This window comes from Vitis vinifera, chromosome 18 (genome assembly GCF_030704535.1).
Source record: "Vitis vinifera cultivar Pinot Noir 40024 chromosome 18, ASM3070453v1".
Lineage (NCBI taxonomy): Eukaryota > Viridiplantae > Streptophyta > Magnoliopsida > Vitales > Vitaceae > Vitis > Vitis vinifera.
In genome coordinates, this window is record NC_081822.1 from 7,293,493 (window position 1) to 7,434,359 (window position 140,867).

Sequence of the window (140,867 nt, forward strand, 5' to 3'; positions counted from 1 at the left end):
TGAAACTAAAATTGAAACCAGTACCATAGAAAGAAAGCAAGAGAAGAAAAGGTACCTCTTGAGGGGCGTAAGGTGTTATGAAATATAAATTGAAAATATAATAATAATAAAAATAATGCAATAAATAAAATAATGGGTAAAAGTAATTATGTGACCAAACTCTCTTAATTAAACATGAAACCTTCATAGCACAAGAACGAGAAATATTCATTATATGAAGATAAAATTACAACATTTCTCTCGATTAAGAATAGATAATATAAAAGCTTATAAAGAAATAAAAGCCTTTTTGGGGTGAATATTATAAGGGGTAGAAGACTTTTTATAGGACAAGAAAACTCTTTCCTTTTCGTCTTCTTCAACCTTAACAAGAAATGATGTCAAAAGCTGTTGAACAAATGAAAATGTTGTGTTGATAACCCTTGATATACCCAAAATTCAACCAAAATATTCTTAGTAAGAAAACTTGTGTAGCAAGCACAAAGAGTATGCAACAAATGTGAAGGAAATTAACAACTACCAAGGTGTTTATGGGTATTATTATAGGGACGATCAAAATCAAAATAGTGAAAAAAACAAACCCCAAAATAATTATAGATTTCACATAAATTTTAAAAACAAAGTTCACAACTTCAAAGTAATATAATAGAAATGAATCAAAATTCATCAAAATATAAATAAAAAAAATTCTATATATATATAAAAGACCTTACCTCCATATCAAAGAACTTGTAATCATAAGGAATTAATGAGGTATGAGTAAGCTTGAGTTATTCAATAATCGATATGACCAAGTCACCAAATCTCATACTTATTATAAAACCCACAACTACAAAACAATGAAGGTAAATATTTTTTGTTCATGTACTAATCTTTCCATTCTTTATATTACTTCTTTCATAAAAATTTAATGGTTGACTTGATTGTCGAAGGAGGGTCGATCAATTGTCTTCCTCACTCTTAGTGATCTTGTCTATATCATAGGAAGGATGCAATCCCCATGAGCCCATGACTTGTCATGATAGGAGAAAGGACGTGATAATAATCGACAACATTTTTTCAAAAAGCATAAAATAATTATAATGCAAAGTGCAAACTTGCACAAACGATAAACAATGACAAGAGTTACAGATATTAAATACTAGTCATACCTTTCGCTTGTTTAGAGAAATGCATTACACCTTAGTACTATACTTTTTTACCTTAGTACAAGTACAAGAATTTCTCAACCCCTTTGAAATAAATGGAGGTCTTACTTATTACTACCAACACCATCAAAATGCTTATGATTTTGATTGAAACAATTTAGCGACACGTTCACAAAGATGAAGAAATGCCTCAAAAGTGGGGGTAGTGATGGGTGAAACCTTGCTACCCCAAGTTGGCCTTTATTAAAGAGACCAAGGAATTAACTTGACAGCAAAAGGAATGACAATCACAAGCCAAAGATGCTAAATTTAATTGACATAGTACCCCTTCATAAGGAAGAAGAAAGTGGTAGGAATGAAAAAAAAATGCAGAGGAGAAGAAAGCAAAGTAACAAAAGTAAGCAAAGTCTAGCCCTTTAGTTATCCATTAAAGAATAAAGAAAATAGGAAGGAGGTATATAGACTCCTAATTTTGATCCCAAATGATATGATGTGGGCCATTTATTTATTTTTAATGCTCATTTTATATTTTATAATTTTGTCTTTATTTTATTTTATTTTCCCTATCTTTATCCATAAAAAAAATCACATTTCTCTCTCCTTTCTTATTTTTATTTTATTTTATTTTGTTTTCCCAATCCCTCCTCTCTTCCCCTCGTTTTTGTCACATGTCTCTCTTCCATTTCCTTTTGTTATTTAATCTTATCTCTCTTCTCCCACCCCACATTTGAAACTCATGCGGACGAGGGGTGCGGAGAATTGAAAGCAAGGACGATACGAGTGACAAGGAGAAAATTGTCCAAAAGAAGGCAGATAGCATTGCATAGTGACAAAACAAAGTCGCACCCCCTTAAAAAGTGGACATTAATTAGAAGTTGAATGGCAGGTGAGAAAGCCTTATCCATAGGCGCTTGTGGACCAGAGAAGCAGGTTGAAAAACTTGAAAAGGATGTTCATGGTGCATGGTTTCCACCTTGGTTTGCAAGTCATTTAATTCATCGTTTGTTCTTTTATGGAGGTGCAGTGAACATGAACAACCTGCTCTGTTTATGGTGATTCAAATGACCTACAGAAAAGGCCCAAGCTCAAAAATGGGTTCATTAACACTAAATGGATTCCAAAGATAAAGGGTCAATGGTTGGCATATATTAATATATCATTAGCTTCTCGCTTAACCATACATGCAATTATTACTCTCTAACACAAAGTTGTCAAGACATATATTTGATTGACTGATATAATTTACGATAAGATAAAATAAGTTATTTCATCACTTATCTTATATTCAATAAATATGACGATTAAAGAGATGTATTCTCTGCATTTTTCCACATATTTTCTATATGAGATTTGTTAATCTTAAGACATATTTCATATATTATATATTATTTTATTTTTTATATTACTTATTTTACAAAATAAAAAATTTTGATTAAAAATTAAATTTATGGTTAAAAAACTAAAAAAAAATTCTAAATAATATTAATATTTTTATTATTTAATATATATATATATATATATTATTTTTATAAATTGAATAACATAACATAAAAAAAAATTATTTATAAATATTACATATTTTAATTATGAATATTGTTAAGCATAAGCAAAAATTTATATTTTTAATAGAAAATATTGGAATGCCATATAATTTTTATTTAAAACAAATATTGGACATTGAAAAATAATATATATTCCTTAAAATTCTTCTAATTTGACTTAAATTAGATTACTAATTTCAACAATTTCTTATAAGCAGAGTTTTAAAGTTGATTACACTAAGTATCATCTTCGACTTCTTGAACACATGTCTTTAGTGGCTTTGTAAAAATATTTGATTTACAAAACTCAAGCTCGGTCTCATCGTTTCCATGAGTTCTTTAATAATGAAACTTGATGCTTATGTCTTTGTTTCTACCATAAAACAATTAATTATTTGTTAATGCAATAGCAGATTGATTATCACATAAAATCTTTTTAGAACCATTTATTCATGCTTCAACTTGGATTGTTTTATTTTTGCCTTAACTCATCAAGCATCTTGCGAAGTCAAACTATTTGACATGCTATGGAAGTCACTACCATGTATTTAGTTTTTACGGTTAATAATGCTACGACTTGTTGCTTTTTTATGACTATTAGAATGTTTTTGTTTCATGATAAAAAAAAAAAACCCAATATCACTAGTTATAGTCTTCACATCACTTTCTTAGTCACTATTTGTAGAACCCACTAAATTAAAGTTGCTTAAGTAGAAAATTTTACAATCATGAGTACCATTTACCTTATTTAAAATTCACTTTACTGTTAGCAAGTGTAAATGATATGGTTTTTTTTAGAATTGATTGATAATTCCCACTTGATAAACAATATTTGGTCTACTATAAGTCAAATAATGAAGACTTCCTATTATGCCCTTAAAATATGTGAGATTTATTAATCCTCCAATGTCTTTTTTTTTTTTTTTTATCTCTAATCATTTTGATATCATTTGTTGAAACTTACATAATTGGGCATTGATAATAATTTTCTAAAACAATATTTTGTCTTATTCTATTTTTTTTAACCTAATAACAAACCTATAGTTATAATAAATTAAACATAGTTGCACTTGATGGGATAAATACAAACAATGCACAATCAGGTTTTATCATCTCTTGTGAGAACCTAATAGGAATCAATCAAATAGAGCAACAAGAATTCACCCAATCAACAAGTATATGAACACCAATAATTTTAGCGTGGAAAACCTTTTCCAATATGAGAAGTAAAAACCACGGGACCTTTAAGTCACTAAAAACTCCACTAATATAATCAATGGGTTGCACAATTCTCTCTAGATAAAACTAGAGGCATACATCAACCATATCTTAAGACAAATTAATCTTGGCAATTTCAACAACTTTGCATAAAAACAATGGAGAGATCTCACCAAACACACCACTGTTCTAGGACTGAAATATAACTGTTTCAAACTCTAAATCCAATCTCCACCGTTCAGAATGAAGATCAATGAGTTTTGAACGTACACTCCAAAAATTGGCTCAATCGAACCACAGATTAATCTCGATTGGAGTTCATGATCAAAACTGTTTGGATAGAAAATGCATCAAAATAGAGGCTCTGTTCTCGGACTGAAAAATGATCATCTAGATCTCCAAATCCGATCTTCACCGTTCACATTGAAGATCAATGAGTCACAAACCTCTCCTCCAAATTTCAGGTCGATTGGCCCACAGACAAAGCGGGATCGGACCTTTGATGAAATTTGGGCAGTGAAGAAAAACTGAGTTTTTCTCTCTAACTTCAAAAATAGTGGTTCTCCCATTCTTTCTCTTTTCTCCTTCTACTATCTTTTTCTTCTACCTTCGATGGTTGCAAAAAAAATTGGAAGAAAAAGAAGAAAAGTGATTCTTCTTCTAACCCTTTTATATAAAGGCATAAGAGGCCTTAAATTTTGGACTCTTAATTTGGGTCTTCCACATGAGAAAAAATCCAACAACACTACCATTCTAATTCATAATTAGATTAAGAATCCTAATTAATATAAAAAACCTAAATAAATAACAAATACTAATAATTTTCAAATTCTTAAAAATTCTTATAATTGGACTTTTAGGTTGATGACTAATTGCAACATAAGGTTGGTGACACAAATACAATAACTCTTCATGTCATCAAAGTGGCAAAATCCATTTTAGTGAAGGACAAGGAAATAAAAATCAAATTGAGTGATTGGAGAAGAGTGTTTTCATTGAGCCAAAGAGCTTTGAAATTCCATAAATATTGTCGAAGGTACGTTGAAGGAACTAGAGAAGATTACAATGGAGACATTTCTACGGCAAACACCCTTAAGGCTTTTGGAGGCAAACACATATAATGATCCTCTGGTGCCACTTTTAGAGGTTGCTCAAGCAAAAATTAGAATAGACAAGGAAACTATTTGAGTAGAAGTAGAGCATGATCCATTTGATAAGTTGCTATGGTACTTTATTGATGTTGATCTGCATGATGTCAAGGAAGCCCACAAATGATTTGACAAGGCTACCGCATATATGATCTAGCATATGAGAAGTTTCCATCATTCAGACATGGCTCAAGTCATGGACGAGAGAGATTTTCTAGGAGCATGGTTTAAATTGAGTCGAATATGAATAATTTAGTTTTTATTTCTAGCAATGGTTTGATAGCATGATGTTAGGAAATAATAAGAGAAATTCATTGAATTTTGTTGGTTAATAGGTAATTTGGACACCTTTAAGAAGAGTTTTAGAATCAATAATAAAATGGATTTTAGAGCCTAAACTTGGTTCACATCTATTCATTTCTCTATTTTGTGATTTTACATTATTTTCAACCATGGTTATATCTTGTATTATTTTATGAGACATTGTATCCATTAATTAGTTAATCAACTATTACAAATGCCTCAATTCACTTAGTAGAAATCGATATATTTTAAGGATCAGTGGGGGTATCCTATACCTTTCCATTGAGTAATTTGACCTTTGAACTTATTCTCAATTTGTGTCTTGTTACCTTTTTAGGAGCCATTTGAGATCCTGTAAGGTAAGATTAACTATTTTGAGTTTCATTTTTTTTTATATTATTTTCCTTAAAAAATAAACTAAGTGACAACGCTAAGTCATATAAATAAATAAAAATGCATTTTTTAAAAGCATAAAAAAAAGAGTGTGTAGTGTACCACTTAGTAGAGGTCCATAAAGGGGAATTATAGGTTTGTTTGAAATGAATGAAGTGTATAACATTGGAGTTGCGTCTTGTGTTGAGCTAAGGGCAGTTTGTAACTAGTATCTAGGGATTAAAGCCATAAATTATGCTTTAATGACACAATTAAAGAGCAAATTAGGTGATAAAAAAGCTTAATTCATCACACTTAACTTAAATTATTGCTAAAACCCTAACTATGAGTCTAACGTATATCTTGTGTTAAAATCTAGGTTTAAGAGATAAAAATGATGCAAGTTACAAGAACCTTTTTCATCCATGATAGTGAAGGAGCTAGATGTGCATATAAGAAGCTTTAAAAGTTTTCAAGCATGATGAGAGTTGTAACAAATACAAATGGAGCAATGCATAGCATGGGAGGTGAGAAATTAATATTATGAAGAGAAATGGAGAGCACACAAACATGAGAAAGAAGATTAGAGGTTATAACTCAATGTTTAACATGAGAATTGTAATTCAAACTTGACAACAATACATACCATGACTTTGGCATGATTTTTGAAGGACTTTTTGAGATTAATTTTAATCAAATTAATATCATTTCAAAGCTTGAGAAGTCAAAAGTCTAACGTTTCTAACAATTTACAAATCATAGATAAAATAAAGAAGTTATGATCATGACAACTAGGTGGAACTAAAGTATCATTTCAAATTTGAAATGGCGATTCCAAAAATTTAACTTAATGATTTCAAAATCCATTTCAAACTTATCCTAATTTCAAAATCACACATTGCCACTTGAGGATTCCACCATATCCGCCTCAAGGATTGCTTTTTGGGCCGTCCATTCACCCTAAGTGGGCTCCACACAATTCAAAATCAAGATTTTATTATTTATTATTTGTTTTTAGATAATTATTTAGGAAATAATTTTTTTTTCCATTATTATTGATTAATAAATTATTTTTTATTTCTTTAACTTTCAAGAATGATTCTTTATCTTTTTTTTTTTTTAATGGATTGTGCATGTGATAACACACCCATGAAAGACCAAAGAACTTTCTTGGACAAGGGTTAAGGCTTATAGGGAAACAATGAGAAATTAAACTCAATAATGGAATGAATGATTGATTAAAGACATAATTAATGAGATTACAAATACCCTCCAATATTGTGTTGAATTAGGGGATGGTATTATTATCCATTCCTAAACACTAGGGATTTTTTTTAATTTTAATTCTTGATCTATAATTATCTAAGGTTATCATTATCATCTACCTTAAAACAAATCTATACGGAGTGGTAAAGACCTACAAATCTTAGACCCAAACCAAAATTTCAACTTCATTAATCTAATAAATAATTCAAAATTAAATAAAATGTTACACATAAGGAGACATATGCAACCCTAAGTTATTGAATTTAAGCTGATATCGTTTAGCCCATATTTTGAATGTCACCAAATTTATACAAATAAATACCTTTATTTTGCCTAAAGCCCTAAGCCCGAAGTTGGATTATGAAAACCCTAATCTTTAACATTTGAATAAAAGATCAATAGATTCTTGCATTTTTAATTTAGACTTATTTAGCAAATCCAATTTCATTTTAATAGATATTCAATCTTCAATTTAAAGAATTTGATTGAAGTAATCCTTTAGACCCAACTCGATAAATTCCATATACTAGTATTTGAGAACGATACTCAAAGTACTATAAAAACTATAGTGACTTTTTCTCTATTTTTTTTTTAGCGAAAGTTGTTATGTATAAGACTTAGTATTGAGGACAATAGAAAATAGTAGTCACCTAGACTACAAATAGGAAAATAATTGTCCATACATAAGACAACCCCTCGAAGATAATAATAGTATTTAATGTAATGAGACATACATCGAATGCAATTGGATGTCACTCTATTCTTAAAGAACAATGATCATATTTACATAATGGAATGTTCATCAAATACAATTGCATGTCATCCTTATAATTACAATATCACTAAGACCTTACCCCTAAATGAAGAAACTCATAAATTATTTCTTAAGGTCACATTAATTAGATACGAGTAGGCCTAAATTGTTTAATAACGAGTATGTCTAGCCATCAAACCAATCAAATCTCAAACTCTTTGTAAATCATGTAACAACTGAACAATGAAACTATGAATTTTCAACTTATGCACTAATAATCCAAATTCTATTTATTTTTCTCTTCTTTAAAAATTTCATGGTTAACTTGATCGTCAAAGAAAGGTCAACGAATTGGCCTTCCGTCTCTAATCAATCCTCTTCTATAGTGAAAGAAGAATACAATCCTCTTGAGCTTGCCTCTTGTCATGATAGAAGAAGAGGACACAATAAGTATAATATAATGATGAGTTGTAAACACAATTCCCTTACTTTTAAAAAAAATAATAATAATAATTTAAATCTAAGTTGATTTCAATATTATATTGTCTTTCATCATCCAAATTACATATACAATTAAATAGAAATAATTTAACTTAATTTTATATTTTTATTTTTTCACATATTCAAAACAAAAAATTTACCTATCATTTAAAAATTTTATGACATTCATTTTTAATAAATTATATTTATTTTTAATATAAGTTAAACTTTAAAAAATAAAAAAATAAAAAGTGAAATAGGATGGGTGGATAAGAAAAATACTCATGCTTAACTTGATTGTTTTTTTTTTTTTCTTTAATGGGATGTGAATAGATTTAAATAATTAAGCTACGGTAGGATGGGGTGACTCACCCAATTGACATTCCTAAGCCCAACCCAACTAGCATTATTTTAATGGATTAGCTTGTTAAGTACACCTAGTGAAGCTTAATTTAAACCCTATGAATTGAAAGGTGATGATTAAGCCCTAACGAGACTTTCAATATATGAAAGGGTCATCTCCGCTCCATGAATAAAAGGCATTACAAAATACTTTTAAGGAGCTAGAAAGGGATGAATGACACACTTTGATCATTTAGACTCATAACGAATTCTTATTAAAGTTAAAACTAAAACTTTAATGGATAATTATAGTTTTAAAAACCTAACCATGATTAAGATGGTCAAAATTATAATTGTAGCCATCTAAATTGAGTCATCATTGACTCACATATTGGTTGACAATACAACAGTGATGTAAATTACTTTTAATCGAGTGGAAACTAAACCAAAATTCCTTTTGTTTTACTCTTTACTTTTATTTTCCATTAACTAACTTAATAATCGGAGAAGGTATATTTTGAATTCCAATTATCCTTCTATAAAAATCATAATTGATCATTGTAGTATCATATATATTAAGTATTACATATTGTTAAACATATTATAATATGGAATTAAATATAATATACAAAAAAATTAAATAAGTGCATGTTTGAATTTTTTTATTGTTTATTTTTTAAAAATAGAAAGTTTTATATAAAGTATATGAATTCTTATAAAAAAAAATATATATAGATATAGTATCAATTATATATAAAGTATATGAAGACTTTTTTAAATAGTGAAAATTTTTCACATCCTCAAATTTTTAAAATTTGAAAAATAATTTATTAAAAAATATATAGTAAATTTTTACTTATTTATTTATTTATTATTATACAAGAGGTTTTATATTTTATATGGAATTTTTTATTCTTAACAATAAAAAATAAAAAAAAAATTCCAAATTTAACTTAAATGATTTTATGTTTAAAATAAGGTCAATTTGGTGGAATTCAAATCATTAGTTCAATTGAGCATATTTTGTCACAAATTTTAATAATATCCATTAGAAATTTTCGTCCATGCCATTAATGAATGGATGGAAAATCCACCCAATGAATTGAGGAGAGACACATCCTAAGCTTTCATGCCAATAAATGGGGAGCTTGAGGGAGTAACGCGTGAATTAAGCGGCAGTCTACAAGGCAACCACTTCATCGTATAATCAATTGTTGCATTGAAAATAAATTAATAATGCCATTCATCATTTGCCTACTTATAATGACAAGAGTAAACATTTTCTGACGTGGAGGATGACAAAACGTACAAATTTGAAATTAGCATCAAAATAATCAGGTATACACATCTTCCACTAAAAAACTAATTATCCCATGAGTTCCATGGAATGGAGGGTCTCTTACAAATTCCTCCGCTCGTTGAATACTGATCATATATGGTCACACCAACCCCTCAATATGACGATTCAATAACTCACCCGACCCTCCCATCCAATCCATATTTTCCAGCCATTCAATAGGCTTTCTTGGCACTCCCATCATTTCCACCTTCTTCATTCAAGGAGAAATTGTATTTTTAAAATAAAATTATGGAAATATTCATGATATTTCTTATATTTTTCATTGAAATATGAGAAATCTAAATAATTTCTTATACAATGTGGTGGACAAATATATTTTGATGATTGACTAACATATGGAGGATGCTGCTGGGAGGCTTCGATTTGCAATTATTTGCACTGGTAAGTAACAAAACTCATGAGGTGAGGGTCAAAGGTTGAAACCTTCGGCTGTCAACTCTCTAGTTTTCAAATTTGGCCTTCGTTCTACAGTGGTGTGCTTTGAAAATGTTTATTTACGTTCACACATATTTTCCAAACTAGCTACTGCTTCTTCCTCCCCTCTACAAAACCCCCCACTCCAACTCCACCCCAAGCTCCTCTCTATTTTTGTGTCAATTTCTTTCACATATACCTCTCCCCCCCCGATTTCTCTCTTTTTCTGTAATTGCGATTTTCTCAGCTACCAAACAAAGAGAAACATGAGAGCAAAGGCGCAAAGCCAAAACAGGTTCATGCGGATCATCACAATACCCATAAGAGTTCTGAGCAAAGCAAGGGATTTTTATGTCCGAAGTTTGACGGATGCAGCGGAGAGAGTGAGTCGCGGCAACGCCATGGGCTGCCCAGGAGTGCACATCTCCACCTTGCCTAAGAGCTTCAGCGTTAGCTCTTCCAGGTCCGGTGATGGTGAGGACGTTGGGAGCCTCAGTAGATCTGGCTCCGCCAGTAGTTCCAGTAATAGGGTTGATATGAATGTGTTTCTGCAGCCACCCAAAATGGGATCGAGGGCCGCGCCTAGGAGCTGCAGTGTTGGGATGGGTAGAATTGATGAAGACAGGCCTTGTGATTTTGAGGAAGATAGTTTCAATGTCAAGGCTGATTTTCTGTATCCAAGAAGCCGAAGCTATGCTGTGACAAATAGAAGAGTTGGGTTCTGATATCTCCGTGTGGATTCACATATTAGAAATTCTGAATAATTCTAATGGCAAATGTTAAAATACCTCACCTCCATATCCATGGCTTCAATTCTTTCATTTGTGTTTGTTGTTTCAAATCCAAAATGGGTCTTGTGTATAGATTGGTACACGAAGTGTAATAGTTGTCCAAGAACGTGGTGCTGAATGGAGTTCTTACTTCTTACTTCTTTGACTGAATGTATACATGAAGTAGAAAATACTTCTTCTGCAAACTGCTAGCTTGATGAGATATGGTTCTTTCCTTCCACATGAACTCAAATTTAGAGAAATAAAGAAATAAGCCAACTAGTCCAAAGGATTTGAATAGAATAATTACTCCAAATAAACCAAACCAGTCTGATTGGTTTGAATGGCATTTCTGCAACTACAGCCTTCCTCGTGTCCCTTTGGGCCTTAATAAGTCAATTGAATTAATTATTAATAACTGAATAAAATGGGTGTGGGTGAAGCAAAAGTGAGGTGTGGATAAATTTAGTAGAGGCCACTTGCTGTACAATTGGTTGCAAGGCGTTGACCACTGTACAATTGGTTGCAAGGCGTTGACCATCACCATTATTATTCCTTCTAAATCACATCCTCGAAGAAGTTTTCTGCTGTACCGTTTTTTAAGCTTCTCAAAAAATGGACCTTGAGGCTTGAGCCTCTATCGTGTTGTGACCAGTGGCCACAAGAAAAAAGAAAAACCCATGTAAAATCAAAGGAAGTTTACTCCAAATGGTATGAAAAATCAGCTTAGGACAAGCGTGGGCCAAATTGTCCAAGTCGAAGCCCATACGAGAGAAAGGGCCGGTCCGGGAGTGTTTTGAGTGGGCCATAGCGTCCCTGACTTTGTAAGCAGAGAGAGAGAGTACACAAGCGAGGCCTCAGAAAAAATAAACCGAGAGTAGAGGAGCGTCGTGGGAGAGTGAGTGTGGAATTGGAGGCATGGTGGTGGTGGACGGAGCAAGCAACGTGTCGCAGCTTGGGGAAGTGGACGACCTGGATGAAGAGCCCGGCGAGGTGATCGAGTCGGCGCCTCCACTCTGCGTTGGCCAGGAGAGGGAGCTCAACAACTCAGGCCTCAAGAAGAGGCTTCTCCACAAAGGAATTGGCTGGGAGACCCCTGACTTTGGCGACGAAGTCACTGGTATTATCACTCCATTATTCCCTTCCAATCTGTCTCTCTTTTTTCCCTTTTCCTGCGATGTTTTCCTGTACTGGAAAAGTTTTTGCGATGGCTTTGTTTAAGATGGTTTTTATTGGATTCAGTTCACTACGTGGGTACTTTGCTTGATGGGGGCACTTTCGATTCCACCAGAGATAGAAATGAGCCCTCGACCTTCACGCTTGGTCGTGGTGAGTCTTTGATGTTTTTTTTTTTTTTAATTGTTAAATCTTTCATGATTGTTGAGAATTTTTTTTTTTCTCTTCAGGTGAAGTTGTTGATGGATTGGATCAAGGGATTGTTACCATGACACAGGAGGAAATTGCATTGTTCACGGTGCCTCCTCATTTGGGGTATGGAGAAGCGGGCCGCCAGGGTGTTCCTCCCAATTCGGTAGTTCAATTTCAAGTGCAGCTCATTTCGTGGATCACAGTGGTGGATGTGTGTAGGGATGGTGGAATCATCAAGAAAATTTTGGAGAAGGGAAATAGGAATGTGCAACCCGGAGATTTAGACGAACTTCTTGGTAATTATTTTGTAATTTTTGTTCCTTTAATTTGGTGAATTTGCTTCAATGCCTGTGCTTTATGTTTCTACGAAAGTCTCAGCTACATTGCCTCAAGAGTAATAATTGGGGATTTTGTTTGTAATACAGTGAAGTATAAAGTGAAACTGGTTGATGATACTATTGTTGCACAAACCCCCGAGGAAGGAATCGAGTTTTACATGAAAGATGGTAATTTACTGTTGATTAATGGCTGCTTTCTTGGTTAAGCAATAAAGGATATGCGAGTTTTATTAAATAAACTGTTTTTTCATAGTTGAGAAATGTGTTTCTTTCAGGTCAGTTTTGTTCAGCAATGCCAAAGGCAATCAAGACCATGAAAAGTGGAGAGAAGGTTAAATTAATTGTTCAACCCCAATGTATGCTTCCCAGTATCCTTATTATTAACATGCTCTATCATAGTTTTAGGTCTTATGCATCATTAATATTGCTTGTTATGTGTGTCTTCGACTAACTATGAGAACGTGCAATCTGAAATTGCTCCCATGGTTTTAAGAAAAAAAAAACCCATTGATAAGTTAACTAATAGAGAGTGTGTTTAATCCTTTTTCTCTCCTGATACAGAAACAGCTTGACTTTGCTATCTTAAACTAGGATTTGTAACATGAAACCATTTTCTGCCTATCTTGTTGCATACTTCAAATATTAGGATAAATTACAGTTAAGTTGTGTACCTATCACTTTGAGCCTTTGCTTGAAAAATACCCTCAAGGTGTAAATTTCAAAACTCACTAGATAAACAAGCAGTCTCACGACCTTGAAAAGGTTCAAGATTTTGAGAGAATTTGGCAAATCAATTGAATGACTTAATATAACTTAATAACTTAATTTAAGTTATTAAATAAATTATGCATATTTGGTACAATAACTTAATATTACAACTTTAAGTGTTAAGTCAAAATAGTTAACTTGTTCTTAATACTAAATATTTTTTGCCTCATTTGCCTATACCAGTGAGAGTATATTTTACAACCATGATTCCATATTAATGACTCATTTTTTACGATAATATTTTGTGGTTATTTTATATACCTACAATACTTTAAATATGGATGTTTAATAAATAAATTTATTGATTAAAAGTAATGAAATAAATGAGTTAAAATCAATGAGGTAAACAACCTTAATACTTAAAGTAAAAATCAAGTAATAAGTTTTAAGTCAACAAATTAAGAATAATTTAACTTAAAAGTCAGTTTAAGTCATTAAGTAATAGAAGTATTAAATTTTACCTAATGCCCTCTTAGCCTTGACAAGATGGCGATTCTTGCTTCAATGGCTGGGCAAAGAGCAATCTGCTTGCATAGTTATGGTAGGCCTTTTCATAATGCATTGGGTAGGATAATATCTCTCTTTGGACCTTCTACTAGTGAAACTGGCAATAACTAGATTGGATCTGTTATATATACATGAGGCAAGAATCATGAAATGTGAAAAGAAAAAGCTCTAGTTCTAAGTAAAAGACATAGAAGGGAAAAATGAAAACTAAATAATTTGAAATAGTTACATTTTCAAGTCAATATGACAGAAAATACAAACACTGCAGGAAGAGATGTAATATAGCTGCACTCTCCCACAAGGAAATGGGACTATGAGTTTTAATGGGTTAGAGGAGCTTGCTGACATGGATGATTTATCATCTCATCCTTAGGTTATTGAAATTTATAGCATTTTTAATTTTTTTTTCCTGAATCTCAGTCCATTAACAGAGTCATGTATAGGGGCAAGTAAAGTAAGAAGGTGATACCATACTTAAAATGTACATGCATGTGTCATATGGTTGCACTCGTTATTTCTCTAAAGATTGTTTTATTATGCCAGCACTGGTTTTGATTATCATAATTAGATTATATCAAGATGAATTTATGAAAAACTTTGAATCCTCTTCTGCCTTTCAACCATTAAAATTCCAGGATCCTTGTCACAGTTGAAAAATCTTACTTTAATCTGAAAAGATAATTGCAGATGCCTTTGGAGATGTGGGCAGAGATGCAGAGAATGAGTTTCCATTGATTCCACCAAGTTCTGTGCTGATCATTGATCTGGAATTGGTATCCTTCAAGCCAGTTATTGATGTTACTGGTGATTCCAAGGTATTCAAGAAGATTTTGGTAGAGGGGGCAAACACTATTGCTGCAAATGAAGGTGCAACTGTTACTGGTATGTATATTAAAGTTTAAGCAATGTTGTCAAAAGCAGTTAAGATGTCAAAGCAATCATAGTTGGAATTTGGATCAGTTCTGGAATGAAATTGGAAGTCTGCAAAAATTTTTAGTGCCATATATGGATGGATGGATTTATGTGAGCCCAACAATATGTTATACAGTGAATTATGGAGTGTTGGTATTCTGTGGTGACACACTAACATGTCTATGGCCTTTAAGCTTCACACTCTGCTTTCAAGCTTTATGAACACCATTTGGTCAACTATATCTTATCTTGTGATAGGACATTGATTTCATATCTAGTATAAACTCACTGTTGCCAACACAGGGTAACTTTTCAGATAAAGGTCTATGTAGATTAATAAAGACGAAGGGTGAAGATAGTTTGTTTTTAGACTTCGCTTTCCAGAGAGGTTTGGCATTTTCCCTTTCCCTCTTTCCTGTCATTATGACAACTTGTTCAACAAATTTCCTTTCCCATGGGCATTTATCTGTGTTCTTGATCTCAATGCATTCAGAAAAAAAAAAAAAAAAAACTCTCATCTCCTGGATTTATTTTATTTTCATTTTACCTTTGGACCTTTTTCTCATGTCTTCACATCTAGGCTGGTAATCAAAATAATAGGACCAAGCTTGGAAATATGTTCAATGCATTCAATGAGTGATTTTCCTCTTCATAACAGTCCTTGCATGAGAAATCTTCTCAAATAAAAAAAAGCAAAAAAATCATAGCTTAATTGATGAAGATTCAAGCTCTGCAAACAACAAAAGAGAAGTAGGCGTCTTATGAATATAGAATATATACATTAGGTTTTAACATGGAACTGATCATTATGCATCGTTCATTTAATTTGTTGAAATTTTCAAGCAAAAGATGTTCTCTACCCTGGAGATGTCAATTAAATGAATTTGCTCTGCTTCAAAGGCATCATGGAGCCTGCACCAACTTATGATTAATCCATTTAGTAATTTCAAATTGTTCTATGTTATCTTCAACTTTTGCAGTTAGGTATACAGCTAAGCTGGAAGATGGCACTATATTTGAGAAAAAAGGTTTTGATGGAGAAAATCCATTGCAATTTATCACAGATGAAGGTCAGCCCAACTGTAATTTTTTCAATCTTCCTTTTCTGAACCATCATAATGGAAACCTGGAGTTATCCATTACTAGTTTCTGCCTTTACTGTTTGTAGAACAAGTTATTTCTGGGTTAGACCAAGCAGTGGCAACGATGACGAAGGGGGAGCGGTCAATTGTGACAATACATCCTGAATATGGATATGGAAGCATTGAAGTTATGCAGGACATTTCTATTGTTCCGCCAAGTTCAATTATAATCTATGAAGTTGAAATGTTAGATTTTGTCAAGGTAATTGCCATGGTCAAATGGTTGAATTAAAGATGAGATGATGTTGGCTGTCCTGTGATATGATCATCTAATATGTAGAAACTATTCATCAAAATAATTAAATGAATAAATTGATAAATAAAAAATTTAAATTTCCAGATGCTGACCATCATTATTCATGCTATGTTTGCACATGCTAGTAAAATTCTGACCGATCTAGATATAAAATGGCCTTCCTGTTTTTAACTTCCTCTGGATGTCTGTGACTTCCAAGTACATTTTCTGGTCCATAAAAATCAATAACTCCATAAGGGTTTGTTGAGGTTTTTACAACTTCCTAGCACATTTTCAAGTTCATAAAAATCAGTACCTCCATAAGGTTTTGTTGAGATTTTTACAATTTTGTCCATCTTAATATTTATAGGAAGATTTTTTTTTTTTTTTTTTTTTTTTTTGTCGGGGGGCATGAATTTTACAGTTTATTATTGGATGCTAAATTTTGTAAAGTCTATTTGGTTGTAATTATTGTTTTTTGTTATCTACACATATAGTTAGATGATAAAAGCTCATGTTTTTGTCAGTACAAATTAAATGGTACCGGTTTTTTTATATAAATTGTTTCTGCTTAATCGACTTGCTAACTAATATATTGTTCCTACATTCACTTCTTGAGATATAATACTAAATTTTTTCATCATTCTATTTCGTCTTCATTAAAAGGAGAAAGCACCATGGGAGATGAGTGATCAAGAGAAAATTGAGACAGCTGGAAGAAAGAAAGAAGAAGGTAATCTACTATTTAAGAGTGGGAAGTATCAACGAGCACGAAAAAAGTATGACAAGGTGGCCCCATGCCTGATTTCTCTTAAATTGTGCTTCTTTGGCATCCATGTCTTATAAACTTAAATTGCTATTTGTCTTTTACTATCAGGCTGCTGATTATGTTAGTGAATGTGGAATCTTTGGCGATGGTGACCACAAGGTAGTCGAAACATTGCAAGTGTCTTGCTGGTTGAATGGTGCAGCATGTTGTCTCAAACTAAATAACTTCCCGGGAGCAATCAAGCTATGTTCGAAGGTAAAGAGAGAAATGAGAAGCAATCGTTACACTTTTAAAATATCAATGCAGCAGACAGCATGTGAATTTTCTTAATAGGAAGAGAAAACTAAGAATTTGTGAGGCTACAAAGATTGGAAAATTTGTGGAACTGGAAAGGTTGGTGGTAAGCACATATGCAAAGGAAGGAAATTAAGAACCGCTCTGATGTGAGGGAAGGGAATTCTTAGCAATCTTTACCTAACGATAAAAATGAAGCAGATGTGATCCCTGAGGTTAGAAGTCTGAGCTGCTGGTAACTCTGAATGTTTTAAAATATGCTTGTAGTAATAAAATCTTCAAACTTGTTATTTCAAAAACTTATGGTAAATTGGTGGCTAAAACTTTAACAACCTCATGTTTTTCTCCAAGATGCTTTAGTGGTTGCTGGGGTTTTATCCCCCTATCAGTGTTCTTTCAGTAGCTGTTGCGGTTGCTGGGTGGTAAAGACATGCCACATCATCATAGAAATTCACTGTTGTGATTTAACATAAAAGGGTAATGGATGGATTAATAAAACACCTTATTCATTGAAGTGATGGCTGCACCATGTCATGTGACATGTTAGATGAGTAACAAAATGGCAATTGCACGAAGATAAAAAGCTCATCATATTGGAGCTGGACCCTGGCAACTCTCACTTACTGTTTACTATATTTGTTTTCTTTATTTGGTAATTCAAGTGTACGCGTCCTTTCATATGTTTGAACTTTCTCTCATGTTCCTGTGCTTCAATCTGCAAATGATATTTTCACACTAAGTGGAATGGCATAAAGGTTGGTAATCCTCTAAGACTGTCAATGATGATCTCCTACAGGTTCTAGATATTGAGTTCCACAATGTGAAAGCTTTGTACAGGCGAGCACAAGCTTATATGAAAACTGCTGATTTGGACTTGGCTCAATTGGATATCAAGAAAGCCCTTGAGGCAGATCCTCAGAACAGGTAATCATAAGTAACTGATACATTCCTAATTCACTAAATCTGCTATATTTTGTGGAGCATTTTTGGTTCTTTTTCAGGGAGGTGAAATTAATGCAAAAGAATTTGAAACAACTTCAAGGTGAGAGCAACAAGAGAGATGCAAAACTCTATTCCAACATGTTTGCACCTATGAGAAATGACACTGCTGTAGCAACAAAGGTAAGTCGTGCTATTGTCTTTGATGAGTTTTAATGATTTAAAAGTTTGAAAGAACTAAGGCACCACTAGGCAGGCTTCTTAGCAAGCAATCAAATTTTTTTAACATCCTTGAATATACTTACATGAAATTTGGTTACCTGATTTTTAGTATGAGCAAAATCTTGTGCTTTTAAAAATATTTCAATGACCCTCAGCCTAACCTCAATTTTATCATCTATAATACCATCAATGTTACCATTACCTTCACCTCTTCCGTAATCACTGCCATAACCCATAATCCATTCCCACCCCCTCATTACCATTCACCACCACCAACATGGCAGCTGTTGTAAACATCAAGCTCACATTTCAAAACAGTAATTTTCTATTGGATAAAAGCAAACATAGTGGTGCCAATTTTCCTCTTGATTTGCTAGTCCATGAGGACGACCAAGGGTGTGTTGGAAAATCCAATAAAAGTGGAATCATTCTGTGGAACTTTCCATATCAAAACATTTGGAGGCACAAATCCATCATCTAGAATGGTGTTTCTGTTACAGAAATCGAATTTTCATTGAAAATGATTTAAATTGAGGTGGTTTGTTTTTGCTGGATAACAATAAGAGTCCATCTTGTGCCTCCAGATGCCTTTACCACTGATCTATGACAGCTTTGGAAAGATCCTGACTTTCAACAAAATAAAGTTGAGCACAAGAAAATTAGAAAATGGACCAGTGCCATGAAACACAATGAAATGATAGGGTCACTGTTGGACGTCCTAACATACATTGTATTACTTTTTTAGAAAAGTTGTGAATTAGTCAACTACAATTGTAAACAAATGAATTGGTCATTCTGCAGAAATTGAAGGTTGAGAAAGCTGAGGATAAGAAAGGAGATGCAGAGGTGGTCGCAACAGAAATGGAAAAAGTTGCTGTTAGTTCTGACAGTGGAATGGCTGTTGATTCTTGTTGAGTCATATTTTGATGCATCATATATCTGTAAAGTAATCCAATTATGAACAAAGAAGAACTAATTGGTCAGCAGAATGCTTCCAAATTGACCTCAAGTAAAGCAAAGGGGTTCAAGAGAGATGGGGTAGAGTGGGATGCAACGGACTTGTAGTTGTATGATTCTGATTTTCTTACGTTTTCTTGAAAAGAACCAAGAGTGAGTGAGATAGATAAAGGCAGAGGAAAAACTTACCATTGGTTTGGCTCTGGTGTAGTATGGAAATAGCCAGCCAAATCTTTGTGGAGTTGTATTCTTGGGTTTACCTTCCTTTTTACACCATTTTGCTAAATAATAGTATTATACATATCGAGATGGAAAATTTTGCATTTGCCTTCATGCATTAGTTTAATGCTATTTTCTGCATTGTTGTATGCAAATTTATACACAATACGTCTAACAAAATAGGCTCATCGTCAGGTGTTTTCTGGGTAATCCATCTGCTCCATTCTCATTGATAGGTGGATTAGTAGAGGGCGTGTCCAGGACAAGGTTAAGTTTAATTGGGGATCGTCTGGCCGTGCTACCCACAAAATGTCAATTGAGAACCAAATTTTCCAACTCTTGCAAGGCTTTATTTTTTCATTTTCAGAAGTAGGGCAATTGTAGAGGATAAGCACACTTGAACAGTTCATCACGATGATGACCCTTTCTCTTTGGTGATTGTAGACATCCATTCCGAAAAGGGTCAGATTTGTTCATTAGAAAAAGGCTCGGAGGTTTTTTCCTTTGCAATTATGGGACAGCCGGCTCAAGCCCACTTCGAGGGAGAAAGGAGTGCAATTATGAGAAGGCCGGCACAAGCCCAGTACTTTCAAGCAGTTCAAAAACTTGTTTGAGAGTATTCTCACTTTTTCTTCTTCATTTCTTCTTCTTTGTAACTAGAGTTCTAACCTGGGTGTTGATTTTGCGCTTACAATTTTGCAGTCATTTTTGTGCTTATAAACAAATTTGAAACAGAGAGAGTTTCAAATTTTTGAGTTGGGAGAATGGAGAATGACAGCGGTAACATTAAGCTTGATTGATTGAAGTATGAATGCCATTGGATTACACTTCGTTTGACCCTTCAAGGGGTTGAAACATCCATATGAGTCACGAAAAGTATAGATATAATATAACTGGCTCACAATGGGGCTAGGAGACATGTGCCTCCTGCCCCTCAACCTCTTCACAGCCCCACCCACCCCCCCTATTAAAGTAAATATAGGGGTACAATTTTAATTTGAGTTATTTGAAAATCAGTGTAAAATAAAAAGTCAAATAAGTTTTTGAGCCATTTTAAGTTGTAGGTTTTAAAGAAAATTCTTTAGAACAGAAAAAAAAAGTAAAAACATTGCATAACACATTAATTTAAAAAAAAAAAAGGTCCTATTTCCCTGATTTTTTTTTCCCTTTTATTAAAAAAAATTATCATCATTTTCATTTTCTTATTTTTTTTAGCTTATATTTGACTTAATACTAAAAATTTCTTAATGAAATTGTTGAGTTTATTAAAATTAACATAGACCAATCAATGAAAAATAACTTAGTTCTCTATATTAAGAAAAAACATATTTGATAAGGTTAATGAAATTGTTTAAATATTAAAATTTTAAAGTTTAGTAAAATAAAATATTAAAAAAATAATTTAATACTTAATACTTTTAAATATGTTTTAATATTTTAAATTAAATAAAAAAACAAGCATCCAAAAATAATTGGTCCAACATTTATTACACATGACGTCACTTGTCCCTGTTATACGAATACCTAATAATTGCCTGAAATTAAGTCAGAAAGAATAAAAGGAAAAAAAAAAAAAAAACACCCAAAAATGAAAGTTCAAGAAATATACATTCCTTTTGGCATCCTCCCTATGGACTTTATCACTCTGTCAATCATGAACCTATGGTCACAGTGCATTATGAGCATGAGTCCGAAAAAAACTGCATCATCTTGAAGGCGACTGTGCCCCATTTCTCATTTTTTTTCTTCTTCTTCCATCTCTTTTGGATACCCCAAATTGATTGCTTGTCAGTGCAGCCGCCACACACTCCCCACATCCTCCTCAAATTCTTATCCTGTATTTCACATGTTGCGTATACATGTGAAAGAGAACATTTTATTTCTTCAGTACTTGCAAGCGAAAGGCATTACCGGCGAGACCCATGGCCATGCTTTGTTCCATATTCCGTCAGTTTCTTTTTATTAATCTTGTTTTGCAGGTTAGTTCAGTGGTTGCAGCATCTCATTCGCCCGTGAAGTTTCTTCCAGGTTTTGAGGGGCCTCTCCCTTTTGAGCTGGAAACTGGGTGAGTTGATATATACATATACAGTTTCTGTCGTTTGATTATTATATTATAATGATAGTAGATAATGTACATAAAGTCATATGCAGGTATGTGGGAGTGGGTGAATCAGAGGAAGTGCAGTTATTCTACTACTTTGTAAAGTCGGAGAATAACCCGACGGAGGATCCTCTCCTGCTCTGGCTAACGGGAGGCCCCGGTTGCTCTGCCTTCTCTGCTCTATTCTATGAAATAGGTTACTTGTCAAACCATCACCATGCATGTCCCTAAATTATCTCAATCCATATTCATTGTAATAATTATAAGATTCGTCTTTATCTTTGTTTGCTTGTGAAATCCCAAGTTCCCAACCATGTTCTCAAGCTGTATGTGATGAGAAAGGATCAAGAGTCTGCCACACTGCAGACAAATTAAAATTTTCTATTCAAGGCAGGCCCAATCATTGGATGCTTCATTCTTCAAAAGAAAATGCAGTACCACGCCGTGAAATTATCTCTCATATACAAGCTATGCTATATAAATCTTCATAAAATTGGATATATAAGAAATTGGATAGTGATTAGACATAGATGTAGAAAGTTTTTACAACCCACTTGAGAATTTGGCTTATGAGAGTGACCACTGACGTTGGTTACTGGGAAACTTGTGGAGTTGTGCAGGTCCACTGTACTTCGAGTCAGTACCGTACCATGGGAGCTTGCCCACGTTGGAACTGAACCCACACTCGTGGACACAGGTCTTGAGCTTCTGAATTCTGATCGTTATTTCTATGTCAAGACATTATTATTATTATTATTATTATTTAAATTTTCTTCGTAAGGAATTTTGTGGTTGCGAATTTGTGAGACTGGAACTTTCAGGTATCCAACATAATATTTTTGGATGCGCCTGTCGGCACTGGATTCTCCTATGCAACAACTTCTCGTGCTTCTCATTCAGGCGACTTTCAAGCAACTCATCAGGCACATGAGTTTCTTAGGAAGGTACAGTATACCCACTCTTCATGCATACACATCCCTACTCAACCATGCATACATTCTTCCCTCCCAATTGCAGCCAGCCAATCCAGAAGTAGAAGCCATGGACAACCACAGTGAAAATTGATTGATCTTTTTTCCGGAATGGACTGTGGTGCAGTGGCTGATTGATCATCCAGAATTCCTCTCAAATCCGGTCTATGTGGGGGGAGACTCCTACTCTGGGATTACCGTCCCTGTCGTGGTTCAACACATCTCGAATGGTAAGAGGCCTGCTTGTTGGTGCATTTATATATAAAATACTTGGACGGTATGATAATCATTTTCGAGTTGTATATATTATATGGCTGCGCAGGAAATGAAGATGATACTGAACCCTTCATCAATCTCAAGGCACGTTGGAACATATATCTTGCTCTCTTACAAAGTATTTCCTCTTTTCTTAATGCTTAAATGGCTTGTGGTTAATTGGAACAAACAAAAATGGTTGCAGGGGTACTTGCTTGGAAACCCCGTAACAGAGCAAGGTACTGAAACAACCGCACAATTCCGATTTGCTCATGGAATGGCACTCATTTCTGATGAACTCTATGAGGTGAGATTCAGAACTCTTTCAAAACCTTTACTCGTATTGGAATCAATTAATGACATGAAAGACAGAAAAAAAATCTAAATACCAATAATCTTCCATATGTTGAGCCATTTTTGCAGTCACTGAAGACAAGTTGTGGAGATGAATATCCGTTCAAGTATCCCATCAATATACAGTGTATAAAGGATGTTCAGGCTTTTTATAAGGTCATCAGCAATTCCTATTCCTTCCATTAACAACTTTATAACTGCCCATGCTGACAGTAGTGTATATTTGCAGTGCATTTCAGGAATTCAATTTGGACAGATTTTAGAACCCGTGTGTGGTTTCGGTTCCCTAAAGCCGGAAGATATTTTCTTAAGTGGAAGAAGATATCTGATTGGGAAACTCAGAGAGCGCCGCCCAGAGCCATCACTTTCTGCATTTGAATGCCGTGTAAACCTCTGCTTCCTTTATATGAGCCTGCTAATCCATCTATCTCCATTTCAAATTGTCTCATTAAGAAAAATGAAAAATCAGTGACAACAAAAAGCAGAATGGTTCATTTGGGAAGAGTTAAAAGTTTAAAACTACTTTTCCTAGGCATTTGATTAACAGCTCATATATGTATGTGTAGACTGATGGATACATCCTTGCTCCTTACTGGGCAAATAACGCCACTGTCCAAGAAGCGCTTCATATTAGAAAGGTATAAGGCAATGTGATATTGGGTGCAAAAGGGTGATTTGAGTGCAGTATTATTATTATTATTATTATCATTTTCATTTTTCAATCACAGAATACAATAAGAGAGTGGCAGAGATGCGCGATGGGATTATCTTATACGCCTGAAATTGAGAGCAGTTTTGAATATCATGTAACTCTAAGTAAAAAGGGTTACCGATCTCTAATATACAGGTCGTACCACCTTTCTGTTTTTTGTGGGTGCATAAATTCGATTTTTTTCATGTATTAATTCTATTTTGGGGTTTGGAAACAGTGGTGACCATGACATGATTGTGCCCTTCTTTTCAACTCAAGCATGGATAAGATCTCTGAACTACTCCATTGTTGATGACTGGAGATCATGGATGGTGGAAGGCCAAGTTGGAGGGTAGGCTCCCGACTTAAATAAGTCTTAAACCCCACACCTTTATTTTGAGAGTCATTTATATTGAGCTTAATTTGAAAAAGCTGAATTGTGACACTGGCTATCATATTGCTCCAGATATACGAGGACTTATTCCAACCAGATGACATTTGCGACTGTTAAGGTGAAGAGAAACTCCTCCCTCCATTTCAGTTGAGGCTTGGGTTGTTTCCGTAATAAAAGCCCTTACTGTGTTGTGGTTTTGGCTTTTGACTTGCAGGGAGGAGGGCACACAGCACCAGAATACAGGCCTAAAGAGTGTTTTGGTATGTATAAAAGATGGGTATCTGGACAGCCTCTGTAATCAACTCCCACACCTAAGAGCTCAAATCATGACGCTCTCCAGAAATATCCCCATTTGATTTAGGCATCCAATTATATTTCTCGTTCAGTTGTCAATTTCACAACTATTAAGGATCTTGTCTACATGATTCAGGCCCCATCTGGACTTCTAGTAATGCATTTATTCAGAAGATTTACGTATAAAAAGAACTTAGTGTGTTTGTTTACCATATCGTGACCTTCTTACTTTATAAAATTTTAAGGTTATAATTTTTATATGACAGGATTTATTTTTTCCAATTATAAATTTTTTGAACTCTTTTAATAAAAAAAATACATTATGATTTTTAACAATAGAGCTTCTAGTTCATGTTTAAGAACTTGTTTCGAATTTATATTTGACAATTTTTTCATTTAATATAATTTCTTGATAGTTTGTTTTTATAAGATATTTTTAGGTGATTTTTTAAAATAATTAAAAATACAAAAATATATTTAAACTTTTACATAGTCAAACAGTCCTTGAAAATTAATCATTTCCTAAACAAAATTTAAGAACCATTTTTAAAAACTCTCAAGAAAAATTATTTATTTTTTACTTATGCAATTCCATATCTAGCATCCCCTTCCTCATCTTTACACTTTGCCCCAGAGCAGCTTCTTGAGTGCTGATATTAACTGTCCATACACAGCTACTCATCACTAGTTTTGCAAGAATGTGAACATATTAAAAATTGAAGAAAAAATTTGCAAGAATGTTGATCGCCTTAACACCGCCCCTGGCAGATGCTGTCAAGTACATGGATCTTACATTTCAGTCTAGCAACGAAAAATTAAGCCACAGATTTCTAAACCTGGGATGGTTAATTTCCAACAGACAGATAAATGAAAATGGTTAGAAAGGGAAACTCATATCACCACCTGCTGATGTTTGAATAAGCCACACTCAAATTCGGAGGATAACCTAACAAATTCATTGGTTTTTATGCCCAGTAAAATAAGTATTTCTTTTTAGCTGCCAAAACCGGGATTTCCCTTAGCAACTCGTTAATGTAATAGAAGATTCACATGTGAACACCCCAAAAATGAATAGGGTTCCTCGTAGCCATGTTACAACAGAATACATAACTGTCATTGTAACTGATGAGTTTATAAATAACCGTGAGATTGGAGTATATGCGGAGCTTGTGGAGGTTATGTCCATTTGTAGCTTCATCTTTGCAATGCTGATGGAAAGCATAAATGGAAGGGTGCTTCATACTTCATTAAAACTGGTATACCATTGAAAAAAAATGTCTCCAGTGTGAATCACTATGGACGCAAAATTTGGGTAACAAAAGGCTGTACACTGTTACTTGTCACGCAACTCCTTCGGTAGTACATCAGGCCTTCTGAATCTGAAATTGAACCTTGTGCCTACAACATGGGACAAGACGTAATATAGGTATGATCATAAAAAAAAATCTCAAAATATGGAATCCTTCGTGCAGATGTGATTCTTCAAAAGCATGGAATGTCCATGCCCATCAAAAGTAGATAGGGACAATTATTTTTATAGTCCCATTCTCAGCAACAAAATCCATTGATCCCATCGATGCATTTCGTTGATGATGATTTTGAACAGAAACATGTCAAAAGCAAGTCAAGAGAATGCATTTATGCCATTTTGTTGATGATCATTTTGAACAGAAACATGCCAAAAGCAAGTCAATAGAGCATGCATTTATGTCTCTATTATTAAACAAACACAACTTATGCTTCAATTGAGAAGATATTAAGATGGCCAAAGAAAGTAATAGATGTAATTACCACAGGAATTTCTTGAGAAGAACTTCAGCACCTCATCAATTATTATCACCTACAGCAGATATACATCATCATATGTAATGTGGAAAGAATTGCAGCAAAAATTAATTTAGAAAAATGATGCTATGTATATAGGTTTTATAGGCATAAACCTCAGTCAGGAATTTTTTTTTTCTCCATTTTAATTTAAAAAAAAAAAATATGAAGGATGATGCATTAGAAAACCAATTATTAACTCTTTCCACTAGTCATGCAAATGAACCACCAGGTCACCCCCTTCCAAGTTTGAAACAGTTGTTATTTTTAGGTCCTTGTAGTGTATGATGCTCAAAAAGGTCTGTCAATTGCACATCAAGAGAGATGGCTGCACTCAGAAGTTTACATACAAGCAGAGGATTTTATTGTAACAACTAAATATGTAGAGGTTCTCGTAATTTTATGATGCTATATGATATTGAAAATTTTTTTATTCTTCTTCATCCAGACCTGTCTGTGTATACATAATTTTCCTTTCCCTTAACCATCAAACCACATGGGTATATAACTTATGGGTAAGTGTCACAGTGTGGACATTGATGTGTGGGGTGCATGTGTAAGCATGGGTGTGCAAACATACATCTGCATATTTTTGAAATTGTGTTTAATAAAACTAAATGGAGTGGTTTCTACGTAAGTGACACATCTTCACCTGCTCTAATACAACAGGATACCATTTCCAATGCATGTTGTACACAAGAGGGAGAGAGAGAGAGCTACTCATTCCACATAGGTATAGTGGGTGTGGATGTGTGACAGCATGTGTGTGTGTAGGTGTGGGTGTGCATACACATGTCTGCATATGTGTGAATCATAGAACCTAATGAAGAAAGCATCACCCACTCCAACATAACACAGCCTGTATATTCAAAATCAGAACTGATTCTGGTGACTCGTGGCATTCAGCAAAGAAGGATTCCATTTTGACTGCCAATCATACCAAATTTTTAACACTATTACAGATGCATGCATTTCTATTAAATTATTAGAAATAAAAAATTGGCAGAGATGATGTTTTCTTTTCAAACCACTTGCACAAATATTTCAACTAAGATAGACATTAACCAAGCCCCCAACAAAACAAAACCCAAGCATCAACATGCACCACAATGTTCAAATAGGGACAGAAAAGAAAAACAAAGCATACAACTAAAGTAATGCTGCCATAGTTTTTACCACTTTAGAAGGTGAAAAAAAAGTCACTTTGGTATAAACCTTCTTAGTAACAAGGTTTGAAATATCTGTAAAAACGAATATATCGGTACTTGGATTTTATGAATATATCAGAAATATTAGAGAAATATCCAAGTGGATATTCTGACAAAAATATCGATCAAACAAAAATGGTTCAAAATTCATGAAAAAGAATGCACATATTAAATTTATTTTGTAAATGTAATTGATATAAATATAATTAAAAATAATATTTATGAATTAAAAAAAAAATTAATTTCTTTAATATATTTATATTTATTTATTTTAAAAATTAAAAACAACTTTTATTAAAACATATTTTATTACATTTTAAATAAAAAAATTAAATTAATTTACATAAAATAAATTATTTGAGATTTAGTTTCTAAAATCTTATTACAAATTTGTGCTAACAACTTTTTCTATTAACATTAATTTATTTAAATAATTACAATTATTAAAAATTATATTAATAATTTATCTTATCAAATTAATTTTAATTTATAAAATATTATAACTTCGCTTTTATATTTCAACAATTTTTGAATAAAATTATATTTTTAATATTTTAAAATAAAAACATTTAAAATTAAAAGGATAAATATAAAAAATATTTAAAATTGAAGTGATAGTGATTTTTTAAAATAAGATTAATAAGATAAATATGAAAAGTAGTTAAAAATAAAATCACAATATAAAATAAGAGGATAATATAAATTTAAAATAAAAGATAAATTAGAAATGAATAATTAAAAAATAAAAAAGGATAAATATTTATAAATAAATAAAAAAGTGGCGTTTTTTCTGGAAAATTTGCTAAAATCGGCTTTTAGCGCATGCAGCCGCTTCTGATCCGACCAATTTTTTCTATTTTTTGATGAAATTTTGTCCAAATTTCGTTTTTTAAACCTTGCTTGGTAAGACATTCATGTCCTTGTTAACACATAAAGAGCAGATATTGCGCTAGACAGAACAAGATAACAGCTGAAGCAAAAAAAAGTTTTGAGCAAAAACATAAATTGTCTGCAAACTCTGCATACCAGAATGTGCAGAACACACTACTTACAGGAAATGAAAGATATAGGACAACAGTCCATTCAGCCCAAGATAACGGTGTCACCTGCAACACATATAATAGTACACCTTTAAATGCATTACTGATGAAAGAAAAAAGAACGAGGCCTATTACCTGATAATAATAATAATAATAGTTGATGGCAGAAAAGACAACAACTTACAGAGAAAAGAATGGATAGCGGTTGCACATACAAAATAAGCAGGTGAAGGACCATAGTCAGGACAATTGAAGCAACAAGCCATAAGTTGCTCCAAGGAGGGATAACGCTATATATTAAGCACAGGAGAAGTGTTAGCTCTAATGACTTTTCTTTGGGGCAAAAATGTTAGAATGAGAGAAGTCAGAAACAGGCAAATCACTCCCTAGAGAGGATAACAGAATTAATACAAAAGTGAACAGTAGATCAGAAACAATAGAAAATGATCAGGGAAATAGCTATAAAACTATGTATGACTGATAGTTCGCCTGAAAGTATTGAACAACCTTATCAACTCTATGTTTTGTAATTGAAATGAAATGTATAAGAAACATAATTTAATTACTTAACATCAAATTTATTCAACAAGAACAAAAACTTGCAAGCTCCTTATGAGAGTTTTTGCTTGGGAAGCTGTTTGGGGTGAAGAAAATAACTATAGATACATTAATGAAGAGAGGATGGCTCATGGTCAATAGATGTAGCCTCTATAAAGATAGTGAAGAATAAGTTGATCGCATCTTGATTTATTGTGATAAGATAAGTGCTATGTACTTTTTTGTTAGCAGTCTTTGACTTGATTTGGGTGTTTTTTACCTCAGTGAGAAATCCCATCCTTGAATAGAAATTTAAGGGGCTAGATAAGAAGAGAAAAATAGTTTGGCGCTTCGCTCTAATTTGCTTATCTTGGCGTATTTGCAAAAAAGGTGCAACCAAAGGACTTTCAAAGATGAAGAGCTCTCAGATCAAAGATTGAAGGAGTTCTTCATTAAATAACTTTTTAGAGTGGTCCCTTGATTCATTGGAAATGGAGAACCCTTCTATTTTGAATTTCTTAGATGCTCTCTTGTGGTTAGCTTTGCTTTGATTTTGCAGGCAGACCTTGTATTTGTTTGGTGCTTGCTTTGGGATGTTTTGTGTATACTACCTATATATGTAGGGTGCACCCCTTCTTTTTGGCGTTTCTTAATACATGCTTCTATTGTCTATCAAAAAAAAAAATAACAAAAAGAAATTCTTGATAACTTTAGAGTTTAGCTGCTTCTCTTGGACTAGGATATCTGAGAGGCAAAGAATTTAGTGGAAAGACAGGCTTATGACCATAATTACCAGAAGTGGCTACAGGACAGACATAGGAAGTATGTCTCCAAGCTTCCAAGAGGAAAGCACTATGCTTCAAAAGCATTTAAGTGTCTTTCACTCAACACATGTTCCTCTTATCTCAATTCATGCATTCTGCTTCAAAAGTCTCTCCCTGTAAGTTTACACATATTTTAAACTTTTTCTAGTATAGTATGGTTGCTTCAATTTGTATGGTCAATCTGAACATTTTCATCCAGATCATAGGTGCTTCTGAGTCCCTAGTTTCTACATGTTAGTCACAAATGCATCCAATGCGCTTTGTTTCTTAGTACATTCCCTAGTGCCTTTTATTTGCTTCTTGTTTCCCTGCTTAGCCAATATTTTCAGAACTTCACTCCATGCTTCTACTTATCTCTTGCTCCCAACACTTTGCCACCCTTTTTTCAACGTGAGTTTGTATTTACCTGGCTATCCTACTCAGTTTGCCACCTGTAGAAGAAATTGCTTGTTCCTTTTTCTCTTTAAAATGTAAAATTAACACCTCTAGTCCCAAGTGATCCATCTTTAGACTGCTAGGTCTCAACCCCTGAATCTCCCCTCAAAGGCTGAGTCCCCTCAAACTAGTTTAGCAGTTTTCCCCCCTTTATGTATTTCTCCTTTCATGCCAATGTTTTAAAACTTAATGACTATTTGTGACTTGGTTAGGAGGAGAAGATGCCCAAAAAATGAGGGAAGGTAATATTTGGGTGGAACAATCATCAGTAAAGTCAAGGTAGAAGGAAAAAGGAAAATTGAGCCAGGTGGCTAGATTTGCTCTTTTATTTTTTATTTTTTCAATAAACAACTAACAAAATAGAAAAAAAGAAATTTCAGGAAAATCAGAATGTCCAAAAATATCATGTCCATTAGTCATGAATTAGAAACCACACTTCCTTTAGGGTAGGCAACAAAGAAATTCATGAACACTGGACTGACAAAATTCATAAATCAATTTTAAAAAGAGAAAATAAAATGTGACTTAAAAGTCCTTCAGAATTGTAGGTATCAAGTGATTGACAACAAGTGATACCTACTAAACTAAGCTATTTAGGATTTAAATTGAATTATCAAATCTAATGTAAAAGGATCTAAATAAATTCCGTTAATGCAATTGAAATCCAAACAAACTCTGTTAATGCAATTGAACATCCACCAGAATTTTATTTCATTATGTAATTGTCAGATAATGTTGCTCTGTTCTTCCAAAGGGTTGATCAAGTCAAATACCAAAAAATGTTCTGACATGAATATTCAGTGTCACAGGAATAAGCAGAGAATTGATATCCATGGGCAGATCTTTAATTGAATTTTATTAGGAAAAAAACAAAGAATTGAGGAATTGTCAAATCCTATGAAAGTATTCTCAATTCTATAAATCCTAATGATTCTTATCAGAAACATAAACTGATCTGGGAGTCTTGAATGGAAGTTGGATAAGAACGTATGGAAAAAGATCAAGAATTTCCAGACTCTACACTCTGGACGAGAACTTTAGTAACCACAACTCAGGAACACTATACATGGGATGTTTCTAGTTTAAATAGGTCTGCATAGGTTACATAATAGGGAATATAAATGCCTTTGTGTGAAAAACCGACTCATTCATAAGTGATGAAACATTGCAATTGACTTTCAATGAGTTATGTATAAGTAAAGATCTTGAAGATAGCTACTACCATTAGAGTATTTTTTACACAAACGTTCAGAATCCATATCGATTGACCATGCTGAAAGACAGAAAAATGCTGCAAACAAATCAAAGATCAAACTAAACACTCACAGCAGAGATTGATTTTCACTGAGGTTATTCAGTGCATTGAACATCTCAACAACAACAAGAACTGTCATTGACACAGTTGATGGGTGTCGATCATCAAAGATACTGCATGGATATGTTGTCTCCCTTGATGAACAAGTGTCAAAGTTCATCTGGAATAACAAAAAACAAGTAACTAGTCTGAGGACATCCACAATCAGTCTATTTATGAATGAAATTCCATGAATTGTCAACACAGAACAATAGACAATCATTATGAAACTCAGTAATAGCAAGCAGAAATTAAATTAAAACTAAGAAATCCTTCATTTGGAATTTAACTCAGCTGTTTAAGTGATTAAATGGTAATGGTTAATGTGGAACTTTATCCTACATACTGAAGTGTTGTTTCACACAGCTCATCAGACACACTATGCGAGTAATTGATATTAACTTCAGTTAATAACAAGGAAAACTAAAGCACTTCAAAAATAAAAAATTTTGGGAGCCTAGCCTGAAACTAGATTGAAAGAAGGTAAAATACTTTTTTCATGATATTACCAATTAAACCAAAAGCCCAACCCAAAACATTACCACATCTGCAATTTCACGCAGAACTACAAAAATAAAGTAGAGACTCAGTATTTACCTATTCCAAAAAGCTTAGGAATCCACTTACCAGTTCACCATATGGTAGTTTGGGTCCATTATCAGAATAAACAAACCACCAAATGAAACCCGCAACAGTTGCAAGGCCAACATAAGCTGCACCAACCAGAGACTTCACAGTTATACACCTTGATTAGATTGTGCAAAAGAATACTAAATATAAAAACTTTACCATGGATCATCATCTAACATAATGGTCTCAACCAAATTATTAAGAATGTGCAACATTAAACCAAATTTTTCATGACCATTCTTTATGGATCAATAAATTATACATAAAATCAATATGCATAGGCACAAATATAGCAACTAGAGAAACAAGAAAATTGCTGACCAGGAAATATCCAAATGATATAACATGGTGTCTAGGCTCTATCTTATATCATTTTAAATATATCATTCTAGGCCTACCAACCTATAATGTAACCTATGTTGCTCGAACTCAGGTAAGGGTGTCAGGTACTAGGGCATATCTAGGAGTTACATTCTTTTAACTCCAAAATTTAGGATAGAGGGACACAGCTAAAATGGATCCTGGTAATGGGTATCAACACTTCAATACAACATAACAAAAGGAGGGAAAGCAATTAGAAATCAATTAAAAATAAAGATATCTTCGATAAGAATTTCCCATCTTTTATCTTTAGCCTCTCTTTAGTTTCTTATCCCTAAATATTCTTAAACTCTCTTTTTTCAATGTAATTATTTGCTAAGGAAGTTCAAAATAAAAGAAAATAAATTAATCAAAATCAACAGCCATATCAAAAGCAAAGTAGGAGTATCCGACAAGGATCCTACACTCAGCCATGTTGTATCGTGTCAACATGAGTATATTGGGTAAAGTTGGAAAGTCCAAGTATTATAGAACAAAGCCACAAAACTGCACGACTAAATTCAAACCAACATGACTAAGAACCTCAATAAGGTGCCACCTAACCAATAAAAGCAACAGATTAGAAGACACTTATTTATCAGTGTGGATTGCTGGCTGGCTTAAATCAAAACAGAAGCAATTCTTAAGACGATTAGGTACTGACTCAAGACAGTCCACTTATAATTTGAATTGTCATTTAAAAAACATTTAGCTAGGAAAGAAGCCAGCAAATGTGCTCTAGAAAAATCCATACAAAAAAAAAAAAAAAAATGCAATGGTATCCACACTTACCCCCAATTACCAGATAACGGAAGAATAACCAACCAGTAACAACTGCTTCATTCACCTGCATATTCAAATTGAATATAAAGTGAAATTCCATGAGAAATAATGCTGATGCCTTCTCAAGAAAAGAAAAGAACCCAATGCATTACTAAAACTGAAACTGAGTAACACATAAGCTAAGGAAATAGTCTAATTTCATTTATATAATGATAAATTTGACTTATGATTTTGGGCAAGAAGGATATTTTCAAACTTTTGTCAAACAAAATTCTGAGAAACTTGTAGGCCGTTATTTCTTTATTACACTAACCAATCCTGTTCCTACCACCATCTGATATGTTATAAGGTCACTGTTCCCATGTTCAAAGTTGGCATTCAGGAAGCTAGCAAAACCTGGGCCTGCAAAATTTCTCAATGTGAACCTTCTAACCCTACTGATATTTGGCATACTCATCTCCACTATCCTTGTGCTGTTTATTCACTATCCTAAATGAGATCCATATTGCCATTTTAGACAAAGATCTTCTGGTTCCAATAAAATTTCATTCTTAAACAATTAATTTATTTCATCTATTCCACGGGCAATCACTCCGCACCTAACTATAATGGACCCTCATGATGTCAAGGGTAAAGGGGGAGAAGGAATGCACATCTCCCACCTCTTGTTTGCAAATAATCCTCTTCTGCTTTGCAAGACCAATTGGATCAACTAAGATATTGAAGGTGGATTGTAATTGGCTTTGAGGTTGTGTCATGATTGAAAATAAACTTGCAAAAAAGTGAGTTTATTCAAGTGGGAGAATGGAAGGAGTCTGTAGGCTAGAATCTATTGTTGGGTATAAGGTAGGGAGGCTTCCTGCATCTTATTTGTTGGATTCCTAGAAAAATCCAATCTATGTTCTAGATCTCTAAAGGAGTGCATACATCTATAGATAGCGGAAACTAATAAGCCTCTAAAGAACATTCAAGGATGAGAACAATAGAATCCATATCTTGTATTTGGATGTCCTCAAATCCTTTTTCCAATAGATGAAAAACGATTTTGAAGACCTAGAGATCTTCCTCCTAATAACTCTTCCTTGAATCTTGGCAATGGAGAAAGGTAGACTTCTCTCTAAAGAGATGGAGGCTAAGGTTTTCTTCTCCAGAAGATAATAATAAATAGGTGTATCTAATCCTAAACCCTTAAAAGATTTATATAGACTTCATTGTTGGCTTAAGTGACTTCAACTCATCTTGGACTTGAGTCACTCAATTTAACTCATTAGGTCCTAATTAATTAATTAGTTCCAATTAATTAATTAGCCAGATGCAGAAAGACAATTCATAAGCTCCTATGAAACATATGCTTTCACCAAAACATCCTTATGCACATATATGAATAAAAACCCAAATATCCCTCAAAATAACATGCCACCAAAAAGTGAATTTAAGCGGGGACCATTAAGATTTATAGGAAAACATTGGTTGCCTCATAATCCAATTCTGAAGTTAACACAACATCCTACTATAAAGACTCAATTGTACTCCAATATCCTATGAAATTAAATCAAAGAGTAAATTAATTAAATCCAATTTAATCAATTTCTCAAATTCGTGACCTACTAACTATTGCGTCTAAGCTTCCCATTAACAGACGTCCTGAATCTAAAAAGGTAGAAGTTATCAACCTCTCAAAATTGTCTCTATCATCCTTAAGTCTCAAATCCTTCTATTATGTGAACCACTAACATACCCTAGTTCACCAAGAGCATATGTCAAATTTCACTAAATGAATTATTGTGACGCCACAAATTTCATGACCACAAGCCCTTAAAATCACCTAAGGGGACACTGTCTCAATCTCATGCTATATTATGGTGCCTATCTCAAGATACCTATTGTCATATGTCTTAATCAACAATAACTCAATTCATAAGAAATATATGATCACTCCAAGGTCTAGCCTATGGATCAAAGTCACTAAAAACCTCATCACTAGCTTAATATTCTCTCAAGATTAAGAGTTCATTCAACATAATAGTTTGGTGAAATCATGACTACTTGATAGTCAATGTCATGATTTACTATAGGTCTCATCCAACATGTAATCATACACACTAACACTCACCATGGAAAACTCATCTAGATAAAAACAAGTCATCCATTTCATTAGAAGGTAGTACATTACGAATTGCCTAAGACGGATTGCCTAAGTCCAAAAACCAACTACGAATAACTCATCAACTTGCAAAGAACTCATGACTTGGATCTTCTGTGCAACTCTTAATACACCCATGCCATATATAATGCAACTAATGTAACCTTGAATGATCTATTAAACCATAATGCAAAAGAAGGATAACTAAGTGAAATTTGAAATCATAATAATGAAATCTTATATTGTTATATCATGTCATGCTTTAAAGGGCTTTATCCTAAAATTATCTTGGTTTGCCTTTGGGAATGCTTCATAAATCCGGTGTTGTGTGGGATGTTATGAAAGAGAGATTCAAAAGGAGATTAGACCTTGGAAGAAGTATTACTTCTCAAATCGAGGAATATTAGTTCTTATGAAAGGTTCTCTCACTTATAAATCTATTTTATATCCCTTTTTTGCAATTCCTAGGAAAGTGAGGATCATATTAGAAAATTTTCAGAGAGATATTTGAAGAATTTCTGAACTCCTTTATTGATATTTGAAGAATTTCTGAACTCCTTTATTGATTTTAATCGGTACACACCATACACATATATATACACAAATAACTGAATAAGAAAAAATCAATCTAGCTTAATTCTCTTCTAAAATTAGGAAACTAAATCATAAGGAAATATCCTAAATGATCTCTCCTTTTTTATTCCTAAATTAAAGTCCTAACTTTGGCATTATTTCAACACTCCCCCTCAAGCTGGAGAATATATATCATATAATCCCAGCTTGCAAGTTAAGTCTTCGAAGTTAGGCCTAGGTAAAGCTTTGGTGAGGATGTCTGCGGTTTGGTGCTTGGTAGGAACATAGTTTAATTTGACCGTCTCACTAGTCACCTTCTCTGTGATAAAGTGTCTGTCAATCTCAACATGCTTGGTCCTGTCATGATGCACGGGGTTCTTTGCTATGCTTATAGCGGCCTGATTATCACACATTATCAGAATTGGAGATGAACTCGTTTGTCCCAGTTCACTAAGAACCCTTTTTATCCAAATCCCTTCACAGATTCCCTGTGCAAGAGCTCTGTACTCAGCTTCTGCACTACTTCTGGCTACAACTGATTGCTTCTTACTCCTCCAGGTAACAAGATTTCCCCAGACAAAAGAACAATATCCGGAAGTGGACCGCCTGTCAATGATGTTTCCTGCCCAATCCGCATCTGAGTATACTTTAGTGTCACGGTTCTCTGTCTTTCTGAAGAATAGGCCTTTCCCTGGTGTCATTTTTAAATATCTAAGAATCCTGTAGACTGCTTCCATGTGTTCCTCAGTGGGGCTGTGCATGAATTGACTTACAGCACTCACTGCAAAGCCAATATCTGGCCGAGTGTGTGAGAGATAAATCAAGCGTCCGACAAGCCGCTGATATCTCCCCCTGTCTACCGGTGTACTTTCTTTCTCGATACCAAGTTTCTTCTGACTATCCATAGGAGTATCAATTGGTTTGCATCCAAGCATACCGGTCTCCTTAAGAAGATCGAGTATGTATTTTCTTTGAGAGACTACGATTCCCTTCCTTGATCTAGCCACTTCCATACCAAGGAAATATTTCAAATTTCCAAGGTCTTTAACTTCAAACTCTTCTGACAAATACTTCTTCAAATTCTGTAACTCCTCCATATCATTTCCAGATAGAATAATATCATCGACATAGACTATCAATATGGCCAATTTCCCGGCATGAGACTTCTTGACAAATAGAGTATGATCAGCCTGACCTTGTTTGTAGCCCAGCTTCAGGACTGCTTTTGTGAATCTATCAAACCAGGCTCGAGGAGATTGTTTAAGGTCGTACAAGGATTTTTGGAGTTTGCAAACCTGATTCTTTGCCATACTTTCTTCGAAACCAGGTGGTATTTCCATGTAGACTTCCTCTTCTAGGTCCCCATTTAGAAACGCATTTTTTATGTCCAGTTGTTGCAAGCACCAATCTTGATTGACAGCCAATGAGAGAAGGATCCTGATAGTGTTCAGTTTTGCAACAGGAGCAAAAGTCTCCTGATAGTCTATCCCATAGGATTGTGTAAACCCTCTAGCTACCAAACGAGCCTTGAATCTTTCGACTGATCCATCTGCTTTGTATTTTATGGTGAAAATCCACTTGCACCCCACAGGCCTCTTCCCAACTGGCAAATCTGTGATAGTCCACGTCCCATTCTTCTCAAGTGCATCAATCTCATCTTGTACTGCCTTCTTCCATTCTGAAATTTTTAATGCCTCTTGTATTGTGTTGGGAACCTGAGTATCATCAAGAGAAGTAGCAAATGCTCTGTAAGATGGTGATAACCCTTCATACGTAACATAATTCCCAATTGGATGATCTGTACATCTCCTAACACCCTTCCTCAATGCAATTGGCAAAGTAGAATCATCAATGCTGGGAATTAACACCTCTCCAGCCCTATCCTCACCTATGTTCTCTTCAGGAAGACTTGAATTGGAGTCAATATATTGGCCACATGTTGACTGTGATCCGTGCTCTAATTCCTGTCTTTTCCTCCTCCTGATGTAAACTTGTAAGTTCTCATTAGCAAGTTGTGGGGCTATAGGTTGAATAGGCATGGGAGACTGGATGGTCACGGGAGAAGGAACATTTGTGTGCTGGGCTGGCTGAACTGATGGCGGCATGGGTGTGGACAACTCAGTGGGCGCGAATTGGGAAGGATTTGGTGACTCTGAGTGAAAAGAAGGTACACCCTCAAGAAAAGACTCCCAAACTTGATGTTCATTCATGCTCTCCCCCTGAACATGAGATTTGGGATAGAAGAAGACATGTTCAAAGAAAGAGACGTCCATGGTGGTGTAAAATCTTTTGTTGGTTGGAGAATAGCATTTGTACCCTTTTTGGGTTGGAGAATACCCTAGAAAAATGCACTTATTTGCTCGAGGAGCAAATTTGCTACAATTTTGAGGATACACATGAACGAATGCCGTACAACCAAATACTTTGAGTGGTAAATCAGAAGAGGCGGCATGGGTGTGAGGAAACTGTTTTAAGAAAAGTTGACGTGGGGATTGAAAGGTAAGCACTCTGGATGGCATACGGTTAATCAAATAGGTAGCTGTGAGAATAGCTTCCCCCCAGAAATAGTTTGGAACATTAGAGGAAAACATAAGGCACCGGGCAACCTCCAAGAGATGTCCATTCTTGCGTTCGGCCACCCCATTTTGTTGTGGGGTGTCAACGCAAGAACTTATGTGGATAATGCCATGATTTTGAAGATAAGTACTGAGACTACTAGTAAAGTATTCCTTTGCATTATCTGACTTGAGGACTTGTATTTTGGAATTGAATTGATTTTGAACCATAAGATTGAAGGTTTGAAAAATGTGCCCGACCTCTGACTTTTCTTTCATAAGGAAAACCCATGTTACCCGAGTATGATCATCAACGAATGTCACAAACCATCGAGTGCCAGAAATATTTTTTATCCGGGAGGGACCCCACACATCACTATGTACTAGAGAGAAAACAGTCGAAGGTTTGTATGGGATTTGAGGATATACTATTCGAGTATGCTTTGCAAACTGACAAATTTCACAGTGATAAGATGCTGGATTTTTATTGATAAATAATTTGGGAAACAATTTTGCAAGGTAAACAAAGCTAGGATGACCAAGGCGATAGTGTAACATTATAATCTCACTATCTTTATTGACCTTAGAATTTGACACAGAATTGAAAGACTCTGACATACTCTGAGACTGGACGCAACTTGCTTGAGAGACTTGGTTTGGATAGAATTTAGTAACAAGTTTGGATAGAATTTAGTAACACATTGGAGATCATGAGCCAATTTGCTAATGGACAAAAGATTACAATCCAAGTTTGGAACATGGAGGACAGAGTCAAGATATAAGTCTTTAGTAAGTTTTATAGAACCTGTCCCGACAATTTTTGACTTTGAACCATCAGCAATATGGACGGATGAATGACCATTACTTGGCTTGTAATTTTGAAGAATGGCAGCATCTCCTGTCATGTGATCAGAAGCACCTGTGTCTACTATCCACGGCCTCATTCCTCCTCGATTAGCAGTGAAGGCTACACCGGTAGTACTGCCACTGCCAACTTGGCTTAATAATTTCTGTAGCATCTCCATCTGCTCTTTGTTGAATGGACTCGGCTCGAGAACAGATGTGCTCTCAGAGTTGGCAGCCACGTGTGCTCTGCCATCTCTGTCAAACCGTGGCTTTGGTTTCCAATCAGCAGGTTTGCCATGAAGCTTCCAGCAAGTCTCCTTATAATGGCCTGGTTTCTTACAATAATCACACCAAGGCCTATCCCGTTTCTGACGATCTCCACCACTACTATTAAATGACCGAGCAGCAAGGGCAGAGGCATCCAATGTTGGGGCAGGTTGCTCTTTTGATCCCATCATCACTTTCTTTCTACTTTCTTCACGCCTAACCTCTGAAAAAGCCTCCCTGAGACTTGGCAGGGGTTTAATGCCCATGATTCGGCCGCTAACATCATCCAATTCCCTGTTTAGTCCTAGGAAGAACTTGAACAGTCTCTTTTGTTCCACAATTTGCCTGTATGTTGCTGCATCATCCGAACATTTCCATGAGTGAGTCTCAAATAAGTCAAGTTGCTGCCAATACCTTGTGAGTGTGTTGTAATACTGAGTAACTGACTGCTCTCCTTGGCGGAAGTCATGTAGAGCTGATTCAACCTGAAACAGTTCTGAAGTATTTTCAGAACTTGAGTAAGTTTCTTTGGCTGCATCCCATATGTCCTTTGCAGTCCCAAACAGCAAGAAATTTTCGCCTATGTCATTGTTCATGGAATTGATAAGCCATGACATGATCATGATGTTTTCAATCTTCCACTTCCTGAAACCCGGTTCTGTAGTTTCTGGCATGACTGCTTCTCCAGTGAGGTACTCATCCTTTCCTTTACCGCAAATGAACAGCAACACAGATTGTGACCATTGTAAATAGTTATGGCCATTTAATTTGTGTCCTGTGATGAGAATAGGAGAGGAATCATTGCCACCAAGGTTTGGAATTTCAGATCTGCCCCCTGATTCTGGTGACGTGACGCTGGATACTTGTGATGATGCCATTCCGTATTTTGTCATGGACCGGAAAGGTAGAAGAACACTTTTCAAGGCACGTGCAGGGACTGGAGTTGAGAAAAAATAGCCGGAGGACGCCGGAAAATCTGATCAGAGGACCCGCGGAAGCAAAAGAACCCCAAAAGAGGCACGTGCAGGGCTCGGATTGCACAAACAGGTAGGAAGGGTGGCTGGTCGGCGTCAGGCGAGCCTGGAGGAGGAAGCGCGTCGTCGGAAAGTGGCTCACGCGCCCTCACGCGCCGGCGCGTGAGATGCAGTCGCCGGCCGGAAAAACGCGCGTGGGCGGCGCGTGGATGGGTTTCTGGTTCCGGTGCTTTGGGACAAATTGGAGATCTCCTCCAGGCGCTCCTTGCGGTGTAGAAAAAAAATCGTCGCCGGAAAGTTCGCCGGAAAAGTTGCCGACGGTGAGTGTTTTCTGACGACGATTCGACTGTCCGGAAAGCGTTTTCTCCCTTGGCTCTGAGAACAGGGACTGATGATCGGAATGAGAGAGAGAGAGAGAGAGAGAGAGATGATCGGATTGAGATATGGCCAGAGAGATTTGGCCGGAATGAGTGATGGCCTGAATAAGAGGTGGCCAGAAGGGATTAGAGTTTCAGAAAACTGGCTCTGATACCATGAAGAATTTCTGAACTCCTTTATTGATATTAATCGGTACACACCATACACATATATATACACAAATGACTGAATAAGAAAAAATCAATCTAGCTTAATTCTCTCCTAAAATTAGGAAACTAAATCATAAGGAAATATCCTAAATGATCTCTCCTTTTTTATTCCTAAATTAAAGTCCTAACTTTGGCATTATTTCAACAATATTTTATGGGGAAACCTTTTAGAACGTAATAACATTAATCTAGTGAGTTGGTCTAAGGTTCGCATGAATAAAAAAGGGTGGAGGTTTGGGCATTAGAAGATTGAAGGTTCTTAATCAAGCTTTATTTAGAAAATGGTTGTGGACATTTGCTCTTGCAAGGAAGAGAATGTGGAGGAAGATCACTTAAGGAAAATTCAAGGAATTGGATTGGAGGTGGAATACAAGAGAGGTGAGGGAGACATTTGGCATGAGTTTGTGAAAAGACGTTATAAAAGGTTGGAAGATTCTAGCCATAGGATAATTATTCAGGTCAAAAATAGTAAACAAACAAAATTTAGTTGGAGAACTAGTTGAAAGAAAATTTTCCTTCATTATACAGACTAGCTTCTTCTAAGTAAACTACAATTACTGATTTGTGAGAGAGAAACAGCTGAAAGAAGTTTTTCCTTCATTATACAGATTAGCTTCTTCTAAGTACACTACAGTTCTGATTTGTTGGAAGAAAGAAGAAGTGGAGGCAAGTGGTTGGTGTAATTCAGAAGATCCTTCCAAGACTCGGAAACAAAGGGAGTTAACCCAATTTTTGAAGCTTACTTATTTAGTAAGAGTGTCAAATGAAGGAGACAACATCTCAGTATGGAATGAGAATAGGAAGGGAAGTTTCAATGTAATTCTTTGTGTGCTTAGACTAGTGTGGATTTCCCAGCCAAAGAAATTTAGGGATTTAAAGCTCCCCAAAGAATGTGTTTTTTCACTTAGCAATATGGGAGAAGATCTTAACTGTAGACAAAAGGGCTGGACAATGCTTAATAGATGCAACTTGTGCAAAAAGAATGAAGACTTAGCTAATCACATTTTGATTCATTGTGTTAGGATAGGGACACTTCTCTTAGCAGTCTTTAGCCTGAAATAGGTGTCTCTAGCCACAGTGGGAAATCTCCTCAAGTGGAAGATTGAGGGATTGGATAAGAAGAGACACCATATTTGGCGAATAGCTCCCCTATTATTCTGGTGCATGTGGAAAGAGCACAACCGTAGAATTTTCAATGGAGATGAGCTTCTAGATCAAAGATTAAAGGAGAACTTCACTACCACACCAAGATATTGGAGTTCCAATAGTTATGCCTTTGAATATTTTTCCACAGATGGAAAATCTATTAAGTTTTTCATTTCAAAGGGAAAATCCCATCAGGCCTAACCTCAGATCAATTACTTTCTAAGGGGTAAATTCCAATGCACTCACAATATATATGTATATATATACTCAGTATCTATCTCACCATTTTCAAGCCGAAGGTCTAACACTCCTCATTCCAGCCAACGCTTTTAAAAGCTTCAACTTATAAAAAAAATAAAAAAACATGTTTAAAAGCTTCAAAATTTAGAAACTTTCTAAAACATATACTCTCTTATGTAGCCAAGGAAGGAAAGAAGATAAACATAGAACTCTACAATAAATATTTTTAAGTTAAACCAATAGCTTGGCAACCAAATTGCCAAGGAAGGAAAGAAGATAGTTTCTTTCATATATTTCTCCATTGTCTTGGCAACCAAACTGACACTAAGGACAGATGGAAGAAAGAGAAACCCCTCATTTTGGTATGGATAGTTGCGGATGCAATAGCTATATAGGTAACAAAAAACACAATTAGACAGCACTTAAACCAATCATTGAAGCAATACCTTACGAGGTTTGACCTTCATCACATCAGAATCTTGCTTATTAAAACCAATAGCTGTCGCAGGCAAGCCATCAGTAACCAAATTAACCCAAAGCAGCTGGACCTGCAAATAAAAAAGAGTCAAGTCCTAAACCTTACCTCTTGGCTTCTAATACTAAAAAAAAATAAGTTTTAGGTGTCCTGAAAAGGGATATGTAATTTCCAGGCATGAAGCTATAACATGCATCATGACAAACATTAAAATTCTTTACCCATCTAAATATGGCATACAAATATGTTCCAGGTCATGGAATGAGAAGAGAGTAGATAAGATATTAGTATGGCACCTAAACTCATTTGGAACATATTTATGTTCTATAGGCAAGAAAAAATGGGGTTATTGTTTTCAACAATAAATCTAATGTTACAATATGCTTCTTTCTTTCTTTCTTTCTTTTTCTTTTCTGTTTCTCTCTCTCTCTCTCTCTCTCTCTCTCTCTCTCTCTCTTTTTAACATTAAAATGAGTACACTAAATTAAACATCAAATGATCGAGAATTTATTTTAAATTAACTCACAGGGGCAAGGGTATCGGGTATTCCAAGCATAGCTGCCACAAAAATACAAACAACTTCACCAATATTTGAAGAGATCATGTATCTGATGAATTGTTTGGTGTTATTGTATATGGCCCTTCCCTCTGCAATAGCCTGCTTATAAATGGAACCATTATGGAATCTTAACAATGTGAAGAGACATTAGAAACAAAGAAATTAAAAAGGATTAAAAAAATAAAAATAATAATTAAAAAATAAATAAATAAAAAAGCTTTTTGGTCAACCACATGATTTTAAGAATATAGAACCTATCCAAACATAAAAATAAAAGAATAAAAAGATGAACATCAATAATGAATCAGAATGCCTCTTTGGTCAACCACAGAATTTTAAGAATATAAAACCTATCCAAAAATAAAAATAGAAGAATTAAAAGACAAAATGACAATAAATTAACAAAAATGCCTTCATCAATTTAGAGTAAGAAGGGCATACCGCAACAATTGAAGCAAAATTGTCATCAGCCAAAACCATATCTGAAGCACTCTGGAATTCCAGAGAAAGCCACAAAGAACAATTAGAAAAAGGTGTTAAAGAAATTTTATTGGAAATATAAGACAAACTCTATCCTTGTATACAAGTCCTTCATTTCAACAATTTTTAGATGATATAATAATGTAACAGACTAAAGTCACCAAACCAAACACCTACTTATCAGCTAGACATAAAGAATGCAAGATAACTCATGGATTAAAGAAATCATACAAAGGATGAAAGAAAGATCATAAGATAACAATTAATAGAGTTAAAAATCATGAGGCTTGAATGTTTAAACCTGGATTAATAACCTAAAAATAATGCAAGACTAAAGAATCTTGCAGGGGCTATTGCAGTTTTCATGATTGGGAGTTGGAGAAAGTGAAGTTGTTCCTCCAGTGTATTCAGAAGCTAAGTGTGGGCAGGGATAGGTCAGTTTGGAGATGGAAAGCAATTAGTACTACTTTGTCAAATCCTTCTGTCAGACGTTATCACCTGGCATTTCAGTCCCATTCTAGTCTAAGGAAATGAAAGGCTCAGGAGAAGGTTTGTTTCTTTGCTTGGGAAGCTATACAAGAGACAATTTTAACAAGCAATCAGCTTATGAGGAGAGGTGAAAACTTGGCTAATAAATGCTGTTTGTGCAAATGCAAGGAATAATCAACCGATCATATCTTTATTCACTATTGGTAGGCATGCAATCTGGTGGTATTTGCTTTTTCCATTATTTGTGATTGTTCTAGAGCCCCTGTGATTGGTCTTGTTGGATTTATTAGGCCCAACTAATTCATGGGTTAAATGGCTCATGGCTTTTTTGTGTTTGAAGACTATATGATGATATTGAAACCCCATATGGCTCCTTTTACTTTAGCCAATCAGCAACATTGGATACCCCCCACATATTGGGTTGTGCCCCTGGTTTTTCTATTAATTAAAAGGTTAAGGAGGAAACAACCTTCCACAATGTACGACTTAGACAAGGACAAGAAAAGTGACTCCTTAACAAGGAATCATATAGCTGAACAACTAAGACAAGTTACAACAATTGAAGCAAATGCTTAGATAACCATTAAGTAGACTTAAGGAGGCGCATAATCTCCAACAAAAGATACCAATTGCTTTGCTAAGCAAGGAACCCATCGAATGGAGCATCCCAACTCCATAAAGATATCGAACATTTAGCACAACCACCTATCAAGTCTCCATAAACCTCTTTCCTTTTTAGCCACCCATAAGATAACAATAGCAGAATCCCCCTCCATCACAAAGTTGGAAAGCCTAAAGCTTTTGCTTGAACAAGGCCCTCCAAAAGCACCACATACTCGGCCATAACAGAAAAATCTTCACTCGAAGGTTTAGAATAGGTTTTGATTCCCAAACTTCGATGATCTCTTACCACTCCACTATCCTCCCAAGTAGCCCTAGGGTGCCTAAGGAACATCCGTTGAAGTTCAACTTAATTGCCCCTTCAATTAGAATTGACTATACTTGTGACGTCTCCCCTACCAACCTCCTTGATTTGCACACAAGACACCAATCGAACAATATAAGGCTCAAGGGGGTGCCTTCGAAGGCGTTGCTAGTAAAGGCCCAAAGAGATTGATGAAGAGTAAAATAAGTCCTAAACCACATCCTTTGTCCTCTGAGCATCTTCAGAAATTCTCTCATTTTCCCAAAGGTTGTGCCCCTATTTTCCCTAAATTTCTTTATACATACATACATACATACATACATACATACATACATACATATATATATATATATATATATATATAAGCATGCTTGAAAACTAGAATTTTTAATCGGAATTTTACAGATCACAACGCGGGTTTAGTATCTTATTTCCAATTTTGGCAAAAAAGGGAAAAAAAGTTAGGATATGAATTTACCATTTCCTAATCTAAAAAATATCAAAAAGTTAAAGCACATAGAAACAATAAATAATTATTTTCCCTAGAAAAGAACCATGCAGGAAAAACCAAACTCCGATGAACATACATGATAATCTGCAAGCATAACTTTCAACAGCCTAATGTATGAAACCTTCACCAAAACATGATCCATCAGCAAATAGATTGAACTTTTAGTCTAGTTTTTATTCTCTCCAATTTTGTCTTATTATTGTATATAGGACCATGTCCACATAGCTGATGCCAAGCCAATGACTGTTGTGTTCCATGGCCAACCAACACAAAGCTCTCTAATCGATCCCTATGAATATGAATTATGAAATTATTAACTTTAACTAGGATGTGCTCAAAGTAACACCAACAATGAGAGCAACAAAAAAGGAGCAAAGATTAGCTAACATGTTCCATAAAATTAGATTCAATAAGAAGCATGGCTCAAAATATATAAAAACACCTTAAACTGTTTCCTTAAAACAGCTTAGCATCATTTAAAATGTGTTTTTAAATACACAAGGAAGAAAGATGAAAGAAAGTGCTCACTGAGAAATACCTTAGCAACTGCTGTCCCTGATCCCATGGCAATTCCTATGTCTGCTTTCTTAAGTGCAGGCGCATCATTGACGCCATCACCAGTCATTGCAACCTTGAACCAATTATATCAAAAAATGGTATAAGAAAATGTGAAGAGCACAAGATTACAAGAAAACAATTAAAAATAAAAAATAGTTTATAACAAAGATACAACCAGAGTTCTATTATAATTTTTAAAGTTGTATTCTAATTTAACTCTATTCTGGTTACACCAACTAAAACTGTATTGCCAATAAGCAAGATACAACCTCTTCCTAAATGTTAAGGGCCCAAGGGAGGTTAGAAATCTGTTCATGAACAATCTGCCAGATATTACAAAACCACAATCATGGAATCATTCTGACTATATGAAAACACAGGAGACTTACCACTTCATTCTGGTGCTGCAATGCTTCAACCAGCATTCTTTTATGAGAAGGTTCAACCCTAAAAAATTGAAAATAAAATGCATGTAAACTAAAAAAAATAATGACAAAGTAAAAATTAGAACTGAAAAGATAGTTAAATATATAATTATGAGTATTTATCTTCCAAAGGAACTGGCACGAAATAGAACAAACTGGCACCCAGTATACCTGGTGAAGAGTGCCATGCGTTGCAATGCCAGTGCTTGTTGTAATGCTGGAAGTTCTTCAAACTCAGAAGCAGTGTAAGAGTGCCCAGAAAAGTCCACTAAGTGATCAAAAGCGCCTATCTTACGACATACAGATTCTGCAGTGGACTGAAGTTGTCCCAAATTAGAAAGGCCAGTGCGAAGGTTAACAGGATAACTTTTGATACAAAACAAAAAGTTGCAGTTTTCAAGTTACCTTGTTATCCCCTGTGACAACTATAACGCGGATGCCAGCAGTCATGCATGAAATCATAGCATTTCTCACTTCCTCTCTTGGTGGATCAAGCATTCCCACCTTTGGAAATACAAATAAGAAAAACAAAAGTAACTAAGAGTTCAATAGAGAGCAAACTTTTTTTTTTCTTTCTTTGGATAGGCAAATAAAATAAAATAAAACAGAGCCTGACAAAAAGGGGAGCAACCTGTGTACACATGAAGTAAGGTGGACATGTGAGAAGAGAAGGATGTACAACAAGCCAAACTTAGCTAGCACATACCTACACCAGCTAACCAACTCCCATAGTATCTACAAGATCAATAAAAGGATGTTTTACATTCCCCCTGTAACCATCTACCCACATGTACAAGTTTTATAGAAATGCAATTTTATGGCCAAAGTTGACTGCTCTATGCTATTGAATATTTGATGATTACACTCCTTCCATATAATCCCAACAAAGGCATGATAGGACCAATCTCCAGATCTTTCTATGATTAGCCCCAACAAAGCTATTATGCAACCTAAGTAACATGTTTCCAATCAAATGAGAAAGAGCCTCAGAGACACTAAATATACCAGAGACCATAAACACGAGGTTGAATCACAATGTAGAAGAATGTGCTCAGCTGAGTCAGAGTATTATTTGTAGAGGCAACACTAATTTACCATAGTCCAAACTTGCTTCATAAGTTGATCAACTGTGAGAATCTTCTTTCAAGTCACCTCCCAAATGAAGAAACAAACTTTAATTGATACCTTTGAATTACACATCTCTTTCGCTAGAAAGGAGGAAGCTCACATGATGTCACAGACTTGTAACAAGAGCAAAGTGAGAAAAGACTTTTCTTTGAAACTTTCTATTATACATCTCCCTATCATCAACCAACCAAAGGACTTAAAAAGCACTTCAAGGACTCTACCATAGTTGTGTCCCAATCAAAGAAATTTCTTCTAAGTCTAAGGATCTAGTATCTCTTCCCAGTACTTTGCAGCCAAAGGTTCTTCACAGATTGCCAAAGAGATTGATCTAGGAAAAAGATCTTTCCAAGGTCTTTCCCCATAACAAGTGTGAAGCCAAAACTTGATCTTAAGACCATTACTAATATAAAAGCTTGTTTTTCAGAAAAAATCCCCACCACCCTTTCTAATGGCTTTCCATAGACTTGTCCCATCAGCTTCTCTACTCTATCTAGAGCACAAGCCTCCTATCATCACCCATACTCACCAGCAATTACTTTCATCCAAAAACTATCTTGGGCAGTTGCAAATCTCTAAAGCCACTTACTCATCAAAGCTTTGTTAAGATGCTCAAGCCTCCTAATGCCCAAACCTCTGAACATACAGAAGACCACTTACAAGATGAATCTTGCTCTCAAACTACCACCTCCACATAAAAAGCCACTATGGTGCTTCTCTAGACCACATCTCATTTTCCCAGGGATTGTAAAAACTGACATAAAATAGATTGGTAGAATAGCAAGAGTGATGTTTAGCAAAGTCAATACTCCCACTTTTAATAAAAAATTGTCTTTTCTAAGAAGCCAACTTGCTTTTGAATCTCTCCTAAATGGAGGTTCACACCACGATGACCTTGAACAGATGGCAATCACATATACTAAGAAGGAAGTCTTCTTAGCTTATAACCCAACTGACCAGTCAATCTCTCTATACTATCCACCTTCCTAATAGGAAAGAACTCACTTTTCTCCAAGCTAATCTTCAATCCAGACGCCTCAAAACAAAGGAAAATCCACTGACACATAAGAATTGCACTTTATTAGCCTCAAAAAACCTAAGGTATCATCTGAAGACAAAAAATGAGATCTGGATTTCATTCAGGGTTTTTAGCTTGTATGAGCCCTTTCTATTATGGTTTTTGTGTTTTTTCACATGCTTTAGGGCTCATAATCTAATTTTATGTTTGCCTATCAAGCCATACTTCAAAACTATTGTCAATTGATTGTCCTTTCCTTTTACATTTATTTATCATCTCATTTTTTTAAAAGGCTGAAGGTAAGCAGAATACCTCGTTTCACTAGGTTGCCTATCAACCTAGTCATTGACAGGAGATTGGATGGATGGAAAAAGTTTTCTTGTCACTAGGGGGTAGAATAACTTTAATTTAACCATGTTTGTCCCACATCCCTAACTATTTCTTATCTCTTTTCAAGATTCCAACATCAATAGTGCCAAAGATTTAGAGATTGCAAAGAGATTTTCTTCAATCAAGGTTTGGGGAGGTTAGAAAAAAACCATTTTATCAATCAGGACCTAGTGTGTAGGTTTAAAAAGTCAGGAGGTTTAGGTTTAGGAAAAATTTCTCTAAAGAATTGTGCTATTTCAAGGAAGTAGTTTTGGAAGTTTTCAAGAGAAAGTTTTGTTCTTTGGCATCAGGTTATTATGAGCATTTATGGGCTAGATCCCAACCAATAGGATCTCAACATTCTAGTCAAATGACCACATTGGTGCCCCTAGAAGGCAATTGCGTAGGGTATTCTAGGTCTTCTCTACACTCACTAGCTTTGTAAGGGTGATAGGAGGAGAATTCATTTTTGGGAATATTTGTGGCAAGGGGTCCAACCTTTGTGTTTGCATTTTTCAAGTTTTTACAGAGTTGCTATAGTTAAAAATCTCACTATATCAGCAATTCTTGGCAACCCTTCTTTGTTTTCTTGGAATCTTAATTTTTGTTACAACCTCACTAAGCCTAGAAATGCTCAAGTCATCTCTTACTAGTGTGTACTTGTCCCCATCCATCCCAAATGCCAGAGCCTAGTCATTGACCTCTTTAAGCTTATTTTTAGTCAAATAATCCTTTATGGCTTTATAGAATACATCAAATCCAATCCTTTTCTCTCTAGCTAAGTTTATTTAGAAATATAAAGCTCTATCTATGGTCAAGGCCTTTGTTTAGCTAGTGGCATACAAGAAAGTAAATAGCAACAACATGCTACAATTGAGAAGACCTTACAAATCCATTAGTCTTGATTCACGTGTTTTATGCATGAGAAATGGAGAAACAATTAACCATATTTGACTACATTGTCCTCTTACTTTGGAGCTTTAGCAAAGTCTATTCAGACAAACCAAGCCGAATTAGGTTCCACCAAGGAGCATTTAAAATATGATGATCATTTCATATAAGGATTTAGGGAGATCCATTAGAGGCAAGACCCTTTAGCAAATCACTTGTCTCACTTTGCTTTAGACTGTGTGAAAAGAGAAATGTCAGTATCTTTGATGATAAGTGGAGGATGTCAGATACATCGTGGGATCTACTTTACTTTTATTCCTCTTTTTGGGTCTCTTGTACCAATGCTTTTAAAGGCATTCCTCTTAATGTTATTCAATTCAATTAGCATTCAACATGTAGATAAAAAGGGGATAGGGTAACATTAGGGGGAGCTTAGTCAAAGTTTAAGGAAATGGCATCCATCCATATTCTTATGTGAATAATCCTTTTGTATTAGCCTCCTTGTATAATGGAAGGGCTCAATCATTTTTTGATTAGGTTTTTGTAATGGTAGAGAGGACTCCCCATCCTCCTCATGTTCTTGTTATCTATAATTAATACATCTTTCTGTTTCTGATAATTAAAAAAAAAAAAATTACAAACAAACTTATGTTGTTTTCACTAAATGAGGTGAGATGTAAGCTTTGAAGTGAAACAAGGAGTAGGCCTCAACTCCAACAAAAAATGAAAATAAATAATAACAAAAAATAAAATAAAAAAGTTCAAAAAATAAAAATAAAAATAGTAATAAAATCACATGAAAAATGAATAATAAGAAAATCATACAATTCATGATTATTAAATTCAAGGTTTGTCATTGTCAATAGTTTTTAATTTGGTTCATTTTTTCTTTCTTCTAAAATCCCACCTCTCTCTTTTAACAACATCAAACAATCTTCAATACCACCATCACTATCACTAATAAGATCCTCCAAGGAATTATAACTATATTCAATTATTCCATTATCCTCCCCATTAGTGTTAATGTCCACTCATTCTTCTCCTTCATCCACCAATTGCATTGGTCTTTTTCTTTTATCTATCACTAGTAAGATAATGATCATGTGTAAGCTTAGTCATTATAGAGGCCAACAACTTCTTTATTTCTTCTTCTCAAATTCTTTTCTCCCTTTTCAATTAAAGGGGTTAATTGGTAACTGATTAAGTTCTTACTTTGTATAAGGTATAGCCATAGTCTTGGACCCAACAAAAGCACAAGTCATTAAAACCAGTAAAAACAAGTAGAACCTTTGGAATATTTAAGGCTTAAGCCTCACTAGCCTCAATGTTATAGCACAAGGCCGCAATCCTCAATAGGATGAGGCCTAAGCCGTGATTACCCTATATTGAGGCTATAGCCTTAAGGTTAATTTGCTACCTTTTTAAAACACAGGCTGTATGCACTCTCCCAATAACTTGTAGACAATTAAGACATTGCAACTCGTCTAGGGGATGCATATTAACGGTTTTTCCTTTTTCCATACAAGTACTCCTAATCGTGTAGACAATACAGGCAAGCATAAGAAAAAAGCAGAGATAAAAAAATGAATAGGGAATTTTAGTAAGTTATTTTAGGAAATCTCAAATCAATAACCTTGTCATCAACAAAAGAAGTATGTGGTCTCTTTGATTGAAGAGCCTTTCTATGATGGGGAAAGCCTTTTAAAGTTTATTCAAGGAAGAAAGGAAAGACCTAAGTAAACTTTAAGTAGGATTAATATTAATTAGAATTGAATACGGATTGGTATTTGTTGGAGTCTAATTAGGATTAGCTAGTTGAGTTATAACATAATTAGAATTTGAGTCATGATAGGTTATTAGAGTCCTAGTAGACTTTGGATGTTATAATTAGAATTAGAATCATAATAGATTATTAGAGTCCTAGTAGACTTTAGATTTCTTAGAGAAGCCTATAAATAGGCTAATCAATGCAAATCAAAGGGATGAATTTGATGAATAATATTATACTTTCTTTCATTGCAAGGTTGCAACCCTCAATGGTAAGACTCCTAGAAGGCCTTAGTGAGACTCTAAGGTTTTCCATCTTTTCTTCATTGTTTCTTCTTTCTCTCTATTTCTTATCTTATAATTTTATCTACCATAAGAATTATTCTTTGTTCCTCTCCTTACACCCTAAAAATAAAATCCTAGCCCACCTACCCTTGAGTGTAGGCAACCATCCTAGGGTTGTCCTACATCATTCTATCTCCTAATACTAATACTAAACAAGTTCACACTTAACCGATCACTAGTATTAGAAATTAAACAAATTGATACAATTGCTTCTTTAAGCTCCGCATCCTTTACTCAACCTCTACATCTACATCAAAAGCTCAGTTCTATATGAAGTTGTCATTATGGGTTAAATAATAAGAATCATTTAAGTTAAACAAACTTTTCAAACAATACAGAAATTATTAGATTTTCATGAACAAAGAATTACAACTTACACACAATGACCAGAGGGCTAAGCATTCTATCTCAAAAAAGAAAGCATACCAACCCAATAAATGTAAGGTCCTGCTCATCATTGAAGGAGAGAGTCTGTTGACCCATGGGCATCCGTTTCAGGGCCAGAGCCAGGCATCTCAAAGTTTCTGTTTCCGCAAAACTGATCAATGAACAACATATATATTCATAAAAGGGTGAGACAAGATAACACTAACATACAATAAAAAATAAAATAAAACAAAGTCAAAGCTAAAGTAATCCTTATGATTTGAAGAAGAAAGAAGTGCCAAATGATTTTTTTTTTTTAATAAAAAATAGAAGATATATCTATATTAATAAGATAATGACCACTCTAAAACCCTATAATCAATCATCAAGGCCAATCTAGATATTAACTCATGACTTACATTAATACCGAAAAGAGTGTTCTTCTCTAAATTAATTTTCAACCGTTATAACTGCCTAAAAACCAAAAGGATTAGCTTAAGGTTTTACAGAATTTCTGGAGAGGCTTTAGAGAAAAAAATGGTTTCATTTGTAAATTGTAAAAGAGGAACTCTAGTCCTATCCCTACCAACTATGAAACCCTCAATTAGACCACTTTCCTCTAGTCTAATCACCATCCTACTTAGAACATCCGCTACAATGGCAAAAAGGAAAGATGAAAAAGGGTCTCCTTGTCTCAAACCTCTAGTGGCCTTAACCTAACCTTTGGCATTTTCATTAATCAAGACTACAAAACTTGTTGAAGATAAGCAACCCCTTATCCAAGATCTCCATTTTGTGTTGAAATCTTTCCTTTCTAGCACATGATCCAAAATACCCCAACTCACATGGTCATAGGTCTTTTCAAAATCAATTTTGTCATAGGTCTAAAATCTAAGATTCTGAGTATTTGACTCTTTTTTGGCACAAGAGCAATGAAAGTGGCATTGGTAGTTTGATTGATTATCCCATTACTTAGGAACCCTAAAAACACTAGATGTGAACGACAAATGAATAATATCATGTGATAAAATAACAGTACCACTTTCAGCATCACAAATCAAATATAATACGATAAAACACAGGGTAAAAGAAAGAGGCTGTCTTTGAAAGCCTGCACCCACCCAAATCCCACCCCAAAAACCAAATGAATGAAAAAGGGGCAAAAAGAAAATAAAAAAATAAAAAGAAGAAGAAGACAAAAAGAAACAAACAGAAACAGAAACAAAAACAAAAACTAACCTGCGGAACCTTGCCTCCAGCTCAGTTCGAAGATTTGCAGTAAGTGGAACAGTGGAACCATCATCATTGCACAGAATGTTTGTGCATCTAGAAATTATACTCTCTGGAGCACCTTTTGAAAACATAATCTCCAATTGCTTTCTGCTGCAAAGGACGCTCATCATTTTGCGATCACGAGAAAAGTCCAAAAGAGCAACCTGCAAGCCATTAACTTTTCAAAGCATCAAACAATGAGGGATAACAAAATAATAAAGGATAAATGCCGTCACAACATACATCACTTTGAGTTAATTTTTTGTGAGATTCCATTCCATTTTAAGCAATGATTTTTTCTTTTTTTTCCTGGATAAGTAAATAAGATGTTACAAAATGAGTGGAAAAAATAGGGGGCAACCCATGTGCATGCGATGTCCACAAGTAGTAAAAAAAAAAAATAATAATAATAATAAAAAAAGACTCATTGCACCTTAAGTACCACCCAGAACAACAATGAAATTACCTAACAAATGCTTGCATCTTTAAACACTGTCTAATCATTAACGTTCAAATTATCTACCAATCAGCCCTCTTGATTATCAAATTGTTGAAGTTTAAAAGAAATACACATAAAACAAACAAAAAAAAATTCAAAACATAAGCATTAGTATATTTTTTAAATTTTTTTAAAGAAAAGGTAATTACAAATATAAAAAAAATGTATAAAATGTACATATGAGGAATAAAACCAAAGTACTGGAAATGTATAGAGATGTGGTTCAATCATGAACAATAACATCCAAAGGAATCCATACAAACCCTTAGTTACAGAAGATTCAGAGACAGTAACAAAAAATTCACCTTGATAACCAATGCCATAAAAAAATTGTTGATCCTATATTCCCAAAAAAAAATCAGGTTTCTTTCATGTAGACCAGAAAATAGCACCAGCATCATTTACAATTCTTCTCCTTCTCTTGAGCAATATATGAAGGCCAATAAAATAAAAAATAAAAAAAAGGCACATTGAAGACATATTGAGGCAAAACCCCTCCATACATGTTTATGGCTACATTAGTTTTTGCGTTATTTTACTATAATTATTATTATTATTTATTTTCAATAAACAAAGAGCAATATATTGAAAGGGGCCTAGTATTGGTCCATTAACCCTAACTTTTTGGCAAAAGGCCTCATGGGCAAGAACCTTGCACCCATAAGGGCACTTGAGAAAGTGGCAAGGTGTTGGAGGTTTGGTAAGCATCACAAAGTATTGAAAAAGGCAACACTGCGCCGGGGGTGGGGGGGGTGGGGGAGGGAGGGTGTTGGCATAGTGCGTGGCATGCATAGGCATGCGCACGCACACTCCTGCGCACAATAAGCAAGTCACATGTATACTCGCAGCCACAACAATGGTGCGGACTCAATGTGAGGGTTATGAGGATTTATTTATTTGATTAATAAATAAATCCATTATTCCTCCTCAAACAGGGTTGATGTTTCCTCTAGAAAATTTTGAAACAGCCTAAAATGCTCTTTAAGGGAGGGTAGGTGACTCAAGGTGGGCACCAAGGGGACATCGAGGCATAGCCTTAGGCATGGCCATGGCACTCAGATGAGTAGCTAATATGCACATATGGGCTCCACAACCTGTGTGGTGTGCCACCTGTGGCTGCAATGGCACAGGGCATGGTGCAACCTCTTCCTCCCCAGCTCTAGCATAAGGGCACTCAACCTTGTGCACCAAGGCAGTTCACAAAGCCATGGGTGCAATGCTATGGCATGTTGCTGCACAAAGGAAGGCCTTAGGCATGGCATGATGGTGTTGCAACAAGCATGATCGACTCAGACAGGTGACCAAGGCATGGCACAGGGGCACAATGCCCTATGCATGGGAATTGGCGAGCCATGGGCATAATGCCATCGTATGTTGTTGCACCAAGAAGGGTCTTAGATACGGCATGATGCTGCTGCAGCAGCAACAAGGAGGCCTCACACGCATAAACAGATGCTTAGTACAAGGACGCAATGCTTATGCACAAGGACGGCAAGCCATAGGAACGATGTCATGGCTCATCCTGCAACCGAGAAGGGACTTAGGCATGGCACAGGAAGCCACTGTAGCAATTAGACCAAAACAAACATATTGGTGCATGGTTGATATGGGCAAGGTAAGGAAGGGCCTTGTAATAAGACTGATCCATGGGCATGGATAGCAAGCCTTGGTGACCATGGGCGCCTAAGCATGGCACAAAGGTGGGCACTAATGTGTTGAAGCACATTGATACATCAAAGATGGCTAAACATATGGGCATGGCCAAGGCATGATGACCGATGCAGGCTGGTGGCACAAACACATGGTGTTTGATGTGGGTCTGACTCACATGCAAAGGGGCCACAAACCAGACTGGCACGAGCTTGGCTTGCAACATTGAACCAAACATTATCTTAGGCTGAGGCACTCAAAAAAGGGCTTGTTGGGTTGAGCGACAAAGGCAATTACAAAGGTACCTATTGGTATGAGGCAACTTGAGGAGTAAGATTTGGCCTAGCATCAAAAGGGAATGTCAGATAAGATCTTGTTGACTGCATCCAACATGAAGAAACACCTTTGGCTATAGGGGTGTGATTAGTTGGGTGGTTATGGCAGTTGCATAACCACCACCCTAGGCTCCTATTTTGAATTCAAAGGTTTGAATTCAAAATTCAAATGGAAAGACATTCTCTATAAAAGCCTCTTGCATTGCAGAAAGACCAAGGATGAGTAACCCGATTGTAAGCAATCAAAGAGAAAAATCAAATTGTAATATTCTCTAGTGGGGGTTAGGTTCTCTAACTTTGAGAAAAATTAGTAAGTGTTGGGAAACTTGTAAAAACAATTTTGTAATCTTGTAGTTTTAAATAAAACACAAGTTGGTAAGGCTCTCGTAATTGATTGTTGCCTTGTTTACATGTGCTTTTGTTGTGTGGCTTTTAGGAAAGTTGGCTAAGATCGGTGTCTTAGCACCGCACACTTAGAAAAAAAATTGGTAGCAATTTTTATGGGTGTGACACCTAGAAAAAAAGGGAAGGAGGAGAGGAGTGCACACTAAAGAAGAACAAAGATATAAAGAAAAAGAATAAAAACTACATCCCACTTAAAGCGTCTATAAATTCTACCAAAGAGCAATTACCCATCCCCAAGGGAACAAGATTAATCGTTTGGAGAGGAATTTCTTTAATCTTTGATTAGAGCACTTCTTCACCCTTTCATTCCACTCTCTCTTCAAGCACCAAAACAGTAAGGAAGGGAAAATTTCCATACTTTCTTATGCCACCTGCCCTAACCCTTAAAACCATTTCCCACCTCAATCGAGGTTTTGATCTTGAAAACTCCTTCCAATTTTCAATAATTGTATTCCAAAGGCCCATACCATGCACATCCTTTTTTTTATGCATCAGTCACCTTCTACCTAACCAAATTTTCCTTTCATAGCCTTTCTCCAAAGGTTATTGTTAACCCAATGGTTTTCCTAATCGCATTTTGATGATAACAAACCATGGCTAAGATGCTAATCATTTTAAGTTAAAAAGAATTTTAGGTGTTAGTTTGGAAATTTATCAAAAGACCCAATGGATGCAAGATCAAGACAATTGGAAAACCCTTTAATCATAGGAATATATGTAAGATGAATGCATGGGTGCACTTAGAATTTTCATATCTTTTCATGCATCTTTAAAAACTCGGTTTATACATTAAAGTTACATTTTCATCAAAACCCAAGTTTTATTGAATGAACCTTAGGCAAATCATTTCAAAATTAGCATAATAATTTACCTAAAGACCTTACCTAAGTTTTAGAAGTGAAAAAAACATAAAAAGATAGGTTTTAGGGTCAAAAATGGTGAACCGGTCGAGACACTAGCCAATCGTCTCAACCAGCTAGGGTACCAGTCGACTGGTTATACCTTCCCAGTCGAGGTCCAATCGAAAGATGCAAAAAATCTTCTCTCTCATCCAATAGCATTGCATTTTTGGTCAAGGGCTATGTCTTTCCGGTTGAGGTCCGGTCAAGGACAAGTCGAGGTCCGGTCAAGGACAGGTCGAGGTCTGGTCAAGGACCGGTCAAGGCCTGACGATCACATGTCATGCATTTATTACCCAACGGCTAATCAACCGGTCCAGCCTGTTTTTTGGCACTTTGGCTCCCAAGGCTAGAAACCAATAAATTGAAAGTTCCACTTCATTTATGAGATAAAAACACTTGCATTTATTTGTTTACCTACTTATTCTTGCCTCAAAAGCTCTCATTCTTTCTTTGGTGCATTAAACCTCCGCTTGCATATTTTTTAATGCACCCTTATTATTCATCCTAGCATTTGAGTTGTATTTAAACAATTGTTGAGCTAGGTTGAGAAATTTAAATTTGTTATTTGAGTGTTAGAAGCTTCAAGTGAGTAGAGACTCTAAAAGATTGTGTAAGAGCCCATTGGAGCCAAAATCCAAGTGTAAAAATGTTGGAAGCTTGGTTGAAACTTCAAAGTATAGTGTATAAGTCTTCTCAACATTCACCTTGCAAACCAACCCCGCATTGAAGCTTTTTTTTCTCAAGTCTATAGCTTAATTTGCAATCAAAGTCACCTCTAAAATTTGCATGCTATTCACAAAAGTATTCTAAGGCTCTAAATCTGCCTTACTAATGACCTTTTTCACTACGATTTCTACTAAAAATCTATAATGGCTTCAGTTTTGTCAAAAGCAATAGGCGATGTCAAGGCAATAAGACTCCTTTTAGTCTTAGGCAAAAAAGGCAAAAAACAAGACGATAGCCTCATTATAGTAAGGTAATAAAAAAATACATATATTTACCTATCCAATACTTAACCAATATATGCATCTTCTTCAACAATCAATATTATTAATTTTTCATCCCTCATGATGTCTTGTAAAATTAAAAAAATGGTAATAATTATTCAAAGTGTTAAATATTATACCCCACATCATAAGAAACATCATATTATTTAAAGATATCCATCTTGTCTAGATGCATATTCTAATTTTTCAAACATCTAAAAAACAAAATAAAACAATGAACATCCTAGAGAAGCTTTGGACATTATCATCATAGTCATCATTGAAATTAAAATTGTCATTATTTCCATCAAAACTAGATTGATAACCCTCTATCTTATTATCTCTACGATTGATAATACAGTATTTCATCTCATACTTTGTTTAATCCAATGTTATATTGAATGAAATTATAATCTAAATATGTTTAATCTTAACTCATGGTCAAAGGCGACCACCTCTATGCCTTACGCCTTATCCCAAGGCGATCACTTAGGATGCCTCTTTGAAGCCGCCTTGTTTGTCTTTTCAAGAGACGACTTTTATCTACCTTGCCTAGTTTGATGACCTAGGCGACCCAGGCGATTGCCTTTGATAACACTGAGTAGCCTCCAACCAATCTAATAGGGCCTCTAACCCTTTATTCCGTCATCCCGTTTGTTCCTTGGAATTAGCACTAAAAAGTGGATTTAGTGTTCCTTTCAAAGGAGCCTTTTACATGAAATTCCTTCAAGAAACCATTTGCCTCTCTTTTCACTATGGAACAATAATTCTGCCAAAAAGCCTTTATCTTCCTCAACATTGCAAGGGTTATCAATACCTCTCCCTTTCTGCAAAGCTTTCCAAATCTTCTCTATAGGATTATGCACCTTAAGTCCCTAAGGGCTATCAATGCTTCTTGTTCACCATAAAGCATTCCAAATACTCTCTGTCAAGGTCGTGAATGGATTTTAACAATTCACTCTCAATTGTCCATCTTGTGAAATTACACTTTGACTAAATGATTACTACTAAAAAAAAAAAGCATATTTTTAGATAATAATTCTCATAAGTTTCACATCTTTTGAGTAGTAATTATGCCTAAAATAGTCAATTAACAAGTTGTTGCCCTAGAAAAAGTTACTAACAAGTTTTATGAAATTTCGGAGTCATTTTGAGGTATGTTTTTGATAAATTGGTGATGAAAGAGATGAATCGAATTGAAAAAGAGGCCAAATAATATGGATGATAAAGAAAAAGTAATGTAATTGGATTGAGATTTGATGCTAATTTGGCGGTAGTTAAGGTGGAGTCAAAAGAAGAAAATGGAATAAATTATCAAATGGAGCTCAAAAACAAAATATTGTAGATTCGCATGATCATGCGAAAATTTCGCACTCATGCGAAGTGGTCTAGAAGGTGTTTCAACATGTTGTAGCCACTCACCATAGAATTTCGCATGGTCGTGCGAAATGTGAATATCTTATGCGAAATGTCCAAATTTCATGCGAAATATTAAACTTCCAGATTTCTTTGAATTTGGAAGGTTCTAGAAGACCAATGAGAGGTTGTCAAGCGTCCACTTGACCTTGACTTATAAATAGAAACTTGAATTTCTCATGTAAAGAGCTTTTTGATACTCTTGATTTTAGATTTTTCTAGAAACTCTCTCTCTCAATAGAATTCTCTATTTTCTTTCATTTTTCCCTCATTTTCTTACTAGCCAAACATGTCTTGTGAGACCAAATCTCCAAGCATGAGTAGCTAAATCTCATTTTTCTCGAAGGAAGGAGGATCTAGAGATAAGATCTATGGTGAATTAGAGAAATGAGCTTTAATTGCAAAGATAATTTGATTTAATTGATTGATTAATTGAAATTTGGGGATTTTTCTCATCAAATTATCTTGAATGACTATTACATTGCAAACTAGGCAGATTCATTAAATTCTTAAAGCTAGATTTAATGAGATCGAATAGTTGCATTCTATGAATCATTGGAAGATAATTTAAGATGAATTGAATATATAGTTTAAAATGATTTCTTGGATTGAATAACCTAATTTGAGGAGAAATTAGGTATAGACTTAAAGCTAAATTTAAAATCAGTTTAGATGAGAATTTAGGTTTTCAATCTAACTTGATGAAAAATAGATCTCAACATCTATTCACCATGGAAATTGTTTTCTAGAAAATCTTAACTCCAATAATTTTTTTTCCTTATTAATTTTATCCTATTTTACATTCTATTGTTTTTCTCAATTAGAAATCATTATTATTTTGATTTTTTTTCACCATGAATTGTTAAATCAATTTCACTTGATCACAATCATTTCTTTTCCTCTCATTTAAGCCTTAATTATCGAGAATAATTCATCCCAGTGAACAACACCTGAAACCGTTATACTACCGTAGCTTTTGCTAAAAAACCTTTTTGATCGGGCAAGAGTTACCTTAACATAGTTGAATTAGGTTATAAATTTTGTTTTAATACGATAAACAATGAAAAATCAATCGATCAACAACATAGATAGTAGGAACAAGAAGACTCCAAGCTTTAATTCATCCTCCTCAAATAACCTATCTTGTCCCATTCACCTTTAATCTACTTGCGAAATTAATTCTTTGTTGGGCATTTTCCATTCTATTGAAAAAAAAAAACGTAGTGTCTCTATATCATTTCTTTAGCCACAAAACCCTTGATTTTTGCCTCCACGAAATTTCCTCTAAGATAGCTAAATGATTAAATTAAATTCATCCTTTCACACACTTTGGAACCTCTTATCCTACTTTTTTTTTTATAGGCAAATGAGTAAATATATTAAAAGCACTTAAAGGAGGAACACCAACATACACACGATGTATATAAAGGGTGCCTAAACTAGGTGAGAAGGGCATAAACAAAAAAACCTTCTCCTTACTTGACACTCAGCCAATCTAGAAAATCTATCAAATTCACTGAGTGGTCCTTTGTGTAAGAAAATACATGGTCAGATTTGATTGCTTGATCCAACTATTGAACATCAATAAAAGGCCTCCTGTTCCTTCTTTATGTTACTTTTAAAAGGCTTCCTCCACCACAACATGTTTAAATTATTAAGATGGAAAGTGTTAGAACAGTATTTTTTTTTTCCTACTAGAACCATGGTATAAAAAATTTAGTTTTTCTTGTCTAAGTAAAATGTTGAAAATGAACTTAGAAAGGGAGAGGGAAAATTCTCTTGTAATTGGTGTTGTACAAGGGCAATTTTCATGAAAAGAAGAATGTCCTTACTGCAACATAATACAACATTGGCAAGTGACAAATGACTAGTCTCAGTGATTTATCTACTCAGCAACTTTAGAAGCCCATGACAATGAATATTCAGGGATATGATATCATACACATCAGCAATCAATTCAAAACAAGACACTGAAAGAAAATGCTAGAATCACATTAGTAGACAAACAACAATAAAAACACATTTTTAGCAGCTTGCACCATGTATAAGGGTTAAAATCCATCAGCTTCATTAACTCATGCTCAAATTTGTTCATAATAGTATAAAAGTAGGAAAAACAGATAACAAGCAGTTTATAAAAGCAAACCTTTTTGAATTGGTTCTCCCAGTAGCGATTACAGTAAGATGCACGCTCATGCTTGCTTAGCATATTAAGAGCAGAAGGCATGGAATTGAAACCAGGAAGGCCAACCTGATAATAATAAATTAAGTCAGCACGACATAATGAACAACCAAATCACAAACAAATTTTGGTAGTATAAGAAACCGCCCTTCAAACATCGGAATTAAGGCTTTATTAAGTGTTATGGAGAAGAAGAAGAAGAAAATTGAACAGCTGTATTGTTTGGTAGCAAGCTTTTGCAAGGCCAAGGTGTATAACCAACCTTCTCTGCCAATACGCGGAGGGCTACTTCTGTTGCCTCACCAATCTTTTCATAATCTCCCTTGTCAGGATTGTACTGTAAAATAGACTCATTGCAAAGGGCTGAACACATGGCTATGTGAAGAAGACAAGGCAACTGAGCTGGAAAATCAAGCTGCAAAACAATCAAATATCATGTGAAGTTAATGGAAAGTAAAAAATTTGACATGGAAAACAACCTATGTCATAATATCAATGTGGTTGAGCAATGCAAAAAAAGAGAATCCATTTATTTGTCACTCCTCTTACACATTACATACCATTCTAGCCAAAAGTGTCTTCAAAATGTTAGGCAAAATGTCTTCAAAAATGTTAAATACATGTCCTAAAAATTGGTCATTTTTAGAAAATATCAAAATATTTTTAGTGATTTAAAAAATACCAACAATTCAACAATTGAAAGAAGATCCAACTCTCAAGGCTTGTTTGTCAGCAGAAATGAAATGACTTAAGGGTAGCAAGAGAATGGTTATACCAATTCTCAGGGCTTGTTTGTAGTAGAAATGAAAATGGGTTAAGGGTAGCAGAGAATGATTCCGAAGAAGGGGTCTAAAGTTTACGACCCCTTCTTCTTCAAAACCATCCTTAAGCCATTTTCATTTCTTTTAACAAACAAGCCTGAGAGTTGCTACCCTTGAAATTATTCCCATAAACTTTTCGCTTCTGATAACAAACAAGCCCTGAGAGTTGGTACTCTTCTTCCTCCTCCTTGCTACCCTTGAAAGGATTCCCATAAACTGAAGCCACCCTAGAAATGATTCTTCTTCTTCTTCCTTGCTATTGAAATGATTCCCATAAACTTAAGCCATTTTCAGTTCTGCTAACAAACAAGCCCTGAGAGTAGGTACACTTCTTCTTCCTCCTCCTCCTTGCTACCCTTGAAATGATTCCCATAAACTTAAGCCATTTTCAATTCTGCTAACAAACAAGCCCTGAGACTAGGTACCCTTCTTCTTCTTCCTCTACTCAAGGCATTTTCATTTCTGCTAACAAACAAGCCAACTTATGCCATTCTCAAATCTGCCAACAAACAGGCCTTGATAATCCTATTAGAAATTATTGTCACCTTTAAGTTACCCCATAAACTTCGAACCCCATCGTCAAAACAATTCTCTTGCTGCGCTTAAAACGATTCCCATAAACTTATATATCTTCGACTTCAACCATTCTCTTGCTACCTTAAAAATGACCCCCATAAACTTAAATTCTTCAACTTCAATCTCTTCATGACTTACATAAATCTTCTTCTTGTTCTTCTTCAAAACCATTAACCATTATCTTGCCACCCCTAAAGAATTCCCATAAACTTAAATCTCTTCAAAAAGTTTCTCACGCTTAAATCTAATTTCCTCAAGTACACAGCATTATGCTCCTGAAACCTCCCCAGCTTTAATTGATTATTCATCATCATGCTCAGAAGGGTCTTTTCCTTTCTTATTGATTTTCCTACATTAGATATAGTGTTATATGAGAGAAATAAAGCATCTAGTGAATCTGCTATCCTAGGTCACATGCAGTCTAATAGGAGCATGCAAATCCAAACTTAGGCCTAAGTAACCACTTTTGAGTTGTGGTCCATCAGGGCACTTTATATTTTAATTTCAAATAAACTACAAAAAGATCACATGTAGTCTCAAAGGAGCATGCAAGTTTGTAAGTCCAAACTAAGGCCTAGGTAACCACTTTTGAGTTGTGGGCACTTTATATTTTATTCAAGTGTTGATCTAACATGCATATAGTCAAAAACTATTGAACGAATCCTGTGAAAAAAAATTTAATATTTAGTATAAAAACATAGGCATAAAGTTGCAAATCATTTATCACCTGAATCCCAGCACTGTCCAATACAACTCCCTCTGGTGAATATGTTGTTCCACTGATGCTATATTCTGCAGTGACAGGACCATGGTGCACAGAATGAAACACACATATCTGGACAAATAGGGTAGCAAGCAAAAAATTATCATCTGGTAAAGAGGTAAGGTAAACCAAACATCAGCAATGTATATGTATATATGAAATAACAAAAGAAAGAAAATTGTCCCCCATGTAGGGGTGGAGTGGAAGAAGAGAGAAAGATAGTGAGAGACAAAGAGAGAGAGAGAAAGAGATTATCCATAGAAAAAATGTATGAAGCACTAATTAATCTAATACTGCAACATGTGTTTTATCAGGGAAACAATGTATATTATGAGGCTATTGATGGAAAGACTGCAACATGTGTTTTATCAGGGAAACAACGTATATTATGAGGCTAATGATTGAAAGAATTTTCTATATCAATTCATATTATCATGCGTGCAGGTAAATGAGGTGCTCTACCTAACTCAGTTATACCCCTTGTGCTTGTGATACATGTTTTATCAAGATGAATATTTCATGATCCAACATCTTAACCCTTTGATCTGTTTGATTGCTATTGCTTATAAACAATGAGATTTACAATCAATCCATGTAAAGGGCCCTATTTGATATATATATATACATATATATACCAGCAAAGGAAACCCTGTGTAACATGGATCTGTCCCTCTGCCCTGCAAGACTTAAATACCATAGAGGCTCAGATTCAAGACCTTTGACTCATTGCTAAAGGGTACAACAATTGAGCTACAGGCCAGGGGACATGAGGATATTTCTTTAGTTAGTTCCAAAGATATTAGGGTTCATGCTATGCTCTGGTCTGCATCATAATCTTCCTGAACCTTTATAAGTATGATGTATATTCCTTGTGGTCAAAAGAAGCTCACTAAATTGTTTAGAATGTTTTGATTCTGATGTAGTAGAGAGAGAGAATCGTTTAGCATTCTAAAACCATAAAACTCATAATTGCATCATTGTGCAGCAAAATAATAACAATAACAATAAGTGCATCCTTGAAAAATAAATTATACCAACTACACATTTTACTTCAGAAACATACAATAATTGATTTGTGTTATGTGATAATTATTACCACATAACACCAATCAAAAGTAGGAAAAAAATATCTACCCTATGGAAATGCGCAACTAAAAGTGGCTACAATTATAAACTCAAAACTAAAGTGGGTAGAAAATCCATTATCAATGTGCTTGTTAAAATTTGAAAGAGAATTGAGGAAGCTTAAGTGCTCAATGAACTATCATGACATTTCTTGAAGGGGTAGAAAAGATGGTAACAAGGGCTGGGAGTTGGTTTCAATCAGCCAATAAAGTTGAGAATTCTTTCCTGGAATGTTAGAGGGCCAATGACAAAGATAAAAGAAAAGTCATAAAGTCTCTGATATGATCACACAGTGGATTTGATTTGTTTACAGAAGACAAAAATTCAGAATATGTTTGTAGAAATTGAAAGAAGTTTGAGGGTGAGAAAGTTTCTTGATTGGGGTGCTGTGGATACTAGGGGCGCAGCTGGTGGTGTTGTAGCTTTTTGGGACAATAGGATGTTGGAGTGATGGATTTCGAAGTTGGTGTATTCTTCATCTCTTGTCATTTTAGAAACTGTGAGGATAACTTTGTCTAGTTTTTCACAGGGGTGTATGGGCCTACCAATGGAGAATTTGTGGGCAGAGCTAGGGTCTATAAAGGAGTTGTGGGATTATCCTTGGTGTGTAGGTGAGGATTTTAATGTTTTCAGGTTTCCCAGGGAACGAAACAGAGGAGAAAGGTTTTCCATAGCCATGAAAAGATTTTAAGGATCATATAGGAGCTTGAATTACGTGATTTACCATTAGGAGGTGGATTTTACTTTGTGTGGTGGGCTAAACAATCGGTTTTTATCTACACTTTGATCATTTTTTGGTTTCAAAAAATTGAGAAACCATTTCAGCGGGTTGCTGCAGTGCTCCTTGTCAAGGCCTATGTCAGGTCATTCACCTATTTTGCTAGACAAGCGAGGAGTGAGGACGGGTAGAACTCCCTTCAGGTTCAAGAACATGTGGCTAAAGGTAAAGAAATTCAAAGATTTGCTCAAGAGTTGGTGAATGGAGCTTGATGTTAGAGGATCCTTAGTTTTATTTTGGTCTAACATTGAAGGTATGGAATAAAGAAGTTTTTGGTAACGTTGCTATCCGAAAGGAGCTAGCATTGAAGCAAGTGGGTTTTTGAGATTCTAAAGAAATGGAATCTCCACTTCTATTAGAGAAGGTAACAACCAAAAGGGTAGCAAAAAAACAAAAATACCATAAATGGGCCCTTTTAAAGGATATTTCTTAGAGGCAAAAATCCATAGAGATTTGGTTGGAAGAGGGGGATAAGAAGACCAAAATTTTCCACAAAATGGTAAATGTCCATAGGCAAAGGAATTTTTTGACCAAGATTAAGGTAGATAGGAGTGGCTTTTAAATGATTTTGGCATTTAGCAAGGAGTTCCCCAAGCTTTTCATAGTCTTTCCTTAAATGACATTTCTTTCAAGACTGTGGGTCATCAAGAGGCAATGGGCTTGAAGGGGTCATTTTCAAAGGAGGTAGTGTTCTAAATGGGGACAAAGTTTTGAGAGTCTCAATGGTTTTACTATGGCTTTTTGGCAATTTAATTGGGATTTTGTGAAAAAGGAGGTGACCAGATTCTTTAGGGATTTTTTCGTCAGAGGCAAGTTTGAAAGGAGCCTAAACGCCACCTTCTTGGCTTTAATTCCAAAGAAAGGGGTTGCAAAGGACCTAAAAGTTTTCCCCACTAGTTTGGTGGGCAGTCTTTATAAGCTCCTAGCAAAGGTTTTGGCAAATAGATTAAAGAAAGTGGTGGGAAAAGTAATGTCTAAGTTTCAAAATGCTTTTGTAGAGGAGCTACAAATTTTAGATGCATCCCTTATAGTGAATGAAGCAATTGATTCATTGTTGAAGGATGGTTCTAGTGATGTGGTGTCATTTGTAAGTTGGATATTGAAAAAGCCTATGACCATGTTAATTGGGCTTTCTTAATAGGGGTTATGGAATAAATGGGTTTTGGCTAAAAATGAATTAGATAGATATATTGGTGTATTTCCACAACAAAGTTTTTAGTGCTAGTGAATGGAACACCTTTCGGTTTCTTTCAGAGTTCGAGGGGGCTCAGACGGGGATTTTTTTTTCCCTTTTCTGTTTGTTCTAACCATAGAGGTGCTGAGTTGCCTATTGGAGAGGGCCAAGGAGGGGAGTTTCTTGTCAAGTTTTTGGATAAGAGGCAAGGAGGAGAGGCCATAGAGGTCTCTCATTTTTTATTTTTTTATTTATGAGAATCTCTCATCTTATGTTTGCAAATGATACTTTGGTCTTTTGTAAGGATTCACAAGATCAATTGGTTCATCTAAATTGATTGTTCATGCGGTTTGAAGCATTATCAAGGCTTTAAATTAATCTCGAAAAAGGTGAATTGATTCCAATTGGAGAGGTCCCACATGTAGATGTTTTAGCATTGGAATTAGGTTGTAAGGTAGGTTAAATTCCTTCTTCTTACCTAGGATTGCCTCTGGGAACCCCTGGTAGATCAAAAGCATTTTGAGACCAAGTGGAGGAGAAGTATCATAAAAAACTATCGATGTGGAAAAGACAATACATTTCAAAAGGGGAGAGACTTACATTGATTAGAAGCACTTTGTCAAGCTTGCAAATCTATTTCATGTTTTTGTTTGTAATACCTATAAAGGTAAGAATGAAATTAGAAAATATTCAAAGGGACTTTCTTTGGGAAGGTGGGACTTTGGAAAATAAGCGTCATTTTGTTAGATGTTCCACTATTTGTACAGACAAAAGAAACGAGAGCTTGGGTATTAGAAGTCTCTCTTTGCCGAATTAGGCCCTCCTTAGAAAGTGGAGCTAGAGATATGTTTATGAAAATGAAGCTTTATGTAAGCAAATCATAGAGGGAAAGTATGGAATGAAGGAGCGGGTTGGCACCCTTGTAAAGTTAGAGGTGGTTATGAAGTTGGTATCTAGGAAGCTATTAGGAAGGGGTGAGATCTTTTCTTTAGTAAAACCTCTTTTGAAGTGGGTAATGGCAAAATAATTAAGTTTTGAACAAATAGTTGGTGTACGGAGGAGCCCTTGTGCAACTCTTTTCCCTCTTTGTATGCATATTAGCTTTGTAAAAGGAAGCACGGATGACAGATTTTTGAGAAGACTTAGGAGGGGAGGGGGGACATTGGTTCCCGCATTCCACAAGGCATTTCAATGATTGGTAGTTGGAAGTTGTTGAGAATTTTTCTTCAATGTTGCAAGCAAAGATGGTTCAAAGGGAAGTTAAAAACAAGGTGATTTGGAAAGAAACAAAAAAAGGAATGTTTTCAACATATCTTTCTATACGGCGTTAGAGGTAAGGAGGGTAGTCCTTTTCCTAACAAACATTATCTGGAACCCATGGGTCCCGTCTAAAGTGAGCTCTTTTGCATGGGAAGCAAATTGAGGATAATCTCTAGAAAAGAGGGTGACCACTAATGAATAGATGCTATATGTGCAAATTGGAGGGTGGATCCATTGATCATATCCTTTTTCACTACTCCAAAGCAAGGATTATTTGGCACCTTCTATTCTCCTTAATCAGTGTAGATTGGGTGATCTCTTCCTTGGTGAAAGATACCTTTTTAAGCTAGCATGGCTCCTTTGTAGGGAAGGGAAGGAAAAAGATGTGGAAAGTCACGTTCTATGCATCTTTTAGACGATCTGGCGAAAATGTAATCGAGGAGCTTTTAAAGATAAGGAACAAAATGCTCAAAAGTTAACATTCGTTCCTATGTAATCATTCTGCATGGGTTAGCTTGTATATAATTGAAGGCTCAATGCCTTTGTTTGATTTTGTAGAATTGGTGGGTCTTCTTAAGTGTCTTAGGTGTTTTTTGTGTACTTTTTTTGAAGTCTTCCTTTTGGTACTCCTTGTATACATCCTTTTTCTACTACTAATATATGCATATCTATCTTTACCTATCAAAAAAAAAAACAAGAATACTTGTCACTAAGAAGAAAGAGCATTTTGTATGCCCAAAGCAACTGCATATCACATATGAAAAAAATAACTCAGCAAGGGGATGAAAATAAATAACATACGGAAAGAACTTTGGATTTGCTCTCTCAGAATCACATAATTTCCATGATTTAAATAGAATGTAGAAAACTTGAATTTAAGGACTAATATCTTTAAGCACCCAATTTTTACAAATTTCTTCCAAAAATTAAATAAACAAGATTGAATCACATAAATAAAAAGTTTGCATCCAAGTATCAATTATGTTATAGGACCAGGATAATAGAAATGGTTATGGACCATCAAATTCATAATTTCATTTTGCACTGGAATTTCTACAAGAAGATGACAAAATATTCTAAGTAAATGAACAACGAGAATTTTTTTAAATTGAGTGTGAGAACCTTCTTAGGTGGGCACAATACCCAAGTATGTGACACATCATTAGCTACAGAGCTAAAAAACCATGGTTGGAGCCTAAGAGACAATAAAAGTTGTTTTAAAACAGACTAACACACACACACATGGAGGGAAAGAGAAAAAAAAACAAATAGAACCCACCTACTTTCAGATTCTTGAGTTTATATGTAAAGTGTTTTATATAAAAAATTAAAATCAAAATAATAAAATCAGTTAGAACTCCCTGCTAGGAAAATTAATAGGAAGAAGCTTAGAGCAAAAAGGGTTGGCACTATCATTTTATTCGTTCTAGGACAATCACCTTTGAGACAGACATCATATTGGTAGTCAGAGTACCAGTCTTGTCACTGCAGATCACTGTGGTGCAGCCCAGGGTTTCAACAGATGGCAAGGACCTAACAATAGCATTCAACCGAGCCATCCGTTTTGTTCCGAGAGCCAAACACCTATAAAAAAAAAAAGAAAAAAATCATGAAGCAAAAATCCTGAGAAGATGTTAGCTTCTAATTAAATAACAAAGTGCCACACTAACAGGAAAAACCTGGAAATAGCCATATAAAAATTAATGATAAAGAAAGAGAACACTGTTGAAACATGCAGAGCATTTCGCACATCAAAATAAGTTCATCAAATAAACCATTCAGTGGACTGAAAAGAGAAAGTTCTAGTTTGGCATGCAACTTATCCCAGTGATAATGATCTAGCATTTAGAAATATGATAGAGCAAAACATGTTAAAACATTTGTCATATAATAAAATAAAAGACATTTAAAATAAGGTCTTTTGACCTGTCATAAGTGACTGCCTAAGTTGTAACATAAACAAAAAAAACAAAAAAAAAAAAAGGAATAAGAAGAAAAATGAGAAAAATAAACAAAAAGATAAGAAGAAATAAGAACTAAGAACTAAGAAGAAATTTTGATAAATAAAGAAACAAAAAAGCATTATAGGATTCATGCCCAAAAAATAGAGAGATTTTGAAGATATCATCCATCTGCAAGAAATTCATGCCATAAAATGGCTGAAACAAAAATGTGATTACATATTTTGAGTTTTCTGAGAACTCTTTTTTGAAAATTAATGGACAAAAATTTATCAGTGCAAATATTGTTAGAGCTTCAAGGCTAATAAAACCTGAAATTCAACCCTCATTTTATATCTCTATCATTTAAATTCCAACAGTTACTTTAAAATAAGTCGGGACAAATCACACTAGAAGATCTGATCATATATCATTATGAAAAAAATCTTAAATGCATGAATGTGTATCAAACACATTTATTTTGGTTAAGGCAGCAGTGCCAGCAATTTCCCACATCAGGTATATTGATCCTTTCATTTTTGGTCCCACAGAATTCAAGTATCCTATCTGCTGCTGCACTCGAAGTTATTACGATTTAATTATTGGACAAATTTTCCCACATCATAAGTATAGCAAGAGAAATTTAACATACGTTGTGACGACTGCAGGAAGACCTTCTGGAATTGCTGCAACTGCAAGAGCAACTGCAATCTATGCCAGCATAAGAAAGTAGCTCAAATTAATCAAAAGCATAAGAAGTAATGAGTGAAAATGGAACGAACAACTTAGCATTGGAAGATTCTTCAAAATTATACACTGATCTGACTTCTACAAGCAGTAAACCCACAGAATTGGACAAAGTTGGAAGTTATTCATAGACAAGGGTGGATTTAACTTAGGTCCAGGGGTGTACCCTACCCACTTGAAGCCCAACCCTGCTGAGGCCATAAAAAGAAATAAAAAATAAAAAATAAAAATTTAACAAAAACATCCCCCGATGAATTCAAACCTGTGATTGCTCCCCTAATCCTAAAAACATTCAAGCCTGCCCATGAGGGGGTTGAGTACTAATTTAAAAATATTCAGTTGTTCCTAAAGCAAAAAATCTACCTCAAATAACTCTTTTATACACACATATATTCATATTTCATTCCACTTGATTCATAGCAGCGCTCTAACCAAAATTAAAAAAAAAAAAAAAAACAGAAAAAAAAAAGCCTCAAAGAAATTAAAAAAAATCACCCCTTGATGAATTCAAACCAACAATTGCTCCACCAACCCTAAAAATATTCATGCCTGCCCATATTTCAGTTGTTTTCTCCTTTTTCTTTTTTTCTTTTCTTTTTGATAGACAAATAGAAAATATATTAAATAATGCCAAGCAAAAAGACACATCCAATGTACATATAGAGGTATAGAAAAGGCACCAAAAGAAGGCAAAAAGTGACTTCACAGGACAACCACCAGAAACCATCCCCCACCCACAAATAAGAATGTCTAAAATGTCCAACATTGTGAAATTCTCCATTCCCAGCAAAACTCAAAGCAAGGAACTCAAGAAGGTCTCCTTCAATCTCTGCTCTTGCAGCTTTTCCTTATTGAAGATCCTCATACTAGCTCCCTCCCACACACACAGAATAAGCATTAGGGTGCCATATACAAATCTACCTTCACCTTTCTAATGAAATTATTGAAATCAGATTTTTTATTGATTTTTAATCCCTTTCCTATTTTTGTTGATTTTTTTTTAAATTTTTAAATTACCAAAATTACTAAAACTTGTATAATAACATTTTTTACACTGAATTTTTTCTTACTGAAATGATTTTTCCTAAAATAAAAAACCTCCTTTTTTTTTTATTAACAAATGTCATTTGAATGTGTCCATACAATTCAGGAACTTGCAAAAAATTAGCAACTATTATTTATGTTCTGTATTTATTATTAAATAGAAAAATTTATTGTCACACTGTTCTCAAAGATTGCCCCCCTCAAGCAAATTTCTGGCTCTTCCATTGCTCATGGACATTTTGACCTAAATTTTAGGAACAGGTGGATGGGTATGGGTTGAATAGCCCATTGGTCATATCTTTTTTCCCCCTTTTTCCTTTAATTGGCTCAATAAAACAAGTGTAAAGATTGAGCACTTGATCAGAACCAACAATATCATTCAATGGTTTCTCACTTTGGTTTCACAACCACGGCCCCTTGATCTCTGTCTACTTTCTCTCTCTAGAACGACGACGGTGGTGACACCGGAGGTGGAACATAGAGTTTCGGAGGAGATCTGTGGAACAATCATGGCAACCTCGACGAGCGGATATCGCAGCTGATGCAGTGCAACCCTTTGTTGGAGCAAGAGTATCTAAGGGAAGACCTTTCAAGAATAGATGAGAGTTGGGCTACTACACGTTTTGATTCACTACCTCATGTTGTCCATATTTTGACATCCAAAGATCGTGAAGGTGAAGCCCAGTTTTTGAAGGAGCAAAGTGACATTATTGAGGAAGTTGTGGATGAAGTAGTGCATGCATATCATAGTGGATTCAACAAAGCAATCCAAAATTATTCTCAGGTAAAGCAAAGTGTGTTTGTATAAAAGGAAACACAAAAGATAGTGGCACAATCTGAGAATGGTGACGTTGAAGGTCTCTGTAGAAAGGAAGACCTTCTTGGTTAGTAGGGAAGCCGAGCACGGAGGAAATTGGTGCTCGATTGCAGAGCACAGCAGAGGTTTTGTTTACGTCTTAGGATTTGAAAAGGTAGAAGTCGGGTGGTTGATCAAGCATTTGACGAAAGCCATCGAGTTGAAGTGTTACTTGGGGTTCAACAAAAAGTACAAGGGAAAATTCTGCATCCATTTGTTGGAAGTTTCCTTTAACAACCACGGAAGGTTCATTAGGATTTCGGAGTTCGCAACCAACAGAAAACCAACCTTTTTGGTTATTCCTGAGGGCAAGAAGGGCAAAGGTTGGGAGAATCTAAAAAGTGCTCTGGCTTCATTGTCGGTGGTCCCCCCATCGAATGCTTCGGGAAAAGGAAGACATTACAGAGAGGTAAGGTTTACCCACAATCACGTGGGTCCTCTATACCGGTCTTTCACGAACGTAGTCAGAGATGAAAGTCCAAGGAGAGGTGGACTTATCCCTGTTGGGAGGTGGGCGCGAGCCGTGGTGTGAATGTAGTGAAGATAATGTTAAATGGGCTGAGGTTGGCCGAGCTGTGGCGAGATGCTTAAGGAAGAAAGGAGTGGCTACGATTGTGCCCTTCTCAAGCGGAAAAGGTGTTTTCTTTGTAGAAACGATAGATGAGGCACTCTTTCTCCAGGATTTAAGATTTATTAAGATTGAGAGAGGGATTTCAGTTCAGTTGAGAAGATGGTCGCCAAAGGAAAATTCGATTGTTAAGGGGAAGTTCAGAGGAGGTTGGATTGGGCTACGGGGTTTGCCATTTCATCTCTAGTCTGAGGTACACCTGAAGAAAATAGTGGAGCAGTGGGGGACGGTGACTGAAATTAATTGGCGAACGTTGAAATTGTTTGATCTAAGCAAGGCAAAGATAAGAATTGCAATGAAGGAACGGTCAATTCTTCCAGCTCTGATTGAGGTGATAGACGGGGATTGGGTGTTCACTATTTCTGTCGCAGTGGTTGGAGAAGAAGAGGCCAGGAGAGACAGAGTAATGGGTGAGTCGACTCGGAAGGGTTCTGAATCTCATCCGGGGACAGGTGGTGGAAGGCGTGAGGAGAGGGACAGATCAACGGTTGGAAGTAGTTTCTATGTTGGGGAAGCTGGCAGAAATGAGAAGGAAGGTGAAAGGAGTTCGACTGAAGCTCTTCCAGTGGGGACACGTGGTAAAAATGGTCAAAGTATGGGGAACAGTTGGTTCAATTCGAATTCAAAAAAACTAATCTTTGGGCCTGAGGAGACAACAACGGAGGGCAAAGCTTCAGCCAGCGGGAATGAGGCCCTCACAGTGGAGAATGGTCGGGCCTTTGTGAGAGAGTCCCAGACTCTCTCCATTTTCAGCCTACTAACTGCTGCAAAAACGGGCTGCAACTTAAAAAGCCTGTTGAGGGTGGCCCAAGGAACAGGAGAAAAGAAGCCCGATGGAGAGCAGGGATCGTTACGAAGAGGAGTCTCTGCAGCGGGAACGGGGAAAGGAGTTCCAGCTGATCCTGATGTTCAGACGAGAGGATCCGCGAAGAAGAAAGTGAAGGAAATGAAGTTCGGTTCAAAGAAGTTGTGGAATACCCTATTTCCGCCAAGTTCCGTTAGCCAACATGGCTCTCTAAGTTGTAGCGAGCCTATTTTGCTCGGGAAGCCATCGTCAAACAGAAAAGAGATTCCAAAGGAGGAGGCTTTCGGGGCGGGAGCTCAGAAGGAACAAGGAGCCAGCGCGAGCCCTATCTTCTTTTGTCGATCAACAAGGAATCGAAAGTGGGGTTTGGAGAAAGGGGCTTCGTCGGCTAGTGGTGAAAAGGCTACGCGCAAATCATTTTTTGAAGAAGATAGAGAAGGATTTTTGGGCCGAGTAGGGTTCGATCCTCGTGGTCCTTCAGTCACGTTTTTGCCTTCTAGTCTAGAAATCAGAGGTAAAGGGCTCAACTTTTTGGGGAATTGTGGATTGTCGGTAGCAGAAAACGTGGAAGTAATTTCATCTGCTTCTTCTCAGTCACCCCTTTCTTCTTTTCCCATTTCTTCTGGGTCAACACCTCCTCTTCCATTACTAAGCCCTTCTGCTCACATATCCTCTAGTTCAGTCTTTCAATCTCCATTTCCTTTGGAAAATCGAGTAAATCCCGAATTTTTATCCAAAAATGACGATGATGGTTCTTTATGTCAAAATTGTGTTGGCAATCTAATCCTTGTTGAGGTGGAGTCCCAGTCTGCTTGTTCAAACCTGTTGCCCGAGAGGTTCAATCCCTTTAAGTCTAAACCCAAGTTGCCCAGTGAGGTGTCCAACCTGGTTACAGTCAGTCAAGGGGATGATGCGGTATCCCCATCGGGCGAGTTCCAAATTGAAGGCCTATCTCCCAGGAAAATGGCTAAAGTGCGTGAGGTTTTAAGCTCTCTGGATATCAAGATATATTCCAGGAGGAAGAGTAGACGCTCTATAGGTTTGTGAGACTTGTTGGAACCAGTTTAAGGATTAGGGGCTGCACTATTTTTCTATGAAAATAATTAGTTGGAATACCAGATGTTTGGGATCAAGGAAAAAGCGAAGGGTGGTTAAGGATTTCCTAAGGTTAAAGAACTCGGATGTAGTGATGATCCAGGAAACAAAAAAGGAGGAGTGTGATAGAAGGTTTGTGGGTAGTATTTGGACGGTCAGAAATAAGGAATGGGCTGCTCTTCCAGCGAGTAGGGCTTCAGGTAGGATTTTGATCATTTGGGACTCCAATAAATTGCGCAGTGAGGAGGTGGTAATAGGATCCTTTTCGATCTCAGTCAAATTTGCTTTGGATGGTTGCGAACCTCTATGGCTGACTATAGTTTATGGCCTAAACAGTTCCTCACTTAGGAAGGATTTTTGGGTGGAGTTGTTGGACATTTTCGGTATCTCTTTTCCATTATGGTGCATAAGCGGTGATTTTAATGTCATAAGGAGAAGTTCAAAAAAAATGGGAGGATCTAGTCTATCTTCAAGCACAAAGGACTTCGATGATTTTATAAGAGAGTGTGAATTGCTTGATCCACCTTTATGGAACACACCATTCACTTGGTCAAACATGCAAGAGTCTCCCGTGCGTAAAAGATTGGACCGTTTCCTTTACTCAAATGAGTGGGAGCTTTCCTTTCCTCAAAGCCTTCAAGAAGTTCTTCCTAGAAGAACTTCGGATCATTGGCCGATTGTTTTGGAAACCAACCTGTTCAAGTGAGGCCCAACACCTTTTGGGTTTGAGAATATGTGGTTGCAACATCCTAACTTCAAAGAGTGCTTTAAAAGTTGGTGGAGAGGTTTTCAAGGAACTGGGTGGGAAGGCCACAAGTTCATGAGGAAATTACAATTTGTTAAGGCCAATTTGAAAGAACGGAATAAGGTTTCTTTTGGAGTGCTAAACGAAAGGAAAAAAGGCATCCTGAAAGATATAGCTAACCTTGATGTCATTAAGCAAGGTGGTGGTCTCAGTTCTGAACTTTTAATTCAAAGAGCTTTAAGAAAAAGGGAATTAGAGGAATTAATCTTGAGGGAAGAAATTCATTGGAGACAAAAAGTCAGGACGAAATGGGTTAAGGAAGGGGATTGTAACTCAAAGTTTTTTCATAAAGTAGCTAATGGAAGGAAATAGGAAATTTATCAAGGTGTTGGAAAATGAAAGAGAAGTAGTGTTGAATAATTCAGAGAGCATCATAGAGAAGATTTTACACTACTTTGAAAAGCTCTACTTGGATCATATTGGTGAGCCATGGAGAGTTGAAGGCTTAGATTGGTCCCCTATATCTGAAGAGAGTGCGTCTAGATTGGACTCCCCTTTTACTGAAGAAGAGATTCATAAGGCCATTTCTCAGTTGGATAGGGATAAAGCGCCGGGTCCTGATGTCTATACCATTGCAGTGTTTCAAGATTGTTGGGATGTGATCAAGGAGGATTTAGTGAGAGTGTTTGCAGAGTTTCACAGTAGCGGAATCATCAATCAAAGTACTAATGCCCCCTTCATAGTTCTGTTGCCCAAAAAAAGCGTGACAAAGAAAATCTCAGACTTTAGACCTATTAGTTTGATCACTAGTCTTTACAAGATAATAGTCAAAGTGTTATCAGGACGTCTAAGAGGGGTATTACACGAAACTATTCATTCTACTCAAGACACCTTTGTTCAAGGGAGACAAATATTGGATGCAGTTCTCATAACCAATGAGATAATGGATGAGAAAAGACGTTCAGGGGGGGAAAGAGTCGTTCTCAAAATCGACTTTGAAAAGGCTTACGATCATGTGAGTTGGGATTTTTTGGATCATGTGTTGGAGAAAAAGGGGTTTAGTCCTAGATGGAGGAAATGGATGAGAGGTTGTTTGTCCACGGTATCTTTTGCAGTCTTAGTGAATGGAAACGCTAAAGGGTGGGTCAAGGCATCTAGAGGCTTAAGACAAGGCGATCCTTTATCCTCCTTTTTGTTTACTTTAGTAGCAGATGTACTGAGCAGGATGTTATTGAGAGCAGAGAAAAGAAATTTGTTAGAGGGTTTCAGGGTGGGTCGGAATAGTACAAGGGTGTCCCATTTGCAATTTGCAGATGATACCATATTCTTTTCTAACACTAGTGAGGAAGATTTGCAAACTCTCAAGAGTTTATTGCTAGTGTTTGGGCAAATTTCTGGGCTTAAGGTTAACCTTGACAAGAGTAACATTTATGGCATCAATCTTGAACAAAATCATCTTTCTAGGTTGGCCGAATTGCTAGATTGCAAGGCTTCTGGATGGCCTATTCCCTACTTGGGTCTCCCTCTGGGAGGGAATCCCAAGGCTTGTGGCTTTTGGGATCTTGTGATTGAGAGGATCTCGAAAATATTAGATGGATGGCAAAAGGCTTTTCTATCTTTTGGAGGTAAGATAACTCTTATCCAATCTTGCCTCACCCACATGCCTTGCTACTTCCTTTCCTTGTTTAAGATACCTGCTTCAGTAGCTGCAAAGATCGAGAGATTGCAAAGGGATTTTTTATGGTCAGGGGTTAGGGAAAGAAAAAAAGATCATCTTGTTAGCTGGGATGTAGTGTGTAAGCCGAAGGCAATAGGGGGTTTGGGATTTGGGAAGATAGCTCTAAGGAATGTCGCACTCTTAGGGAAATAGTTGTGGAGGTACCCTAGGGAGGGTTCAGCTCTATGGCATAAGGTTATTTCAAGCATTTACAAATCACACTCTAATGGATGGGATGCCAACACAATAGTAAGATGGTCACATTGTTGTCCTTGGAAGGCTATTACACAAGTCTTTCAAGAGTTTTCCAAGTTTACTCGGTTTGTGGTAGGAAATAGGGATAGAATTCGGTTCTAGGAAGACTTGTGGTGGAGGGATCAATCTTTGGGTTCCCAATATTCAAGACTATTTAGAGTAGTCACGGATAAAAATATTCTCATTTCTTCAATTCTCGGATCTACTCGTCCCTTCTCTTAGAACTTTAACTTTCACCGCAACCTATACGATCCTAAGATAGAAGATTTAGAAGGTCTCATAAGATTACTTGATTGTTTGCATTTGACATTTTCGGTTCCAGATGCAAGATCCTGGTCTTTATCTTCTTTAGGGCTTTTTACAGTCAAGTCTTTCTTTCTTGCCTTATCTCATTGCTCTGATTCTCCTCCAGTTTTTCCTACTAAGTTTGTTTGGAATTCTCAGGTCCCTTTCAAGGTTAAGTCCTTTGTCTATTTGGTGGCACACAAAAAGGTAAATACTAATGACTTGTTACAATTGAGAAGACCTCACAAAGCCCTTAGTCCGGATATTTGTAAGTTGTGTATGAGGTATGGAGAATTAGCAGATCATCTTTTCCTACATTGTTCTTTGACATTGGGGTTATGGCACAGATTATTTCAGTTAGCCAAGATGGATTGGGTTTCCCCGAGGAGCATTTCCGACATGCTATCCATCACTTACTGTGGCTTTGGTTTATCGAGGAGAGGGATAGTTTTATGGCAAGCTGCGTGCATAGCTTTAATTTGGGTTGTGTGGCGGGAAAGAAATGCGAGGATTTTTTAGGATAAAGCAAGGAATTCGGAGAGTCTTTGGGATTCTATTTTTTTCCTTGCTTCTCTTTGGGCTTTTTGTTCCAAGGTTTTTAAGGGAACCCCCCTTATTGTGTTACAACTTGATTGTTTAGCGGCGTGTAATTCCGATGGGTTGGTTTAGCCTAGAGTAGTTGTTCATTATTACAATGTATTTTCTTATTTTTGGTTTCTTGTAAACTAGTTTTCTTTGGTGGGAGGATTCCTCATCCTTCTCTTGTACTTCTTTTTTCTATTAATATATTCCTTTGTCGTTTCCTATCAAAAAAAAGATGCTTTCTTTGGAAATTCTGTTTACTTTACAAGATTAAACATCTCTGTTTATATTGCCCCCAGCATAGACCACATGACACAGAGTGTTTACTGTGCAGGTACAGGAATATTCATTATAGGCCTCCAGAGCTTTATCAGAGCAGGTTGAAGCCGTGCATTAAGGTTGTGTTTGGTTGGCTTTGATTTGGTCCATTTGGCCAGGAGAAAATCCTACAATCATTTACAACTGTGATAACAATTGGAATCCAGTATGGCCAAATGCGATAAAATCAACTTCCCTTGACTCTCTTTGATGAGCTACCTTGATAGGAGAATCCAAGGGAGTTCCTCTTTGATGGGTTTTGAATGATAGGAAGTCAGTGGACTAGAAGGCATTTCATTCTAGGTGAAGTCCACATCCACCGGAGTGGTGAAATTCAATTTTAATTGTTGTTCTTTAGAAAATCTCAGCCAAATGGGAATTACATGTATTTTTAGGAACCATTTTGATGAGATTAAGCAAGCTTCCTTAAGCCTAAATGTTATGAGAAAGTAATCTAGGCAAAGGCACCATGAGATAGGTGGTACTAAGGCTTGGTTCTAATACATCTAACTCCATCTAGGTCTAGGAATCTGGCTTCTTTCACCCCCAAAGAAGGAAGTTTCATAAGGGCAGTAAAGAAGGGGAAGGGGACTCCTCAACAATTATCAGGAGGGCTTTGTGGAATACCTTTGGTCCTTGTAAGTCAATCTACCTTATGACAAACATAATGTTCTATTATGGGCATCAGTTTTAAATTTAATTCCACAGTCTGATAATGAAAAGGGTTAATTTTTTAGCTAAAAGGGATGCCTTGATACCAGAGGAGTTAGGGAACATCTTTCCCCTCCCTCCTTGAATAAGGTCCTAGAGATTTGGGTTTTGCTTCTTTTTGTGAATAAGATCCTAAAGATTTGGGCTTTGCTTCTTTTTCCTTCTCCCTTATTCTCAAGGATTTTATTTTCTGGAATCCTTTTTTAAAGACTCCATCCTAATTTTTTTGAGAAAATGCCCTTGTTTTTAATCTAGAAAATTTATATGACATGTCATATATCTGTCAGAGAGGCGGTTTGGAGGAGTTCAAAGTTAATCATTTTCCTAACAAGTTTTATAAAGTTCATTCAAAATTAACAAAGTGGAACCTACCCAATGCTTAAGCCTGCACAAAGTTACAAAACTAGAAACAGAAATAAGAAAGATTCTAATGAAACTTCCAGATGATAGAATTGTAATAAACGGAATGAATTTGGAAAAGGCGAAAAGCAAATGAACCATCTTTTAGCATGAAAGTAAGGATAGGAACCTCATGAATGAAAATTACCTTAAAGTAATGAATTGCACCTCTCAATAACCCACCATGAGAAGGGTCACGAAAATGACCAATGTTTACAATCCATACCAGCATGCAAATCCCTGCAATAACCTGAAGGCACAAAAAATTTCCAAAAACCCATCACAGAGCAAGTAATAAAATCTCCTTGGAATGAACATCAAAGTTCGGAGATTTTATCTGAGTGTGTTAGGCAGAAGGCAACATAAGATAGCAAAGTCCACTATTTTACTAGTAGGAGGTGTGAATAGAGTTTAGCAAGAAAATTTTAAGAAAAGTTTAACGTAGGTAGAATGGGGTGATCACAATATTTGATTTGGGTCACCCAAGGTCATCATGCAGCTAATCATATCCAAACCAACCTGGACCCAGATCTCAGACGAGTACATTCCATCCAAGCTCCACATGTCCAGGCCAGTCAATCAGGTCGGGCAATCATGCTTATATGCTTATTACTGAACAACTATGCTAGAAATGAAGATTGAAGAGCAAAGGCAGAGTATCTGCTATCACCTTGGCCAAAAAAGTTCCAAACTCATCAAGCTTCTTTTTCAATGGTGTCACTTCCTGCAACCAATTAACAATATGCTCAATTAGAGTCCACAAATACAGTTCAATAATGAAATAAATGACATCTCAATATAATCATTAATACAGAAAAGTTGGGAAGAGAATTGTATGTCCAACACATCAAGTTTCAAAACACATGTTGAACAATGAATAAAGACACTCATGCAGTCAGATAACATTTCAATCATGGATACCAACATCACGGCTCATAAAATCCTGAGGCTGTTTTGTTGAGCACCTTCAACATATGTAGGACAATTCATACTGTGCCAGTGTCCTTTCCACATACCATAAATGGATTAAGAGAGAAAATTTTAAATGGAAAGAAAAAAGACCCAAGATTTTCATAAACTTTAGAATATAAACATGGATTACAAGACAAGCATTATAAGAGAACAAAAGAAACACATCGACAAAATACATTACCAAAAGGTATATTTCAGGAAACAAAACACCAATAAGAATGGTATACTGATAATGCTTACATCCTCTGTTCGTAACATCGAATCACGTATGTTGCCCATGGCAGTGTTGGCACCAACTCCAACTACAACAGCTTTTGCTCTACCAGCAACCACTACTGTGCCCTGACAATAAACATGTATTTATTTCTGACATTAAGAATAATTCTTTTCTTAATTATATATTCTGAGACCCAAAAGAATGCATTTACTGAAAGAAAACATGATAAAAGAAGACATTAATGGTAAATATGGAATTGTAAATGATAAAACTTCAACCTTTCTAGAGACAAAGCCATTTTTATAGTATAATACTACTTCAAGCTAAATCAAGATTATCAAACTACACAGAAGTTCTTGTATATTAGCATCTAACCTAATCTATTCTAATGAACAATGGACCACCAAAATTACTGAACAATATAAGCTAGGCAACTAGCATGAAGTAAAGCAGAAACATATTAGAAGATCAAGTTTGTAGAAACTACAGAAAATGTCAATGGAAATTAAAAATCTATCCAGTTATTGGATCTCAAAAGCTTATGAAATTAAGCGATTGGACAAAATTTGGATACAAAAAGATTCTCCAATTTAAAATTTAATTTTGCTTTTGTGCTTTGGAACAATTTCGGTTTTTCAATCACTGGAAACTTTTGAGATTCTCATTTTGACCAAACTTTTTTATTTCTTTTTGATAGGTAAATTGGTGTATCCCCATTGGGACTTGAACCTGGAACCTCCTACAAACCCTCCTCATCCCTTTACCACTTGAGCTAGTAATGAGGTCCACAAAGGCATTTAGGGATTTGGACACCACTTTATCCACCACCTTCTTAAGTCCATTGGCTGACGCTTTTAACCAACAACTTGTAGAGGCTAACCGTCAAGCTGATAAGCCTAAAATGTTTAAGGTCTTATGCTTTGGAGTCCACAATGCTTTGGATGACAGTTACCATTTGGACACCATAGACTCCACAATGCTTTGGATGTAGTGTTCCTAAGTAATGAGGCCTTTGACTCATTGATGAAAAGCAATGATTGTGATCTAATTTGTAAGCTTGATATTGAGAATACTTATGATTATGTTAATTAGGACTTTTCGCTCTTGGTTCTAAAAAAGATGGTTTTTAGGGAGAAGTGAATCAATTGGATCAAATGGAGTATTTCTACAATTAGATATTCTGTTTTTGTTAATGGCACTCTATTGGGCTTTTTCCAAAGGTTTGAGGCAAGGGAACCTTTTCTCGCTCTACTTATTTGCAATTGTCATGAAGGCTCTTAGTTGTCTACTTAAGAGGGCTAAGGTTAAAGGTTTCTTATCAGGTTGGCAATTAAGAGGCAAAGGTGGAGAGGGAGTGGAAGTTTCTCATTTGTCGTTTATCAATGATATTTTAGTATTTTGTGAGTCTTCTCAGGACCAATTGCCTTATTTGAGTTGGATGCTCATGTAGTTTGAGGCCATTTCAAGATTGAGAATTAATTTGGAAAAGAGCAAGTTAATTCCAACAAGAAGGTTAGAGAACTAAGAAGAGTTGGCTCTAGAGTTTGATTGCAAGGTCGGTGTACTCCCGTCTTCTTACCTAGGTCTTCCTTTCAAGAGTTCTATTTAAGTCTATGGTGGTCTGGAATGGAATATAGAAGAAGTCCTATAAAAGATTAGCTATATGTAAAAGACAATATATCTCCAAAGGTAGGAGACTAATCCTGATTTATAGCACTTTATCTAGTATGTCTATCTATTTTATGTCCTTATTTTGCATTCCAAGGACAATCAAGGTTAAAGCAAAGGAATTTCCTATGGGAAAAAGGGGCACTTGAGCAGAAACAACATTCAGTAAGGTAAGCTATTATTTGTTCAAACAAAAGTAAGAATGGTCTAAGAGTTACCAATCCATCAACACTCAACAAAGCCCTGCTTTATAAATGGAGTTGACATTATGCTGAGGATGGGCGGTCCTTTTGGAAGTAAGTCATAAGTGGAAAATATGAGGAAAATGAAGAAGGATGGCGCTCTTGTGAAGTGAGAGAAGGGTATGGAGTAGTATTATGGAAAGCCATTAGGAAGGATTGGGATATTTTTACAAGTAGAGTTGCTTTCTAAGTGGGTAATGGTGGAAGGTGAGATTTTGGAAGGACGAGTGATGTGGTAACTAACCGTCTGTATTACTTTTCCATCTTTATTTGCTATTGTTGTTTCTAAGGAGGCTTGGATGGAAGATGTTTGGAACCAATCATATAAAGGGATTGTTGGGCCCCCTGCTTCTCTAGGCTTCTAAATGATTAGGAGGTGGAAATTGTGGAGGACTTATGAGACTACAAGGGAAGAGGGTGTGCAAGAATGAGGAACACAAGGTGATCTGGACAGAGTCAACAAATGATAAATTTTCTATTAAAGCCTTATACTTAGCTTAGAAGCAAGAAGTCTAATTTCTTTTCCAACAAATGCTATTTGGAACTCTTAGGTGTCGCCGAACATGGGCTTTTTTGCATGGAAGGTTACATGGAATAAGATTTTAAACCTTAGGTCATTTACAGGGGAGAAGATGATCTTTGGCAAAAAAATATTTCCTTTGTCATTAAAGGAAAAATCTAGTGATCACATCCTCATTCACTACATTAAGAAAACACTTTTATGGCATTTACTATTTTCCCTGTTTGGCATGTTGTGGATGATTCCCTTCTTAGCTAAAAAGACACTATTAGAATGACATGGCTCTTTTGTGGGTAAAAAAACACAAAAAGACATGGCGGGTTGCTTCCTTACACTTATTTTAGACAATTTGGAAGGACAGAAATAGTAATTCGTTTGAAAATGAGGAGCATTCTTTTCAAGGGCTAAAACACTTGATCTAAATTGCTTATAGTTTTAGGTCCTCCTTCTATAATAGATTTTGTTAATTGGTTAACCTCTTTTTAAGGGGATGATGTTTTTTGTTACCCTTTTCTTCGTTTGGTGACATCTTTATGCATCCATTGCATACTTCTCATGTACTTTTTTTTTTTTTTTAATCAGAAACGAAGAAGATTATATTAATATAAGAACAAGTACAGAAGAGAAAAAAGAGACAATAGAAAGAGAAAAAAACCAAGGGAAGGATGAGAGGTCCTTCCTACACAAATTGAACAAAGGATAAAACTCCCAACAATAGAACTCTAAAAACAAAGAGAAACCCCATCAATCTTCAAACTTTTGAAACGCAAACCCCAATCCAATTGAGTTGTAGAATGTTTAGTAGAACTCCTCTAAAAACTTCAGTACAAGAAGCCCATAGAGAAGAATAAAACCGGATCAAATCCCAAACCATCTCTTCCGTTCTCCCTTTATCCTCAAAGATCCTATTGTTTCTTTCTTGCCACACCATCCAAATCAAAGTAAGGCAAGCAATTTGTCAAAGTGTCTTGCCTCTTAATGAGTTCCCCAAGCCTTTAAAAGTAATAACCAACATGTCCTCAAGGCTCCTTGGAGGGACCCAAACCAACCCTACTAGATTGAATAACCTGTGCCAAAGTCCAATGGTAACGGGACAATGAAGAAAAAGGTGGTCAATCGACTCTCCATTTCCTTTGCAAAGAATGCACCATTGAGGACAGAGGGCTTTGTAGGGTCTTCTCAATCGCAACTTGTCATTGGTGTTTACCTTCCCATATGCTACTAACCAAGCGAGGGCCTTAACCTTTGAAGGGACTTTTGAACTCCATAAGAACTTGGCTGGAAAGAACAATATAGGATTTGAGACTTTTGACAAGGCCAAGAAAAAAGATTTCACTGAAAACAAACCTGACGAAGACAAAGACAACGCTCTTGAATCTGATAAAGAAGGAGAGAAAAGCACAGAACTAAGGGAGGACATTAATCTCTGAAGGAGATCAATTTCTGAATCCGTAAGATTGCGGCAAAAGTTAAAATTCCAGGGTGGAGGAAAGGAATTGCCAAGGACATTTGAGACAGTGAGGTTTTTCACAGAAATAATTTTGTAAAAATCAACAAATTGAGAACACAAAGTTTGGTTACCCCACCAAAGATCTTCCCAGAAACGAATTCTCTCCCCATTGCCCACCACTAAGCGAACAAAAGGGGAAAACTCCTGGAAACCTTGAGCAATAGTTTTTCAAGGACATCTGTGTGACCATCTAACCACCATATTGGCGTCCCATCCATTAGGATGTGTCCCATATATACTCGCAATAACCTTATGCCAAAGACCACTCCTTTCTCTAGGGAACCTCCAAAGCCATTTCCCTAAGAGAGCAATATTTCTTATAAAAGTCTTCCCAAAGCCCAAACCTCCCAACTCCTTTGGTCTACTAACAATCTCCCATCTGATAAGGGAAGATGAGGGAGGGTTGTTCTTAGTATATCTTATTGAATAGTTTTTTGTTTCAACTATCAAGGGGTGAGTGTCTCTCTCCTGTACATCTTGGGCCGCTATTTTAGCGCCTCTTCGTAATACAATACTTTTACTTATTTATCAAAAAAAATGTCAATGGGTTGTAAGCGGGTCTTTATCTTGAAGTGTAGAGCTGATGGATCAATCAAGTACTACAAAGCAAGACTTGTTGCAAAAGGATATACTACCAAGAGACGTTTGCTCTTGTTGCAAAGATAAATACCATTTGGGTTCTCTATTGTCACTTGCAGTGAATCTGGAATAGCCTCTACAACAGTTGGATGTAAAAAATGTGTTCCTAAATGGGGACCTGGAAAAGAAGTTTATATGAACTTCTTGTCGGGTTTTGACAAAGAAAATGAAGATAGCAAGGTTTGCAGACTAAGAAAGCCCTTATATGCATTGAAGCAATCACCAAGAGCTTGGTTTGATCGCTTTACCAAAGCTCTTTGCGACAAGGAATACAAGCAAGCTCAGTCAAATCATACTTTGTTTTACAAACAAAGAGGTGAGAAAGTTACAATTCTTATTGTCTATGCTAATGATATAATTTTGATTGGAGATGACAAAGATAAGATGGAAAGATTAAAGAAAAAACTTGTAATTGAGTTCAAGATGAAAGACTTGGGAACTAAGGTATTTTCTTGGAATGAAAGTTGCGAGGAGCATGCAGGGGATTTCAATGTCAAAGGAAGTATGTATTGGACTTGTTGAATGAAACTAGCATGTTGGGATGTAAGCTGATAGACACCAATGGATCCAAATTTAAAACTGAGAGAACAGTCCAATGGAAGCCCGATGGACAAAGGAAGATATCAAAGCTTAATGGGCAAACTTATCTATTTATCTCATACAAGGCCAGATATTACCTTTGCAGTAAGTTGTGCTAGTATATTTATACATTCACCGTTTGAGAAGCATATGGAAGTTGTTTATCGAATTCTAAAGTATTTGAAAGGTAACCCTGGAAAAGGTCTCTTTTTTGGCAAATCCAAAGAGAGGGGTATAGAAGTATTCATCAATGCAGACGAGGTTGTGCTTGTAAATGATAAAAGATCAACCTCAAGCTACTCTACACTTGTCTTGGGAAATTTGGTGACTTGGAGGAGCAAAAAGCAAACAGCGGTAGCAAGAAGTGGTGTTGAAGCTAAATTTAGAGTCATTGCCCATGGAATTTGCGAATTACTATGGCTAAAGTTACTACTAGAAGAGCTGCAAGCAACAGTAAAACTTCCATTAAAAATTTGCAGTGACAACAAGGTTACCATTAATGTTTTGCACAATCTTGTTCATCATGATAGGACGAAGCATGTAGAAGTAGACCAACACTTTATCAAAGAGAAGGTTTGTCCTATGTCCCAACAACCGAGCAAGCTGTGATTATTCTTACAAAAGATCTACCCAAACCATTGTTTGAGATGTTGATTGACAAGTTGGGAATGTTTAACTTGTATAGTCCAGCTTAAGGAGGAGTGTAGAAAAATCAGTTTTATTCTGCTTATTATTGTGCATGTAATATTAGCTGAATCAGTTAGGTTGTTATCCTTTCTTTTTTTCTAGCTAAGTTTGTTTTCCCTTGAATAAATGAAGTGCGGCATATAAGGACATGAGATGTAATCATTTAGTGTAATTAATTGAATTACTCAGAGTTCTTTCCAGCAGCGTTTTATTGTTTCCTTCCTTGTGTTCATCTTGTCTACATCGGAATTTATAGGTTAGGTATAACCTACATGAATTAAGAACAGTTCCTTTTTACATTTAATTTTGGCTTGAACACCAGTCCAGTCCATATAAACATCCCATCGATCATGCAGTTTTGCTGCTACCATACATGACCATTTAAGCTTTTAACAATTTGCCTAGTAACCATGCACCACATGTACACACTTCTTTAATATTTATGACTAAGTTCACTTGAAATAGCCAAGAAAATGAGTTAAAACTTTGTATTCTATACACACAAGTATTTTATGCTATGCAAAACTTCATATGAGTGACAATGTGTCCCATGTATCACATAAAAATGTCATAAACGGCCCTTATTAGCTCCCAAAGAACAAAAAAATGTTTGCTTGAGAAGTTAATATATATCAATTTCATCACAAAAATTTTTAAATTTTTACCGAGAAGAGAATATTTGTCTTGTCTTGGTACACAGCGTTTGTAGCAACAGTGGAATCAAGCTCTTTTTCAACAGAGCAGCTCTCACCTATCATCATCAAAGAAAAAGTTCAACAAGAACTTGATCATGCATCTGATCAAAAAATCTTGTAAACTCATCAAGGACAAGAGAATCACCACAATTCAATCTAAACATGTTATAGTAAGAAATGTTGACATTAGATAACACAAATATGTGTGTGTGTGTGTGTGTGCGCGCGCGTGTGTGCGTGCGTGCGTGTGTGTGTGTCCATGTGTGCATAAAAAAAATGGGCAAGCAATATTAGTAACAAGCATTCTGGGTATATAATGTTTGCTCGTTTGCATCATAGATGGAAAATAAATTAACACACAGGAAAAAAAATGATGGGCAACTAGAAAAATATATTAATAGAATAGCACCTAACAAAGGGGGGGATACGAAAGGCTCAAAAAGAGACAAAATCTACTGAATAAGGTAGGCTACAAAACAGCCTATACATTCACAATTTAGGCTATCTAAAAAATCCAACATTGTGGCAATCTCCATCCCCATTGCATCATGAGGCCACTCCAACAAGGATTTCAAAAAAGTCTCCATCGTCTTACATCTAGCATCTCTCCATCACTGAATATCCTTTGATTACGCTCTTTAAATGCACCAAAATAAACATAAGGGAACCATGCACCAAACCTTCCTTTGCCTTTTCTCCATCCCCTTGGCATTCCACCCCAGGAAAAGGTATTTCATTGTGTCTGGAAACCCTTTTTTTTTTTTTTTTTTTATAGGAAACAACAAATATATATATTGATAGAAAAAAGAAGTACAAAAAAAGGATGAGGAATCCTCCCACCAAAGATAAAACTAAACAACACAATAAAAGAACAAGAAACTACATCTGATCAAAAACAAGAAACTACACTATGAAAACTACGAACAAGCTCTATTTAGGTCTGGAAACCCTTATTTCAACCCAAACATTGCTAAAATAAGATTCCACAACTTTTTAGGCCTATTATAGTGAATTAGAATACGAGTGGTTGTTTCTTCATTGTCTTTGCAAAGGCTCCATCTATTTCCCATTGTCCACCCTCTTCTCATGAGGATATCTATGGTTAAGATCTTCCTTCGAACTGCTTCCCATGCAAAAAGACAGGTTCTTAAGAGACCTCCAAATTTCTTTAGCTAGGAACATCTCTTGACTCCCACCACTAAAAGAAATATAGTAGGACTTAACTGAGAATTTTCCTTTCCTATCTTCTTTCCCATGTAAATTGTCCATCCCTACTCCTTGCACTCTCACTGAAATGAATAAGCTTGAAAGTGCTTCCTAAACGCCTCATCCATTTTCGAATCCTGAAAGTGCTTTCTAAACTGAACAGACCAATGGCCCCCATTCCTTCCCCCTTCCCATAAATTTGCTACTATAGCATATCCTTGTCAGAGACTAAACTAAAAAGCAATGGGAAGACCACTTTCAATGGACTCTCGCACACCCATATGTCCCACCAGAATTTAGTATTCATACCATTTTCAACCCAAATAGATGTCCTAATTTTAAAATCATCTCAGCTTCTTCGAACTGTTTTCCATAATAAGCTTATTCCAAAAGACCCTCTCACACCTAGGGTACTCCATCCTCCATCCATTTCCCCATATTTAGCTTGGATAAACTTCCTCCACAAAATGTCATGCTCATTGGCAAACCTTGACAACCATTTACTTAGTAAGGCCTGGTTGAATACCTTTAGCCTCCTAATTCCAAAACTACCATACTTCTTATCCTTACAAACAATGCCACATCTCGCTAGATGCATTTTTCCTTACTTCTAAATGACTATCCCACAGAAAATCTCTCTGATCTTTTTCCAATCTAACTCTTACCCTCCTTGAAATTGAAAAAAGAGACATAAAGTAAATGGGAAGGCTCGATAGTGTACCCTTTAAAATAGTTAATCCCCCCCCCCAGATAGATATTACTTCTTCTTCCAAGAGGCCAATCTGTTTTTGAATCTCTGCTCTACTAAACCCCATACCACACATGAATTATGAACAACTCTTAGAGGCAAGGCAAGATATAAGGTAGGAAGGTTCCCAACCTTACACCTGAATGAAGAGGCCAATCTTTCCACCCCCACAGTAACCATCTCACTTTTTTGAAGATTTATGTCCAAGCCTGACACAGGTTTAAAGAGAGAACAATAAATCTCTAGCATCACAACTGTCTATCAAAAAAAAATAAAAAAAATCTCTAGCATCACAACTCTTCCAGTAAGTCTGCATGAGTGGTTACTTCTGCAAGTAGGTACAGTAAATTTAAACTTTGATGGATGTTCTTTGGGTAATCTGAGACGATTGCGTATATAAGGCTTGATCAGGAATCATTCAGGTACAATATTGAGAGCTTGCTCTAAATTTGCTGGAGTGGGTCCAGATATTGAGGCAAAACTACTAGCTTTATTAGAGGGTTTGTTGCAAGCTAGCCTTGTGCCTCTCCAACATCTCTCCAACGTAAATGTAGTAGCAGATTCTATTGTTCTCATCATTAATGTGTCTAACAAGGAGAAAGGCCCACGGAAGTTTGATAGTTGGTATCGCAGAATTCCAAATGTTGCTAGCGAAACCAGATGCTTTTTCTCTTGGGTTCCTCACTCAGCTAATCAAGGTGTAGACTGATTAGCTAGGAAAGGAGCAAAACAATTGGTTTCTTTTGTTGGAGACTTTTTTCCTCCTTGAGAATGTAAAGCCTTTGTACTATGTGTACATTGTTTTGTCCGCTCATAATCTGCACAAATAGTAGTAAGTTCTGTGAAATAGCATACATTTTTACTTTTTTATCAATATTTGTATCTCATGGAAGGATTGCTCATTCTTCTTTGTATTTATCATTCATTGAAAAGAATATACTTGTTTCTAATTAAAAAAATTATTTTTAAAAGTGCTCTTTAGATGTACATTTATAAATAGAACTAGTGAACCACCTTGCCAACTCTCTTGATTGTATAAAAGGGTGAATGTCGCTTCAATATTATGAGCTTCCAATAGGAGGCAAACTAGAGTAAACGATTTCTAGGATGTGGTTTTGGAGAAAGTGTCTAAGAGATGGATGATTACTTAATTCAAGCATGCCTATCAACATCCTTACCATCTATTCCTATCTATCTTAGTAAATGATAAAAAAAATTTTAATCAGAAACAAAAAAAATTTATTAAATATGAATAAAGAAATACATAATAAGGATGAGGAATCCTTCCTAAAATACGGCTGATCAAAAAAGTAAGATTGCCATCTTAGTAAATGATATAGGCCATGTAAAATGATAACATTTGAACTGGAAACAGAAGTACCTGTAAGAATTGCTTGATCAACACGTAATTGATTGCTTAGCATCTCAATCATCCTCATATCAGCTGGAATTTTGCATCCCACTATCCATTCCAAATGAAACAAAATATTAAAGTTAACTTACCAAGTTTTGTTGAATTATGGAACAAAATACATTGACTCTGAATATTGTTCACAAACAGTAGATTTGACAAACTCACCACTAACTTCTACAATATCCCCTGGAACAAGATCTGTCGCAGGTAGTATGGAGAAGCAACCTGCAACATATATTTCACATGTGTGATGAAAGTGATTCAAAATAACATTCATAGAGTCAAGATTAAGTTCATTTAGCATTTCTGTGCAAACACTAACAGGTGTCGTGGAACAGCAATGTATATGTAGTATAATATTAAAGAGATACAAGCTAATATAACTATGTCAAACAAACGAAAATCCTATCCAACATGGTGATGAAGAATATCACGAGCAGCATTAAAACAAAGAAGAGCAGGAAACCAAAGGCACACAGTTTGTAGATTGTGTCACAAGTCCTTGAATCACTATGCTACAAGAGGTTAAAAACTTATACTGCAATCTAATATGGTTCGTAGTTTCACTTTGAAGAATAAATAAAAATCAAATGAATGTTGGCATTCTTTCTTGTGAATAGATACAAACAATTGGAACAGTTTTCAATTACTAACAATAGGTATCAAGGCAACAACCACTCAACACACATGCAACTTAAGAGTCCAGTGGGCAGCAACAATTACCTAAGACAAAAGATAGTTAAAGATTTAGAGTGCGTTTGGGACTGTTTCTATTTAAAGCGTTTTTAATTGAAGTGCTTTCTCTGAAAGCGCTTTTAGGAGAATGATCCATCAAATTCTTCTCCAGGAATCACTATAAGTAATTTTTCAACTTTTTAAAAATGTTTTCTAAATTTTGTATAACACGTGATGTTTCTCCAAAAATGCATTTTATATTATAAGTGTTTTCTAAAAGCACTACCAAGTGGACTCTTGACTCCTTTCTCAACCTTTCAACAAGAAGCAAATCAATAAGAAAGAAGATGGGCAGAAATGCCTCAAGGAGGCATTGTGTAAGGGAACTGCAAAAACAGAGAGGGAGATCCACAGCAATAAGAACATGCCTATGAAGGTGTCCCTACAAAGATAGCCAACAGTGTCAGACTATAAGAGCACCAACAGCATCCATCACCAGAAAGGCAAGCTACCACATGCACTAAAATAAACAAACTACTTAAGGTTCTATTGGGCAAACATTTTCAGGATCTCAAAAGACATATTAAAATCCATCAGGTGATTCATATAATAACATAACTAGTAGTAGCTATCACATAGTTGTTTATTTGAAAGTTCGCCTTACCATTTCGCAGCACAGTTGCAATATCAGCTTGGTAGGCCCGTAACTCCTACAATGGGGATGAAAAGAAAAGAGAAAAAACAAAAAGAAGAAAAGATCATAGTGAGCTACAAAAACAAAGCTAAAATTAAAGGTTTCCAAAATCAACAAGAAATAAAACAGATGATAGTTGGTCATTCCTTCACCTCTTAATCGTTAATCAATAGATTAGATTATCCTTTTCAAAACATCTTTTAGCAATTCATAGTGTCTGGACAAGATGTTTGAAAATTTCCCCTCCTGGGAACTCAGAAACTTTAGCAATATACTTTTATTACAGTTATTCATCTTAAAAGTATCTTTATAAGAAACTAGACTCATAATTGTATTGAGTAGCACAATAGTTTATGAGAAGGATGAGATGTCCTTCAGAACAAAAACGTACATAGACACTAAAAGAACTAGAGAGAAAACACAGCTTCAGCTCCCCACAAATAATAAACCACCCATGGAGATAAAGGACAGACCATTAAAATCAAGTGGGCAAAATGTCCTCGACAAAGTCAACCAGAGAGATGGCATCTCTTTTGGCCAGTTTATTAGCTTCCTCATTTTCTGAGCTAAACTTCCAAGAGAACAAATGGCTCAAAACTCTAATGATACCTAAAATCCTATGCATCCAGTGCTAACATCTCTGTGATCCTCTCCATTCATTTGCCTCCCAAAAAATAGAAGTAAAAAATTTGACTGAATACCTCTCCAACATAAGATTGGAGGCACCCCACTCTCTTGTCATTGTCACATTCTCCAATAATGCCAATATGTGCTTCAATGGCCAGCTCAAATCCAGCTGCATTGCAGACAGCTCTAATGCCACCTCTATGACCTGGAATGAGGCTAACAATTCCTATCGGTCCCAAGTACTCAAGGATGAACTGCCAATATTAAATTCAAGCTACCAAGGGGGGAGAGGAATGCACTCAATGGGAAACTTTACCACTTTTATATGTGTGAAGCAGAGCAATTTTCAATCCAACAAAAGAATCTTAAGACTACAAAGCCTATCAAAAAAATATGTCAATAAGAACTCTAGAAAACTTGGGATGTAGTTTTGATAGCCAATGAGATGATGGATGAGAAAAGATGCCCAGGAAAGGAAGGGGTAGTTTTAAAAACTGATTTTGAAAAGGCTTATGATCATGTGGATTGAGATTTTCTGGACCATATATTAGAGAGGAAGGGGTTTAGTCCTAGATGGAGGACTTGGATGAGAGGTTGCTTGTCCTTGGTAATTTTCACAATCCTAGTGAATGGAAATGCCAAAGGATAGGTCAAAGCAACTAAAGAACTAAGACAAGGAGATCCTCCGTCCCCATTTCTTTATACTATTGTAGCTGATGTGTTGATTAGGATGATGTTGAGAGCAAAGGAGAGTAGTCTATTAGAGGGCTTCAATGTAGGTAGGAATAGAATAAGAGCATCTCATCCGCAATTAGCATATGACACCATTTTGATTCAATTCCTTCTTTCCCTACTAATTTTGTTTGGAAATCTCAAGTCCTTTTTAAGATCAAGTCCCTTTTAAGATCAAGTCTTTTGTTTGGTTAGTGGCACACAAGAAGGTAAACATTAATAACATACTACAGTTTAGAATACCCTATAAACGGACAGCTATGGGGGTTTTGTCCCCATGGATGATGACACTGCGTTGTTGTCTCATCTTCAATGGGCAAGAATCTTGGTTAGGTCTTTGAGCAAAGCCCGGCTCGTTGCAAGTGGTAGTGAGGGCTTCCAGTTTCTCCATTCAGTTGTAGTGGGAAGTTCCACCCAGTTTTTCGATGGTGGCTTCCAGATGCAACAACAATGGTGTTTGCGGATTGGAGAAACGGGAAGATGTGAAGAGTGGACCACACACTAGCATAAGTGTGGGAAAGGAGGGATGCCCTTGGCTATCTGCAGACGGAGATGTGGTGTAGCACTTCGACAAGAGTACTCAGCTAGGTAAAGAGATAGTTGTTTGTCCCATAGAGACTACAGCATGGGGGGAAGTCTAAGAACGTGATTTAAGGCATACTGATAAAGCAGTTGGGGACTGTTTGGTTAACCCCTGTGAACCAGGCCGTTACGGAGGGGTGGTGTCAGGGTCTTTGAATTTGGGCAGTAAGTGTTTGGGTGGGGCTCAAGTTATCAAGAGTTGTGTCTCCAATTGGGCCAAGGCCTTAATGGGCTGGATGCCTCTAAGGCCCATTTAGCTTCAGATTTTGTAGCAAAGGAGGATTTAAGTTTGGGTCAGGCCCACAAATCCTTTATTTCAACTAAGGGGCGGGTTTAAGTGAGGGTTGTGGTTGTTCAGACTTGGTCGTGAGAGAGAATGGCCCTCTAGGGCTTCATAAAGGGAGAGATTTCTCAATAGAGAGTCAGACGATTCTGCAGAGAAGTTGTGTCGAGGATGGTGTTCAGAGGCTTAAGGCATCGTCTGCATCGGCCTTCGTGTGTTCCCATGCGGTGTTCACTAACAAAGCCCTTGTGGCAAAGGTGAACAGGTTTCCAAGATCCTCCTCTTCCTTGGGACTTTTGGACTCTAGGTGTTGATCGCTAAAGATGCCACTTCAAGATGCTAGTCTAGTGGAGACTTCAGGAAGCGCTGAGAAGGATACTTTGGGCAAGGTTGTGAGGACTAGAGCTGGGAAGTTGGAAACTCCTAAAGCCCTGGAGCTTGTTTGTGTTCCAAAAGGGGAGGTCATGGATAGCCTCCCCACTAAGTTTGCCAATTTTAGCAGCTTTGTGGGGATACTAGTTGAGGGGTTCGAAAAGGAAATCAGCTCCCTGTTGAAGAAACTGGAGGCAAGGAAAGGAAGGGGGGTGAAAGTCCCAGGTGGAATAAAAAAAAAAAAAAAACTTTCTATCCACTGCTCGTTTTAAGAGAAAACTCCGAAAATTAGAGTGCTCAATGAATTACAACAGTTCCCCTCTCACTGTCAGAGGAAGAGGAAGGCAAAATGAGGTTTCAGAACCTGTTTTGTGAGATTGTGGGCTAGCTTTGAGTGTCAATGGAGAGGTTTGGTATGTGATTGGGTTTCCAGGGTGTCTCTGTTAAGGTTGTAATCCTGGTGGTGGTTTCTTTGTGTACTTGGATCTGTTTGGACCTTCTCAGGGGTGACTGTTTTGGGAGGGTGGTTGGTATTCGCTTTTCTTTGTTTTTCTTTTGCTTGCCCTATGGCCCTTTTTGTATATTGCACGTGTACTCTATTGTGCCATTTTGCAAGCACTTTTAATATATTCCTCTTATTTACCTATCAAAAAAAAGAAAAAAATCCATACCCAGTAGCCCAACTCAATGTTTGATTGCATTCATGCAAGTGTCCTAAAGTAAAAACTCTGAACCTTACCTCAAGAGCTTTCTCAGCATTTGTTTCTGTAATTACTCCCACTGCTGCATTTGCAGCTAATATCATCAAGATAACCTGTACACATAATTTTACAAAAAAAAAAAAAAAATATTAGTCAAAAATTACACAAAGACACTGGGTCTTGGGTCAAGGACAGCATTAGCGTAAAATTGGATTGTTTGCTCCATCTATAGTTCTTATTAACTCTGTGAGGATTATCCAGGTCTGATTTCATTTACTAGCCATGCATGTGCTAGGAAAATAAGCATGGCCCATCCAGGATGGTTGCAAAATCCATATTTACACTTTTTTTTCAAAAGTATTACTATTAAGCAGGTGTATAAGACATGCTTGGTCTGAAATTTTTTGGTGACTAAAAGGGAATATATGAAACTTAACAAGGATGTTACTCAGGTTCATAAACCAAATCTACAGTCAGTTAGACTGAGCTTTGGTGGCCTTCTGTCAAAAAAGCCCAATACATGTCTGTGACGTATAACCTGGAACTATTTAACCAACAAGTAGCACATACAAATACATAAAAATTTGTAAACAGCCATATTATGTAAAAACCGAACTCAATACAAAAGATATTAAGGGTTCTACAGGAGAGCATGACATACTAAAAAAACTGCATATTGACAGACACATAATACAAATAAAGAAGCAGTTTCAAAAATATTTTGTTGACTCAACCCAACAAGTGCTCTTATTCCAAGTATGGTACAATGTGCATTGAAGTGAAAAATTCTTTCAGTACAACAGATTTTCCATTCAGACGCAATGAGAAACCCACTCTGAAAGGTGTAGAAAAAATTAATGACACAACTGTTAAAACAGTGGCAGAGCCAGAAAATTAGTTTGAGCTAGAGGCTGATGTGGTGCGGGGAGGGTAGGAGGGAGGGAAGGAGGGCGGCAAGATTTTAAAATTTTTTTCAGGGGGGCAAAAGAGATACACATCTCACTAGTCTAGCCTAGTGATAAGTATTTAAGCCCTTCAAAGTGGGAATAGGTTCAAATCCCTACCTAAGCGCCAAGTTTTTTAAATTTTCAAGGGGTGCAAATGCCCCCTGGGCTCATGGTGGCACTGCTGTTAAACACTTCTTCAGCATGACAGTTTGATGTTACATTAGCCTGTTAGAACCTTGTCAACCCCAAAAAGAACAACAACACTTCAAACTATCTCCAACCGCTCTGATTTTGAGATAGAAGATCTAGAAAGACTAATGTCCTCCCGTGCTCGTTTGCACTTATCTTCATCTGCTCTAGATGCAAGAGCTTGGTCTCTATTTTCTTCAGGTTTATTTATAATAAAGTCTTTCTTTATAGCTTTGTCCAGTTCTTCTAACCCAGTTCCTTTTCTCCTTACTAATTTTGTTTGGAAATCTCAAGTTCCTCTTAAGGTCAAGTCCATTGCTTGGTTAGTGGTACACAAGAAGGTAAACACTAATAACATGCTACAGCTAAGAAGATCCTACAAAGCCCTCAGTCCTAATGTTTGTATCTTGTGTATGGAACATGAAGAATCAATAGATCATCTTTTTTTACATTGTTCACTGACTTTGGGGCTATGGCTTAGATTATTTAGATTGACTAAGTCAGATTGGGTTCCTCCTAGGAGTATTTGTGACAAGATGATCATTACATATAAGGGATTGGGAAGCTCCAATAGAGGCTTGTTACTACAGCAAACTACTTGTCTAGCTTTGATCTAGGTTGTGTGGCATGAAAGAAATGCTAGGATTTTTTAAGATAAGGCGAGGACATCAAAAGTTATTTGGGGTACCATTCAATTCCTTGCTTCCTTTTGGACCTCCTGCACCACAACTTTTAAAGGCATTCCCCTTAATGTGGTTCAACTTGATTGGTTGTCAGTGTGTAAGTCCAAAGAAGTGGGCTATCAAGGAGAGGTTGTTTTGTGTATTTTCTATATGGTATATAGTTGTTTAGTATTTTAGAGGTTCCATTTGTTTAGTTCTTTGTTTTTGGGAGGATTTCTCATCCTTCTTCTGTGCTTTTTAAATCCTTATTTAATGTATTACATAGTTGCTTCTCATCAAAAGTAATAAACACTTCAAACACCTAAGAAGTTTAACACAGAAGCTCAGTCAGAGAACCCCAGGATGATGTTAATTGCCCAGCCATCACTGTTATAACATGCAGTTCAATCAAAATACCTTTAGCTATAACATATTCTGAAAAACTCCAAAAAGGACCTCTTATGGAAAATCATTTTTTGTAACCAGGTTGTCACAGATGATGCTCCATACCTTTAACATAAGAAAAATTACCAACATGAATCTATGGCAAATAAAACCATGAAAATTTTCAAACAGGGGCCCATTCTGTTAATAACTTGCTTCATGACAAGGTTTCTGTAAGTTCCAAAAGGGCTCTTTTCTCCTTCAAATTCCAGGTTCAAAATTAATTTCTGCCAAATGCAAATAAAGTTTTCCACATTGAAATCAAGGAACTCTTCCAAAAAATGAACATGACATCAACAATATCTGGTAGCAAGAAACATGAGAATTCAGAAGAAAGTAAAGAAAGGAATTGTTTTCTTGCCAGTAATCTTATAATAGATGAGATAGAAAACATATTAAGACTCTGGTGAAACAGTCTTGATCTTACATCTAGCAGTTGTCAGAAGACCAGCTCCTATCCTAGGGACATGCACGAGTATCTTGCATACCGCATTAATGGGGTAAAGAGTCCATCTCTGTACACACACCATATCTAATGATGCATACAAACAAGAAATTAATTTCTACCCACTGTAATCTTGCTATGTTATGTTTGTGAAGCCTGATGACCAGGTCAACATTAACAGACTGTAGACACTTGATATTGCAGGCATGTAGTGCATTAGAAATCATTCTCATTGCAAGTATCTTGCATACTTCATTAATGGTGTAATGAGTCTATCTCTGTATACACACCATATCTAATGATGCATACAAACAAGAAATTAATTTCTACCCACTGTAATCTTGCTATGCTATGTTTGTGAAGCCTGATGACCAGGTCAACATTAACAGACTATAGACACTTGATATTGCAGGCATGTAGTGCATTAGAAATCATCACCATTGCAAATATTCAACTAAAACAAATTCATGCTGCAATGAAAGCTCGCAAACCATGTGTCTGAAAAGCTAATAACTGTTGGGGAAAAATGCATGCATCAAATACTTATTCTACACACTTAAACATCTTCACATATTTACAGCTTATCCATCTTAGATGCAAATCCCTTTATAATTAGACCATTATTGCTAATCAGAAAAGGAAATATTTACACATACTGCACCAAAAATAAGAAGGTAACCCATCCTAGCAACAAGATCTCTTACCGAAGGCTCCAGAAATGCAATTAAGCCTGTCTCTCCATTAATTAAGGCCAACACAAACGAAACAAGTGCTGCTGCAATTAATATCTTAACAAGCAAATCATCGAATTGCTTCAAAACTAATTTCCAAAAAGGGGTACCTGCATCCAGTGAAAGTTTGCATCTGTATATAAAACCGTTACCACTAACATAGGTTAGGAAAAAATAATAAGGTAGCATTTTAGACACCTTACTGTCTGCTGCCAAGTTAGATTGAGCCTTACAGCACGGTTGATAGCCAACCAAAAAATTATGAAGTTGAAAGTTCCTAGGAAATTCAAGCACTAACAAGCAGCCATTTTCTGATATGCTTAAATGGTTAAATTCACAAGCCCCCTCCACCATAGCCATTTACCCTTTATGCTAGTTTTATGACAGCCAACCATCTTTTCAATATAACCTAGAATAACCATTCCTGGCCAAAATAGTAAAATAGTCTTTATTACCTATAGCCTTAATCAAAGCCATTCCATAGCATTTGAGTTAAAATGAACTAGTACAAGTGAATCATAGAGTCATCCAATTGATTGAACAGCTCTGCCACCTAGGATTTAGTGATTTCTTAATTTTGATGTTCCTTTTGAAGATTCCAAGTACCCAATTCAGTTCAAGGATCAGAGCAACAACTCATTCCCATGATTCAAACTCAAGCTAAACCCTTCAAAATCATCCCAAACATCCAACCATTGATTTAAAATAGAATTAAAATATAATAAAAATAAACAATCCCTCATTTTCTCTGGAAAAAAAAAACCCCACATACATTGACATTGTGAAGAAGCATTTCAAAGAAAGATTACAACCCAGATAAACCATATTCATCTTCCTCAACCATCTTCACCATACAAAGTGATATTTCTTCTTTTTTTCCCCCATTTATCAAGGTTGTGCCAACCATGTTGCTTCAAACTAAATGATATTAATAATAATACAATTTTCAACAGAAAATAGGGTAACTCAAAGAAAATAAATAAGGTATCTTTTACTTTCTATTTGTTGTAAAATGGGGTTAGAGTGGTGATAAAAGATATTCAATGCATGAGTATACTTGTGCAAGTGATGAAGCATCCCACAAAGTTGCTGATGTAAATTTAGAGAGAGGCAGTTTGGAGAATGTACGCTATGTACTTACTTCTCTCTTCAGGCAGCACTGCATATCATATGTGAAGCATGCAAACAAAGAGCAGGAAAGGCATTAGAAGAAATTAAACGAACACCAACTTTCATAATCAAAGCAACTGATCAAACAATGCAGTAGATTACAGACTACCACAAGAAGATTAAGAAGATTACCAAGCACCATATGATAATCTAAGATGTAATTTACTAAAATCATGCTATCAGCAATAGAAATCATGCAAAACGCAACAATATACCACTGGCTCTTGAGATATTTTCATATCCACATGGAATCAAGGATCCATATAAACTTTGACTACTAATCATAGATCCCAGCAAAATAACAGGTGTGTTACTTGACTTGTACTGACCAATATGAAAATTAGACAGTTCAAATAAGAAGGTAGTGAATAGAAGATATAAAATTAAAGAAAACATGGGCACAAAGTGCATAACCATGTCAATTAAGAAAATCAAACTAGCAGCATGACTTGCAGAAGGGTTCTTTTTTCTCAGGGTATAGGGGCGATGGTTGGAATAACGTAGCAAGACGAATTCAGACAATTACATTTAAAAGTTATACAAATCGATAGGATAGGGCTTATTAGTTTGGTTATGATTTTAGTTTTGGCATCTAAAATTCAAAATAATGTTCTTAGAGCACCCAAATATGTTGAAGAAAATGAATCAGTTGAAATTGAAAAACACACACATTACAACTTTCAGATTCTTGCAAAATTAATAAACCTGTAACAACTCCTATTTGTAACATTAAAAAGTGTCACCACAGAACCAACAGCATTCAGGCTAGAGAGAGATCAATTGACAACCCTCAATCTAGCAAACCACTAAAAGAAATTAAGTTTACAGAAGATCGATTCAATTTGATGACCTAATCCATCTATTTCTACAGAACTTTTTATTTGGTTACAAATATTTTGGGGGTAAAAGTATGCAAATGGAATGATGAATATTCAACCAACCATAATTCTGTTTACATTTAATCTAAGTAAAAAATGTAACCAATTGGATACCGGATATGATCCTTATATAGGGGATATCTTACTTGTCACTTGACCATATGTGAAAGGTTCTGCTGATAACAAGCCAAATCCTTACTATTTATTGTCACTGCCCACCCTAGAAACTCAATGAAAATAGAACTAATTTGACCCAGGTAATGACACAAAAGAATAATATGCACCAATAGTAAAATAAATCATCACATATTGGTCTTATATCAAGCTTGTGATAAGTGTTGTTTGTGCGTATACTCCTAGATGTGGAATACCTTAAGCACATCCATTCAGACTTATCAACCAATATAGGGCCTTGAGAAACTGTCATTACTCAAAAATAAAATTGAACTCCAAAACAAACGGCATCTAAATTTATTCTCAAAAAACCAAAAACAATTAATTCGTTAATAAGTTACTATTCTCAGTTTACATTCAATTCCTAGGGCACCCAAGAAGAATAATTTTGAGTCTTCTGACTATTCTGCAAAAGCAACTCCATTATCATAATCACTATAATAAATGAACTACAAATTCATGATTATAATAAAACAGTGATTGCTAAAACCATGGAAACAAATAATAGCATGTGCATACAAATTTGTGAATGGAATGTGCCCAGAGGAAAAAAAAAAAAAAAAAACTCCCCACAAATTTGTGGATAAACTTTGCTATAATTTCACAGGCACCAAGTCTCCATACCAATTCATTCATTCAAGTATCTAAAAATACAAAGGGAATTTAAAGCACATGTCAATAGAAGTGGTGGAAAAATAGCTTACCGTTTCTACCATAAATTCTAGCATACTTTGAGATCTGCAAAAAAACAGGTCAATAAAATCAGGTGGGACTGAATCAAACGTGCATTAAATCATGATGCAAATAAACCATGAATATTTCACTTCGATTGATAATTAGCGGAAGGAGAGAAGCGGTGAATTTGGTTAGAAATAAAATTCCGCACACCTGGGAATCTGTAAGACCTTTTGTTGGGTCCACCTCGAAGAACTCCAAGACCTAACAAAAATTGGCCGAATAAACTACATGATGATGAACAAGAAACAACAAGTTTTAACAGTTTCCACTTCAAAAATATATCAAACATTAATTCATAATGTTACATCCTTGGGAATCTGAGAAGGTATAGGAAAATAAAAGAAAAGTTAAACCCCTGGAAAATAAAAGAAAACTTAAACCTCGCAGGACTTCCAACCTTTCCGCATCGGAAACTTCCGAAATTCAAACCATAAAGCTCCTAGTGATGATGATAAAATGTAGGCTTGTGGCAAAAAAAAACAACGGAATCTTACAACAAAAAAAAAAAAAAAAGATGTTAAACGTGTCGATTTGAAAAGGTGATGGGGAATTTAAACCAGAACAATGCTCCGTCTGATCACTGAGAAAGTAATAGAACAGGAAAAGAAAAATTGGAAATCTTGCAGGAATTGATGAATTTAAATGTGAGAACAGAAGAAAGACATAAAACTCGAAATCTCGCAAGGGACATCTCAACCCTAATTTCATTATATTTTTCAAGATTCTCGTATGAGCGTGGATGAAGCCGTGATTATACCTCTGCGACGGATCTAGCATAGGCGTCCTCCATAAGAGGATGTCGATTCAAAGAATTCGAGGCCTGAATGGATGATGAATGAGAGAGGTGAACGTTTCTTCTTTGAGTGTGAACCTCTCTCCAAGTGAGAACGAGAAGGTGCTGGTGTGGTGTGTGATCTTGAATTTTAAGTTGAGATCTATCCGACGATGTCGGTTGTCTAGCTTTTATCACGATACAAACGTTACAGTGAAGCAATTTCACTAGTGCCTAGGGCTTATATATTAAAACGCACTTCCCGTTGTTGTGTCATGTGCGTGAGCTCTCGAATCCGGCCCAGGCCGTCAACGTGGTGCACTAGGGAAGATGATCACGTGCTTCGTGATAAGCTGAATTGGAAACTTTCTTTTCTTTTCTTTTTTTCAGTTTTTGAGAACCCAATTTTTAAAATTTTATTTTTTTTATCATATGTAAATAAAAATACTTTTATTATTTTCTTATAAAAATAACCTCTCTTCTAAAATCTACTTAAAAATACTTAAAATAGTAAATAATGTTTGTATTAAAAATTTGTTACTTTTAAAAAAAAAATTAAAAAAGATTTGTTAGATTTACAATTTGAGAATTATATCATCTCTTTTAATTAAATATTTCTTCTTCTTTTTTTACTCTCTATGAAGCTTAGAGGAATGTACAATATTCAAATTCACGTATTTAATAATGATTTTAAAAAGGTTTTTTTACTTTTTTTTATTATGAAAATGTTTTAAAAAAAATTGCATATAAAGTGTTTTTTTCTAAAATATTATAAATGGTTTTTTAACTTTTTAAGAGTGATTATTAAATTTTATATTTGCTTTAAAAACAAATTTTATATTATAATTACTTTTTAAAATTATTGTCAAATAAACTTAAAATCTTGATAGAAAAATAATTATAAATTTATATTTATTAATCAAATATAAGATAATTATCTATGCTATTTGGATAAGCAAATATAAGAGGATTAGCAATGTTAAATATACTTTATCTTTCAATCTTTTTGTGCATTTTACACTTCAATACCTTGCCGACTTGTTGAAGAGCATTATTTGCCCCCAAAACTTCTTAAATAACGATATTTTGCACTTTAAAAACTAATAGGTAACCTCTTAACTTCTTATGTGAAAAAAACAAAACTAAAATGTAAAAAAAAACGTTAATTGTTCTAGGTCGAAGTTACCATGCTTTGTAACTAATTTAAAAATTAAGTGTAAATCAAAATTGGTAATTGTTACATTCTAAAAGCATTTGAGGCTAACTTAATGTTTGTTTTATCAAAATTCAAATCAAAATGTGAGAAATAACTACTACTTTTATAATTTATGAGAATTTATAAATGATAATCAACTACTATTCTTTAATAAGTTGGGGCAGTAGTTTTTGAATTTAAACTTGATTTGACAAATTGTAATATAAGTATAAGATTAAGAATACAGTTTACTTATCTTGGATTAATATTTTAAAATAAAAGGAATTTTAAGAAAGTTGAATCAAAATCCACATGGGGAAATCTATAGTGATTTTACACCTTTGCATTAAAGTTGATATGTGTATTGATACTCACGTGTCTAAAAATGAATTAAAGAGGAAAGGAACACTTAAAAATTATATATAGTATTGAGAATAATTATGATAACCTTTAAAAGGTAAAAAAAAAAAAAAAAAAAGTGCAGTAGGAAGTATTAGGACACTGAGGTTGTATTTGTTTTTTTTACTTAATTTTAAATAGGACTTTAATACTTAATAGTGCTAGATAGTATGTTTTTTGTTTTTATAATACTTTATTTTCATTAAGTATTAAAAAGTAATGAAAAATTAATATGTTATTTTTTATATTTATAAAAAGTTACATATTTTGACTTTTTTAATTCGGTAAAAAGTTTGTAATAAGTCATAAAAAAATAAAAAAAACAAACAACCTAAATTCCTAAAACAAATTACTTTCAGCAAAAAGTAAAAAAAAAACAAACAAACACCCTTTGAGTCTTATTTTTTTTTTATTGGCAATTTTGTTCTTATCTATCATAACTTAAAAAACTTTTTAAACAGTGACTTACTTTTTAACGTATAATTAAAAGATTAACAGATGTTTGTCATTAAAAATAATACAAAACATGAATTAACATTGATATAATATGTCTTCATCGGTTGAGTAATTTAATCTTTATAGATTGTCATAACCATTACATTTTCATCTAATAAATTAGTTGAGTACCTTATACTATTAGAATAGAGGCCTTAAAAGCAATATATGATGTAAATAAAATTAGACATGAACTTTTACTTTTCTATCAATCATTTGCATTGATATTGATTTGGGCATTCAGACTCGTATCACTTACAGTGTACATTATTTGAGTGTACTATAAGTTGTATAAAAGATGTAAGTCATTGTTTTATTACAAAATAATAAGTAGTTCACAATCAGTTTATGAATTTGGACAATCAAATCCAGTATAAACTATAGTGTACTACTTCATAATTTAAGGAAAAATTTGGTTTGACCATTGAGATGATGTTTTTATGAAAAGTACATTAGTGTATATGCTTATACATTAAACAATACTCACAGCGAATCATGATATAAGACTATAAAGTTGTTATGTCACCAACTTGAGAGGATATTAATTTTGTACTGAAATCAATAAGAGGTTTTGATTTATGGTTGAAACCCTAAAATGGTCATATAAAATTGGAAAATAAAACCGTTATAATGTAAAAGTTTTAGGTGATACTAAAAACAATGATAACATTTGTTTTTATTTTTCTTTTATTTTAATTATGACTTGCTGCTTTCACAAGATTGTCGTAAAAAAAAAAAAAAATTTCTAAAAGTTTATTATAAAATTGTATATCTAATAGTGTTTAAAATTGGATATTTTGAATACTTGCCCTAAAAAAAAACAATAATGTTTTAATGTAAGAGTTTTAGATGATGTTATAAACTACAATAAACGAACAAGTTAGCAAAAAGGAAAAGTTGAATTTAAATTTTTAGAATTCAAAATATTTTTTAACAATTCATGAAAGATTTTAAAACCATGAAAATTTGAAAACACGATAATATTATATCTTTAAAACACTTTACAAACATAAATGATGAGTGTAAAAGGAAAACAAAATTTGTGAAGCAAACATTTCAAGTTCGGGGCCTTACTAAATTTTATACTATAATGGAGAGGATTTGAGAGAAGAAATACCGTAATACAACAAATAAATTAATTAATTAAAATTTTGAGTAGATAATGGGAAGGAAGTGTTATACTCTGTATTGGCCTCGGATAGATCGAGAAGAGTTTAGACAGACATAAAATGCAAAGTCCAAAAAGCACTTTCAAGCCAATGTGTCTATTGCATTTCATATACATTGGATATGTGCAATAGGTCTATTACACGGGCAAAGATAATCGAAACAAATTGAACTATTCCCAACCAATCAACTTTTTAATATTTTCTAAACATTATGATTTTTTAGATATTAATCCCAACCATACTCATATTCCATTAAAAAAATAATCATAAACTAAACTAAATACACACCTATACCATATAATATCGTAGTGTTATCGGTTTGGTGCATATTTTTCGCATTTGATAGGACCCAAACTATATCTACATATAATTTTTCTTTGATTAGGTTACTTAGTATAACGAACTTAAATTATAACAATAGTTATTCATGCCATTCTACCAATATGATTTGGATATATTAAAATGGCGTGATTTGAACAAACTCTAAGATGATTTGTCACAATGATATTATTTAAGCATTTTGACAAACAATATTCAATTATAAGCTTTTTGTTTTGCCTAAATTATTACATACATATATAATAAACCAAACTAAAATGAAACAAACCAAATTATATCTATTTTTGTTATTAAACCAGACTAGTCTATTTCTTCATTAAATTCAAAATTTCAATTCTTAATGGAAATCATTTATAATTGAAATTTTCAGTTCTTAAAAATATATACATTTTTATATAATTGAAAATTTTAAATTTTAAAATTATTTTTATTTTTAGTAAATGTGTTTACAAATTTATTTATTGAACATGAATTCAATCACATGGTAATAATAATGTTGTCTACTTCTATCATTTATTGATTTACTATTAAATGTAGAAATTAAATATCATTCATAAGAGGCTTGCATTAAAGTATAAATTTTATGATATGTTTTATTTTTTTAACCTCTTTTTTTCTAGTTGACATGTACTCAACTATGCGGAAAATTTAACTTAACCAAAATACCAAGATCAACAAAAAACAAACATTTTAAAAATAGCAACTTCAAACTCAACTAAAATGAATTTGAAATTGATTAAACTATCTCATATCGTGTCTTGTTTCATTTTTATTTATGGTACCACAAGTTGGGTTTAATGGTGTGTTTTTCAAGTGTTTCGGAGGGTGAATGAAATGTGTAAAGGTAGATAGAAGATTCCAAATAATAGGTAATGATTTGAGAAGTCAAAACAAGCTAGGAAAACATGGGAAACAAGGTTTGAGTATACGGGAAGCTCGATCAGTGAATTCGAATATAGAGTAAAAACCTTGGATGATCATAGGTCGTGCATAAGTGCCACGTTTTCAATATAGAATAGTTTGTGTGAGCGAATTACAATGCACTCTATACATACAAGCGAACAACATCAAAAGATGCTCAACTGCACAACCCAAACATGAAGACCTATGAGTGAACCACACCAATAAATTGATATGTGTAAGCAAATAGTCTTTTTGTGAAAATACGTACACGAATCACATAGCAACTTACTACATGTATTGTTTCACGTAATCATATAAGTTTTAAAACTACTTGCATCATCCACAAATACGCATAAGCATTTTGAAGCACCTTATGCATGCATTGAGAAAAATAGCACTACACAAACAAATTAGTATAACATATGTGTGCCTTTATGTAAACAACTAATTGGTCACGGGAAGAATATCGATTATGGATACATATTTATCCATTACTCTTAAGCATCTTCTACTAGGCATACTAATGCGAATGAATGACTTATATTTAAGCATAATCGAGAGTTGATTCCCATACATGGAAAACATTTAGCAATATATGGTAAATCCACCTTGCTCGCAGACCACAACCTTCTAAAGCAGATCATCTCATTTATTTCACAATCCAATATGTGTTATAAGATCTTTATCAATCACAGACTTAATTGTATCATAATTTAAATTTCTAAATATCAAGCAAGGAACATCATGTTTACCATCACCTAACAATGACACCTCATTTTATTTTATTTTTTTTCAATTATTGTTATCATCATTATCCTCGATATCCATGATATTCTCATTTACATCATCCTTATAAAAGAACCATGTATCATCATTGTCATTCTTAGGTGGCATATTAATACAATTGTCAACTATTATCATAACTAATTTAGTTGTCATGGCCAAATCCACTTCATTTATGGGTTTTATATAATTCCTATAACTTTGCATATGCGTAGAGCAATAGGCCTTTTCCTCCACCATTGGCATACTTGGACCAACACTTTCATTATGCATTAGTATGGTAAAGCACTAAGTACTGATTAATGATCTATCAGAAGAGTTTGGTAAGATATTTCATTGGTTTTCAATGGTTGGGACTATGCCACAACAATGAACATCATTATCATCTCAAATAGGGAAAATGACATAATCAACATTACTACTTTAATTTGATAAAAAAAAAAAGAATTTTACGATACAATAGTTAACATGGTAGAAGTATAATTAATATTTGATGACTAAAACACCCTTCTTGGGACAATGATTATAACACACCCCATTAAGCCAAATCAATATTTTATTATTAGTGCAAGATGATATTGCAATATCACCATCACCAAACCTATTAAAGATAAATAAGATCAATAAAGAAGTACGATAATTAATAAATTTGATTTTTTTAGCAATACGTGTATTGTGTGACTAATCCATTTTAAATTTTTTATTAATAGTAATTATAAGCACAAAATCAACTTTTGTAATTTACCCAAATCATATGCAAAAAATAAAAAATAAAAAATTATTATTATTATTATTATTTTATAATATATAATTTTATATTTGAAATCATTTAAAAATTTATGGGTTAAATGCACTTTACCTCCTCAACGTTTTACATGTTTTAAACTCTACCTTCTTCACTTTAAAGCTGCCAATTTATAGTTAATTATACTCAAATTTGAACTAAATTTCATTTATTTTTTTTAAAATAAATGGATGGGGCAAAAAAATTCTTATGCCCAGGTCTGCCCTTCCCAGTTTAAATTTTTTTTATTGAAATAAGAAAGAAAATAGATTTATACAAGGGTGTCCCCGGTTAGCACCGTTACCATGCCTAGTGGGATAGGTATATTAGCCTCTATAATCAATCCATGTATATTAGTTGGGAAACCGGTTCGGCCCGCAAATATAATTCCGGTTTGACGAACAGCCCGGTTCTTATATAAATATTTGTTCGGTCAACCGCCACGCTTAAACCCTCAAAAACCTAACACTGCGTCGCCTCCGCTTTCTCTTCCTCTTCTCGGCCTCTTCTCACTTACCCTTTCCTCTTTGCATCTTCCCCGTCTGACACAGAAGAAACGGCCAATCGGAAGCCCTAAAATTTTTCTGGGGGTTGGATTTTGGCCACCGAAATGCTCGAGGCTTATCGGAATAGCTCGTTAGATTGGAATCCCTCCCCAGTTGTAGCCCTAGCAACCAGCGTCGACGACTCGCAAGTTGCCGCCGCTCGGGAAGACGGTTCCGTTGAGATATGGCTCGTCTCTCCCGGCTCCGTCGGCTGGCATTGTCAACTGGTAAATTTAGTCCTTTAACCTCATAGGCAGTTTTGGTTTTCTGCGTCCTAAAGTGTGTATTTGCTGACCCCATTGATTCATTTTAATGCGTAGACTATACACGGAAACCCTAATTCCAGAGTTTCATCGCTTGTTTGGTGTCGCTCTGGTTCGAAAAACATGCCTTCAGGTCGTTTGTTTTCTAGCAGTATTGATGGATCAGTTTCAGAGTGGGATCTTTTCGACTTGAAGCAAAAGGTAAATACTATGTTTGGGAGAATCATATTTAGGTTTTTTGTGTGTGTGAAAGAAAAAGGTGCTAGAATTGTTTTGAACTATGGTGTTATTTTAGCTTACTTGTGAAGAATTGGATTGATCGATTGGTTTCTATCCTGTCATATAAGGCAATGTGATTAGCATAACATTCATCAACTGGTATTTTATGTTTTGGGATTTATTTTATGTCATACATTACACATCACCCACCCTTGCCTCTTGCCTGCCTTGTGTATTTTGGTGTGCTTTTTATATCATATTCTCTCTTTATTTTCCTATTAAAAAAATTTATATGCATATTGCCCTTATGGTTATTTATCTATCCATTTCAATAAAAAAAACTGAGCAAAATTATGGATCCTAAATTTTCCTCCATTCAATGCCATTTAAGCACAAAGTATATAGTAATTTGTCAATCCTAGAAATGATTTTAGCAGGTAATTCAAGAGTGGTTTATACCCATAAAAAAAAAAAGAAAAAAAAAAGAGTGGTTTATGAGAGGATTTCACAAAGAATAGCTTGAACTAGTAGTTGTATTCATGGGATAACTGGACTTGATTTTTATGTATTTTCAGATTGTGTTAGATTCAATTGGGGTCTCGATATGGCAGATGGCTGCAGCACCTTACAATGATGCATGTCTTACTCAGCATGAGTTACAACATGTCGGGAATGGATATTTAAATGATAAATTAAATAATGCGGAGGATGAAGATAAGGAGACCAGTGAAAGCGAAGATGATGATTCGGTTGAACTCCATGAGGTATCGGTCTTTGAAAATCCACGTGTAGCGATGGGTTGTGATGATGGTTGTGTGCGAGTATACAGTATTACCATTTCAGATGAGTTAACTTACAATAAATCATTGCCTAGGGTCAGTGGTGAGAATCAACACCTTCTGGTCAACTGACCTTATTTTTCAATGTATTGCTTGTATTTTATTTAGTGATTTTCTTGTCATATCAATATTTACAGGGCGAATATTAAGCGTGACATGGAGTCCCAACGCAAGTATGATATACTCAGGGAGTAGTGATGGGTATGTACAACATTTATGTAACATGACCGTGTTTATGGTTGCTAAAAATATAATGCATGTTTCACTTATCTATACTATTAGTACTTTATTGAAAGAGTAAGGATCCTGCCTTTTTATTTGTTAAAACCTTGTTATTTTTTTCCATCATGCTCCAGTGATCCATAATAAATATATACTTTGAAAATCGTGCGGTTGTTTGTCAATGGCTTTAGTGGATTAATGGCAGTTTATGGCTTTAGTGAAGTTGAATATTTTTTTAATCTCCAGTTCTATTCTATCCACTTTTTGTTATTGTGCTTTGTGTTGTTAATTTCCTATCCTAAATGACATTTTACAGGTTTATAAGATGCTGGGATGCTAAATTGGCTCATGAGATTTACAGAATAACAGTTGGGCTTGGAGGGTTAGGGAGTGGACCGGAACTTTGTATATGGTCATTACTTGCCCTGAGGTAAAACATATATCTGTTTATGGTTATCAATGGCTGCTGGATACTTCCAGATATTTTATTAAAATAACTGAATTTTGTTAATTTCAGGTGTGGTACACTAGTTAGTGGAGATAGCAATGGTAGTGTTCAGTTTTGGGACAGTCAGCACGGAACTCTTTTGCAGGCACATTCTTTGCACAAGGGTGATGTCAATGCTCTGGCAGCAGCGCCTAGTCATAACAGGGTGTTCTCTGCTGGTTCTGATGGTCAGGTGTGGAATTTGTTCTTTTAGATATTTAAATTGTTCTTAACTTTGCATTGAATTTGCATTGTTGATTTAATAGGTAAAGTTTATATATGCTCCCAAAATATGCTCATTGTGCAATTTTTTGTTTAAGATTTCTTTGATTCCACTCAATGGAATAGCAAGTAAATGCAGCTGTTATGTCACAGTCTTATTCATATTAACCATTACCACTCTACAAATGATGGTTTTTTTGTGTTACTGTGATGACAATCAATACCCAGGCAAAAGTTCTACATGGTCTTGTAAATGATTTCTCACCAAATTAGTAACTGTGAAGTAAATGGTACCATTGGTAGCCTCTGAAAACTGATAGGAGTAATAGAGTGTGCTAGTGCTTATGCTAATCCAGCCGAGCAGTGTCGAGTTATTACAGGTGGCATGATAGGACAAATCAAGTAAACATTTTGATTGCTAAGAAATAAACATTTAACCCATTATGATCTTGAAGAAAGTTTGGAAAATAGGCCCAAACCGGAAGTTGCTATCTTTTTATGGATTGTTATAGCTTTTTTCCTTCCAGACTAATCATCTACAATCTATCCATTTTTCTAGTGAGATCCACTTATGAGGTTCTAACTCATAAGTACTTGGTTGGTTTTGGGATTTGCTGGTTGTCTCAAGCTCTATTTAGCTCTTCAAGCTCACAATGGAAGTCGTATAAACTTTTTTTCTTTCTTTCTTTCTTTTTTTGATAGGTATTTCTTTCTTTATTTCTTTTTTTTTTTGATAGGTATTTCTTTCTTTCTTTTATTTTTATTTTTTATTTCATTTCTAAAACCCACTAGTAGTTAGCCTGTATCAAGATGTTGGAGTTATTGGCTGAAGAATTGCAGCATTGCTGTGAGAGGATCAGTTTATTGCTGGAGAAGACAGTTTCATCTTTTCTCTTTTTTTGGTTTTTCTTTTTCTTTTTTTGTTTTTTGTTTTAAAAGAAATTTGGCAGGAGGTTGTCTGTTGTCTGAGTTTAAGATTGTGTTCAAAACCTTGTAATTTGGGTGACATCTCTGCTCCTAAATCTCTCAATTTCAATATCTTTTTTCAAATTTTGATCTTATAAATTGTTAGGCTGGTGCAGTGATGTGGCCTTCTGAGTCCTTGACTTAGTTCCCAGCCAAGGAGGTATTGTGCTTGAGGGTGCCTCCAAAGGCATGCTTCTTTGTTTCAGAGGCAGTGTAGGAAAAGATTTTTACTACTGATTTGCTTATGAGGATGGGATGTACTTTGGTTAACAGGTGTTGCTTGTGTAAAGGGGTAGAGGGTGCTGCTGTAGGCATGGTTCTTTTTTCAGAGATTGTGGGAAAAGATTCTAACAACTGATTAGCTTATGAGAAGGTAATGGACTTTGGTCAACAGATGTTGCTTGTGTAAAAGAGGAAATGAATTAACAGACCATTTACTTATCCATTTTGATGAGGCTAAGGCTACCATGCTGTCACAGTGGTTGCCTTGCTTGGTAAAGGATTTGATTTTGAGTTGGCATGGCAGTTTTGCAGTTAAGCAGAGTTTGAATGCATGGAGGATGATACGTTTACGGTTGTTGCTTTGTATATAGAAAGCAAAAAACAATACTTGAAGGTGCAGTGCATGGGTTCTGATTTGTGGTGGGTTCTGAGTTAGTTCTCTCTGTAGTTGTGGAGGCATTATTTTGTATACTTTCTGCTTGGATGGGTTGGTTCTCCTTCATTAGGCATTTACTAGTATATTTGCTTATATATATATGTGTGTGTGTGTGTATGGAGAGAGGGAGGGGGAGAGAGAGAGTTTTTTCCTTTTCTCATGGTACCCATGATATAATTTCATATTCAACATGTTAAGGGAACCCTTCCTCAATCCACCAAAAAAATGTTTTTGGATTAATATAATTAATGAGGTAGCATAGAACTAGCTTGGTACAGAATGCTTTTCTGTTTTCCTCATTTATTTGATTGCATTTGACTTTCTAACCTCTTGGAATTATGTTTCTTGTTTTGATATGCAAAGTAGATGCAATAGAAGCCCTCCCCACCTAACAGGCTCACACCCTATGTGATAGTATTCTCTTGGAATTAGGTTATTATCTTTGTTTGTCTTAATTGAGAGCTGTGATCCAAAATTATAACCACTTCTACACTGTTTTGGGTGCTTTTAGTTTTCAAGATGATGTGATTATTTCTAGCTTTATTATAATCAATACATTTATGCTGTTATGCTGTCAACATGGGTCAGCGTGTACTGGCATAAAGTTTCTGATCCTTAATCCAGTTCCTTCATCAATTCACTAATCCTCTGGGCTTTTTTCATAATTAGTGAATGAACTACTGCTGATATTGCATGATAATTCTAAAGTCTATGATGCTGCTTCTAGACCCATTTGATTGATCAGGTGCTATTTTGTCTAATGTTTGTTGAATCTATTTGCAGGTTATTCTTTATAAACTCTCTAGTAGTGATGACACTTCTTCAAAGGGGATAAAGAAATGGATCTATGTTAGTTATGTAAGAGCTCATACGCATGACGTCAGGGCCTTGACAGTTGCAGTACCCATCAGCCAAGAAGGTTTTTTCCATGATTTATGCTCTTTTTCTCTCTTGATCCTTGTTTACACATATTGTTTATCATTTTGTTCTACTGTAGTCTTTTAACACATGCCTTGTGTTTCAGTTCTCTTACTATGCTCTTTCTATTGGCAGATCAATTGGCCGATGAAAAGGATAAAAGGATTCATTGTAAAGAAAAGACCGTTGATAAAAAGGATAAAAGAATTCGTCGTAAAGAAAAGCCTGTTGACTTTAGTTATCATAAATGGGCCCACCTGGGGGTTCCCATGCTAGTATCAGCAGGTGATGACACGAAGCTTTTTGCTTACTCTGTCAAAGAGTTCACGAAGTTCAGGCCACATGATATTTGCCCTGCACCTCAAAGAGTAGCAATGCAATTGGTTCTTGATACTGATGTCAATAAAATGCCTTTGCTTCTAGTCCAGGCTTCTTATTGGTTAGATATTCTATGTATTCACACAAAAAGTGGTTCTGTTACTGATATGGGGTCTAGCTCTTATGGGGCCCTTGCAACAACAGATCTGCTGGTTCGAGTTAAGAGTAAGGCATCTCGGAAGATCATTTGCAGCACCATTTCTGCTTCAGGGTCGCTTTTTGCATATTCTGACCATGTAAAACCTAGCCTCTTTGAATTGAAAAGTGCTCATGGTAGGAGTGCATGGACTGTTAATAAAAGGCAACTTCCTCAAAAACTCCCATTCGCCCATTCCATGGTTTTTAGTTGTGATTCTTCTCGGTTGATGATAGCAGCTTATGATAGACGGATATATGTGAGTATTCTCTTTTTGGCTCAATTTATGTTATTCTGTTCTTTTGTTTGTTTCTTTATATTCTGACTCTGGACCCCCATAATATTTTATAATTCATATTTGTTACATCATGGGTTCATCATTCAATAGTGACATCTTGTAAGTCACTATTGTGGTTCTTTTGAGAGGAATCCCTTGGGGAAGATTGATTGCAGCTGGGTTAAATCCTTATGCCTAAAGATAAGTTTCTGATAGGTAAAGCCAAAATTATTAATAGGTGCCTAAAAACAAGGGGGTGTGATCCAAGTACATAGGATGTTTACTAAGAGCGTCAAAGCAACATAACAGTGGAATTCTGAATATGTTTTTCACTCGAAACTAATAATATATCTTTGAGCCTGTGTTGTATGTTATAGATTTCTTTTGCAAGTGTTAGGGGAAATGGTGTTGTCAAGCAAAAGATTGACCATTTTTGCTGTCTGAATCTTTGAGTTGGCATTGCATGTTATGGATTTCTTTTGCAAGTGTTAAGAGTATATGGTGCTGTCAGGCACTTGATACACTATCTCTCATAACTTTCTTCCAGTGTAAAATTTGTTCTCTAATTCCATACATAATGGTTCATCATTCTCTTAAAAGACATGCACAGGCACATTATGTGAATGAAAATGTATAATTGAACTTGGAACCTCTCTCCTTTCCCCTCCAACTTGTTTCCATCTAAACCATGCTTCAGTGTCAAATGGCCTATGGTTCTGTACAGTCCCTACAGGCATGTTGAAGGACTCATTTGTGCACTTTCCAGTTTCTTTTCTTGACCTTGTTCTCATGGTGCAGGTTGTGGATGTGGGAAGCTCAGAGCTAGTACATACCTTCACACCCTATAGTGAGGAGCATGATGAGGAATCTCCTCCTGGTGAGCCTCCAATAACAAGAATGTATACAAGCTCTGATGGGCAGTGGTTAGCTGCCATCAACTGCTTTGGGGATGTCTATATATTTAATCTGGAGATACAAAGGTGTGAAATCATACTTCATTTTTCTTAGTGATGGCACTGGTTACTCATTTCTAATGATGCTGCACACATGATGTTTGAATAGAGTCTTCTTGAGTAACCTAATACTGGATCATATTCTTATGTCTCATGATGGAACCTGAGTTTTTGATCTCTCTCTATAACTTATATGATGAGGAGAACTTCATTTAATGGCAGCTTCATTGATGGTGGCTCATAGCAGCATGGCGGTGCTTGGGGTCTACAAAATTAAGTCTCATATTTTCAGAGATATAATTAATGCTAATTTTTCAACAGTTCACTTTTATTAACATATTGCATGGATTTTGATCTATTATCATTTCTGTTCTAGCTCTAACGAAAGGAGGCACACACTAATAAGTAGATAATGATTGGTTATTTTTGGCGTGGATTGGCTATCTCTGTCTTTATGGAATAAAAATAAGGCTAGCTTATTCTGTTGTTGCCTTCATTTTATTTGTGTTGAGTTACCAACTTTTCTAAAAGCTTAAACTGTAAAGATTTGGGCCTACAATGTATATCATGCTCCAATAGCCCCTACATGTGGCCCCATACCTGCCATGGGAAGCACAGACTGCCATAGCAGCAGACAAATTACACATTTTTGTGATCTCACATAATTAGATGGATAAAGAATGAGGAGATGACTTAAACCTGAGATCTCCACTTAGCCAAAGCTTGGATACCATGTTGATTTGTCGACTTTGTTTAAAGCTTAAGCTGTTAGAACTTGTGTCCAAAATGTATATCATGTTCCAACAATAAGTCGTAGAACGAATTTGTGGGGTCAGGTCTATGTGTGTTTTGAATAATAGTTTGTACACATGCCATGTTTGCACATTTATGTAGAAAATGTTTATTTATTTTAGATTAATTTTATTTACCTCTCTTGAAGTTTTGGCTAAATACACATAACCCTCATTGTTTTGAAATTTCATCAAATGCCTCCCTTATCTTTTTTGTTTGTTATTTTCGCTCGTCTCCCATCTCACTGAAAATAAGGAGGTATTTGATGAAATTTTAAACTAATAATGGTCAGGTGTATTAGCCAAATCCTAAAGGGAGGTGAGTGAAATTAACTCTTTATTTATTGGTAAGTTTGCTGAAATTCATATGAGAAAGAGAATCATTAGCTTCTAGATTTTTAAACTCCTACATGGATCCCACATTTTATGTTTTCTTATCTCATGTCTGATATGATACTTTCAAGTTTGTGGCACAGGCAGCATTGGTTCATATCAAGAATGGATGGTGCCTCTGTTACTGCAGGAGGTTTTCCTCCTCAAAACAACAATGTGCTCATAATCACAACGTCTTCAAACCGGGTTTATGCATTTGATGTGGAGGCCAAACAGTTGGGAGAATGGTCAATCCAGCACACATTTGTTCTGCCCAGGAGATACCAGGAGTTTCCTGGGGAAGTTATTGGGCTTTCATTTCCAATATCTTCAAGTTCATCCACAGTTATTGTTTACAGTGCCAGGTTCACTCCTTTCTCCTTTCAAATATGGTTACTTGTTCCTGTTGGGGGGTTTAGAATTTTATTTTATTTTGGTGGTTTTAACTTTTACCACACATTCACGGTATATTTAAAACTATACTTAATGGTAGTTATGCTTTATTTACTTTGAAGTTGGTTGTTGTGTTCTAGGCACTTATGTTGGTAGGTCTTAAGATCGCTTATATGAAATTAGCATAATAAATTTTTCAAGGCTGTTTAATTGAATGATATAGCTGATATTTATAAATTGGTTTATTTTAGGGCAATGTGCTTGATCGACTTTGGGATGCCAGTGGATCAAGAAGATGAGAGAGATTTGATAAATAGTCAGGATTCAGCTATCATCAAGAAGTTACAAAATTCACCCATTAATGGACGTCTGAAACGTAAGTTGAAAGAAAGTGGTTTAGATACTAAACTCAATGATAGAAAGAATTTTGAATTTTGTGCTTTCAGAGATCCTGTATTATTTGTTGGACACCTTTCAAAAAATTCCCTCTTGATCATAGACAAACCATGGGCGGACGTGGTTAGAACTTTCAGTGCCCCAGTTCACAGACATATTTTCGGGACATAACTGCAAGTCAAAGATTGGTTATTACAGTCTATGAGGGAGAGTTAAGATTTGGAAGCCAATCCCTTCCATTCAATATTACAGTTTGGTATCTGTTGTTCTTCGCGGTCTAAAGCATGCTGTGTATTGTATTTTTTGATAATTCTAGTTGACTTATTATAGTAGATTTTTTGGCATTGAATTCTGATGGTTAATGTGTCTATGGTGCATTGCTTCATTCCAATACCAATAGCATTTAGTTTTTATATTTATTCAGAACTTATTAGTTATTATTTCCAAAGAATGTGGAATTGCCTTTATTTCCAGGAAGAAGTTCTTTGAAGGTCATGGTTAGTAGTTAAACTTTTTACAAGCCTGAGTTATTGCATTTTGAAGGAGATTAGTCTTCACAACAATGCATTCTTGAGGTACTGCTCAAACTAATATTAAAAAGGGAATTTTTTGTTTTAATGCTTAGCCTGTTTGCAATAAAGACTCCCCATGGTTCACCTTTGGAGACTTTGTGGTCTATAAAAGCTTTGCACATGGGTATATAGTAGTTTCTTTCCTTTTCATCCTAATGGAAAATCAAAGTATTTTCTTTATGGACTAGTGTGAGATTCTCACAAGCCTTTTTGGTGGTATCTTTCTATGACACTATGTTTTTAACTAATGCATTTAAACTTTTCACCTTAAATATTGATAATTGAAAGGTACACTTATTTTGCGTTCATCGACATGATATCATGAATTATTTATTATGTCGTGTGATATTTTGAGCTGTCTATCAAATGATGGGTGGGTTTCCTGGTTGCAAAAGTGTGATGATTTGAGGGTTGTAATGGATGAGGTGAGAATGGATGCATAGGAAGTCTGGAATTTGCAAGGAATTTGTGGGTGAAGTAGCCAGAGTAATAGAACATATGAATGTGATGGATTCCTATTCAAGGGTTGTGCTGTGGAGAGGTCACTTCAGTGTGCTGCTTGTGTGAGCTGGGGCTCACTTAGACAGTCTTCCCTTTGTTGCATTATTAGGGTGTTTTACTTTAGGGAATCCCATCTCCATCTTATATTATTAGGGTTTTACTTTAGGGTTTTGTTTAAGAATAGCATTTTAACAGAGCATAGTTTTCTTTATGGGTATTTTTAGCAGGGAAATATGATGCCACTCCCTGGTAGATGAGAATAATTAATGCCTTCATACTTGAATCCTGGATTGTGGCTGGGATCTAGTGGACCCGATTTTCTTCTTCCTTCCCAGCATGAAGCCTACCTCACCGTGAAAGAGAAAGCCCTCTCAACCTTTTTATATGTTTTCCAAATTCTCCTCTGCAGTATCCAGTTTCTTTTCGCATGTCGCCTCTGTTATCTTTGAAGGGTCGTGCACTGGCATAATTCCCCATTCCCCAATTGATATAATATTTTTAGCTGTTTCTTTTCTTTCCTTCCAGGGAGTTCTTCAAAGCATGCATAATCATTATAGATAAGTTGATAAGGTTCTGTTTCAGAAACGTAGATTGTGACATATGTAGGGTTGTTTTTAGGATTTTTCGTAGAATGGCAGGTCACTTTCAACAGTAAGACAATCATTTTGTGGTGATGAATCTATTATCTGCAACGGCTCCACACAAAAAATGACTGATAAGTGCCGCCAAATGTCATGAAAGATCTCTTTGCAGGGAACCTATTAAAAGTTAAAACACCCTAAATTATTGATAGAAAAAATCAAACCACCTCCCCGTGTTCCAAGGGATCAAACCCCAAATGTCCTTGTCTTCCCTGAACTTGCACGGTTGCCATTGCAACTTGTTAGTGCACAACCTGTTGATTCTCTAAATTTTAATCTTTTTATTTTTTATTTTTTATTGGTTTGTTGAATTTAGGTCTCTGTCCATCATTGTTTGCATCCTCGTGCCCTCGTGCGTGCGTTCTATTGTTTTCCTTTTCTCTATTATTGGCTTCGGTAGGATTGTAAAGAGAATTAAATGCAAGGATGGCAATGGGACTCTTTCCTTTTCTTATTCGTTTCGTGTGGTCTAATGACTCAATAATGGGACAAGGATTTTGACCAAATTAAAGAAATCGAGACCCAAAAGGGGTCCGCAACAGTAGAAAACATTAAGTTCTTCTCGGCAGCTTCAAAATATTGTCGAAAGAGAAAACTTGCTGCGTACTTCTGTCACTCAATAGTATAAATAAAAATCTAGAAAATATCTGAACTTTTACTCTGTTTTTATTCACTCAGTTCACTCGATAAAATAAAATAAAAATCTATCAGATATCAGATATTCCATGCCACTACCACCAACAAAACAAAAATCCATCGGCCATCCTAACTTCTACTCCTTTTTCTTCCCTTCGGTAGCGGCCTCGTTTCTTACTTCCAGCTACGGGCACGGGCAACATGCTATTACACCAAAATCGACCTCAAGTTTTAGGAGACTATTATAAAAGTTAAATCCTATTAGGAAGGACTAAGAAGCGTTGTTAGTACAAAGATGGAGATGGAGGTGTTCTCCTTTTCGTAAAATCAAAGTCATTTTCCTCGATATGGGTTCTAATTCAAAGGACGGGAATACACCAGTAAGATTTTTGAAGGGATTCCACCATAACAAATTCAATTATTGCGCAATATAGTGTATCGATCCTATCCCGTGTGGTAGCTAGGATGGTCGTGGGCCACTCCTCCTCCTTTGGTTCCTTTTGGTGGAAAAAGTGAGTCATGGATTCCAGTTTCAGCCGAAAATTTTGTCTAAGTCCAGATTGGATTCATTGTCAAATTTACCACCTCGGTTAGTTTTCAGTTTGGCTGGCAATCCCAAAAGTAGAAACCAGGAAAAGAATGGCTCACTGATTGATGATGAGCCCACTCCCAAACTCCCCTTGTGTGGGTGGGTGGGTTGGTGGAACTACTGGGGCTTTGCTTATAAATGGCCCTCTGTTTTTCTAAGGACCACACTTCTATAACGTGCTTTTCTGTTTTCTGCTTCTCGATTTCCAGAATTCCTAGTCACTTTATTGCTTGGAAATATACTAGTGAATATGATAAAGTTGCTCAGGACAGCTTTGTTTTCTTTGCCCATGTCATTTGGCAATCGACTGGGGGTATTACGGGGACCAGAATTAATAACGTCCTGGCTTTCTCATAACTGGTTTTATTCTATGTATTCTCTTTCATTTGATACCCATTCTTCTAGATAAGGTGATAAATGAGACACAATGGTAATAAAAGAGAATGGGCGCCATTTAGAACAGGGATACCACCCCGTTGCAGAAGACCCACCTGTTATATTTGTCACAACCATTGATGACAGGGAAAAAGGTAGAAATTAGAAATAGGAAATTTATTTAACTTTTATGTTCTCAGGTTGTTTCCCACTTCATTGACACATATAAAATAGAAGACAAATAGAAAAAGAAAAAGAAAAAGAGAAAAAGTAAGGAGCAGGATCCCTTTGAGATTCATTATCCTTTTTCTTTTACAACCCTTGCATTTCTCTGTGTTGCGCAGTTCCAGTGGCAAAGATAGAAGATATTATTGGAAATTCCATGTGTCGTATCTCATTCCCACTCTCTTCCTTCACAGCCACCTACCCAAAGAGCACAAATTGAGTAAATTAGGAACTTGGAATAAATCGGACGAATCGGGGACCTGGAAGCATTATATCCATAAATTCTTCATGCATATCTTCATGAAGCAATGCATCCATAAATCGGTGCTATAGATAAAATTCACCTGGTTGGTCTGAAGGTGGTTTGTCTGCAAATGAGGATTTGAAGAAACCAATATGCTTCTGAAATGCAGATTTCCCCTGAAAGCATTCAACAGAGGCCAATGCCATTCCAACAGTAAGAAGAGAGTAATAGAGAATAGAGCTGAAGAAGCCTAGAAAAGTAGGAAAATTGATACTTTAAAATGTGTTGCAGAAAAGCCCTGTGAGAAATCCAAGCCATGCTCCATTGAACCTTGATCACTGGTAGGAGAAAACTTCTTCTGTAGATAGGTGAAGAACCCGTTAAAGGAAATTTTGGTTAGGATGAAAGTAATCAAAGGGATTATACGAGTGAGTGTTCCCTCTTTCTGTACTTGCCTTGGAAAAGCTTAATACAGGGGAACTAGCAGTGTCATCAAGCGAGGAATGCTGCTGTTTGGTGCAGGGGTCTTTGATCTTTTTCTTTTGGCTCTTCTTGGCTGCTTGGGAAAAGCAGTTTTCATCTTCATGGAAATGTGGAGGCCCGGATGATGCATCAGAGACCATGGATAGATCCTCTTCTTCATCTTGCTGACCCACTTCTGCATTTTTTCTTCCACAATCTTCATCAACAACTCTCCCAGCTCTCCGGCATTCGTTTGCAGAGCTGGAGGATTGATCTAAGTACAGAGTCCAACCAGATTCACACCCACTACTGCATTGAGATGCTGATATGTTCATTCTCAGCCTCTTTTAGTAAGAGCCCCAAGTGGGTTTTCTTCTCTAGTATCCTTTTCCCCAGAACAACTCAATTTAAGTGATCTCTCTTCCCCCCTCTCCCTCAAATCTCTCACTCGATTTTCTTCTCTATATAAGTTGAAGAGAAGAGGAAGCAAATTAGAGGGACTTAAAAAAAAAAGAAAAAAGAAAAAAACGAATCACACCCAAATCCTAGACTATTTTTGTCCTTTGCTATATCCGTTGCCATCCTATTTTATCTGTATGTGAATGAATCAATATTGCCAACTGGCATGCTTTTGAAAGAGAGATGAAAACCCCGTTTTATGTAGAATAGCAAAAGCCAGCTTGACGCCAAGGGCCGCACCACATTATGGTACGGTGCTGCTGTTCTCATTTTAAGTAATAAAAGGAGTGGGGGGGGCATTTTAGTCGTTCAAAGTGTCATGTCTTCTAGTTGAAATAACGCTTCTGATGCGATGGTCATTAATCATTATGACGCTACTGAGTTTATTACACTGCTTTGGAGTTCTCCTCCTCTCTCATTTCATCTCTGCGGCTCTGCCTAATCAGAGTGCCCTACATCACACATGCACCTTCAATGGATGGTGCCAAAATATTATTCTTTCTTATTGGATGGTGTCAATCACCCTTTAAATTGGCCTCGTATTTTTCAATTAATGAGACAATGATTGGTGTATATATAATTTTGAAATAAGTGAAAGAAATCACACCTGCATCCCACCACATTCCTACAAGTCTTTAAATGGGGATTGAACCCTTTTTTGGTGCCAAAAAATGGTAAAATTGTTACCTTCAAAAGTCCCTTTTCAACATATTTCATTGACACCCACATTTCCTCTCCCTAAGTTCACCTCATAGAAAAAAAAAAAACGAGAGAGAGAGAGAGAAAAAGCAGGTCTGGAGAGAGATGAGGGGGTGTGTTTAACACGTCACCCATGGTAGTTTTTCGCAACAGTTTTGTCTCAGAATCTCTTTGGAGAAGATCTGAGAATCTATCATTCGTCTTTGATGAATAGAACAAAAATTTCACTTCTTACCACAATTGGGGTGAGGATTTGCCAACATATTGCAAGAATGGGACTTGTTTCCACTGTGCCGTGCAGACAGTCATTTTCAACTCACTTTTAGGGTGGGCTTTCCACAACCAATGATCATGTATGGCATCATGCATGTCCAGTTGTACAGCTAGGTAAGATGCAAGTTTGGAAATTCATTGGGAACAGGAAATTAATGTTGTCTTTAACAGTGTAAGTACTACATACCCTCTAAATATGGCAACATTAAATTGAACCTAAGCAGAAGCTGAAGCAGGCACCTTGAGCAATAACTACACCTCCCTCTTCAAATTTGAAGGGCCTTCCATAGACGTTGAGGGTAATATTGATCATGAGCCCTGTGGGTAGGTTGGGCACAACTACCTTGAATTTTGCTGTCCCTAGGCTGGTAGGCTGCATCTTCTCCCAGAACTGTTTTTGTTGTTAATGGGTATCAATTGGGAGACCTTGGTCTATGCTGATACTTCGTGCTTGACTCTTTGCTTACCACAGCTGGTGACTTACGTAATTGATTAGAAGTTCCTTTTTGACTAGATATTTCCTGATATTTCTCAACCAACTGCGAGTATTCCAATGATTATTTTATTGGGAGATCTGTAATCACCTTATTAATCCGTCATAAAAGAAAATAAAATAATAATAAATAAATAAACAGAAAAGGGTTCTTTAAAACGAATTTACCTTCTCGGATAATGTTTTGAGAATTGCAAAGGTCTATCTAAGATAAAACGGTGTTCGAGTGACAACAGTAACACCTTGCAACCACTCCCTATAAATTGAACTTAATTTATTATGAAAAAAAGTAGGAAATTTTTTTCAAGAACTTCAACACCAGAATTTAAAAACTTAACCATTTTGAAAAAAAAGTCAGAGTCTTTCTTTACATGTATTTCAAAAAGAAGAAAAGAGACCGTTTAACTTCAAGAAGCAATAACGTTTTCACTTCTTAAAGTTTTTAAGTTTGTGAAAAAGGTTAAATTCATTCCTCCATGGATCCATTTTCCAACAACATCAATTAAAATAAAAAATGATAATAGTACGTAACTAAGGAGATATGCACATCAAAGTGCCGTTGGCATTGGAGCACCTTGGAATACAATTCCGGTGCACTAAACAAATCCAATCATACAACTCTAGTCTATTCAAGATTTCTCTTGCTGGTGCCCTACAAATACTGACGGCTTCTTCTAGATTTTGCTACACATGTAATGGAGTGCTGAGATTTTGGTTGGAATTCCGAAACCGTGGTCAAATGTTTTTTTAGAAGTAATGCTTCCTGAAGAGTGAGACACCGGAAGTTAAAAAATATAAGTGAGAAGGGGTTTTGGTGAGGCAGGAACACGGGAGAAACACACGCCTTTAAGTACTTTAATTAATGTTCAACAACCATTGCACAGTGAATATATACTAGGCTCAAGAAGATAAAAATGTACTATGTCATCAAAAGTTGACTTTCCTATTGGTTTTTTTTTTTAATAAATTTTACAGATAAATGAATCCTGTCTTTAAACTTAAATTTTGTATCATCTTTTGAGAAATTTTGACCCGTCTCTTAAAAGTGTTACATTCTGTAATTTCCCCATCAATGAGGGGAAAATTACATTAAGTCATTTTTTAATCACTTAAAGATATTACGACTTTCATTTTAATAATAAAAGTCGATCACACACCCCTCAAGATTTTAAAATTTTAGGATGACTATAATGATAAATTTTTGAGAAATTTTTTTCACGTAACGGTTAAAATTTTTGCAGTCGGCTTACCATTAAAATGAGAGACCCATGAAGGACATCACCCACCCAAAGAGGAAAAAAGAAAAAGGAAAAAAAAAGAAAAAGAGAAAAACGTCAGAAACAAGATGAAGGAGCGGTGCGCCTAATTTTGTGGTCGGAGGGCCATGAAATGCGAGACTTTAGATGGGACCAAGTACGGTGCCCCTTTTATTGAAATGCTCCCAAACGCCAATCTGATGTGCACATGCCCCTGCTTGTGGCTTTTTAAGTCAAAAAGAAAAAAAAATAAAAAAAAATGATGTGTAACCTGTGGATGAAAGAGAGCTTCCAAGAATTTCTTTTGGTCTATATCTACTTTTATTTTTTATTTTTTTTAATCGTTTGACAGAGGATCCATCGAGGGTTCAAATCAATGAATTAAGTGGCGCAGTGATTGAACCCAATTTCACTGCTGTGAGGGTGTGTGCTCCGACAGTCTCTTCTCTCTCTCTCTCTCTCTCTCTCTCTCTTCCACGGAGCTCTGAAATTGATGGTGGATGTTATAAGGGGGCAGCTATTACAGCATGGGCTTTGGTGTATGCGGTTCTGATTTTGCCTAGCATGGCCCCCCACAAATGTAAGGTCAAACATTTCCATTTCCCACTTTGTTGTGGTGGAAACATCGCTATATGTATCTCTCACGTTCATACCCCTTCCAAGATTCTCCTGCCTTTTCCCAACAGGATAATTTTTTTAAAAAAATAAAAAAATAAAATTTCCTGGCTATACAACCAACCAAAGTCTACATCAAAGACATAAAAAGTCAAATCCCCCTCTCCTTGTAGTCTTTGAAGATTGAAAAAGGACATGGTTACAAAGTGGTAGCTTCAAATCCCTATCCATCTCACATTCAGAGCACTTGGCACTTGACCAGATTCCATCCTGATCCACGTGCGGGATTAGCATGCAAAACATTCAGGCCCATGTGTAATTATCCAAAAGATTTCTTTAGAAAAACAAAACGTAGGGCGTAGGGCTTAATCAAGAAAAAAAATGAAGAAGAAAAGAAAAACAAAGAAAGTGATTTACCTGCCATCTCCTCTATATTCAAAAGTCTTCCCAACCCAATAATGCAGGCTATCTACACTAATAATGTTTGAGTGGACCTGACATGATAACCGGATATCATTCTGAGTATGACAACTAATTAATGACCATTCACACTCAAGAGAAGCTCTCTTTCTCTCGAAGCCCATTGTCCCTGGACACTCTGTTCATTGCTTCCAATTTTGAATTATTGCCAGGGTGTTTAGTACCCTCTCAGTCCTCCTCCTGAAAACTGGTAACTGGTAACTGGTAACTAGCATGTTCTATCCTTTTCTATGTAGAATAATGATTCCCTATCGAGAAATATCTACATCACAAACATCTATATACCATTTACAAATGAAATATGGTGTGTGAAATTAAGACTCCCACTGACACAGTTGATGGTATATAATATATATAAAGCTTAGAAAGCCACTGACTTTCAAATATTGAATATGCTGCATGTTTGGATGTTGGATTTGTAGCTATGAGTGCTTTATCAAATCCTCACAAAATGCCCGGATTAATCTCTACATTTGAGATTGCTGTGGGTGGTGCCCCTTACCATTCATCAAGCAACTGGCTATGGAAATTTTGGCCGTAAAAAGGAGGTCCCACCTGAACCACACTAGTCCCCTCTCAAGCCTGAATTCAAATACCATGTACTGGGCTTCAACTTCGTCTGGACCTAGTCTTTTCTTAACAAACCCTACAACCCTCAATTTATCTATACCTCTTGTAATGTCAACCACATAAAATATAATATATATATATACATAGAATTTTCCATACATTTATTAAAATCTGTAGGCTTGCCAGTTGCCTGCCCAGACGTCAGACCTCGAATCCAATCTGACTTGAAGCCCTGTTATAGGCCCGGAAATCAAAATATTAGCTCATATAGGCCTGGGCTAGAGAGTCTCATCTCAATCCGCCCCGACGAGTTATTGCAAGAGATGAAATATCAATTAAATAAGAAGCGGTTAAGAGGGGGTTATGAAATTTATCCAAACAACCCATTGGTTTGTGGTGAGGAGGAGAAGCCATCAGGCTCCATCCTTATCCACCCTTGCCATCCGGCCGATGACGTTTGAGTTGCAGTTGCAGTTAGTAATTAATGATTGAAACGAACTCTCTCTAGGTATATATATTTTCAGCTTTAAATTGAAAGTCAACATAATTATATAAATATATATATATATGATATTAATTTTTCGCAAAAAATAAGTAATGAATGACATGAAGTAAGGGGTTTGAATAATGAATGGTTGAGGGACTGATTCAGTTACATGAAAGGATGATAAAGAGGAGTGTAGTATTGGCTATTAAGTAGATAGAGAGGACCGAGGGGGAGGGGGGATGGGGTTGAGGCAGGAAAAACAGAAGGTCCTCGAGGATGAATGCCTGATGTGGAGACAGGACCCACGCTGTACTGGAACTGTACTGGATCCACCTACCAGGTTGAGCAATTGCCACGGCGTTGTGCTGAATCAGCTGCCACACCCACTTCAATTTTTGTCCTATCCTTTCACAATCATTATGGGGACACCTCCAGATTTCAGGGCCCGATTCCCGGAGCCGAATTTTGCCCCAATTCCCAATACACGTATCTCATGGTCATACAGCCATACTATTAAGTGTTATCCCTTCATTTCAATTGAATTTTATTGTTTGTGTAACAATATTGCATTAAATTGAGACAAAAAGAGGCTTGAATTTAATTCTTTTTTTTCTTTTTTTTTTTGGTTACCTTTCATATTGGGCACTGTAGAGATTTGATGAATTAAAAATAAGGGCTAGAATGTTAGTTTTGGAGGCATTAATGTCCGGAACCTGGGTGTCATTTACTTGGTGGCTAGTGGAATAACATGATCATGGGCACTCCAGGACAGGAATGGTCCCATTTTCTAATTTTTATGTGTGGAGCACAATTAAGTAGCTGCCAAGGTTGGGTCTTCTCAAATGGTCCACCCTCACTGGTTTATGCCATTATTGGATAATCATACGCATCAAATATTTTGTTTTTTCTTTTTAAATTCTTTTTACTAAAATATCTTCTTGTTTTTGCTAGAATTTTTTCGGTAAATTTGTCTTTCCTGCGAATACATTTAATTTGGCTGAACGGTAAATCGTCTCCGTCTTTCTCATACTCCAAACTTACTTTGGAAACCGGAATGAATTCCGGATAGGCCTGAGGGCCAAACTGAATTTGGGTCCAACTGGAAGTAATTCCGGATTCAACCTTGGGCTAGGGTGAAGTGGATGGACGTCTGACAAGTTTCTGCCACTGAATAAAACCCATGGGCTGAAGTCATAATTAAAACAGTGAAAACAAAGTACCATTGCTTTCATAGCTCAGTTGGTTAGAGCACCCGTTTAGTAAGCGGGAGGTCTTGAGTTCAACTCTCAATGAACGCATTCTTTTATTCAAAACATTTTGGGCTGAGGCTCAATTGAATATTAAAGTATATTTATTTTATTTTGAACCCGAATACTAATCAATTTGGGTTTGTATTGTTTATATTATAGCCCACAACAGTAAGCCCAAAGCCCAATAATTAGACTTTGTTCATATATTCATCTTTAACACAACCACATTTAGGTATAATCAAGCTTAATCAAGCACAAAAATAGAAATTTATATGTATATTTATATAAAATGCGCTAAACCACATTGTTCAACAACATTTTGGTTTGATTTGATTTACATTAGAGAATTTTCATCAAATCAAAAACTCAATTGACTTGATTGATTTTTCTATTTCTCAAATAGAACAAAGCATTTATAAATGAAAATTGAACTAATAACATCGATTTGAATTAGGTTGAACTAATAACATCGATTTGAATTAGGTTTGGTTGGTTTAATAGATTTTAAAGCTATTTAACATAAGAAAAAAAATGAAGAAAATGAAAAGAAGGAAGTCAAAGAACTTCCCTTGACATATCACAAATCGAACTCAAAATGTCTCTTTTTAATTGGGCTTACAAATGATATGAATTGGTGCTTCATTTAATGATATTAGAAACAAAGTTGAATAAGAAAATAAGTTAAATATAATATATGAGGGAATTAATAAAGCACACGAAGAGGGGAAGGGGGAAGAAATGCATTTATAAAAAAATCAAAATTTTATATTTGAATAGTAATCGAAATCAAATTTAAAGCTGCCATTTCAATGGTAATCATGTAAAACTAAAAAAAAAGCTGCTTTCCTAGAAGAAGTAGATTTCAATAGAAAGTCCACTGTGCCAATTACTATTGGGGATTAGCTTATTACTGTTTACTGTTTACTGTTTACATGCAGGGAGAACACAAGATTCAACTCTGGCCCTAGAATCCTGATTTGACCAAGGAGCGTATGCCAACAAGTGGTGGGTGTAAGCCAAGGTTGAGGTATTAGTTTCTTACACATTTTACTCAATACACAAACAAAGAAACCTCGCAGGATTCAATTTCTAGCAGCCTTTCAAGTCCCGCCACTTGAGGTAGACCAGCCCAGTATGATAGTGGGTGTAAGCCCCCGCCACAACCAGCACATGAAAAAGCTGGTGACTGTGCCCAGCAATATCAAACCTGCCGGGCTTCCACCGCTCCGGAATTCTTGTTGCATAAATCAATGCTCCAATCCCGTAAAACGCCCCCATTACTATCTCATAAACAGTGGTCTGGAGTGCCTCTGGCTGGTCCGAGTACAAAATCAGCTTATGAAGTATAGGAGCTGCACCTGACACACCCATCCCAAAGAAGAGAGAAGCACGAAAAGTGCGATACTCAGGATTCTGGAAAACTGGAAGGAGAGAGAAAATAATGGTGGCAATCCCAAATATTGTTATAAAGCCCAAGTAGAGCCTGCAAAAGAAGGGGTTGCACATAAATGAGTAGTAGACAGGAGGGTAGAAGGAGGTGGAGATGAGGGCCGCGATGCCTGCATAGTCAAGTCTGAGCATTATGTAGGAAAGGCGCTCTGAGTGGCAAGAGAGGAGGTGGCATATGCTGCTTGATAGCAAACAGAACATTGCACCGCCTAAGAAGGCAAAAAAGGGCCATCTTGTGATTGGCTGGAACATCAGGGGAGCTATCAAGTTTGCTGCACCTTCTTTCACTGCACACTGAAATTAATCAAACAAAAGGTCAACCAAAAGGCTTCAGTGACAGACAATATCGAAGCATAAAAGCAAAATTCATCTAATAGATAAGCACATCCTCACAAGCCCACAAAACTGTTTGAAAGAAGCATTCACTGCATATGAATGTGAAAAGTTACAATCTCAGCTCATTGTTGAGACTATCTCGAACGACAATGAAGCATAAAAGAAATTTTCTACTCATAGAGAAACAAATTCTCATAAACTCACAAGACTGTTTGGAAGAAGCATTTCACTGCATGTAAAATGTGAACAGTTTCAATCTCATTCGTAGTTGAGACTATCACACATAATGCATAAAATGACAGGATTGCAGTAAAATATCTTAACAAACTCTAATCTAGGCACTAAACACAGTCTTAAATGAACATGTACGTGTATGTGTGCGTGCGTGCGTGTGTTTGTGTGTATCAGAGAGAGAAAGATTATAGAACAGGGAAAAATAGAAACAAATAAAGATCTTTAAATGGTTCCATTATGAAAGGCTGCACTGCAGAAACTTAATACTATACAAACACTAAAGCCAACAATAGTTAAAGCAAAAAATGCCAAGATGCTGATAAACGTGTTGTTTTGACGAGAATAGATCTGCCCAAATTCTCTAGCCCAGTGTCTACTAGGAGTACAACCCAAACCAAACTGATTCAGATTACAAGCAAACAGGTGGTCAACCACATAACCAGTCATTTCTGATCTTGGTACCAGTACAATTTCAGAAGGACGTTCCTATCAAAAACAAGTTGAGGAGGATGCAGTACATGACCACAATAACAATCAGCAGTCTACCATATTGAGAATTTTTCCAGCATTGAAATATTACTAGGAGAACATGTTTACTTTCCAATACATTTTTAAGGAGGGAAACAATTTGAGTTTCTCTCAGACTGAAGTTAAAATTCTCATGAGTAGTTGTCCATTACAAATGTTTCATGATAATTTTACCATGTTTCAATTTCTCATGTGAAAAAGATCCAGCTGTCAATTCGTTGGGTCTGTAACTCTCTAAAACTTCTTTTTTATAGGCACCATTAGCTATAAAAGTAAAAGAATGACATTCTCATGACCATCAAATAAAGTTTAATAAATAAGCAAAGCACTTTTATAAGATTATCGTTGGGAACAATGAAAAGGAACAGTATCTTACCAGAACACAATCACTTGTTTGATTGGTAGGCGAAAACCGCTCAGGCAAGCAGTTGGACAGAAGTTCTAAAACATGCCAACCTGAAAGTGATGAGAGAAAATCCATTGAAGGCAAAGACGTCTTTAACTCATCTGTTAATCTATTAAGATTAGGCATGTTGGGTAAGGAAGGCAGGCAATTCAAGAGTACTGAACGAATGTTGTGCAGATCAGCTCTTCTAAGAAAGTCTGGCAAATGTTGAAAGGAACGAAGATCCACAACCTCTGGAACCCTCATTGCAGTGTATATGGTTAGCGACAGGAAAAGGAAGAAACCAATCAAATGCCTGAAAGAAGTGCCAAAATCATTTGAGAAAAAACAATTATAAAGATGGAGATACATGGGCCTTTGCAGGATAAACATCAAAATGCAACTGCAGACAGGAAGAGCACAATATTCACAAGAAAGAATAGCCAAATCACTACACAATAAACAATAGAGTAAGGAAATGTTGCAAGTTTTTGAGATATACTCCTTACGTCCAAACATTGAGCGTTTCATTGTGTATGGTGAAGATGCTGAGGATTACTTGCTTCAATGGCCATTCAGATCGGTAATGACCCAAGATGAATTCATTGTCCCTCAAATACCCAGGTAATGAGTGGTACTCAACGAGCTGGCATCTCACTCTCCTCCACAATTTCTTTCCTTGCCTTGCCTTTGAGCACACCTTACTCTCATCTTCACAGTCGGACTGATTTTCAAATATTTCAGATGAAGCTGTCCTGCCCTCATGGCGACTACTCATTTTCACTTGAACCAAAAACAATAAGAAACCAAAATATAGTCAAACAATCATATATTAAAACCCAATAAATAAAGCTAAACCAATGCAAAAGAAACAAAGAGTCCCACATTAAAAAAATAAGGATCCAGCAAACTTGATATGCTGCTGCAGCTACTACTACTAGTAGCTAAGATTCCTAGATTGTAGTAGTAATATCAGTATTAACTTGCTGCTGCTTTTAGGCTAGTAGCTAGAATTTCTATATTTTTTAATTCTTGGAGCCAAGAAAAGCTAGTTTAATGTGAAAAAAACAGATTAAACACTAGGAGTCAAGGGATATCTTCCTGCAAAAGAACTAGGCTCCACTTTCTCTCTGCAAGAGACTTCTTATCAACAATCAAAAGTTCTTTAGATAGTCGTATCCATAAGGTCCATTTTGGTGGGTGGGAGACTGAGTTTTTGTGACAACTATCATGCATGTTAATTTATTGTGTTTGCTCTTAAAGGGGCCGTTTTTAAAGATAAATCATGGTTTGCTCAATCTCGAGAAAACCTTTCTACCCATGAAATTAATTTGACCCTGCAATAAATCAGTCTCTAGCTCAAGAGAACTCAAACTACATAATATGGCAGGCTGTTCTAGGCAGACTGGGAATTGGCACAAGCCGTTGTTTGGATTTTTTTTTTCTCCTTTATTTTTGATAGGCAACAAGCCCTTGTTTGGCCTTAATAACTAGAAATCCTTCAGAGTTGTAGTACCTTATAATCGAATTATAAAATTTATCGTTAATTTCATTTAAGATTCAATAATCACATTACATTTCAAATGCATTTCTACATTTCTCATCCACCTCACTGTGGTTCTATGGATAATGCCCTTTCCAACCTTGTGGGTGTCACAATTTGAGGTTTTAGATGGTCAAATACCTATGCATGCAGTTCCTTATATCAAACATGGACTTTCTACTGTCTTCATGAAGACCCTTTTATAGTCCAGTGCAATTGCAGAGGGTTACCCTGATGGAATGAGTGTGGACTACATAACTAATTCAGTACATTTCCCTACTGCCAAGGTTCACACCAAGCCCTCTCCAGTTACCAGGTAGCCTCTAAGGGATTTGACATGAACAGCTGAAGGTTAATGCTAGGTAGATAGCTGTTTGTAAAATAATCCTAGAACTGTGATGGTTCGTTTTTTAAATTCATAAAGTTAGCCCCAAACAGTTAGATAAGGCTTGCTGGGCATAATTTTCATAAATGTCTTTAGATTTCCCCTGGTAAACAACTGACCCAATGAAATGAAAACCATCACTTGTGGGCATCTAATAGCGTTTCACTTCCCTCATCTCTGTTCCTAATTTTACCAATGTTAGATTCCATAAAGTGTATAATCTTTTACTCATTGTAATAGCTCTATACCCTATTTGGATCCCAGAAATCCAGAGTCAGGCAGACTTTCACATTCTAAAGCATCTCTATGAAATTCTAGCATATGATTGAGTTGTGACTTTTAAAGCATCTCTGTGAAACTACACCATGAGACCTCCACCTGAATATGCCTGAAAATTAATCCATAGCCAATTCACAAATATAAGAGATTAAGTACGATATCTAGTCAATCGTGTCTAAAAATCCAACTGACACCCTTTTTGCCCAAAACTACCTTTTGTCTAAACACTCCGTTCTTCTACGCCTTCCCTCCATCACCATAGCAAGAAAACAGCTCCATCTAATTCGTAAAGGGCGTGTGCGTATCCCTTCGGAGAAGTTTTGCTTGAAAACCACGCTAAGAGCCAGGCGATAAAATCAACAGCCGATTCACAAGCAATGACTACCGAAACAAATCAACGACAAATCTAAACATCCAAATTTGCCATTCAAAATACATCATACCTGAAATTGAAAAATACAGCCTGAGTTTCAAGATTATCTTCGACAGATAAAAGAAAGAACCCTAATCACCGCCCCTGAAGAATAAAAAAGAGAGAGAGAGAAAGGGAAACGAGGATCAAAACCTCCAAAAAAAAAAATTTATTACTTCAAGCGGTCGTAGAATTCCAAAAAAAGAAATCTCTGACAAATGTCCGATGATAACAATAGCTGGACCACTACGTGGCAGTCGGCACACAGGTCTAGAGCTCTCCTGGTTTTATTGATTTTATTAATTTTGTTCCCAATTATATTTTCGGTATCTGTAAAAGGATATGCCTGATTGATGTTATTTTTCATATCTATCATAATCTTTTTCATCTTACAAACAGTAATTTTAATTCAAAACAAAATTCTTGGTCGGCTCTAATTTATTTATTTATTTTTTTTGGCTTTCTTTTCTTCTTTTCCTTTTTTTTGCATTACAAGTTTACTAATTATAAAATTTGGAAAAAAAAAAAGAATTACAAGCGCAGTCACAATTAATTTAAAGTTTGAAATCAACCACTTTTATAATTTTTTTATAAATAATCGCAATTTTTTTTTGGAAAATAGCTCAAATTTGTATTTAATTTCTTTTAATAAAAATATTCTATGAAAGTACTTTTTTTATATGAGTAAATTTCTTGTGAATATTGTAGAAGAAAACGTGTAGGGTTGAATCTTTTTCAATATGTCAAAGTAAAACACTATAAAATTCACCATTTGCCACTGTGCCTTTAGTGGCTACATCTCTATCTAGGTTTGGTTTATTTACACGTCTTAATTTTTTATATACATTTATTTTATAGTCTAAATTTGAATGAGGAAAGAATGAGAAGGGATTGAAGTGGCATAGTGGAGTAAATTAATAAATAGATTTTCATGGGAAAAACTAAAAGTATTGGTTTATTTATTTATTTTATTTTAATTTAATTTAATTTTATTTAAATGGTGCTTACGGTGCCACCCAACTTATCACCCTTATTTGTGGAAATAACCTTCGTCTGTTTCCTTTATGTTAACCTTAAGGGTTTCCTAATCAAGTTCAATAATTAAAAAAAGGAGAATTATCTTTTGGGGTAGATGAGCTCCCAAATTAATAAAAGGTCCATGTAACTCTTCAAATTGAGTTGAAGGATATGAAATAGTAACGGACAAATATACCCTTTAAGAACACATATAAAATATTTTATAAAATTAAGTTAAATATTTTTTTTTCAATAATTTTTTTTCAAAAATACTAAATTAAATAAAAGTAGTTTTCAAAAATATTAAATTAAATAATTTTTTTTCAAAAATATTAAATTAAATAATTTTTTTTCAAAAATATTAAATTAAATAATTTTTTTTCAAAAATATTAAATTAATTTTTTTTCAAAAATATTAAATTAATTTTTTTTCAAAAATATTAAATTAATTTTTTTTCAAAAATATTAAATTAAATTAAAGTATTTAAAAAAAATATTAAATTAAATATTTTTAAAAATATATTAAATTAAATAAATTTATTTTTAAAAAATATTAAATTAAATAAAATTATTTTAAAAAATATTAAATTACATAAAAGTATTTTAAAAAAATATTAAATTAAATAAAAAATATTAAATTAAATAAAAGTATTTTTCAAAAATATTAATTTTTTTCTCAAAATCAACAAAGGACATTTTTGGAAATACTGAATGATGATATCCTTCAACTCAATTTCTATACTTTCATTGGGTCTTTGGCTCAATTTGAAGAGTTACATGGACCTTTTGTTAATTTGGAGACCCATCTACCCCCAAAACATAATTCTCCCATTAAAAAACAAGTTTAAGATTATTAATGATTCAAATCAAGTTTTTTAAGTTTATTTATAAAATTTATAGAAAAAACTCAAGTAACTATAAGAGAAGATTAATATCATGATAGCTTAGAATCATTAAAGATTTAAAGTTACCTAGGGCTTTGTCTTAGATGGTATTTGTTTATGCATTTAAGTTTAAATTGTTTTTATGCACTTAAAATGTTATTATCATCATCATTGAACTTAAAAATAAAAAAACAAAAAATAAAAATCATTCTTACTAAAGAATAGGATGATTTCTTATTTTCTATTGAAATTTTGAACTAAATTCTTTCAAAAACTTTCCTAAAAGGTATTTAAAAGGTTTATACAAATTGTGTATGAAGAGTGTAAATAATTTTTTTTTATTCTATTAGTCTTATATTTTTGGAAAGAATCCTATTAGAAATTATTTTTATTTTATTAGTCTTATATTTTTGGGAAGAGTTCTATTGGGATTGTGCTAGTGGAGTCTCATTCCATTTATAAGTAGAATCCCCTTCCACTTTAGTTATATTCTAATTACAAGTGGAGTCCCACTAGGACTGTGTTAGTGACCTATAAAAGTAAGTCACTACTCACTCTCTGCTAGCGAATACCAATTTTTCAGAAAGTTTTTGAGAGAGTCTTTTCATACATCTATTTGGATGATTTTTTTCAAAACCCGAGCTATACACATCTCGCTTACAGAGTGCACCCAATGCGAGATCTAACTGTTGAATCCTGGAGGTAGACCACTGGTGCCCTAGTGCACCGAGTTTGTAGGAGGGTGGATTTATTTCAAGAACAGTGTTTGTCACGCCTTAGTCGATAAATTTTTTTTCTTATTAATTCTGTTTTTTGTTTGTATCTTTTGGGCTAGTCATTCTTTTCCATACCCTTAAATCCAACAATCTTGAAATATATCCAAATGGAAGCTTCTCTAGTTCACACCCGTCCTGATATCTCTAAAATTGATCCCTTCAATAGGACATTCTTTAAGAGATGGTAGGAAAGAGTTTTTTCTGCAATTGATGTAGTGAACTTGTGACACATTTTGACTGACCCAAAACCAGAAGATGGTTCTCATCTATTACTAATCTGGGAAACTGAAAATAAACAAGTTAAACATGCTATTATGAGTACCATTTCTAATGAACTTTTTGATATTTATTGTTAATTTAAAGTTGCAAAAAAAAAATTGGGATGCAATGAATAAAAAATATATTTTGGAAGATGCGGGAACTCAGAAATATGTCATAGGGAATTTTAGAAATTTCCAAATGATCGAGGATAGAGATGTATGAGAGATTCTCTGGTTTGTGTCTTTAGAAATTTGGAAATTTTAGAAATTTGGGCTATTCATGAGAGCTCCAGAGAATCTTTCATGAAATTTATGAGAGATTCTCTAGAACTCTCATGAATATCTAGGCAGCGCGCATGACCTATTTGTGCCAACCCATTTGTACAACTCGTAGTGTAGTTGAGAAAATCAATGTAGATAAAAGTCCCTTGAGTTACATTAAGAAACACTGGTTCGTAGAAATTTATTTTCACCATGTTTTGTGATTCAATACTTATTTGTCCTAAGACTGGTTCATAGCCTTTGGGTACTAGTACTGATGCATTGGATTTTTTTTCCTAAAAAAAATTATTAGCTCAAAAGACACAAACAAAGAACAAAATTAATAAGAAGAAAAACTTATCGGCTGAGACGTGAAAAACTTATGCCTTTGAATTGGACTTCTCAGTTCTCTTCCTATGGCAACATTGAGCTGCACGGTGTCCAAACTTGCCACAGACAAAACAATTACCCCATTTTTTAATAGTTGAGTTATGAACCTTGTTTGATGCATTGGGCTTGGTTCTAGAGTTTTGTTTCCTGGACCTATTGTTTTTGGGTTTAGGTTTTTCTTCTACTACATTAGCCTTAGAAGACAATTCTTTAACTTTCTCAACATTGTCCATATATTGGTTTTGTTCATCAATCCTAATGTGGATTATGACATCTTCTAAGGACATCTGTTTCCTTTTATGTTTCATGTTATTTTTCTAATCTTTCCAAGACTCTCGAAAAGTCTCTACTAAATAACCAACCACAAAAGGTTTAGGTAATTTAATGTCTTCAATAGCTAAGTCATTAATCAACAAGTGGTAGTCATTGATTTAAGATGATACATCTCTACCCTAGGTCATTTGGAAATTTCTAAAATTCCCTATGACATATTTCTGAGTTCCTGCATTTTCCAAAATATATTTTTTATTCATTGCATCCCAAATTTCTTTTGCAACTTTAAATTGATAATAAATATCAAAAAGTTTATTAGAAATGGTACTCAGAATAAAATAGACAACTTGTTTATTTCCAGTTTCCCAAGTTGGTAATAGATGAGAACTATTTTCTGGTTTTGGGTCAGTCAAAATGTGTCCCAAGTTCACTACATCAAGTGCAGAGAAAACCCTTTCCGGCCATCTCTTAAAGAATGTCCCATTGAAGGGATCAATTTTAGAGGTGTCAGGACGGGTGTGAATTAGAAAAGCTTCCATTTGGATATATTTCAAAATTGTTGGATTTAAGGGTATGGAAACAAATGACTAGCCCAAAAGACACAAACAAATAACATAATTAATAAGAAGAAAAACTTATCGGTTGAGACGTAACAAACACTGTCCTTGAAATAGATCCACCCGCCTCGAAGACTAACTCGGTGCACTAGGGTTCTGGTGGTCTACCTCTAGGATTCAATAGCCAGATCTTACCTCAGGTGCACTTTGTAAGTGAGATGTGTACAACTCGGGTTTTGAAAAAATTCATCTAGATATCGTATGAAAAGATTCTTTGAAAAATTCTCTGAAAATTTGGTATTGGTTATTA

General features: G+C 35.4%; 7 protein-coding genes and 1 non-coding gene across 15 annotated transcripts; 5 read left to right on the forward strand and 3 right to left on the reverse strand.

Moving 5' to 3' along the window:
* Window positions 1-10,229: 10,229 nt before the first annotated feature.
* LOC104882520 (uncharacterized) lies at window positions 10,230-11,322 on the forward strand. The gene has a single exon (XM_010666189.3). It carries the CDS (start codon window positions 10,613-10,615, stop codon window positions 11,069-11,071), a length of 459 nt encoding a protein of 152 aa, XP_010664491.1. The 5' UTR covers window positions 10,230-10,612; the 3' UTR covers window positions 11,072-11,322.
* A 375-nt stretch (window positions 11,323-11,697) lies between these two features.
* LOC100250536 (70 kDa peptidyl-prolyl isomerase) lies at window positions 11,698-19,890 on the forward strand. Its single transcript, XM_002283387.4, has 13 exons — window positions 11,698-12,236; window positions 12,359-12,445; window positions 12,523-12,780; window positions 12,910-12,990; window positions 13,098-13,178; window positions 14,785-14,979; window positions 15,990-16,079; window positions 16,178-16,353; window positions 17,053-17,175; window positions 17,264-17,410; window positions 18,246-18,373; window positions 18,451-18,571; window positions 19,412-19,890. The coding sequence occupies exons 1-13, from the start codon at window positions 12,035-12,037 to the stop codon at window positions 19,523-19,525; spliced, it is 1,803 nt and encodes a 600-aa protein (XP_002283423.1). The 5' UTR covers window positions 11,698-12,034; the 3' UTR covers window positions 19,526-19,890.
* Window positions 19,891-21,452: 1,562 nt separating this feature from the next.
* LOC100255717 (serine carboxypeptidase-like 2) lies at window positions 21,453-25,058 on the forward strand. The gene is made up of 14 exons (XM_002283377.5): window positions 21,453-21,851; window positions 21,938-22,083; window positions 22,508-22,584; window positions 22,709-22,831; window positions 22,986-23,088; window positions 23,181-23,218; window positions 23,319-23,420; window positions 23,537-23,623; window positions 23,697-23,852; window positions 24,034-24,105; window positions 24,196-24,314; window positions 24,397-24,510; window positions 24,625-24,670; window positions 24,767-25,058. Exons 1-14 carry the CDS (start codon window positions 21,709-21,711, stop codon window positions 24,848-24,850), a joined length of 1,410 nt encoding a protein of 469 aa, XP_002283413.1. The 5' UTR covers window positions 21,453-21,708; the 3' UTR covers window positions 24,851-25,058.
* Window positions 25,059-25,779: 721 nt separating this feature from the next.
* Window positions 25,780-104,991, reverse strand: LOC100266003 (calcium-transporting ATPase 3, endoplasmic reticulum-type). 3 transcript variants are annotated; one of them, XM_010666190.3, is made up of 34 exons: window positions 104,645-104,991; window positions 104,038-104,088; window positions 103,854-103,887; window positions 102,069-102,086; window positions 100,901-101,037; window positions 97,548-97,622; window positions 94,183-94,228; window positions 93,009-93,068; window positions 92,811-92,891; window positions 89,446-89,531; window positions 82,959-83,060; window positions 82,417-82,470; window positions 81,895-81,996; window positions 72,212-72,270; window positions 71,059-71,203; window positions 65,247-65,354; window positions 63,385-63,537; window positions 63,087-63,191; window positions 54,715-54,911; window positions 53,536-53,647; window positions 48,000-48,098; window positions 47,766-47,911; window positions 47,559-47,616; window positions 47,150-47,242; window positions 44,648-44,698; window positions 44,174-44,305; window positions 43,619-43,720; window positions 33,851-33,905; window positions 32,696-32,781; window positions 32,041-32,189; window positions 29,103-29,208; window positions 28,931-28,984; window positions 26,638-26,686; window positions 25,780-26,244 (listed from the first exon to the last, which is right to left on the reverse strand). In XM_010666190.3, the coding sequence occupies exons 1-34, from the start codon at window positions 104,675-104,677 to the stop codon at window positions 26,180-26,182; spliced, it is 3,003 nt and encodes a 1,000-aa protein (XP_010664492.1). In that variant the 5' UTR covers window positions 104,678-104,991; the 3' UTR covers window positions 25,780-26,179. The 3 variants fall into 3 exon arrangements, with proteins under 3 accessions (XP_010664492.1, XP_010664493.1, XP_010664494.1); XM_010666191.3 differs by lacking the exon at window positions 100,901-101,037; XM_010666192.3 differs by lacking the exons at window positions 100,901-101,037; window positions 102,069-102,086; window positions 103,854-103,887; window positions 104,038-104,088; window positions 104,645-104,991 and adding an exon at window positions 100,179-100,872.
* A 6,155-nt stretch (window positions 104,992-111,146) lies between these two features.
* LOC100243694 (WD repeat-containing protein PCN) lies at window positions 111,147-120,110 on the forward strand. Its single transcript, XM_002285359.4, has 11 exons — window positions 111,147-111,498; window positions 111,592-111,735; window positions 112,329-112,635; window positions 112,730-112,793; window positions 113,131-113,244; window positions 113,332-113,494; window positions 115,931-116,066; window positions 116,201-116,838; window positions 117,655-117,836; window positions 119,077-119,337; window positions 119,617-120,110. Exons 1-11 carry the CDS (start codon window positions 111,337-111,339, stop codon window positions 119,930-119,932), a joined length of 2,487 nt encoding a protein of 828 aa, XP_002285395.1. The 5' UTR covers window positions 111,147-111,336; the 3' UTR covers window positions 119,933-120,110.
* Window positions 120,111-123,229: 3,119 nt separating this feature from the next.
* LOC100854033 (protein SOB FIVE-LIKE 5) lies at window positions 123,230-124,714 on the reverse strand. Its single transcript, XM_010666193.3, has 4 exons — window positions 124,000-124,714; window positions 123,819-123,902; window positions 123,645-123,720; window positions 123,230-123,498 (listed from the first exon to the last, which is right to left on the reverse strand). The coding sequence occupies exons 1-4, from the start codon at window positions 124,339-124,341 to the stop codon at window positions 123,470-123,472; spliced, it is 531 nt and encodes a 176-aa protein (XP_010664495.1). The 5' UTR covers window positions 124,342-124,714; the 3' UTR covers window positions 123,230-123,469.
* A 5,848-nt stretch (window positions 124,715-130,562) lies between these two features.
* Window positions 130,563-130,636, forward strand: TRNAT-AGU (transfer RNA threonine (anticodon AGU)). Its single transcript has one exon. It is a non-coding gene; the product is annotated as a tRNA-Thr (tRNA).
* Window positions 130,637-131,448: 812 nt separating this feature from the next.
* On the reverse strand, window positions 131,449-136,423 carry LOC100248829 (heptahelical transmembrane protein 4). 6 transcript variants are annotated; one of them, XM_059734269.1, is made up of 6 exons: window positions 136,171-136,422; window positions 135,941-136,063; window positions 134,030-134,303; window positions 133,706-133,836; window positions 133,512-133,591; window positions 131,449-132,331 (listed from the first exon to the last, which is right to left on the reverse strand). In XM_059734269.1, the coding sequence occupies exons 3-6, from the start codon at window positions 134,296-134,298 to the stop codon at window positions 131,678-131,680; spliced, it is 1,134 nt and encodes a 377-aa protein (XP_059590252.1). In that variant the 5' UTR covers window positions 134,299-134,303; window positions 135,941-136,063; window positions 136,171-136,422; the 3' UTR covers window positions 131,449-131,677. The 6 variants fall into 6 exon arrangements, with proteins under 6 accessions (XP_059590252.1, XP_059590250.1, XP_010664499.1 ...); XM_059734267.1 differs by having other exon boundaries at window positions 133,512-133,836; window positions 135,941-136,170; window positions 136,293-136,421; XM_010666197.3 differs by lacking the exon at window positions 135,941-136,063 and having other exon boundaries at window positions 136,171-136,421.
* Between the last annotated feature and the right edge of the window lie 4,444 nt (window positions 136,424-140,867).

Excerpts from the sequence above, each read along its gene's own strand:
- LOC104882520 (XM_010666189.3), top strand. The coding sequence starts at position 10,613 with ATGAGAGCAAAGGCGCAAAGCCAAAACAGGTTCATGCGGATCATCACA.
- LOC100250536 (XM_002283387.4), top strand. The coding sequence starts at position 12,035 with ATGGTGGTGGTGGACGGAGCAAGCAACGTGTCGCAGCTTGGGGAAGTG. Across the intron at positions 12,991-13,097 it reads CGAGTTTTACATGAAAGATG|GTCAGTTTTGTTCAGCAATG; the intron begins GTAATTTACTGT and ends TGTTTCTTTCAG. Across the intron at positions 16,354-17,052 it reads AAATGTTAGATTTTGTCAAG|GAGAAAGCACCATGGGAGAT; the intron begins GTAATTGCCATG and ends CTTCATTAAAAG.
- LOC100255717 (XM_002283377.5), top strand. The coding sequence starts at position 21,709 with ATGGCCATGCTTTGTTCCATATTCCGTCAGTTTCTTTTTATTAATCTT. Across the intron at positions 21,852-21,937 it reads CCTTTTGAGCTGGAAACTGG|GTATGTGGGAGTGGGTGAAT; the intron begins GTGAGTTGATAT and ends AGTCATATGCAG. Across the intron at positions 24,671-24,766 it reads TGACATTTGCGACTGTTAAG|GGAGGAGGGCACACAGCACC; the intron begins GTGAAGAGAAAC and ends TTTGACTTGCAG.
- LOC100266003 (XM_010666190.3), bottom strand. The coding sequence starts at position 104,677 with ATGGAGGACGCCTATGCTAGATCCGTCGCAGAG. Across the intron at positions 83,061-89,445 it reads AGACAAATATTCTCTTCTCG|GGCACAGTAGTGGTTGCTGG; the intron begins GTAAAAATTTAA and ends GTTTATTGTCAG. Across the intron at positions 53,648-54,714 it reads CTGGAGGCAAGGTTCCGCAG|TTTTGCGGAAACAGAAACTT; the intron begins GTTAGTTTTTGT and ends TTCATTGATCAG.
- LOC100243694 (XM_002285359.4), top strand. The coding sequence starts at position 111,337 with ATGCTCGAGGCTTATCGGAATAGCTCGTTAGATTGGAATCCCTCCCCA. Across the intron at positions 112,794-113,130 it reads TACTCAGGGAGTAGTGATGG|GTTTATAAGATGCTGGGATG; the intron begins GTATGTACAACA and ends GACATTTTACAG. Across the intron at positions 117,837-119,076 it reads TTTAATCTGGAGATACAAAG|GCAGCATTGGTTCATATCAA; the intron begins GTGTGAAATCAT and ends TTTGTGGCACAG.
- LOC100854033 (XM_010666193.3), bottom strand. The coding sequence starts at position 124,341 with ATGAACATATCAGCATCTCAATGCAGTAGTGGGTGTGAATCTGGTTGG. Across the intron at positions 123,903-123,999 it reads CTGTATTAAGCTTTTCCAAG|AAGAAGTTTTCTCCTACCAG; the intron begins GCAAGTACAGAA and ends ACCTATCTACAG. Across the intron at positions 123,499-123,644 it reads ACCACCTTCAGACCAACCAG|GTGGCTGTGAAGGAAGAGAG; the intron begins GTGAATTTTATC and ends CTCTTTGGGTAG.
- LOC100248829 (XM_002285348.4), bottom strand. The coding sequence starts at position 134,298 with ATGAGTAGTCGCCATGAGGGCAGGACAGCTTCATCTGAAATATTTGAA. Across the intron at positions 133,837-134,029 it reads GAAACGCTCAATGTTTGGAC|GCATTTGATTGGTTTCTTCC; the intron begins GTAAGGAGTATA and ends CACTTCTTTCAG. Across the intron at positions 132,332-133,511 it reads AAACAAGTGATTGTGTTCTG|TGTGCAGTGAAAGAAGGTGC; the intron begins GTAAGATACTGT and ends GATTAATTTCAG.